The sequence below is a fragment of the Anabrus simplex genome, chromosome 7 (assembly GCF_040414725.1).
Source record: "Anabrus simplex isolate iqAnaSimp1 chromosome 7, ASM4041472v1, whole genome shotgun sequence".
Taxonomy (NCBI): Eukaryota; Metazoa; Arthropoda; class Insecta; order Orthoptera; family Tettigoniidae; genus Anabrus; species Anabrus simplex.
This window is the reverse complement of record NC_090271.1, coordinates 105,000,299-105,144,477: the sequence shown is the minus strand read 5'-3', so window position 1 is coordinate 105,144,477 and position 144,179 is coordinate 105,000,299.

Below are 144,179 nucleotides of genomic sequence, written 5' to 3'. Positions count from 1 at the left end.
TATAATTTGGTCAAATTTCAGTTTTCTATCTCGTATGGCGGATTGTGCAGCCATCTTGATTTGGGAGGAAGGGGGTAAATACGAGGACTTTGACGAAACTTTTAAGCTGAATTTTAATGAATTTTGTCGGGTAACCACCAAATGTGTCAGCAGAGATATTTTACATGCCGATATCGAACGACATGGATTGTCCGATGGATTTTTTCCACACTTTTAAAAAAGTCCCACTGTCTCCGCTGAGTTCGAAGCCTCTAACTTGTAACCTAGAAACCGACACTCTACCACTGATCCACAGAGGGAACATAATGTAATAGCTATTCCACCTTGTTTTCTAAGCGACGATATACAAAGAGGTGACACCAGGCAGCTGTGAAATGTTTGGCTAAGTACAACTGTCGCATCATGTTCGTGGACGGCTCGAAGCCAAGTCACTTTCTGCTGAACTCTGGCTCGGAACACAACTGACGTGATTGCAACGAAGTGGTCCAATTACATCTAATACATTTACTTAACCCGCGAGGGGTTGCGTCACGGTCTTTTATGCCGGGCGCATACATTTTTTTATTCTTTCTTACTGTAATAGTTTGATGGTATAACGCTTCCTCCCCTTCTGTACCTTTCAATGGACTCGTCGTCTGTACGTGTTGATATTCACTATTTCAACTTCCATCACCAGTCAGTTAGTGCAAAGCTGTATCTATAAGCCTGGTCGTTTCCACCATGTGCGACTCCTGGCGTTACTTTATTACCCGGTCCATTTTTTGTTTCATGGATATATTTTTCTTTAATAATATAACGCGTTTTGCAAGAAAAACGAGTATTTTGTTTCAGGAACATATTTTTCCTTAGTAATACAATGCGTTTTGCTTCAAAAACTGTTATTTTATACTCACTAGTCAAATCGACTGAGCGCGACCCATCATGTAACATTTTGATGCTACCCCGGGTATTTCATTTCATGGATATTGTACCGGGAGGTACACCCCAAACCGCGCATTCAAATTCAGCGCCTAAATGAACTCCTCTATTGGTAAAACAGTGAAACTGAAACTACACCAACTTAGAACTTTACTCAGAAGATGTCACCACAGAAATATGATGTCATTTTGTTATTGTACAGTTGCCTAAACTGAGTGAATTTATCCTTGTTTTGTTTGCCATTCATCAAGAAGTTTGGACATTCTTCCACAGATGACACTACTAAAAACTATGATCATGCACCCTGGTGCGAGGTGTAAGAAGTTATAATTTAAAGACGTTTTGTATTTCTAGGTTTTTGTAACGGAATGATGTTCATTTATTTTTGGGTTGGCAATACTTCCTTTTTATTTTCGCCAGTTTTGAATCTAGCCAATAAATAATTTTTGTAATTAATTTTCCACCTATCATAGGCTTCTTGTTCGATTTCGAGTGTTTCTTTTGAATTTAACTAATAAAATTGAGAGGGTGTGGCTGGTTTAGTCTTGAATGATATCGAACCTTCCCTGAGGGTTTATAAACTGCGGATTTTCACGTTTCTTGGCCAATTGATCGTCATCTGACTAAGTGTGTGTGTCAAAGCAGGAGGCGGGCGGCCTCTTTCGTCGGTCAACAGAACATCTACAAGGTAATGCCCACATAACTTTATTCTTTCTTGCTACCTCCGCAGTTTAATCCGAGGGAAAGGTCCGAATCATCAACTATGTAACCTACTTTTCTAAAAATGTAACTTTCTGCCGGCTAATGTATAAACTTCATAAAATCTTTAACTGTAAATCGGGGATAGAGAGTGATGTACCCTCTCGAGTTCCCCTTCATCTTGGTTTGAGGTGACTACGTTTCGTAACTGTTTTTCCTTCTGTAATGTGTTAAAGTAATTTCCATACGAGTCACCTCAGTAGCTTGGGATTGGCCCCTGTTTTCATCGGCCTAGAGCCCTTTAGGTTTTTTAGTGTTCATTATATTGGAGCGCTGTTTGCCTCCATTTACCTTGTGGTTGGGCAAGTTATCTAACCCGTTCTTTTTCAATGAAGGCCCAGTAGGTTGGGTATTAAATACCCCTGTATAAATTATTTTCAAATTGTAAGTTGTGTCCTGAGAGGCCAGTAATTGTAAGTTGATGTTGCCTTGAGTAGGCTTGAGGAACTGAGAGCCTGTTAGCTCTTTGTCAAGTTTTGTAATTGTAAAGTGTGCCTCTGGGAGGCTAGATGTTGTGATTTAGGGAGCAAGTGCTCTTGAATTAGGGGATTTCTGCCCATCAGTAAATAATTCCTCTTCCTTTGTAAAATTGTAAAACTAGGGGCTTAAAGCCCAAAGTGTTAAGGTTCTGAATCGTGGATTTTTCCCAATCTTGTTTAATAATTGCTAATTGTACCTGTTATGTTGTTATTTGTTGATTTTTGAAATTTTAAAGAAATATAACCTTTGTTAAAGTTTTAAATTAATTTTGGGACTGTAGTTAGACCCATTCAAGCCCGCACCTTCTTTCATCACCTCTGCGTTCCACAGATACCCCGGAACAGATATATTTTTCATTAATAATATAATGTGCTTTGCAAGAAAAACGGGTATTTTGTTTCATGAACATATTTTTTCTTAATAATACAATGCGTAGTGCTTCAAAAACTGGTATTTTATATTCCTCGGTCAAATCGACCGTGCGCGACCCATCACGTAACCTTTTTGACGCGACCTCGTGAGTGTTAAAGGAGACTTGAACGCAACTAACGTATTTACAACGGAGTAGTCCCAGCACAACTGACTGATTTTTCGTTCTTTCGAGTGTAACTGATGTACACTTTCGTAGTTAACCATGCTCCCGAAAAGGAAAATAAATGTAAACAATAATGACTTCATTTCTTAATATAATATTATGTTTGAAATATTCTTTACATACGTATTTATAGATAATTCTGTGAAACATCACTGCCTTCTTTCTATACTGTAAAGCTTAATAAAATACAGTACATAAAATATTATATTGCAGTAATATATAGATAGGTAAGAAAACTGCTACGTTAAAATTTTACTCTCTCACTAGATTTGACTTGCTCAAAAATGCGGCGTACTTAGTGATTTCTGTGAAGGAACGATGGAAATTAAGCCGTCCTTCACACTTGTCGACCGGTATGAGAGGTTCCGAGTACCATCCATATCTATTCAAGGAGAGAAAGGTATTATAATCAACAAAATTATGATTAATTGATATACATGTGTATTAATGATGATAACAATGGTGACTGGTGGATGGTGTAGACAGTTATTTAATAGGGTACATACATATATCTTCATTACAGACCTTTTGGCCTTTAAGCGTTCAGTAGTGGTGGTGGTGGTGATTGTTGTTTTAAGAGGAAGTACAACTAGGCAACCATCCTCTATTAACACTAATCAGAGAGACAAAAGTGGAAGGGATCCGACACTTCGAAAATGAAGGTATCGGCCAAAGGAAGACAAGGGCCATGAAGGGCGTCAAAATGAAAGGCCCCCTAGGCCTCGGAAACCTAATACCGTCGGAGTCGGAAAAGAACAAGAGTTGACCAAAGGAGGTCGGATAGGATAGATGAAAGCGAGGAGCCTGGCACAAGTAAGTGGAAGCAATGTCAGGACTCAGCTAAGGGCCCCGTGTTTGCCAACCCACGCTCCAAAGTTCAAAGCTACTGGGGCCACTATTAGTCGTCTCTTACGACAGGCAGGGTATACAGTGGGTGTTATTCTACCGCCCCTATCCACAGGGGGACTTGAAGCGTTCAGTTTACGAGTTTCTGTGATTTAAGTGAGTACCTCCATTTGCAATTAGCTCTGTGGGGATTTTAGGATTTTTTGTACCTGATAACTCGTACCACGGACATTTCGTCACCAATATTCCTTTACATTAACAGTTCGTATAAATAGACTTTCAGTTAGGCGATATTTACGATCCAAAAGACATTTGCCATAGGAAGAAATGCATTGGCAGCTGTATTCCAGTAGAAATACAAGCAATATATTGCTTAATTTAATTTTTTTTAATAATAATTTTTTATTTCAACATAAATTTAGAGCAATTGTACTGTGAGTTTGCCAGAGTTAATTGTGACCAATGGCCCTTAAATACTGGGTGATATTTATCAAGTTATTCTTTATAATTATAATGGTATACACTACGCCAAACACACTTATTAATATCCTCATACTACCTCTTTTTCTTTACAAGTGATTTTACACTTTGTAATTTCTCCATATCCCTTTGCATGTCGTCGCAAGTGCTAAAGAAGGCAAAATAGGAGCGGGTGATTTTTCCTAACCAGCTGCTCATTCTGTTATCATATGCTTCGCATGTATTGGAAGTCCTTAGCAGATTTACAACAACTGCATCGTAGCAATTCCATATTTTGGAAGAAAAATCGGCGCGCTTCTTCCACGACCTCTGCGACTGCGTCTGTCAGAGGTACTGCCCTTTTAAGGGGTTGACATGTCCGACATATTTGTTTTGTGTAACGAAATATCCCAGTGACATATTTCTTTCGCGTGACGAAATGTCCCAGTGACATATTTCTTTCGCGTGACGAAATGTCTGAGTGACATATTTCTTTTGCGTGACGAAATGTCCATGATATGAGTTTTCGGGTACGAAAAGTCCGGATGAACTTTGCGATGACATTTAGTTCTACATTTCTTATCATTAAGGCTCTCATCAAACTAGACGGAATTTTACGTGACGTTGTACGACCCTACGTTTCCATATACACTGACTGACAGTGACAATGCAACACCAAGGAGGAGTGGTTCGAAAGGGATGAAAGTTGGGAAAAAAACAGAGACGGCACGGATGAATAATTGATGTTTATTTCAAACCGATATGCAGGTTACACAATGCGCACGGCATCGACTCAGTAGGATGTAGGACCACCGCGAGCGGCGATGCACGCAGAAACACGTCGAGGTACAGAGTCAATAAGAGTGCGGATGGTGTCCTGAGGGATGGTTCTCCATTCTCTGTCAACCATTTGCCACAGTTGGTCGTCCGTACGAGGCTGGGGCAGAGTTTGCAAACGGCGTCCAATGAGATCCCACACGTGTTCGATTGGTGAGAGATCCGGAGAGTACGCTGGCCACGGAAGCATCTGTACACCTCGTAGAGCATGTTGGGAGATGCGAGCAGTGTGTGGGCGGGCATTATCCTGCTGAAACAGAGCATTGGGCAGCCCCTGAAGGTATGGGAGTGCCACCGGCCGCAGCACATGCTGCACGTAGCGGTGGGCATTTAACGTGCCTTGAATACGCACTAGAGGTGACGTGGAATCATACGCAATAGCGCCCCAAACCATGATGCCGCGTTGTCTAGCGGTAGGGCGCTCCACAGTTACTGCCGGATTTGACCTTTCTCCACACCGACGCCACACTCGTCTGCGGTGACTATCACTGACAGAACAGAAGCGTGACTCATCGGAGAACACGACGTTCCGCCATTCCCTCATCCAAGTCGCTCTAGCCCGGCACCATGCCAGGCGTGCACGTCTATGCTGTGGAGTCAATGGTAGTCTTCTGAGCGGACGCCGGGAGTGCAGCCCTCCTTCAACCAATCGACGGGAAATTGTTCTGGTCGATATTGGAACAGCCAGGGTGTCTTGCACATGCTGAAGAATGGCGGTTGACGTGGCGTGCGGGGCTGCCACCGCTTGGCGGCAGATGCGCCGATCCTCGCGTGCTGACGTCACTCGGGCTGCGCCTGGACCCCTCGCACGTGCCACATGTCCCTGCGCCAACCATCTTCGCCACAGGCGCTGCACCGTGGACACATGTCCTATACACGTGTCCTGTGGCACACGACAACACGTTCTACAATGACTGTCGGCTGAGAAATCACGGTACGAAGTGGGCCATTCGCCAACGCCGTGTCCCATTTATCGTTCGCTACGTGCGCAGCACAGCGGCGCATTTCACATCATGAGCATACCTCAGTGACGTCAGTCTACCCTGCAATTGGCATAAAGTTCTGACCACTCCTTGGTGTTGCATTTGCTCTGTCAGTCAGTGTATAAATACCTGCGTGCCATACTTGCGCTCAATTTACGCTGGTACATCTGGGTGTGCCCGACTCACAGCGAAACAGCAATACACTGGGCGATTTATGAGTCGATGTTGATGGTGGTGGTGGTGATTATTGTTTTGGGAGGAAGTACGAGGGTATGGGAAACCGCGTGTTAGTATGGAGTATGTAGTAGTTGTGTGTGTGATGCATGAGTTGCAGAAATGTTGGGGAAAGAATGAATACCCAGTCCCCGAGCCAAGGGAATTGACTACACAGTAGGCTAGCAATAGCTGCACGAAAGTATAATAATAATAATAATAATAATAATAATAATAATAATAATAATAATAATAATAATAATAATAATAATAATGGGGTATGGATTCCGAAGAAGGTCGGTGTGGTCTTTCGCGTTGACGCCGTGTAGGTGACCTGCGCGTCTATGAGCTTGGTTTCCTAGCTATGATTACTTTTAATGCAGAAATCGGCACACACACACACCCAGGCCCCAAGCCACTGGAATTATTCAATGAAGGTTAAAATCTCCAACCCGGCCGGGAATCGAACCTGGGATCCTCTATTCCAAAGGCCAGCACGCCAACCATTCCGCCACGGAGCCGGACGTTAGATTAGATTATGAGACCCATGAATCGTGTCATCATGATTTCATATGACTATTTATTATGCCAGGAGCAAAATATGGCATTCATTTTAAAACCTAAATTCCGATGTCGAGTGATGATAGTCTAAAGGACGTAGATGATTTTAAGGAGAAACAACAACCCGATATTTGTCCCCTCATCTCTCTAAATACAGTAGATACAGTCTGAGTAATAGAAGAATAAAGGCCTGGATAGAAGAAAGAGAACGACCATGAAATGTGTGAAAACTTTTCCAACAAGTTAGTCTCACAAACGTAATGCTATCTGGTAGGACAAGAACAATAGTCGACCAAGGGAAGTTGGATGGGAAATATAAAATTGAAGTGAACGGCACAAGTAAGTAGAAGCAATGCCATCCTCTGTTTGGGCCTTCTGTTTCACGCTCCCAAATCAAAATTAGTCTGTTTTAAGTTTACTAGGATGATGAGATTGTCCAAATGAAACTGAGACTTTATTTTGATCGTCGTTATTCGAAGAAAAAACAATTGTGCATGGTGTCCGTGGCTGGCTATGTACGCCAGGAAGTTTTAGTGTTCTGCTTGTGGATGAGGAAGCAACGTGACTAGGTATGATTTTACCATGAATTCGTCCAACATTGCCCAGCGTCTGTTATTCAGTTTATGGTAGCAGATGGTGTCGACATTTACCGTCGTATGAAGGATGTGTGTTAGAATAAGTGGGTATCACGCTGTTCAGTGTTCAAAGGGTGTTGGGACGAGTAAGGACGTGCCAAAACCAGGTCAAGGACAGAGAGCAGCCTGATGAAAACCCCCCACAAACAAGCAATCAAGGGATGCCGGTTCCCAAGCAGTGGTGAGTCTGAGACACCGTTGAAGATTGGTTCCGCCACCAACCACGGATATTGTTCAACCGGGGTATCTTTTATCAAGTGGGCCAATGGGATACTTGTTTGAACCAACAAGGCGTCCATATTTATGCAGAAATACCACCCATACATCACTCTTTACTTCATGTGTATTCACATATTCCACACAATAAACTATTAAAGTAACAAATAAAAGTCTCCGTGCCATTTAGGCAACCTTTATTTAAAGATTCCTCTTCCTGAAATAGAATTCTCATTTTGTAAACCATCAGCTACACGACCAATATATTGTCTGCATCTCACGAGAAGTCGCGGCAGGTTGTAGGTACAGCCCGAGTAACAGATCTACACTAAGCTACAAACATTAGTCGTGTGAGCTCCCTGAAAGAGACACGGGGTGTTCATTATTTAACTGTTCATTATGCAGTACTTACAGGACATGTGGGCCGATGACCTTCGATGTTAGGCCCCTTAAAACAACAAGCATCATACAGGACATGTGTAACTAAAGCGCGATTGTAGTACCAGTTCGAAACTTCACAGCGGCACCTTAGTTCACAAGAACCACCGCGGACGGAACCGATGTTAATTGTCAGGCCTTGAGACTTGCGCTTGGCGCAGGCGCAGCAGCCATGCTTACCCTCCGCACCCCTTAACCTGCATGCACGCGACTTCTCGTGAGACGACCATAGTAGAGTACCGTTTTGTTCAGAGCTGAATAGTAACTGATTATAATGGCGTGTGGCCTCCGGAGAGACCTGATGAAGGCCTTTTTATTTGACTCCCGTAAGTGACCTGCGCGTCGTGATCAGGATGAAATGTTTATGAAGACCACACATACACCCAGTCCCCGTGCCAGGGTAACTAACCAATTATGGTTAAAATTTCCGACCCTGCCGGTAATCGAACCCGGGACCCCTGTGACCCCTGCTAACCATTTAGCCATGGAGACGGACAGTAACTGACTAATCGTAATCGAATTGCTAGTAACAATTACATTTTAGTAATTTTAACTTGTAATCGTTACTTTTCACACAATGTTATTTTTACTCGATATTTAATACTTGAAATAAAATTATAATCGTTACTTAGTAATCATTACATACTAATGATCGATACATATCGCATCGAGTGTTTGGCACCTTTAGAAGCCCAACACTCGCAAGGCGTCGCTCTAAGGCCAACGGTTCATTTGTTTTAATTACTGGATGTGATTTATAATTGTAAAAGGAACCGGAATAAACATGTGACGACATAGAGGTTAAGGAATTTCCATTCCTCTATTTGAATAAATATTTTGAATTAGTTGGCCCTGAAAATAATGAAAACCCAAAAGTGACACCTGAACTTTGCTTGAAAGTGTGTTTAGTCTCTTTTAGTCTTGACAGGCAATTAATGTCTCTATTCTTATAAAAAGTATGAAATATTGTCTTTTTCTTTGTCAAATTTAGTATCATTCCAGCCCCATGTGAAGAAGGAAATTGTCAGTGATTTCATAGACTTGCATTCAGTGAAGTAATTATAATTGTAAATTTACTGATTGCTTGTTGAAAAATTATTTAGTAATTGTCATTGAGTAAAATATTTCTCAGGTAACTGTAATTCAACCCAATTACTTTTATTTTTATTTTTTCAATCACTGGTCTAGATACTGAGTAGCTGAGTAATAATTATTCGTATGGGATATTTTTAATGTGGAATATTTCAAAGCTATTTTCTGCGAACGATATTTCTTGCACCACCCTCTGCACGGAAGGAAAATATATCTTAACAAAGACCCAATTTATTCACTCTACACGTTGAATTAATGTGTCGCACCATGTTCTGATTTTAATTCTTAATTAAAACTGCTGAATTTTTATCTTCTCCATTATAATTTGTACAGCACTATAATCGCGAGCACAGTGTAGAGTGAGCGAAGCAAATAAAATGTAGGTTTTAATTTCGTGTTTAGACCTAAAGAGCAGTTCTCAGACCAAGATGTGTGTCTTCCAACTTATTGTGGTGATGGTCATGGTAATTATTATTTTAAGAGGAAATACAACTAGGCAACCACTTCGTCTATAACTGGGGGGGGGGGGGTTGGAACGATTAAGTCTGCTACCATAGTGAGGACGATAGTTAAATATACTTACAGTCATTAATATCTTCCAGTTCGTGAAACCAGACACACAGAGACTAGATACAAGTAGCGCATAGACAGAGTACGCAGGGAACAGGGCAGAGAAAGGCATTATATGGATCGTTTGAAAAGAAAGAGGAAAAGAGAGATTATTTTCATTCAACTTTCGATAGTCAACAACGAGACGGGATCATCGATCAGGTTTGACGACTATGAAGGCAGTAAAAGCATAATTATATGATGACGTAACAATTACATCGTATGGAAGCATTTTATCTACCGATCGATTTAAGACCTTCACATGAGCAGGGCTTAAGTGGTAAGGAGAAGATACAATACAATACAATGGATTTGTTTTTGTTTATTTTGATTAAGGCCAAGATCGAACAGGAGTTAGATTTGTTAAGTCAATATGGGCCTCATAATTTGTTACGGTTTCTAATTGATCTGAAATTATATTCGGTAATTCAATAATGAGTTGTTCTATTTGATTTAGCTGAAATTGGATGGAATGCAATATAAGAATGCTTTGGGAGGATAATCAGACTAATTTACTAAGGGAATTCGGATAGTAGGATCAAAATGAAATTATTTTGAGGAGGTCATAGAATATATATCTCGTATGATGAAATAAATCATACCCTAAAATGATGGGAATTGGTAAGTCTTGAACCATGCGAAAGGTACATGCCTAAGAGAATATATTAACTTTTATGGTAAGTTGAATTTGTTCTATACTGTTCAGAAAATTTTGAGAAATGGATGTACATTCAATTATAGAAGGCAATATTGTATATTAGGAAAGGATTACAGTAAAGACTGGTAGAAAGAGCTTGAATCTCCAGAGTCTAGTAGAGCAATGGATGGGATATTATTAAGTTGGACGCTGATCAGAGGGAAAATGGACGAGGTGTGACACTTCGAAGAATGAAGATATTGGAAAAGAAAGGGAAGGGCCACAAAGGACGTGAACATAAAATCTGCTGTATGCCTCGCAAACATAATACTCTCCAGATTGGAAGAGAACACGAGTTGAACAAGGAAGGTTGGAGAGGAAAGATCGAAAGGAGGAGAATGGTAGAAGTAAAGTGAAACAATGCCAGGATCAGCTAGGGTCCCCGTGGTCACCGACCCACACTCCCAAAGCAAAGTGCCCGTGGAGGTTCCCTCTTATGACAGATAGAGGACAACCCCCATCCACAGGTTTCCCAGCTTACAGTCTGCATACTACGATGTGGTAGTGATTGTTTATTGAGTCGTGCTTCTTCATCTTCTTCTTGGCCAGTTATTTAATATCGGCACTGTGCCTGGATTAAGTCCAGTTTTACAGCCGACTTTTCTGACGTCAATCCTAGGCGGAGGAATGTGTGTTTCTGTGGTGGTTTGTAGTTTGATGTGTTGTATAGCATGTGTATTATGGCACCCAACGCCCGAGCTATAGGAGTTAACAACTTGGAATTAAAATCTCCGACCCGGTTGGGAATCGAACTCGGGGCCCTTTGAGCCGAAGACCAGTGCACTGACCATTAAGCCATGAAGCCGGACTAATGAATCACACTCTGAAAGTTATTTCAAGAACTCTACAATCTCAATTAAGGTTTTTTAGAAAATGAGTAAACGTCAATGACAAGTAAAGAGGCATGGTACGAAAGACATGCTGGTGTATATCCGAGTTTTAGTTAAAACGTATATTGACCAGAAATAAACGCATTTGCGTGCCCATTGGCCACAAAGGACGTGAATATGAGAGCTTCCCCATGCCTCGCAAACATAATGCCGTCCGGATTGGAAGAGAACATGAGTTGAACAAGGAAGGTCAGATAGGAAAGATCGAAATGAGGGTACTGGTAGAAGTAAAGGGAAACAATGCCAGGCTCAGCTAGTGTCCCCGTGGTCACCGACCTGTTAGAAGTACTGCTAAATATGTTATAATGTGGAGAGAAACATTGTTACGTTTAATTAAACTTGAAAGTTTATTTATGAAGAGGCGTGCATCAATATTTCTTCAAATTTTTTATAAGCTTTTGTTATTAAACTGCATTGTTGAGGTGCAAACTTTCAATGTTAAAACTCACAAGAGACGTGAAAATAAGTGACAAATTACATTATTTCAAAAATTTTAAAGAACAATACGCAGGTTTATTTACGAAAAGGAGTAACTTTAGTACTCTTCAGAAACGTTCAGGGGCCGATGACCTAGCTGTTAGGCCCCTTTTAAACAACAAACGTCATCACCAAAAAGTTGAAATGCTTCTCTTATTAAACTATATTTGTGAAGAGCAAACTTTCATCGCGAAACTTCTCAAATACATGGCGGAAAACAATTACGGACTTCAAGTTTCCATCAATTATACTTGGGAAAACTTGTGAACTTACTTCACCATTTCCGAACAGTTGAATCTTTTGACTTATACCCTTTTAGATATAACTGATTCAAATATCCCCTGATGTGCCTTATTGTACAAGGAAAGACAGACCGGAAACATGCACGAGGGTGGAGATGCTTGTTCTCTGGCAGTCGTCATCCTTTTATCAGAAGATGGCACTAGAAGAAGAAATGATTGTGTTTTCCTTTCGGGGACAACCGCGACCGTACTGACACCTTGTAATGAGGAATAATGAGGAAGAATTCCGATACTCGAAGAACGCCTCAGGAACGTAATACCATAAGATCTGTAAGTGTACAATTGTTGCCCGAGAAAATGTGAATAGAAAGATTAAAGACAACAGTAAGTCGAATCATGAATGCAAATTGAATGCCTCTGAAGGGCGGGGAAATGAAATATTTCGCAGACTTTGTATTTATTTCCTTTCTGAGAAACTTCATCTAATGCAATACTTTTGCCGAACCTGCCGGCTCTCGATGAAACGTTTACTCTTCATAATTGTTCTAATATTAAGGCGGCGTTGTTGATCGTCAATTCAGGATTAGGATGTCTTTTATTCGCGTGGCTCTCTGGTCCTTGATTTATATGCATCCACCAAATAATATTCTGAAATGTACACGGGAGCCGCTTTGGGCGGTGACAGAGTGTATGTCGGATCACTGCAATGTAGACACTCGATGTTATACCAACCTATTTTTTTATCATCATTTCGAAACGCAAGGCTTCTGATTTCATGAACAATTTCTTCCCTTAACAACTCTTCTTATATTTGTCCTGCAATCAAACGTTCGTCAATTGTTGGTGAATCATTCATCGCCCCGAAATATTCTGCTAGCAGTTTAACAATGATTGCTTGGCACATCTTCACTACACAAAGGCGATGAGAGGGTCAGTACCAATCTAATGGAGTACATCGCGGTCACATTTTGCACGTCACAAATGTGGCAAGTTCTTGTTACAAAGTGTAAATGCAAATTAGCCTTGAAATCATATGCACATCTGCTGTATTACCGGGGTGCTTGTAGTGCACCTATTTTATTTTACCTTATTTTTCTGTATCCAGTCATCATTTCTTTCAGAGTCTTTTAGCCTAGTGTTGGGCTACCTCAACTATTGGTTTCTTTCTCGTCCACAAATCTTCAAGGCTATACTGGAATGGACAGGAAAGGCAGCTCAGGAAGTGGCTCATATCTTAAAATTGGCCACATTAACAAGGGATTTCATCTGTGTACTTAAAGCCGTATCTTGCAGGTTGGACTTCACTAGTTATACTCCTCTTCGCATCCGGTTGAGTGTTCTCCACATCTTCCAGCCTACTCTACACCTGCAGTCCCGCCCTCTTGAAGCGGATATCCTATCGGGGGATAAATTATTACTTTTGACAAGAACTTATTGATTTCAACCTTCTAGGTCTGCCGGAGATTTCTTCTGCATTCAATATGATGTGCCTTTTATTCAAGGTCTGCTTGAATCTTTCAGTACAATATAATCTTAAACTGATCTTCGGATGGTTGCTGGAGAAACGTCTGGTGCTCGATGGAGCTTGTCCAGAAAAACAGCTTTCAAGCAGCACGTTTCATTTAGGATGATATTAAATTTCTTTGTCTGAACGGATATATCCCGGACTAGACAAGTATATTCTGTTGTTGAAAAACACAAGTCTCTTCCTGTTATTTTCAGGACAGTGGGGTGTATATCCTATTTACTGCACGTTAATTTATTTAGGATGTTGTCCATTGTCGCAACTTTCTTGGCTGTATATCTAAGTGAGTGAGCTGTCCAGAATATGCTCAGATACTTGGATGAATCTGTTTGCTTCGAATGTTGATTCAATGATACACGTTCATTTTCTGTCTTGTCAATTCTGAAAGCAGGTGAAATGAGCACACTTCAGTTTTTGAAGGGTTTGATCTTAATGCATTGTATTATAGTATGTTGACATGACGATAAACGATACAGAAATATTAATTCTCTAATATTCGGATATATTCATATACTGTACTTGTTAGTGAAATAGATTTGTAGCACGTAAAATTCTGTTTGTGTTTTAAAAAAATATTCATTTCTGGCACGAAGTATTTTATAAAAATTACACTAGAACGATCGTTATATTTCTACAGTGCATACGTCATCATTTGCTAAATGCTCCGAGCCGTCCAATTTTCTGAGATTAATTGAAACGCTATTGTTGATTTTACGGCGAAATGGTCATTACCATTAAATTTTGGGTATGGTAACTATTGTAAGCATTCAAGTTTCGTACAAACCTGGTGGTTAAAATCATTCAAGTTTCATTGAAATCTGCCTGATGCAAATCAAACCGTTCCAACTATCTAAGCCAGAATATTGTGGAGTATGCAATATTAAGTCGTCTATTTACAAAGGCACATTCCATTAAGATTATTGGTAAAACCGAGGAAATTGCCGGATGTCTGTTCAGAATCACTCATTTGATAGTCCGGCTCCTTGTCTGAATGGTCAGCGTAGTGGCCTATGGTGTAGAGGGCCACGGATTTGTTTCCCGGTCAGATCAGGGATTTAAATCTCAAATGATTAATTTCCTTGACTCTGGTGCTGGATATTTGTGCTGTCTTCAACATCTCTGCAACTCATATGCCACACACAAAACTATCCTCCACAACTATAACACACACAGTTTCCAATCACAGCAGATCCACCCACCATCGTCGTAGTGGGTCTGTCTTACAAGTTCTGTACCACGCTAGCGAAAGCCACACGACTTTATTTATTATACTCACCTCGTCATGCTTGGACAATCTGGGTAACAACGAGAGTGGTGTAACAGTGTTCTGGTGTCTTGATAAATAATACCATCACGTTTTATTGCTATCGACCTGGTCCAAACCAAACGGCGCCCTTGCTACCGGTATTTGATTCAGAACTTCAGGTAGCAGGTCGCTCTATTTAAGAGATTAACCAAACAGTACTGCCGATGACATGTTTACAATACCCACATCATTGGTAGCGTGTATTAAAGAACACTGGTGACTCCATTGAGGAACAATTAAACTTTAAATAGTTCTCTTCTGCGTCTGTAGAAATTAAATAATTGTCAATAGCACAATTCCAGCTCACGAATATTGGTACTGTTGAATGTTCCCAGTTTCCCAGTTTTTAACTATTGACAAGAAACAGTGGGACGAATATTATTAGCCCATACCTTTGGTTTTCGGTGGCTGGATAGTCCAACGTTTCTTTTGGTCCTCTAGTGCAAACTCTTTTAATGTCTGCAACGAGTTTATTATCGACATCACCTTTTCGAACCTGATCATGTGGCGCATAAAATTTTCCCGTGAGAGCAGAAGAAGCTGTGAAATAATAAAGAGCGTAATATTAAATCATTACTTTTGACAAGAGAGAGCATTTGAACTAAGAACCAGCTGTGCCGTGTTTTTTCCTATCGGTGATACGGCAGCCGTCTGTCGAGTTCAATGCACGGGAGATGCGCGCGCATCTGTCCTGATCCTGGATGCAATGCAAGTTTGATAATGAGTGGCTATCGTTAGAAGCGTTTGTGAGTAGTGTGCTGTTCTTTTGAGTATTAAATAATTACAAAGTATATTATGGTTTCTACACTATAAAGAAAGCTTTGGATTGTGTTACTTGACACAAACTATGGCAGGTTCTTGGTGGATTTGGCATTCCACAGCGTCTAATATCATTGCTGAAAAGTCTGTATGGGAACAACATTGCAACTGTAAAGTTAACCGGTGACAATTAAGAATTCTTCAGTATATCCCAAGTTGTGTGACAAGGCTGCATACTATTACCCATTCTGTATAACATCTATGTCGAGGTGGTGGTGGTAGTGGTGGTGATTGTTGTTTCGAGGGGAAGTACAACTAGGCAACCATCCTCTACATAACACTGCTGATGATGATGATGCTTGTTGTTTTAAGGGGCCTAGCATCGAAGGTCATCGGCCGCTACATAACACTAATCAGAGAGGAAAATGAAAGGGATCCGACACTTTGAAAAATGAAGATATCGGCCAAAGAAAGGCAAGGGCCACGAAGGGCGTGAAAACGAAAGACTCCCTAGGCCTCGAGTGTTCTAATACCGTCGGGGTCGGAAATAACAAGAGTGGACCAAGGGAGGTCGGGCAGAATAGATGAAAGTGAAGAGCCTGGTATAATTAAGTGAAAGCAATGCCAGGACTCAAGTGGACCAAGGGAGGTCGGGCAGAATAGATGAAAGTGAAGAGCCTGGCATAATTAAGTGAAAGCAATGCCAGGACTCAACTAAAGGTCACGTGGTCGCCAACCCACGCTCCAAAGTTGAGAGCCCCTTGGGCCCATTTTAGTCGCCTCTTACGACAGGCAAGGAATTCCTTGTGAGTTATTCTACCGCCCCCACCCACAGGGGGACATCTATGCCGAGTATGTGATGTACTCAATGACTGGACCGGAGGTATATCAATTGGTGGACGAATAATCAGAAACTTGTACTTAGCTGCTGGCACAACTCTCCTTGCCAGCACTGAAGATGAACTTGCAAAATTACTAGCAAGAGTAAAGGATGCATGTTTAGAATATAGACTAGAGTTCAACTTGAGCAAGTAGTGGTGGTGGTGATTATTGTTTTAAGAGGAAGTACAACTGTGCAACCATCCTCTATATAACACTGATCAGAGATAAAAATGTAAGGGATCCAACACTAAGAAAAATGAAGATATCGGACAAAGAAAGATAAGGGCTACGAAGGGTGTGAAAATGAAAGACTACCTGGATTTAGATCCCTTCCATTTTCTCCCTCTGATTAATGGTATATAGAGGATGGTTGCCTAGTTGTACTTTCTCTTAAAACAGTGATCACCACCACCACCACCTGACTATTCAGTAGACTTTATGAGAAACTGAACAACGTCAAAAATGGCGACGCTTAGTCCAGAATATTGTGTGAAGTCAAATGGGGTCACGATGATCAACACCGAGCTCGATAGCTGCAGTCGCTTAAGTGCGGCCAGTATCCAGTATTCGGGAGATAGTAGGTTCGAACCCCACTGTCGGCAGCCCAGAAAATGGTTTTCCGTGGTTTCCCATGTTCACACCAGGCAAATGCTGGGGCTGTACCGTAATTAATGCCACGGCCGCTTCCTTCCCACTCCTAGTCCTTCCTTGCCCCATCGTCTCGCTATAAGACCTATCTGTGTCGGTGCGACGTAAAAAAAAAAAAAAAAAAAAAAGAGACGATGATCAACAATGAGTTACACGACTTTCAATGATGATCGTGATTCGTATATATTTACTACTGTACAAAGTGTGTTTAGTTATAATCCATTCATGTTCTCAGTAACGTGATGGTGGTGATTATTGTTTTATCAGAAATAAGTAAGGAAAAATTAAGATGTCTGATCTTTTGAAGAACGAATGTATCGACCAAAGGAAAGAAGTGTCAGAAAGGGTGTGGACATGAAGAACTCGCTACGTCTCGCAAAGCTGATTCCGTCGGGGTGGGCAAAGAACAAGAGTTGATCATGAGAGCTCGGATAGGACAGATGAATGCGAGGAGAAGGACACAAGTAAGTGGAAGCAATGTCCGACTCAGCCAAGGGCCTCGTGGTTGCCAACATAAGCTGCCAAAATCATAGCCTCTCTGGTTTTAACTCATTCACCTCGTCAAGTGCAAACACAATTTTAAGAAAATGTAAGAAATTGGAGCTAAGGGGAGTGTTCATCCAAGCAGAATAGAGTTCTCACCGAAGGAAAACTAGATGGCATTGACCATCATTTGAAAATATCTCCTAAGCAACTATTGTAATAGGGATGTCTAATGGCTATGGTTTCTAATATTGTTAGTTTAATATTCACAAGGAAATTGACAAGATTATGCAAAATGAAAATGTGAACTATTTACAGCCAGCGGTGTATTACTTTTTAAAGTGGTACCTAAAATGCCTGGGCAATGAAGGCGGAAAGTTTCAACATCTCCTTAACGTTGCTAAGTGTTAAACTTCTTAAAAATAGTTCACAATATTCTTGCATGGTTGTTTCACCGCCACTGAACTCCGCCGACACACAGCGATTGTCACGCCTACCGATGGGAGAAACACCGCTCGGCTGGTTCTTAGTTCAGATGCTCTCGGTGTCTGAAAAGTATTCCACTTTGTTTACAAGTTGGCTAGGTACAAATGTTATGGTCTGTTTAACTAGTTGCTGGAAAATGTATAATATTCAAATTTGGATGTATATTTGTTCTAATTGGGACTCAATGCTAGTGACAATGTTTACCCCAAAGACACGAACGATTGTCTGTACTGAACCTCGGTAATTAGTGATTTCATTCCACTAGGCAGCGCTTATGACTAGTTCGTTTTTAATGCTCACTTTCGTTCCCAATGCCTATTGAGTCCTGCTATTAGTTTTTCCTTTCTTTGCTGTGAAGGAGATTTGCAAGATTTAACAACATTTTGTAGAAAAGACGACGAGTTTAGCATTTTACAAAATGTAGGGCGATCTGAGACACCAATATCAGAAATCCCAGCGGAAGCTAAGTCTTTTCTTTTTTGCCTCATTGAGCCACAAGCTTTTAACGAGTGAAAAGTTCTTCTTCGTAAGTCCGAGAGAAGGGAATGGTTTAATATCTCACTCCAGGAGATCTTAGAGGTTATTTTTCACGGTATCCATATCTTCAACCCCAGGCGTGTGTTGGGATGGTACTTAAATTAGAGGTCACTAATGATTTCTTCCCAGATCCTCCAATTAATTATACATAACAGTTTAGGCACCGTACTTATTCTGGTCCAGGGTTCGATTCCCGGCCGGCTTGGAGATTTTAACCTTAATTGGTTAGTTCCCTTGGCTCGGGGACTGGGTGTTTGGTGCTGTCCCAACATCCCTGCAACCACACATAACACTATCGTCCACCACAATAACAAGCAGTTACCCACACACATGGCAGATGCCGCCCACCCTCATCGGAGGGTCTGCCTTACAAGGGCTGCACCCGGTTAGAAATAGCCACAAGAAATTATTATTATTACCTATTCTGGTTATAATACTGTAAACTGTACACTAAGCTTATTCTTGGTTCAATCATATTTTTTTAGTGAAACTAGTATTTTGGTAGCTATATTTTGAATTAAATAATTCTTGCCAAAGGCTGGCATTTATAATGGTGGAGGTACACTGGGCCGCCACACAAATTCCGCGCCCTCAGGCAATAAAGTGCCATATAAATTATGTAGAATAATGGGTGCAGACATAGAAACATGTGTTATTTTCAGAATAATATAGACTAGCGTGAATAGAAAGTGTCACACCACGAAGACATTAACGTAATGCAACGTTTGTTGTATGTGATTCTTATACCAAGTACATGATTTGAATACAATTTCACTGATATGCAAACCTATTTAAATACAACAGTCATTAACACAAGCTAACGATTATATAAGTGATGCAGCCGGTGATGATTGTAGTACGATTACTGTGATGGCTCAGGTGGTGGTGGTAGTGATTATTGTTTTAAGAGAAAGTACAACTAGGCAACCATCCTCTATTAACACTAATCAGAGGGAAGAATGGAAGGAGTTCGACACCTCGAAATATGAAGCAATCAGGCAGAAAAATACAAGAGCCACGAAGGGTGAAAATGAAAGACTTCCTAGGCATCCATACGTAACACCATCGTTGTCAGAAAAGAACGAGAGTTTACCAAGGGCGGTCGAATAGGATACCGGTAGATGAAAGTGGGGAGTCTGACACAAGCAATAGAAAGAAATTCCAGGACTCAGCTAAGGGACCCGTGGTCGCCAACCCACGCTCCCAAGTTAATAGCCCTGGGCCCCCTTTTAGTCGCCCTAGGCCTCGATACATAATACCGTCGGGTCGGAAAAGAACAAGAGTTGACCAAGGGAGATCGGATTGGATAGATGCAAGTGAGGAGCCTGGCACAAGTAAGTGGAAGCAATGCCAGGACTCAGCTAACGGCCCCGTAGTCGCCAACCCACGCTGCCAAGTTAAGAGCACTGGGGCCACTTTTAGTCGCCTCTTACGACAGGCAGGGGATACAAATTATAGTCACTTGTCTGAATCTGAGAAGGACTGCATAATTGGCATGAGGGACATGGGAGCATTATATAGACTGACAGAGTTGGCTGTAGTGTAATAACTGCAGAACGAATGGTGAGGAGATGGACTCAGGAGAAGACCAGGCACAAGTCCTTCAAGACAGACTACTGCAAGAGAAGATCGTCGAATTTTGCGAATGGCTCTGGCAAATAACAGCCGCTGAAATTTGAGCACCATTTACAGGGCTGAGTATCCCCACAAACCATCAGAAACAGGTTGCTTGAAGCTATTCTGAGATCACGACTTCCCATGCTGCGATTTGTACCTTTGACACCATACCACAATCAGCAGGAACTTGCATGGTATAGAACCAGAGAAAACTGGGATGATGAGTGGCATCCTGCGGTGTTTCGTGATGGGTCCGTCCCTGTCTTCGGTTGTCAGAACGGCAGCATATCCGTAGAGGAACTAGTGATAGAACAAATCCATCTCTGATTCTTGAGAGGCATTCTTCTCCAACCCCTGGGATTATGGTGTGGAGGACTAATGCATATGACATTAGGACTGATTTTTTTTTTTGTACGGGAAACGATGGCTGTCCGCCATTATGTGGAAATTGAGGTAGACCCTCTTTACATCATAACAAATGACATATTACAGCACAATAATGCAAGAGCATTCTCTGAAAATCAGACTAGAGAATCCTTAAGAGATATACTGATCCTAGACTGAACTGTCCGTTGCCATATGCCTCCCATAGAGAAAGTTTGGATGCCATGGGAAGGCGTTTGTTGTCATACCAGTCTCCAGCCACAAAGTTTCGAGAACTTACACAGCATGACGTGCTTCAGGCAGATTCGAAGACTTTTTGATTCAATGCCATCGCGGATGAGAAAGTGTGTCTGTGCTCGAGGTGCTCACACATTCCGCTAAGACTGGGCGTTATCTTAAATGAAACATTTCCGAAAGGGACGAACATTCAGTTAGTTAATACGTGTTATTTGATGGTCATGTCCACAAAGTTTGGTATCGTCATCATATTATAAAGGCTGAGCCTTATCGCCGCAACCATAGATGTCTATCTTCCAGATTTTTCAACTCGGCGTAGGTCTTGCAGATCACTATCTGAAGCAGGTTATTGAAATAAGACACTCTGGGTCATCCTCTTCCTCTTTTCCCTGCAATTCTTCCTTCAATAATGTTTCAAAGGAACTCTTCATGCCGCAAAATGTGACAAATACATTTTATTTTCCGTTTTTTAATGTCAGATACCAGACTCTCCTCCCTCTCTCTCTAAGAACTTCGATATTGCTCTTTATTTAAGTCTAACTTATCCTCTGCATTATCCTCCAGATCCACATTTCAATTGCCTCTAGTCTTTTCTTTTCCTGTTCTTCTAATGACCAGCTTTCGCAACACTACAGAAGTATGCTCCATACAAAGGTTTCTGCAAAGGTCTTCCAAGTTTGAATATCTATATCTATATGTTTGTTGACCAGCAGATACTTTTTATCTTGGAAGCTATTCTGAGATCACGATTTCTCATGCTGCGATGTGTACCTTTGACACCATACTACAAACGGCAGAAATTTGCATGGTGTAGAGCCAGTGGGGTGATGAGTGGCATTCTATGATGTTTCATGAGAAGTCTCGCTCCTGTCTTGTTCTGTCAGAACGACAGCATGTCCGTAGAAGAACTAGTGATAGAACAAGTTTGGTATATACTCGAGAAATTCTTCACGGTTTAACACTTTTCATTTCCGCTACTGTATCCTTCAAAAGAAGTAAAACATAAAAATCTTTACTTAATATTAATGTTAAATAATAACTTAATAAAGTTATTATTCTAAATATCTTCCCCTGTTCCATTGCAAAATTTGAAGGAAAAATTCACATCTAATGGCATATTGATATCCTGAATTTCCTCTCTTTGACAGTCATATCATTTATAACGTCTGTGAAGTTTAAGTGTAGTAAGAGTTATTTACGAGCCTCACCAATACTCTGTTGTATTCTCCTTATAAACGATGTGGAACAGGCCTCATTGTAGATTCTTCAAGATAATTAATACAGGCAGAGATCCTAATAATATCTAGTAACAATTACATAGACCGAAAAATAAAATCTAACGTAAAATATTATTGACAGTCGACTTTTCACATAAAGCGATACTTATAGCCTTAGCAATAAGGGGAATTTTAGGAGTAGACTTCAAAATTAACAGTGCTCGTAATATTAATCGAAGGGATTTATCACTCCCTTTTATTGAATTTTAAAATGAAGAAGTCCGACACATCGAAGAACAAAGTATTAGCAGACGGGACTGAAGGACTATGAGAGGCGTGAGAATGAATGCATAGACCTCGCACATTTAATTGTTGAAAGAGGAAGAGAACAAGAGTTGACCAAGAGAAGTCAGAAGGGAAAGATTATTATTATTATTATTATTATTATTATTATTATTATTATTATTATTATTATTATTATTATTTTACAATTTGCTTTACGTCGCACCAACACAGATAGGTCTTATGGCGACGATGTGATAACAAACGGCTAGGAGTGGGAAGGAAGCGGTCGTGGCCTTAATTAAGGTACATCTCCAGCATTTGCCCGGTGTGAAAATGAGAAACTACGGTAAATCATCTTGTAAATTATCTTCAGGGCTGCCGACAATGGGGTTCAAACCCACTATCTCCCGAATGCAAGTTCACGGCTGCGCGACTCTCACCGCACGACCAACTCGCTCGGTAAAAGATGAAAATGAGGAGATTATCAACCCGCGTAACACTATGTGGAGGGATGTAGGCCTATTGGATAGTTCCGTGTTCTGTTGTAATTGGCATTGTGATGTGGTCTGTGTGATGAAGTGGTGTATGTTAAGTCCAACATAAACACAGACCTTCCGAGGCAGAGGTGGGAGTCAAACACGCGCTGCATTGGCCATTCCGCCAAGGAATCAAGCATAAATAGGGATCATTGTTAATGTATTTACCTCCACATTTGCTTCATTTCACCCGAGGAATTTGGTCCCTCAAACTAAGTATTATGATTTTCTCGGTATGGTGAATTACAATTAATCACAATGTCCTTGCTTCCTCAAGTTTTGTACCCTTCATTCACCACTGTAATCTATATACTGACAGTTAACGCGCTCCGCGGGATTTCTAGTTTTCGTGAGCAAAACGACAGATCTGATTTTTTTTTTCAACATTATATCACCCGAGGCCATACGCAAGATTTTTTCGGGGGTTAGGGATTGGGGGGGGGGGTTCGAAAACAAAAATTATAGTAACAATTTTTTTACTTTCAAATTGGTTTTACAGAAATAAAAGAGTGAAATTGTTTTAGAGCAGTACCTTTTACAACTCAATGGATGAAGTAGAAAGGTAAATTCATAGCGATCTGGAGGACAGAAGACGCTTTAACACGTGCGTGCAGTGCGACACAAAGATATCTGGCATCTGTTTTAAATGGAGGTAACAGTGTGTTTCACTCATCATCATCATCATCATCATCATAGGTTTGTCCCGCAATGGAGCAGGGTCCACTGTTTAGCAAGCCAATCTCCACTTGGTTCTATTAAGGGCATCATTTGAAACAAGATGAACATAATGCATGTCTTCTTGAAGGCGATCAAGCCAGGGTTTCTTGGGCTGGGCACGGGTCCTATTTCCAGATGGTGTGATGCGAAGTACCATCTGTACAATAGATGAACCTTCTCTACGCATTTCGTGGCCATACCGCCGAAGTCGGGTCTCACGCATCTTGTCTACGATCGGAGCAACGCCCATGATTCTCCGGATTCCTAGGTTGGTGACATGATCTAGCCGGGTCAGTCCAAGTGGCCAGCGAAGCATGACATGAAGTGCTTGCTCGTGCTTGACTGGCTGCCGGCCAGCATTCAGAGCCATAGAGAGTGACTGGCCGAACAACAGTCCTGTAAACCTTGGACTTCAGGTGGATTGGTATCGGACGATCGCAGAGAACACCAGTAGTTTGCCGCCACTTCATACAGGCCATATTTACACGTGCACGAGCGTCTGAAATAGTGTCAGACTCAGCGTTGACCAAGAACCAAGGTTCTTAAACTATTCTACTTTATTGAGATCTTGGCCATCTATCTATTAAACATTTTTAGACGTTTAAAAACATCTTGTAGCGGTTCGATTACATGAAAATATTTCTATATGTTTATTGAAATATAGTTTTATGATGCAAAATGTATTAAGAACATAAACATTAACATAACATTAAGAACATAAAAAACAAAAAATCCGTATATCTCACCAAAATTAAAATTTCCATTTATGTTTTCAGTAAATTTGTTAGATTTTGATGAAGATCTGGAGGGAAAGTGGCCTAGAGGCAGACCAAGGACACGATGGATCTCCCAAATAAAAGATGATCTGCAAGAAAGGGGAGTGGAATTGTGTACAGTTGAAGAAGAAAAAGAAGTCTACCTGTATAGACATAAGTGGAGAGCGCTCTTGCACCGCACCCGGGAAACTGGAGACGGTTAAATGATGATGATGATGATGATGATGATGATATTCATAGAGAAACATTTAATGATGGCACCGATTTTATGGATTAAATTCACTTTGTTTATTTTGCAAATACCTACTTTTATAATATTTCTAATTTACTGTAGGCTATTTCAAAACCCGTATATGCTGTTCAAATTAACTGTCAAGTTAACTTTTATTTCGAAGGGAGTTTGAACCCCTCTAACCTCCCCCCTGGGTACGGCATGTTCTTTAACATCCAAATTCACTTACAATTCACGATTTCTGAGGTGTATCCTTGTTTAAATGACCTGCTACTAAACTTTCGCTGCACAATAAAACTAACGATTTTTCGTACACATACTTCGATTTGTAACCAAATTTTTGCCTCTTTAAACCTTTTCATTCCCATTCCCGAGTTAAATCGGAAAGCTGTGTGCCTTTCACTGTCCCAGCCACGAGTTAACTCGAATTTCATATTTCGTGCTGTCTCCTAGTATTCGTGCCTAGTCATACGGTCCAGTTATCTTCTTGCCTTATTACTTGACAGCTGTCTTTAGTCGCACAAGATGGCTGCATCCCCCAGTACACAAAGTTTTACGATGGTGATGATGATGGTGATTATTTTAAGAAGAAGTGCAACTAGGCAGTCATCCTCTACATCAGAGGTCCTCAAACTGTGGAACGCGTACTCCTTTTAGTCTTTTAGTGGGGCGAGCAGCCTTCAAGAGAAAACTTGAAGAATCTTTAAAACATGGAAAGAAATATGAATCATGTTAAATATATTTAGACCTACTTTAAAAAGTTCATATATCGCTGACCATGCCATCAGATTTATGATCCGTTCTTCAATAACCTTTCTATACAAGTATGGGTTTTCATCCGTGGTGTATCTAAACCAGGGCTGTCCAAAATTTCATGTACTGGCGCGCAACTGACTCTTGGCGCAGTTTGACAATAATAATAATAATAATAATAATAATAATAATAATAATAATAATAATAATAATAATAATAATAATAATAATAATAATATTAATAATTGTACCGGGCGGTACACCTCCACGCCGCTAATTTAAAATTTGCGCCAGTTGAAACTCCTCTTCTGGAGGAAGTCTGAACTTTATATACGCTATTAATTCGCTACCTTCTCAGAAGATGTCACCACGTGGAAAATTTTGAGTTTTTGAACTGTGTCATTTTTGATGTATTTTTGTTTTGCTTGAAGTAAGAAGTGTGAACTTTCTCTTCTAGAGGACACTACTGAAGATCAACAATAGTGCACCCTAGTGCGGAGTCAAAGAACTATTTTGTTGGAGAAATTTTTATTTCAAATGTTCGTTCTTTGCTAAATTTCTTTCAGTCATTGGTTAAGTTGGCAATATTAACCCCTTCTTTCCCCTTGTTTTAAATCTAGCCTATCCCGAATTTCTTAAATTAATTTTCCACCAATTATGTGTTTCTTCTTAGTATTGTGTAGGGGGTTTATGGATGAACCAATAAAATCCTCGTAGGAGGGTGTTCTCATTCCCCTATCGCCTAGAAACTTCCGCGAGAGTATTTAAACTGCTGATTTTAGGGTCTCCGGGCCACTTCAGTTCCATCTTTCAGTGTATTAAGTACATAGCAGGAGGCGGGAAGCGCCTCTTTCCTCGGCAGCGGTCAACAACAAGGTAATGGCCGATTAATAACTTCTTTCTTTGCTTGCTCAGCAGTTTAACTCTCGGGGCGGGTTCGAAGCGTTCCACCATGTAACCTTTTCCTAAATGTAACTACTCTTTTCATATATTCTCTTTTAAAGCTACATACTGGGATAGAGAGTGCTAACCCTCTCGAGCTCCCACTCATATTGTTTTGAGGTGAACTTATTTTTCTCAACCTATTCTTCGTTAACGTAAAACAAATTGTTCTCTTCTTAAGTCACCTCTTTAGTATGGGATTAGCCCTTGTATTAACGGCCTAGTGCCAAGTAGGTCTTAATCAAAGTGTATTAGGAGTGCAAGTTCGCCTCCTCTCAAATTGTTATTTTAGAGGTCATTTAATTAACCTTCTTTTCATTTTATAGACCTCAGTAGATTGGGTATTTTACCCCTGTGTTTATGTCCGTTGAGGACAACTTGAAGGTGGAGTTTGGTGTGGCCTGGGAGAGGCTTAAAATTGAGAGCGAGTGGCTCTTTTAAAAATTGTGTGTTGTATGCCTCGTGGAGGCTTTTCAGTGTAATTTGGAGCTAGGGCTCCTAGGCATGAATGGGGTTTTCTGCCCCTCTGTTGAAACTTGTGTTTGGAGGTAAAACTGCGCTGATTGCCCAAGCATTGTGTTTTCAGGGCTCGAAGCCCAAATCCTGTAAATATTGTAACTACCCTTTGACTTGCTACTTTGTACCTGCCATGCTTGTTATTTCTTTGTTTTTGAAAAGAAAATATAACCTGGTTAAATTTTAATTAATTTTACTTTAGTAGCTTGAGACCCGTCCACCACCCCGCACCTTCTTTCACGCATAACTACCACAAAACACGGTAACAAGTGGTAGCAGAGCGTGGTTGAATGGGTCTCAATTTAGCCCCTTTTGACGGTTAAACATTGTTTTTTTCCGAACTCTAACTATTTTTTCAGTTGCTGGAATTTTTTGAGTTTTTCAAAATTGTTCTGTCACCATGCCCGGCCCTCGCGATGTTCTCCATCTTAACTATTTGCGCAAGGAGGAGTTGATCTATGAATTGACTATTAGAAATGTACAATCTGGAGGCACGGTTGCAGTAGACACAAACAAGCTTAGAGAGTCCCTAGATTTGCCCATTTCCATCCCCAATTTGGGAGAGAAAGAAATTGACGACTCTCTTTCCACGATCACGGAGAATATTACTGGGCTAGCTTCTGTAGTTAGTTTTTTTGATGAAAATGATCCTTCTCCTAATAAAATTAAGCGTGTGCAAGCTAGGCTATATCACTTTTCAAATAGAGTTAACGATCTGTTGTCTCTAAAGTTGAATGACGTTCAGAAGAAGGAAGCTAGTACGCTGCTTGAAAATATGTCTGAATTATCTAGCAAGGTCACTCAATTGTTAACAGGGGAGGTTCCTCCCAAAAGCGATCTACCCACCACAGTGAATGTAGGTAGCGAGGAAGAGCCTCATAAGGGAGAAGTTAATAGGATAACCGTTGCTGCTCAAACTATCACTGCCCCATTGGACAACGAAACTGAACGCCGTGCATCGTTGAGTAACATCCGTTCGGAATTAACTTCCTTGCCGTTGAAACCTTTACCTACTATGTCACCCGGGTTTAGCAGCTTGCCTCACCCATTGGCAATGTTGCTCAGAGGTATCTCTAAGTTTTCGGTTAATACCACCAGTGAAGTAATTTCATTTTTAAGATTTCTGGTTGAATTTCAGGATCATGCCCTTGTGTTTTCTCTTTCTCCATGTCAAATTTTGCAAATTATCTATCCTTATGCAATTGGTATTCTTTCTGACAAAATAGTAAGAGCCATAGCCGAACAGTCATCTATTGAAGATTTTCATGCACACTTGCTTGCAAATTTTATTCCCGCCCGCGCGAGGTCTTCTCTGATTCAGAAGTACTATTATCGTGTACAGCGATTGGATGAGAACTTGGCTGATTTCATACAAGACATTAAGTTTTATACTAGGGTGTTTGCTCTTCACTTCCCTGAGGATCAAATTGTACAAGCTATTGTGGAAGGTATTTCACCATCTTATAGGTCATACTTGTGTTTCGCGGCGTGCCCGCAAACTTTCTCTGAACTTGAAGCGTTGGCCGTCTCAGCGGAAGGAGTTAGGTACGCCGATTCTTTGCGTGTGGCAAAAGAACCCCCTCCTTCGTTTAGTAATACTCGGCCTCCACCTCGCCGACCAGTCACACCCCGTAAATGTTATGCTTGCGGGTCGCCTGACCATCTTCGCAATAAATGTCCATTGGTCAAAACTAGTAGGGCAAATAATGGAGCTGGTTCAGCACAAGGCTGTTTTAAATGTGGGGCTTTCTCACATATCGCCAAGAATTGCCCAAACTCGAATAGCACCCCCTCCTGCTCAACTTCTGGTGCAAATTCTACCTATGCCAATAATAAAAAGTGACTAGTGGCTTCGGCTGAGTCGACTAATCCATCTTCCCGAGACTCAGCCCCTGGCAAACAGGTTGTAAATTCAGGGAACGAGCAATTTTCAAATTCATCTTTTGAAGGTCCCAAAGAGTGTCTTAGGATTGCGGCGGATTCCCCCGCACCTGTTCCTTTTCTTAAGATTGAGTTAAATAACGAGCCTATTACAGCTCTCTTAGATTCAGGCAGTGTTTGTTCGATTATTTCGGCTGAATGGTATTCTAAATTGAAATCTGTTTGTAAACTACCTGACTATGTCTCATCTCCTGTTCAATATGTTTCGGCTAATTCATCCCCATTAGAAATTCTAGGTTCCTTATTGGTCAAAATTCGTATTTTTAAATTCACTTGGAAAGTTAAATTGTTTGTGGCCAAGCTCTTGTCTTGCCCCATTATATTGGGAGTGGACTTTATTTTTCACACTGGTCTTGTGCTCGATCTTCAGAGTAGGTCTTGCACTTTCAAATTTGCCTCTAATTGTAGCATCCCTTTATTAAAGTGTAATTCTGCATCATGTTCTTCTATTTCGCCTACCCAGGATGAGATGTTGTTAGACCTTAGACATCTACCTGAGGAGCAGGCTGATAGTATTCGTCAGCTGTGTCAGTCGTTTCCAGAGGTGTTTTCTGATACTCTTGGTGTTACTGACCTGATAGAATACAAAATTGAGGTCACGGATTCGATTCCTGTCCGTTTTCCACCGTATAGGCTATCTCCACCTAAAATGAAGGCTCTGAAAGAAATTATCGATCAGATGTTGAAGGATGGTATTATTAGGCCCTCTAAGTCAGCGTATTCCTCGCCTATTTTTCTAGTCCCTAAACCCCAAGGGGGCTTCAGGCCTGTCATTGATTACAGGGCTCTCAATCGGAAGGTGGTGTTACAATCTGTGCCCCTTCCCGACCTTCATTCTTGTTTTTCATGGTTTCGTAAGGCCAAGTTCTTTACTATCTTGGACTTGAATCAGGCCTATAATCAAATTCCCCTTGCCGAAGAGTCTAAACACCTTACAGCGTTTGCCACGGACTGGAATTTATATGAATATACAACCGCGTGCCTTTCGGGCTCCCCACGGGAGCAGCTGTACTCACTAGGCTGCTAGATAGGGTCTTCTCCGACATCAAATTTGAGTACTTATATCACTACTTGGATGATGTCGTCGTATTTTCAGAGACTTTTGAAGAGCATCTAGATCATCTGCGAGAAGTTCTCGATCGCCTTCAAAAGCTGGGTTAACTGTTAAGTTGTCCAAGGTTGCCTTTGCTAAGCCCTCTATGTCTTTCCTAGGGCATATTGTGTCACCTGATGGTGTAGCCGTCGATCATTCTAGAACACAGGCCATCCGTGATTTTAAACCTCCCAAGGACATCAAAGGCATCGCCGGGTTTATTGGTATGGTGAATTTCTTCAGGAACTTTATTCCTAACTTCGCTAATAGAGCGGCGCCCCTAAACCTTCTTCGTAGGAAAGGCATCAAATTCGAGTGGGGACCTTCTCAACAAGCCGCTTTTGAAGACCTTAAATTAGCTCTTTGTAATGCCCCTGTACTTGCTATGCCTGATTTCTCGAAGAAATTCATCGTCCAAACCGACGCGTCGTCGTCAGCAGTAGCGGCAGTCCTTCTTCAAGAGACTGAACTAGGGAGGCGACCCATCGCCTATGCATCTAGGACCTTGTCGGCTCAAGAAGCCAAGTATTCCATATATGAGCTCGAAGGTTTGGCAGTCTTATTCGCCTTAGAGAAGTTCTGTCTCTATCTGGAACATGTTAAATTCGACCTGGAGACAGATAATCAAGCCTTAAGCTGGGTCTTAGGTAGGCCGCGTCGTACTGGTCGTATAGCCCGTTGGGCCATCCGTATTTCTGCCTTCCAGTTTGATGTTAGACATATCAGAGGTACCGAAAATATTGTCGCTGATGGACTCAGCCGTATGTTTTCAAACGACGTCGAGACCCAAGAACCGGTCGACAGTTCATCACCCCCCGAGTCCATACTATCTGATGTTAATGCCATCTTAACGGATGCCCCCATGCTCTTTAGGGATATCGAGAAATACCAACATGAAGATCCGACGCTGGCTCCGATAATGGAAACCCTTTCTTCTGGGGAACATGTCGTCCCTTATGTTCTGAGGAATGGTGTTTTATGTTGCCCTTCGAGGCATGACAAGATGATGAAGGTTGTCGTTCCAGCTGTCCTTGTGCCTATGATCTTCAAATACTATCATGAGACCCCATTGGGGGGGCATCTGGGAATATTTAAAACTCGTGAAAAGATTCGTGAAATGTTCATCTGGAAAGGTATGGACGGTGAAATCCGTGAACTTGTAAAAGCTTGTAAATCTTGTTTGCTCAGTAAACCCACCATGTCCACCAAGGTAGGCCTTTTGTCTTCGCATCAAGCATCGCGCCCCATGGAACGCCTGTATATTGATTATGTAGGACCCTTCCCCCAGTCGAAGGGAAATGCCAACAAATTCATCTTTGTATGTGTAGATGGTTTTACAAGATTTTCCTGGTTATTTCCGACTAAGCTGGCTACCGCTCAGTCCACCATTACTTGCCTAAATTCTATTTTTGCTTCCTTTGGTCCGTGCCAATGTATTGTGTCCGATAATGCTAAGGCGTTTACATCAAATCTTTTTCGTAAATTCTGTTTTGACTTATCCATCTCTCATGTAACTACTTCTGCTTATTACCCTCAACCATCTCTGGCTGAACGGGTTAATCGTAATCTCAGGTCCGCACTTATTGCCTATCATCATGAAGATCATTCCAGGTGGGACACGTCCCTGCATTGGTTAGCTTTTGCTTTGAATTCGGCGGTTCATGAATCACATAAATTTACTCCAGCTTCTTTGATGTTCAAGTTTGTTCCCAACTCGCCGCTCTCTAACCTCTGGTCTCTGAGTGACATTCTACCCGAGACAATAGATCCGGATAATATTAAAGATCTTTGGAAGAAGGCTAAAGCCAATCTTAAGGTATCTCATGAAAAGGTTAGGGAAAGGTATGATCGTGGACGGAGACCCACCACTTTGAATGTAGGTGACCAGGTGATGGTCAAGAACTTTGTTCCCGCGGGCAAGCTTGCCCCCAGATTTCATGGGCCTTGTATCATTCTCGATTTTCTTACGCCAGTTACGTTGTTAGTAAGCAATCCAGCCACCGAGAGGATATTTAGGGTTCACCTGTCACAGGTGAAACCGGTGTAATTTCCGTGTTAACTTGCTTCATATTATTGTGAAAGGGGATATGAAGGTTATATTTTTTTTGAGTTTTCAATTTCTAGGCATTCTGCCCCTTCTATAATATTTTGTTTTATATGTAAGCATTTGTGTAAAACCTCCCCCGATTTGTTAAACTGCCATCCTGTCCTTGCCTCGGCCATTACCACGCTCCCGTCTCCTGCTCCAATACACACTGTGGCTGGATTATATTAAATGCCATGGACATCTGCACGCCGCTGACCCCTCAACCTCTTCTCCAAGGCTGTGCCCTCAAAAAGATGATGGTCCAACACAATTCTGCCACCTAGCTTTAATGTTTCAGTGCCCCCGCAGCTGCGCGGCGCCGTGCAGCAACTGGGGCAGAGGACGGGCCCCCTCTTCTCCAGCGAGTACGTCAGGTGCACGGCGAGCCGGAGCTCTCCTCCCGGCCGAGGCTGATGCGCGGCGCACGACCTGCTACTTGCCCGCAGCCTGTATATGTTCATCGCGGGCGCGGCGTGTTTCAACACCTCTGCTCCCCTCATAGTGCGGGCGAGCGGTATCTCAGGGTACTTGAGGGGTCCGAGCGGCCTCCCTTTGGACGCAAGATGCAACGGCCGGTCTGGCCATTCAACTTAATCAACATCAACTACATGGACAGTTACGATAAGCAATGACTACACTTGGGAATTCAACAGCAATATTTGGTGGCAATTGCAAAATTTTTCTTCACCTCTAAGTATTAAAAGTTTATCTTCAGAAATTCAACTTCTACAAATATAAAGACTTTACTTCACCTGCAACAACAAAATTATGAAACTGAATCAAACCAAATTAAGAAATCTTATAAGTGCTTCTGCAATCAATCTTCATATTCACTACATAACTTGGACCTTGTTTCAAACAGATTTCATGTGTCACCCCTGGAGGTACTTTTGGGGGGGGGGGAGGTCTGTACCGAGCGGTACACCTCCACGCCGCTAATTTAAAATTTGCGCCAGTTGAAACTCCTCTGCTGGAGGAAGTCTGAACTTTATATACGCTATTAATTCGCTACCTTCTCAGAAGATGTCACCACGTGGAAAATTTTGAGTTTTTGAACTGTGTCATTTTTGATGTGTTTTTGTTTTGCTTGAAGTAAGAAGTGTGAACTTTCTCTTCTAGAGGACACTACTGAAGATCAACAATAGTGCACCCTAGTGCGGAGTCAAAGAACTATTTTGTTGGAGAAATTTTTATTTCAAATGTTCGTTCTTTGCTAAATTTCTTTCAGTCATTGGTTAAGTTGGCAATATTAACCCCTTCTTTCCCCTTGTTTTAAATCTAGCCTATCCCGAATTTCTTAAATTAATTTTCCACCAATTATGTGTTTCTTCTTAGTATTGTGTAGGGGGTTTATCGATGAACCAATAAAATCCTCGTGGGAGGGTGTTCTCATTCCCCTATCGCCTAGAAACTTCCGCGAGAGTATTTAAACTGCTGATTTTAGGGTCTCCGGGCCACTTCAGTTCCATCTTTCAGTGTATTAAGTACATAGCAGGAGGCGGGAAGCGCCTCTTTCCTCGGCAGCGGTCAACAACAAGGTAATGGCCGATTAATAACTTCTTTCTTTGCTTGCTCAGCAGTTTAACTCTCGGGGCGGGTTCGAAGCGTTCCACCATGTAACCTTTTCCTAAATGTAACTACTCTTTTCATATATTCTCTTTTAAAGCTACATACTGGGATAGAGAGTGCTAACCCTCTCGAGCTCCCACTCATATTGTTTTGAGGTGAACTTATTTTTCTCAACCTATTCTTCGTTAACGTAAAACAAATTGTTCTCTTCTTAAGTCACCTCTTTAGTATGGGATTAGCCCTTGTATTAACGGCCTAGTGCCAAGTAGGTCTTAATCAAAGTGTATTAGGAGTGCAAGTTCGCCTCCTCTCAAATTGTTATTTTAGAGGTCATTTAATTAACCTTCTTTTCATTTTATAGACCTCAGTAGATTGGGTATTTTACCCCTGTGTTTATGTCCGTTGAGGACAACTTGAAGGTGGAGTTTGGTGTGGCCTGGGAGAGGCTTAAAATTGAGAGCGAGTGGCTCTTTTAAAAATTGTGTGTTGTATGCCTCGTGGAGGCTTTTCAGTGTAATTTGGAGCTAGGGCTCCTAGGCATGAATGGGGTTTTCTGCCCCTCTGTTGAAACTTGTGTTTGGAGGTAAAACTGCGCTGATTGCCCAAGCATTGTGTTTTCAGGGCTCGAAGCCCAAATCCTGTAAATATTGTAACTACCCTTTGACTTGCTACTTTGTACCTGCCATGCTTGTTATTTCTTTGTTTTTGAAAAGAAAATATAACCTGGTTAAATTTTAATTAATTTTACTTTAGTAGCTTGAGACCCGTTCACCACCCCGCACCTTCTTTCACGCATAACTACCACAAAAACACGGTAACAATAATAATAATAATAATAATAATAATAATAATAATAATAATATAACGTATTTAGTGTGAAATGGGGCATCGCATGTTCGCTGTAAGTTAAGGAACAGTATTGCTCCTCATATTCATTATTAAATCTGTAGGTTCGTAAACATTTACATATGATTAGAATCACTGTATAAAATAATAATGCTAATTAATAACTGATGCATTATTTTTGCTGTCAATATAATTGAAAATTGAAATCTTGAAAATGGAATTCTTTACTGAATATAAATTAAGTTTAAATCTAAATTAGAGAAAAGCAAATAAAATGCACTTATAGATAAATAGCACGCTGCTTCTGGACACGATACAACACAAATTCTACTGAGGATGCCGTGAAACTGTTCCACGGCCGTGAGCAGAAGATGCTTCGTGAGAATGTAGGAATATTGAGTAGGAAGGATTTGTATGAAACATTCACAATGCTATCGTTTCCTGAAAAGTGTTCTAACTGGAAAATACCGAGTGTCAACATATTCATTTCATCCCCAAGCCTTTCTCTTTAATGCCTAGCACTTAACAAAAAGCAGGTATTATAATGTACAGACTTGCCACAATTCACAGTGTTACTTCAAAAGCACACAGCACCTGAAATATCGGAGGGTGTGGTCTGTAGAACGAGTAGGCTACTGCTAAAACTATGAAGAGAAAGAGGTGAATCAAAATTGTGGGAATGCCCGGGGAAAAAAAAAAAAAAAAACATTACTAGTATTGTAAAGGTGGAGTCACTCAATCAATTAGACCTTATTTCTTATTACTAGTATGTTTAAAAGTATTCTGAAACTTTCAGCTACGGTTAATGTTGGTACAATTAAATCTGCGTTTGGAGGGCGCCAGGGGCGCCGCGTTGGAGAAACCTTAGCTAAACAGTCCGTACGCTACGACACATCAGAAAATTGTGTCACGCCGTGCAGACACACTCATCCCACTGAAATTTTGATGATTCGTAATCTCTGAATTCCAGAATTTAGATTAAAGTTATAGATTCTTAGTTATTATTTTGATATTGAGGCTAACATCTAAGGTTTAGTGAATTAAACTTTCATACAAACAAGGAATACTGCGTTATTTTACTATCGTTGCATAGTACTAGATGCAGACACAAACTATTGCATTTCGTGTGATTTGTTATTAAAATTGTATTTAGCTTCATGACCCTGTCTTACTTATTCTGTGCATTTAAAAGAACGGGTTTCAATCAATTAAGACTGCCTTAATAATAGACAAATGCCGTAGGCCTACTGATATTTTTTAAAAGTACCATTTAAGGAATTGTTCGTGAGGAGTACATTGAGTTTTCAGTAATGAATGAGGGGTGCATTCTTACAGAAGTTTGAGAACCTCTGCTCCATCTAACACTAATCAGAGAGAGAAAAGAATGGAAGGTATCCGACACTTCGAAAAATGAAGATACTGGCCAAATAATGACAAGGGCCACGAAGGGCGTGAAAATGAAAGACTCCCTAGGCCTCGAATGCTCTAATAGCGTCGGGGTCGGAAAAGAACAAAAATTGACCAAAGGAGGTCGGATAGGGTAGACGAAAGTGAGGAGCCTGGCACAAGTAAATGGAAACAATACCAGGATTCAACTAAGGGCCCCGTGGTCGCCAACCCACGCTCCGAAATTTAAAGCCCCTGGGGTCTCTTTTAGTAGCTTCTTACGGCAGACAGGTAATGTTGATGCGTCTGACTATTACAAGGATGGTAAAGATTATACCTTATTGAATGATTCTGTGGAAAGTGATGGTAGGAGTGATTTATCTGGATGTGGGGAGGAGCAGGAGAAAGCAGAAAATCCGACTGCTCATATGGTGTACACCCGTACACGGAAATTCATCACACAGTCGTCAAATTTCCGTGAAAAAGTGAAGAGACAATGTTTTATTTTGATGTTTGTCCTAAAACTTCGTAAATATAAAATAAATACTAGTCTATAGCTAGTGTAAAAATCCCGAAAATAATCTGGGATGGGATATGCATAACCAGGAAAGATACCTGGGAGTGAACAGGTTCATAACTGTAATGTTCTCAAGGTAGAGAGAGGTCTTACTTTGATCCTGTGCCTATAGTATTTATGTTGATGTGTGATTATTTTTTAAACCCTACTATTAGTTAGCCTAACCTTTTGAGGTTATTAACAAAATATTTTCTGAAGTATTGTTGCTTGAAGTTTATTGCAACGATACTACGTGCTACTTAACGAGATCAGACTTAAATACTGCTAGCTGATAATAACTTATTACAGATACGTTGATATATGAAACAAGAATCATCTATTTCCAGCAGGTAAAACATACCTCTAAGGTTAGGAACGAAGTCCACCTTGAGTTTTATGTGTGTTAATTCTTTTTTGAATGCCTCACTTAACGCAGCGTTATTTAATAAAGTAGCTCTGGTACTGCCACTTTTATCCCTGATACTGACTTTTTTATCCATCCCTTTCTATATTAGCAATATTTTCGTTATTAATAGCTAATCTGAAAGTGCTTAATATTCAATGCCGGCGAGTAACGATTGCCATCTCGTTGAATTGATGATTGATGTGATTATGACAAAGATATACTCGAAGATACTTCACTGGGTTAAACGAAAACTAACTAGGTACATTTCATTATATCAGACACTTACTGCATAATTCAACATGGCAGCAGTCTTGGGCTACGACCTTCGCTCAAATGAGACTTTGCAATGGGTATATGAGAAATAGGGAGTGAGTAATGTATTAGAACCCAATGGATGCTTAGGATGGTCTTTGCTTGGTACATATACTGTACGTAAAGTAAATACAAAAAATTATTTCCACCTTCTCAATGCATATCAATCCTGCAATGTTTACAATAACATTACAATATTATTAGGTACTAGTTTCGGTTCTGTTAAGAACCATCATCAGCCAAGCCAAGACAAGTGTAAATTATATTGCTAAAACAGATAAATGTAGTGAAATGAAATATGAAGTGATGGCCTAAAAATGGGGTGAAAATGATATACATATAAATGAGAACAGTAGTATGCGACAAAATTATTTAAAAAGTGAAAATAAAATCTTTAAAAAACAGTAGTATCAACTATTATCTCAAATAGAATAAACAGCTCTAGTTGACGGAGTTGCACATTTAAATTGGTTGAATCAGATATAAACAAAGTCCAGAGTTTCCATTATGTTCTAGAAGATGTGGATCAACATTGCGCAGAGGGAAGTTTTGTTCAAAAGTCCAGAGCGGAGGTTAAAAGATGTCAGAGCTGTAGAATGTATCTTGAGGTAAATTGAATCTGGTTGTGGTGCAAAGGAGTAATCCCAATTCAAAAGGGAACCAAAATGAACCTTGCGCAATGTAAAGCGAGCTTACCAGGGTAGTTGCACACAACCAGCAAGCTTACCAGGGTAGTTGCACTCAACCAGCAAGCTCGCTTTACATTGCGCAAGGTTCATTTTGGTTCCCTTTTGAATTGGGATTAGGGCCTACTCCTTTGCACCACAAGAAGATTCAATTTACCTCAAGATACATTCTACAGCTCTGACATCTTTTAACCTCCGCTCTGGACTTTTGAACAAAAATTCCCTCTGCGCAATGTTGATCCACATCTTCTAGAACATAATGGAAACTCTGGATTTTGTTTATATCTGATTCAACCAATTTAAATGTGCAACTCCGTCAACTAGAGCTGTTTATTCTATTTGAGATAATAGTTGATACTACTATTTTTTAAAGATTTTATTGTCACTTTTTAAATAATTTTGTCGCATACTACTGTTCTCATTTATATGTATATCATTTTCACCCCATTTTTAGGCCATCACTTCATATTTCATTTCACTGCATTTATCTGTTTTAGCAATATAATTTACACTTGTCTTGGCTTGGCTGATGATGGTTCTTAACAGAACCGAAACTAGTACCTAATAATATTGTAATGTTATTGTAAACATTGCAGGATTGATATGTATTGAGAAGGTGGAAATAATTTTTTGTATTTACTTTACGTGTAATCTCAACTCAATACGGAACCAATTATTAAGTTTATAACCTTAAACATATACTGTAAGTTAAAGGGTTTGTTTAGAAGAGTTATAGGAAAGTACATTCAGGGAAACGGGATGGACTAGGGTGCGGTGATGACAGTATAGGAAGCAGGAAGTCAGGTTAGGATGACAAAATTGTTTGCGTTAAACTGTAGGAGTATTGTAAAGAATTAAGTAATTTAATAGATATATATTTACTAGATATTGTAATACTAGTTGAATCATGACCGAGAAGTGATATTAAGGATACGAATATTTTCTCACGAAGCTGGGATGTTTATCGGTTTACCTTAGAGTCAGTTTAGCAACGATGGGAAGGGTTTGGGGGTGGAGATGTATTCAAAGAAGCGAAAGAATCATTTGTATGATAGAAAAAAGTTAAGGGAGAGAAACATGAAATTCTATGCGTAAGACTTATCTGTAAAGATACTAGTCAAATTGATGTTTTTGGATTGTACAGACCTGGCGAGGTTGGCGCTGACGCGGAATTATTTTATAAGATAAATCAGCTATGTCGGGAACGAAGCAGAAAGGACACTTATTATAGCGGGTAATCTCAATTTACCAAATGTTCACTAGGAAGGGATGCGACAAAGAGATAATTTTTATAGAGAAACTGAAGTGAGAGATGGTATAGTGATCATGTAGCTGGTTTGTTGTAGTTAAAAATACGATAGAAAGGAAGGTTGTAAAAGTAGGACTATTAGGCAATACCAAATGTTTGATAACAGAGGCATGGGTAAATTAAGAAAAGAACATTTGCGATCTGTAGAAAATAGTAAATAAGAGTGACGTGCAAACAGCCTTTGGTATGGGTTTAAATTCTTGGGGAGTGTGAAAAAAGTTATGTACCTTTAAAAGTGCATAGGAATGGCATGGACCCAGTATATTACAATTGTGGTGGCTCCATCTACATCAAAACGACTCCAAAGACTTAGTGACCAATCTTTACATTCACTCTTTGCTTCTTTTAAGTTTGTATAACCTCCTTGTGAGATGTTTGTTTATGTGGGTTTGTTTATATCTGGTTGTTAATTGTCATTCTAAGTTCCTTGGTTAATTGTGTGTGGTGCTGTCTTAACAATAAAACATTGCTTTTTACAGTTTTCATTCTTGAATAGCAATTTAAGAGCACGAGTTAAGTTAGCTTACTCTAAAGGGCCCCATACACGCGCAGACTTCTGGAATACTTTACCTGCACAGACTTGCCTCCGGGAGGTAAGTCGGAAGTTTGCAGTTGCCCACACACGCTCAGACTAAATGACTATTTACCGAGGAAGTTGAATACGGTACGTCACGCTCAGCTGTTTTCTGTTTAAAATTATGGGCTTCGGATGGTTGAAAAATGTATGCGGATCGAAATTAGATACCGGTAGTCGGTGTAGAAGATGAGTTGTTATTTGGACACAATTTAGCGCTCTGCACGAAAAAGACGCGCAAAAATAAATTTCAGCTTTCATATTTGTAGGTTACCCCATTTACATTTTCTGCCGGAACTCTGAGATGGCGCTTTCGTCGCAAAGTCTCCGGCTGAATTCAAGCAGCGCTAGAATGTCAGAGACTTGCCTGCAGACTTTTTGTCGGCAGACTTATCGGCCATACACACAGAGACATGTCTGAAGAGACTGGTTTGTGCAGACTTACCTCCGACTAAGTCTGCGCGTGTATGGGGCCCTTAACAGTGGTGACCCCGACGTGATGAAATAAAAACGTGTGCATTCGAGTATTGTGCAGTGTAACCGGTGACTATTGTGTTTCTGTAAACATGTCTAACACTGAGAATACGGAAGGAACACTATCAACAGACATTTACGAGAACAGAAATGCACATATCGCACGCGTCTCGGTAAAAATACCACCCATTTGTCGAAAGAACGTAAAATTATGGCTAATGCAAATCAAAGCACAATTCGCTACGGCCGGTATTACGGCAGAATTGACCAAATTTAATTGCATAATAGGATCGCTCGAGCCTGATGTCGCAGAGCTTGTAAGTGACTTTCTGAATCGACCATTATCAATACACCTTTTACAGACCTCAAGCCTCGTCTTATAACTGAATTCGAGGAATCAGAAGGACGAAAGGTAAACAAACTTTTAACAGAAATCGAACTTGGTGACAAGAAGCCTAGTCAGTTACACAGAGAAATGCGAACCCTTGCTGAACCACAAGTTCAGGACGAGTTTTTAAGAACTATTTTCATGCAAAAGCTACCAGTACATTTAAAGTCTATATTAGCATCTTCCAGTGATACACTGGACAACCTAGCAACAATAGCAGACCGGATATTAGATTACTCGAGCCCTAGCATATCTGCTATTCAGTCGCAACCGTCAGCTTCACCCACCGATAAGATTTCTAGGCTTGAAGAACAGATTGAACAATTAACATTATAAATAAATAGTGTCCTGAATCGACCACAGTATCGTTCTCGCTCAAAGTCCCGTTCACCTCACCGTAAACATTATCAACCATGTGGTTCATTATGCTGGTACCATTTCACATACCGACAAAAGGCGAAGAAATGTACTCCCCCATACAGGAGTACTCCGACCATTTTTGCCAAGTCAGTTCCGTAAATTTGCATTTGATGTATTACACAATATGGCTCACCCAGGTATTAATGCATCTACCAAACTTGTACAACAACGATATGTATGGCCGTCAATGAGACAGGACATTAAATTGTGGACTAAATCTTGTGTAGCCTGCCAGCGTTCCAAGGTCACGAGGCACACTACCAGCCCTATAGGCACATATGAACCAGTGGACCGCCGTTTTTCTCATATTAATCGTCGGCCTTCTTCCTCCATCTGATGGATACACCTACAGTACCGGTCAAAAGTGTAGGACCACATTGAAAAATCATGAAGTTCCATCTAGATCCTACAATTTTGCTACTAGACCTCTGTATCTTTTTTCCTGAGCTCTTGCATCTAATATGATATACATCGCCTGACTTCAGTGATTAACGCCAAGTATTGTATAAGTTATACAATTTCGAATGTTATAAGGTCACATCAGAAAGTCAACATTTTTGGAAATATTATGTACTGTATCCTCTAATTGGTTTCAAGTATCACCACCGAGATTCTTGTAGAGACTTGGCAATAGTTAGGGGTCATTTTAGTATAAATATGAAAATTCCGAAAAAATGCGGCACCCATTTTTGTGGGTTTATTTTCTTTTCAAACCAGTGCTAAAATAGTCAATTTTTCCTTGTTCTTATCATAGGTCTCCGTGTGAACTATCCACATCAGAAACGTATTCTTGGATGACATCCACAGAGTGCAAATGAAAGTGCAAAATAAGTTTGACACCGATAGCTCACACTGAGACCTTGAGCCATACATGAAAAAGGCAAAGAAAAATCAACAATTTTGGCCCTGGTTCAAAAAAAAAGCAAACACGAAAAAAAGCCAGTGCCGCATATTTTCGGAATTTTTATATTTATACTAAAATGGCTCCCACATATTCCTAAGTCTACAGAAAAATCTTTTTGGTGATACTTGCAACAAATTTGAGTATTCAATACATTATATTACCAAAATTTTTGATTTTTTGTTGTGACCTTCCAAGAGTTAAAAATTCATAACTTCTACAGTACTTGAACTAACTCAATGAAATCAGGCGACATATATCCTATTAGATGTGAGATATCAGAAAGAAAATTACAGAGGTCTAGTGGCACAATTTGAGGTTCTAGATGACATTTCGTGATTTCTTTATGTGGTCCTAAACATTTGACCGGTACTGTACATCCTTACTATAATTTATCGTTTTTCAAGCTGGCCGGAAGCTACGCCCCTGATGGATATAACAGCTGAAACAGATGCATATGCCCTGCTGCACACATGGATAGCTCGATACGGCATGCCATCTGTTATCACCCCTGACCGAGGCAAACAGTTCGACTGTTCTCTTTTCAGTAACCTGATGAAACTCCTAGATATTCACCACATCAAAACAACTGCGTATCACCCTGCTGCTAACGGGAAGATCGAACGTTGGCATCGTCGTCAACTAAAAGCTGCACTGCGTACAGAACTCCCCAGCAACTGGATGCCCCAACTTCCGCTAGTTCTTCTTGGTCTTCGATCGATCATCATACCTCACTTAGGTTCTACTCCTGCTGTACTTGTCGGAGAACCAGTGAAGTTACCAGCAGACTCCGTGGAGGAGACGCCACAAATGACAGATATACCTTCCTTTGTCTTGAAACTCAAAGAGCACATCAAGTCCTTACGTCCAGTTCAACCAGTACACCACTCAGTGAGAAAGACATTCATTCCCTCTGACATTCTAACTTGTTCCCGTGTATTTGTTCGTCATGACGCAGTTCGGAAACCATTACAGCCAATCTACGACGGACTCTTCAAAGTGCTTACCAGAAGAGAGAAACATTTTGTGATTCAATTACCCAACGGTGAACAGACTGTATCAATAGACAGACTGAAAACTGCTTTCCTTCTAGATGACAAATTTCCTTCACAAAACGAAAAACAACAGCCCACCTACCAAGAACTACAGAACAATCCTCCATCTCCTGCAGTAGAAGAGAGTTCTGGACGAACTTAAGGTTCTTAGGGAAGAACTGTTCGCTTTCCAGCTAAATACCTCTCCGTTATCACTGGGGAGGGAGTATGTGGTGGCTCCATCTACATCTACATCTACTAAGACTCCAAAGACTTAGTGACCAATCTTTATATTCTCTCTTTGCTCCTTTTAAGTTTGTATAACCTCCTTGTGAGATGTGTGTTTATGTGGGTTTGTTTATATTTGGTTGCTAATTGTGTGGTGCTGTCTTAACAATAAATCATTGCTTTTTTACAGTTTTCATTCTTGAATAGCAATTTAAGAGCACGAGTCAAGTTAGCTTACTCTAACACAATGAATTAATAAATAATAAGATCAAAGATTGTGAAGGAGGTGCAGGTTATAAACAGAGTGAAGAATAGTTTCAGTATTAAGGAGAGATTGAGTGAACCTAATAGGAAATTGAATTTATCCAAAAAGTCAGCTAAAAGTAACATGATGGCAAACATAATTGGCAGCCATATGAATTTTAGGTTCCAGATTACAGGAAGGACATTCCAGGGATCATTGATGAACAAGGGGAGTGTATACAGTATGTGAGGATTTCCAGAAGGCAAAAGTATTCAGTCAGCAATATATAAACGTAGTTGCATATAAGGATAATGCTCAGGTAGAAGAGGCGACTAATACTGACGAATTACTGACATTTACTTGTGATAATAAAGACACTTACAAAAATATACCAAAGTTGAAAAACATAAAAGCAGCAGAGCTTTGGTGACACATTTGGTGTTTACCCAATAAAATTCATTAAAACCTCAGCCATAGACGCCCAACCGTGATACGGTTTACTCCGCTGTCTAGTAGGCGTGTGATAAAACAGAACATAGAAATAGACGAGCAGGCAGCTAGATGTCATCGAATTAAATTGCTTGCACATGGGAGCTGAGGCCATACGATTATTATTATTATTATTATTATTATTATTATTATTATTATTATTATTATTATTATTATTATTATTATTATTATTATTATTCATCGTTCGGGCCACTAAGGACCGCGAGATCTGAACTGTTTGTCTTCTTGCGGGCCCACCAGGTGTTTATCCTTTCGGAGTGTACTTTCTTCCATGCATCAGAATGGACATGCTTCAGTCGAGCAGGGGCTACTTCTTGATGAACACAAGTTTGTGTGTGATTGGTGCTCGGGGTTGGATGTATGTTTCTGTGATTCCATATTTTAAAATATCCTTATCGATCTCCAACAACCAAGGAGGAATCGTTTTGAGACTTCTGAAGTAGGATAACAAACGTCTTTCAGCTAACAATCTGAAGAGATGAGCGTAAAAGGTTATCCTTGTTTTCCGGATTACGCTTGATATCTTTTCGGTGTGGGTGTAAGTTGCTCCGAAGTCTGTAAACACCGTCTTTGAGGATGGGACCAAGAATTTTTCGAATAATCGTCCTTTCCTTAATTGTCAATTTTTCAAGCAGGCTGTGTGATCGAAGTGTTAAACATTATGCTACATATAATCCTTCAGGTCTAATTACAGTTTGATCATGTCTAATTTACTACTACTACTAATAATAATACTACTACTACTAATTGTTCTCATTCCTCCCCTGACTGGGGAGGAGGGTCTTCTAGATGGTGGCGCCGTCTCTGGGCCAGGACATTTGTATCGGAGAAGGAGATGTGTGGAGAAGGTGAGAGGGTTGATGGCCGTGGCACTGTCGCATTTGTCCAGGAGAATGGAAAACCCCGGAAAACTATTGTTAGGACAGCGGACGGTGGGGACCAGCCCCTCTCCGTCTCCCGAATACAGAGGCATAGAGCCACGGTAGAGCCGTGGCCACTTGTGGGCAGAGACCCACTCCGCATGCGCCGATCTTGTCTAAGTTTTGCATTTCGAGAGACAGACCTTTTGTTATATATTTGTTGAGTGATTATTACTATTATTATTGTTATTATTCCAGGGGTACATCTTCCGGGTATTGAAACTGTGCGCTGCTGTGGCTATCTCTGACAGTGATTAAGAACTCTTAAGACTTTGTAAAACTTGTTTCTCCCATGGTTAGATGGCTCTGGCATCTATTTTCTAGCGACCTCTGGTAGGCTAAGCTCCTGTGGATCTACTGAGAAATTTAATTTTTTACAGTTGGTAAACATTTTTTCGTGGGACCGATGACCTAGATGTTAGGCACCTTTAAACAACAAGCATCATCCAGCATCAACAAACATTTTTCTTGTTGTTGTTTATTATCTGTTGAAGTCGTCAACTGTACAACTGGTCCTTCCTCTAATGTAACCTGCCTATCACATGCTCGTAATGAAGTTTTCTAACCAATCAGAACTCAGGTTAGTGAATTGAAATTTAGCCTATCCGCGCTCTGGATTCTAATATAGTCTAGAACCTTCACACTGGGGGGCCTCTTTAAGTTGAGTGCATTAGGGCCGTCTTGTCTGATATTGCTCCGATGATTGTGTGTGCGACATGATGGCGGTTAGAGTGGTCAGGGGGCATACGGCGGTCGGCTTGAAGAAGATCCAGAGCTAAAAGATAATGGCAAAATAAACCTAAACATGTGATTGTGCCGGCGTATGTTCTGAGGGGAAGATTTCAGCGCTTTCCCTTAAATTAGAATGTGAAGTTTTCGGTTTACGCTGTAATGTATGTTCTTCTGCACAGTATTCGGACTCAATTTCTATTTCCTACTGGGAAAACAATTTAATGCAACGGAGCTCGAGTTGTTACCCTCGGAACTCTCCCCGTCTACTTTTGAGCTGCGTTACTAAAGTTTTCAACATCTAAATTTAGAAAATCTCGGCGTTTGAACGTTCCCCTTTATGTGCCCTTTTACGCATGGGATTAGCCTCTGTGTCATTGGGCTTTAAGGCCACTTAGGTTGTTGTCGTCTCCAGAAGATTATTTAAGGAGTGCTGGTGTTTGGCCTCCTTGCTTTTCCTTAATGGCCTCTATATTGTAACCTTTTCCTTCGTAAGGCCTAGTAGGGTGTGTGATATGCCGCTGTAAATGCATTATGGTTTTGTGGGTAACCGTGTCTACATTTAGATTTCTTGTGGAACAGTAGTCCAACTGTTTGTGAAATTTTGTAAATGATGTAATCAAGTTATTATATATGAATAATAATTGAAATAACATAAATCAATACAAATAATTAATCGAAATATCCGTAGTATGGGCGCCAGAATTCACCAGAATAGATCCCTCAAATTTTAATAGAGCATGAAAATTCTCTCTCTTGCAGGGCGTATACATAAAGCTGCGTACTGATACATTTTCTTCAGGCCTTACCTAACCTTCCGAAAACGACTAAATAGGTAGAAACTGCGCGTAAGTTCATCAATAACTCCGCTGATTCTAAAATAACTAACTATATTCTAAATAATATCCGTGCATGAGAAGCTCATCGGCACTCCAAAATATACATAAAATACACTCAAAAAACTCTTCTGGAAGAATCCATATTTACACAATTGTTCAACAACAACAAAAACAGTGGGAAACGAAAAGCGAGGAACAAGCTACCATTTGTAGTCAGCCCGATGAACATTAATTACAAAGCATATACATGTAGATAAATACACATCACTGTCTCTGTGTATCAACATAACTTGCATATTCTCATTATTGGCACTTGCTATATCACATTTATACCTTACCTTTACAATTCTGTGTTCATTGATTCTAACACTTGGTTTAAAGATACTTTCACTTGAGGAACACACGCTTGTTGTTCCAGAACATAAACTACGGAAAGTCTGAAATACAGTACCCAATAGCTTTCTTCAACATATAAGACACCAAGCCGCCACAAGTGATATAATACCAAGCACCTAAGCACTCCACAGTTTTTAGGTCAGTACCACACTTCACATTCTACAAACTTCCACATCAACCACGTTCCAGAGAAGTTTAAAGGCAAGTCTGCTCCGCCAAAGTTTTAAGTCAAGTCTTCTCCGCTGTTTTCTCACATGCCCATTTAGACCTCAGATACCCTCTACTCTCATGGTACGTCTAGATTAATCCAGGTTATCCAATCACGAGTGGAAGATACTTTTGCCATACCAAGACCACGCCTCGAAACCTGTTCCGGGTACCGAGACACTAACAACAAGGACACGTCATCGGACTCTGGGCTGTTTCACATGACTCACGGAAACTTTCCGACTTGTAAATAGCACTGTTTCCCCAACCGCTTGTACAAAACAAATTATTCATATTACATATGGAGACCTTCCAGCTTAAAGTATTACGAATAAATGTACAAATGAAATAATTATATTAATACGATTAATGACAATAATAATAAAAGTATCTCGTAGTTGTGAATACAGTGTGAGGGTGTGATATATGTACTATAACTATGGGGCAAACTGTGTATGAACACTATGAAGTGGTGTCACCCCATTGGTTACCAGTGTAATTGAAAAGGTAACAAGTAACATATCGCTGTATTTAGCCTAGCCTCTATGTAGTTGGAGTTCATGCTATATAATGTTGTACCTGTTAGGAGCAGTTATGCTCTTCCATATGTAGGTTAATAACTGGGAGTTTCTTCCCATTAAACTTGTACTTGATTAAGGACTTCTAAGTCCACTGTATTGTTAGAGCTGACTAGCTCTTTGGGTGTATTACTATTCTCAAGTAATTTTTCAACTTCTATGTTTTTTCTGGTTCTTGTTCGATCATTAAACTACTCTATTAGGATTTTAAGAGAGGAAAGACATTTTTGTTAGAGTAATTTTTACTCTAAATGGTCCCCTGTCGAGCCATTCACCCCACGCGCTTCCTTACCTCTGCGGTCCACGATAGATCCCTGTAACATTATTATTATTATTATTATTATTATTATTATTATTATTATTATTAATACACTTTGGCTTCCTGTAATTAGTAATATTATTTCATAAAGGTATATAATAAAATCTTAGAGAACTCTATGCTACCCATCCAGGATGACATTCCTTATTTTGAAGTAATTAGGCTAAGATCTAAGTGTCCACCAATCAGCTATCCCCAAATGCTGGCTGCAAGCAGTTTGAGCCCCTCTGTCTGGTGGATGGAAGATAAATGGGCATAAAAAATAGACCCTCAACTCTTGCTACTTCCCGACCATGAAAGATCAGAGCCCCTCTGGGTCTGATCATCCGAGATGAACATGGATTTTGCTCAACAAGATTTGTTCTGGACATGGAGTCTGTGGCTGCTTCTTGCTTAAGTAGGAAACATTAATTTTATCCATTGTGAATGTGTGGCGCCCCACTCCTGATAATCCCGCATATTGTGAGTGAATTTGGCGTATGAGCTTATCATGGAGATTGATCAGACTTTATGAGTGTTCCGCCAGCTTCACTTCAATGGTTACATGTCTTAGACACAAGAGTATGAATTGTTGTGAGTCATAATGGCGTATGTACATACCTTTTCTTCCATATTTTAAGCTAAATAATATCTAAAGACATTTTCACCTTTAAGAGTATGATTTTCAAATTCTTTTCAACCACATGGGGAATTAGAATTAACCACCTGGGGCAGCAGTAGGGGGAACTCACCCCACGGTGCTCGGCCACCTTAACTATGAGACGATCCCGATAGGCCTAAGCCTGCTGACTGGATGATTAGGGACTTTTTGGAATTTTGACAAGGCTTTCCTTTCTTTGGAAGGCGTTTTCTTTAATTTTGAAGCAATTTATTGTCCGTATATCACGGCATTTTACGAAGGAAAAAATTCACACTTCTTCACACCACTATTTTCTGAAGTGTTCACTATTTGCTTTTTCTTCACCGTATGCGTATTGAACGTACTCTGAGGAAAACAACGACGCATCACACGACATGCTACCACGCTGTATACCAGAGCTACACTAATTGTTAGCCGTGCGGCACGGCGAATTTCAATACCTCGAGATGGCGGAGCTATTGCAGCACCCGATGACGTCAGAACGAGGTTAGAATCTTGCTGCTGGCAACACTGGTTCTTACTCTTTAAAACGAGATGTCATCGAACACTATCGTCAAACGTGTTGTCTAGAAACTACTGCATTTGTGTTTTAAATCTTTCATGTTTTCGTAACTCTCACCAACCATCATCCCTATGGGTGGGAGTGAAGGAATACTATCTGCGCTATCCACTGCCCGTTGTAAGAGGCGACGAACAGGGAACCCAGGGACTCTTAAATTGAGAGCGTGTGCTGACGACCACGGGGCTCTTAGCTGAGTTCTTCCTACCGGGCGAATTGGCCGTGCGGTTAGGCGCGCGCGGCTGTGAGCTTGCATCCGGGATATAGTGAGTTCGAATCCCACTGTCGGCAGCCCTGAACATGGTTTTCTGTGGTCATTTTCACACCAGGCAAATGCTTGGTCTGTACCTTAATTAAGGTCACAGCCGCTTCCTTCCAACTCCTAGCCTTTCCTATCCCATCGTCGCCATAAGACCTATCTGTGTCGGTGTGACGTAAAACCACTAGCAAAGAAAAGGAAAAAAAGCATCACTTCCACTTACTTGTGCCACGCTCCTCACTTTCATCCGGCCTATCCGACCTCCCTCTATCAACTCTTGTTCCTTTCCGACCCCGATGATATTAGGTGTTGAGGCCTAGGGCGTCTTTCATTGTTATGCCCTTCGTGGTCCGTGCCCTTCTTTGGCCGATATCTTCACGCTTGTAAGTTTCGGACCCCTTCCACTTTTTCCCTTTGATTAGTGTTACTAGAGGATGGTAGCCGAGTTGTAACTCCTCTTAAGAATAATCATCATCACCACCACTCTCACCGACCGAAGTAAGGTTCATTTTCGGCCCTTGTAACTAAACTTTCCTCAACTTACCCCAGTCATTTCTAGGTTTGCTGAAGTCCCCCAGGCTCATTCTGGTTTTGCCCGGGTGTTTACGACCGGATGCCCTTCCCGACGCCACGTGATATTTGAGATGAACATAAATTTCAAACCACGATCGACTAGAATTCAAACTGTTTCTGAAATCCTCGTGGAAACTGTTCCTTTTGGTTGTATAACGGAGTACTGGGAAGAAAGGAAGAAAGGAAAGTTTAGAGGAATGAATTGGGTGGATTTTTGTCCATTGTATCGTTAATACCTAAACCAAATATCCTATATCATTGGCAACATTTTGCAGGATGAAGAGCTGCCTGCAGAAAGTAAAGGGAGAAAGACCGGAACCTAGTTAACTAATTAACGCGTCATGTTATCTCCCGGCTGCCGGCAAATAAGCACTCCATTAAGGGAGAGAAAAGTATCACGTTGGAGATGGAAACTGGCGTCTAGTGGTCAGAAATAATTAGCTGGGGCGATGGCTGTTTCTGAATTCCTCGTGGAAACTGTTTCTTTTGATTGTATAACGAAGTATTGAGAAGAAGGGGAGAAAGAAAAGGTTAGAGGAATGGACTGGTTGGAAGTACGGTCAATATCATTGCTGATAATTTAAAAGATTGTATTTCCAGAAATACATGTTTTGGGAAGAATATTATTAAAAGTATGGCATACAATAAAACAACATTAATTATTCAAGAACAGCATTGATACATACATATTTACATAAACCAAAAGTTAATGCCAAAACTCCTTAGATACTCCACTGAGTCAAGTGATAGGTGTACAAAATCCTTGAGGTCGTCAAATCCATGAGCTTTACCAGCTTTCATGGAGCTAGTCTTCGTCTGCTGCATGGTTTCCTGGAGAATTACTGCCTCAGCTTTCTTATATTTTAAGAGCTTGGACAGAAACTGACGTTTAGATATGTTTATGCCATCTATATTCAAGTGAAATATTTGTATACTTTGTCCAAGACGCCTCCTGGCTAAAAAATTACGAATATGACAGAAAAGCCCAATGACCCTTTTCAGGACTCAACCTCAAGACGTCCTTGGAAAGAAACAAAACAGTGGACACAACGTAACTTTTCAATGAGGATTCGAAAATAATGAATATTTTATTTCCAGAAATACATGTTTTGGGAAGAATATTATTAAAAGTGTGGCATACAATAAGACAACATTAATTATTCAAGAACAGCATTGATACATACATATTTACATAAACCACAAATTAATGCCCAAACTCCTTAGATACTCCACTGAGTCAGGTGTCAGCATGTAATAATAATAATAATAATAATAATAATAATAATAATAATAATAATAATAATAATAATAATAATAATAATAATAATAATAATAATAATAATAATAATGTTATTGCTTTTTTACTTCCCTTAACTATTTTATAACGGTTTTGTTAAGAGCCGAGGAGTCAGAAGTTTGTCCCTCCGGACTTCTTTTACGTGCCAATAAATCTACCGACACGAGGCTGATGTATTTAAGTACCTTCAAATACCACCGGACTGAGCCAGGATCGAACCTGCCAAGTTAGGGGTCAGAAGGCCAGCTCCTCAACCATCTGAGTCACTCACCCCGGCATTAAGGCATAATAATAGAATACTCTTGTAATTCAATTACCGAGCTCGATAGCTGCAGTCGCTTAAGTGCGGCCAGTATCCAGTATTCGGGAGATAGTAGGTTCGAACCCCACTGTCGGCAGCCCTGAAAATGCTTTTTCCGTGGTTTCCCATTTTCACACCAGGCAAATGCTGGGGCTGTACCTTAATTAAGGCCACGGCCGCTTCCTTCCCACTCCCAGACCTTTCCTGGCCCATCGTCGCCATAAGACCTATCTGTGTCGGTGCGACGTAAAGCAACTAGCAAAAAAAAAAAAAAAAAAAAAATCTATTGAACATTGAAAATGATAAAATAGAATGTTAATATACGTTTTTAAGGGATACCAGAACCGAGCTCGATAGCTGCAGTCGCTTAAGTGCGGCAAGTATCCAGTATTCGGGAGATAGTAGGTTCGAACCCCACTGTCGGCAGCCCTGAAAAGGTTTTCCGTGGTTTCCCATTTTCACACCAGGCAAATGCTGGGGCTGTACCTTAATTAAGGCCACGGCCGCTTCCTTCCCACTCCTAGCCCTTTCCTGTCCCATCGTCGCCAAAAGACCTATCTGTGTCGGTGAGACGTAAAGCAACTAGCAAAAAAAGAAAAAAAAAGGATACCGGGAGAAAGGAAGCAAGAAAATAAGTTATATCTGGATGGAAGAGCGGAGGAAACAATAAGGTGAAAGGATGAAGAACTATTGGCGAGCAAGAAAAGAAGTGAGAATTACTTAACGCCGATAAGTGGAATGGGTTACCTTACGTGGTCCTTCGATGTCAAAATACGAAAGAAGAAGAGGAAGATGGATATGCGAGGTATCGGCATAAATTGTCAGACCATATGATGATACGAAGTTTTGTGTCTTACTTCATGTAAAAGTTACGAATTAAGGAGTTTTTTGTTAATAGATAAAAATACGCATATAAAAGTCATGAATTTACCAGGTTTTGTGCAAACAGAAATATGTTCATTACAAGATAAATTGCCTGATTTTTTTGATACATTAGCACGAAAATCGATATTTGTTGCAGCAAGAGGTTTAATGGACATCTGAAGATCGATATTTTGCATTCAGTTTATTCAAAATTCGATTTTGATGGTCGCTAGAGTTAGGAGATTCTGAAGTACGTAGTAACACCGACGATATGTTGTTAAAACAAATTCGAACGGTACTGCGTGGGTATCGTGGCTGTAAATTTTGACGTAATATACGTGGGCGTACCGTGTGATAGATACAGTTCTGTCGAAATAAAGTACCTAGTCAGTATAGATTCGCATTCTTTCTTTTTCTTTTGCTATTTTTTTGCTTTACGTCGCACCGACACAGATAGGTCTTATGGCGACGATGGGACGGGAAAGGCCTAGGAGTTGGAAGGAAGCGGCCGTGGCCTTAATTAAGGTACAGCCCCAGCATTTGCCTGGTGTGAAAATGTGAAAACACGAAAAACCATCTTCAGGGCTGCCGACAGTGGAATTCGAACCCACTCTCTCCCGGATGCAAGCTCACAGCCGCCCGCCTCTACGCGCACGGCCAACTCGCCCGGTGTGTGAAAATCTCAACCCACAATCGAACGGGATTTGAACCTCACCTTTCGGGGTGGATTTTCAGCCATTTAACAGAAATAAATATTCTAAGTGTCGTATATCGGTAGCAACATTTTTCAGGACGGAGAACTGCTGTATTGGAGCCCTGCAAAAAGTAAAAGGGGTAAGAACGGAGCCTATACTAAGGCCTACGAGATTTGGAGTCTGACGTTTAGCGCCACCGGTGAGAAAAAGTTGACTAACACTGCTCGAAAATGGACTGTTGCTATAGCAACGATAACAGCGATGCCACGTTTAAGGAAGCTATCGCCACGTGGTTTGGCCGGTACGAAAGGGTGATATGCCGCAGATGGAAGTAACTATGACAATGCAACGTACTTCGTAATTACTGCTTTCGCCGCTCAAATGTCAGACTCCAACTCTCGTGGGCCCAACTAAAAAAAATAAAAATAAAAATAAATAAATAAATAAATAAATAAATAAATAAATAAATAAATAAATAAATAAATAAATAAAAAATCGCTTTCTTTGCACCACAATTTTCTCAAATTTTCACTGTTCGATTTTTAATTTTAACATTTTAATATTGGCACTTTGTTGGCGAAATAACTAAAATAACGGGTAAAGTTTGGCTTTATCGAAAAATGAAGTGCACTCTGCGGCCTTGAAATTATATTTTCTATACCTGTTGCAATTTCCTTATTAACGACCGGCACGCTTTTGAAGGCTAGCAGGTCGGCTTTGTTTACATATCTTGACCGCGCTAGGATTTCCCCAACTGGAGACATAACGTTGTCAACTCCCTACCACGTTTCTCCCTTTACTACTTAACTGTTGCATTTACTTGTACCTTACCCTCAGCCAAAGGCTAATTGTTGCCCGAAGCGGGTTGTCACTAATGCTGCCCGTCTTCATCCTACCCATTTTTAAAATAATAGTGGTACCATTGTTGACCTCGCCTCATTGTTTGCGTAAGTATAACCCATTTTGCATTTCTTATAATTTTATTATACGAATTAGGCGCCTTAAAATTCAACTCTTCGTGTTTCTATTCAGCTGTTTCACATGTTTCTATTCAGAATGTTATCCAGGAATTAGGTTGAGGCAGATGTTGAGGAAAGTAGAAGAGAGGGAGGAGGGGAAGGAGAAGGTGGTAGTGTTTCACGTTGGTACCAACAACGTAAGGCAAGGCAATATAAGTACCAACATAGTTGGAGATGTGTGGGATCTGGTAAATGCAGCACGGGTGAAGTTTAAGAAAGCGGAGATCGTTATTAGTGGAATACTGTGTAGGAGGGATACTGACTGGAGGGTGATTGGGGATTTAAATGAGACTATGGAGTGGGTATGTGGAAACTGGGAGTGAAATTTCTAGATCCTAATGGGTGGGTAGGAGATAGCGATCTGCGCTCAGATGGCCTTCACTTAAACCGCAGTGGTACGTATAAGTTAGGAAATTTGTTTGGAAGGGTAATAGGGTGGTACATTCAGGGAAACGAGGTGGCCTAGGGAGCGGTGATAAGGGAACAGGGAACTGGAAATCAAGTAGGGATGACAAAAAATTGTTAGTGTTGAACTGTAGACGTATTGTAAAGGAAGGAATAGAATTGAGTAATTTAGTAGATATATATTTAGCAGATATTGCAATAGTAGTTGAATCATGGCTGAGAAATGATATAATGGATGCAGAAATTTTCTCACGGAACTGGAGTGTGTATCGTAGAGATAGGATAGGAATGGTGGGAAGGGGAGTATTCATTCTGGTGAAAGAAGAATTTGTAAGCTACGAAAAATTTAAAGATGAGACACATGAGATTCTAGGTGTAAGGCTCATTTCTAAAGATAAAAGGCAACTTGATATATTTTCAGTGTACAGACCGGGAAAGGGTAGCACTGACACGGATTCAGAATTATTTGATAAGATAATCAGCAATGTAGGAAACGACAAGGAAAGAAATGTGATTGTAGCGGGAGATCTAAATTTATCAGATGTCAATTGGGAAGGAAATGCGAACGACAGGAAGCATGACCAACAAATGGCAAATAAGTTAATATGGGAAGGGCAGCTGATTCAGAAAGTGATGGAACCAACCAGAGGGAAAAATATCCTGGATGTGGTGCTGATAAAACCAGATGAGCTCTATAGAGAAACTGAAGTAATAGATGGTATTAGTGATCATGAAGCTGTTTTTGTTGTAGTTATAAATGTGATAGAAAGGAAGGTGTTAAAAGTAGAACTATTAGGCAGTACCATATGGCTGATAAAGCAGGCATGAGGCAGTTTCTAAAAAGTAACTATGATATGTGGAAAATGGTAAATAAAAATGTAAACAGACTCTGGGATGGGTTTAAAGAAATTGTTGAGGAATGCGAAAACAAGTTTGTACCTTTAAGGGAGGTAAGGAATGTAAAGACCCACCTTATTATAATAGAGAAATAAAGAGACTAAGAAGGAGGTGCAGACTGGAAAGAAATAGAGTTAGAAATGGCTGTGGAAGTAAGGAGAAATTGAAGGAACTTACTAGAAAATTGAATCTAGCAAAGAAGGCAGCTAAGGATAACATGATGGCAAGCATAATTGGCAGTCATACAAATTTTAGTGAAAAAATGGAAGGGTATGTATAGGTATTTTAAGGCAGAAACAGGTTCCGAGAAGGGCATTCCAGGAATAATTAATGAACAAGGGGAGTGTGTATGTGAGGATCTTCAAAAGGCAGAAGTATTCAGTCAGCAGTATATAAAGATTGTTGGTTACAAGGATAATGTCCAGGTAGAGGAGGAGACTAAGGTTAAAGAAGTATTAAAATTTGCATATGATAACAATGACATTTACAATAAGATACAAAAGTTGAAAACTAGAAAAGCGGCTGGAATTGATCAGATTTCTGGGGATATACTAAAGACAATGGGTTGGGATACATTACCATATCTGAAGTACTTATTTGATTATTGTTTGGTCGGAGGAGCTATACCAGATGCATGGAGAGTTGCTATAGTAAGCCTTGTGTATGAAGGAAAGGGTGATAGACATAAAGCTGAAAATTACAGGCCAGTAAGTTTGACATGCATTGTATATAAGCTTTGGGAAGGCATTCTTTCTGATTATATTAGACATGTTTGTGAAATTAATAACTGGTTCGATAGAAGGCAGTTCGGTTTTAGGAAAGGTTATTCCACTGAAGCTCAACTTGTAGGATTCCAGCAAGATGTAGCAGATATCTTGGATTCTGGAGGTCAAATGGACTGTATCGCGACTGACCTGTCTAAAGCATTTGATAGGGTGGATCATGGGAGACAACTGGCAAAAATGAGTGCAATTGGACTAGACAAAAGAGTGACTGAATGGGTTGCTATATTTCTAGAAAATAGATTTCAGAGAATTAGAGTAGCTGAAGCTTTATCTGACCCTGTAATAATTAAGAGGGGAATTCCTCAAAGCAGTATTATCGGACCTTTATGTTTTCTTATATATTTAAATGATATGAGTAAAGGAGTGGAATCAGAGGTAAAGCTTCTTGCGGATGATGTTATTCTCTGTAGAGTCATAAATAAGTTATAAGATTATGAGCAACTGCAACGTTACCTCGAAAATGTTGTGAGATGGACAGCAGGCAATGGTATGTTGATAATCGGGGTTAAAAGTCGGGTTGTGAGTTTCAAAAATAGGAAAAGTCCTCTCAGTTTTAATTACTGCGTTGATGGGGTGAAAGTTCCTTTTGGGGATCATTGTAAGTATCTAGGTGTTAATATAAGGAAAGATCTTCATTGGGGTAATCACACAAATGGGATTGTAAATAAAGGGTACAGTTCTCTGCACATGGTTATGAGGGTGTTTAGGGGTTGTATTAAGGATGTAAAGGAGAGGGCATGTAAGTCTCTGGTGAGACCCCAACTAGAGTATGGTTCCAGTGTATGGAACCCTCATCAGGATTACCTGATTCAAGAACTGGAAAAAATCCAAAGAAAAGCATCTCGATTTGTTCTGGGTGATTTCCGACAAAAGAGTAGCGTTACAAAAATGTTGCAAAGTTTGGGCTGGGGAGAATTGAGAGAAAGAAGGAGAGCTGCTCGACTAATGGTATGTTCCGAGCTGTCAGCGGAGAGATGGCGTGGAATTACATTAGTAGACGAATAAGTTTGAGTGGCGTTTATAAAAGTAGGAAAGATCACAATATGAAGATAAATTGGGAATTCAAGAGGACAAACTGGGGCGAATATTCATTTATAGGAAGGTGAGTTAGGGATTGGAATGACTTACGAAGGGAGATGTTCGGTAAGTTTCAAATTTCTTTGAAATCATTGAGGAAAAGGCTGGGAAAACTGCCCTAAAAGCAGATCAGTATTGATTGATTGATTGTTTGACTGATTAGCTCTCGATTTTCTGGACTTTTTGAGCAGTGTACTAAATGATGGTTACGATGGAAGCAATGCAAGAGGTGGGTGGGCAAGGAACATGAGTTTCAATTTGGAAGTTCTGAAGAAGAATCATGAGCAGAATCGGACACTGTCACTTACGGCCGTCCAGTATGCCAAAAATGCCGTTGGTTCTTTGCCGGGAGTGTCTAGAGAACAGATTGTGAATTTGTTTCACCGCTTCTTGTGTAATCAATAAAATGTCGAATAAAATCTTTATTTTTAGAATCTAATAGGGTATAATATTGACTTCCCAGTATAAATTTTGTAATCACTCGTCTCTTTAAAGCCGGGACGAGTGGCTCAGACAGTTACGGCGCTGGCCTTCTAACCCCAACTTGGCAGGTTCGATCCTGGCTCAGTCCGGTGGTATTTGAAGGTACTGAAATACGACAGCATCGTGTCGGTAGATTTACTGGCAAGTAAAAATAACTCCTGCGGGACTAAATTCCGGCACCTCGGCGTCTCCGAAGACCGTAAAGGTAGTTAGTGGGACGTAAAGCAAATAACATTATTATTATTATTATTACGTCTCTATTAAAGATGAAAAGTTATTTTGTTTATGATCTTGCAATTCTTTCTCGAGTTGTGTGGTAGAGCGCCATTTTGTCCATTAATCATACCAATACCAAATTTGTTGATACATTTACATGGGCTATGCAGTAATTTCTGAGACAGTCGCTGTAAATGTTTCTTTGATCTTTTAACATATATTTAGAATATTTAAATGCTTATGAGTATTTTTATGTTGGCACAGGTTTTGACCTCACCTCACCATTTACGAAGCTTAGCCTACCATACGAGAGTTAATGCTGAATGCTGAATTATGCAGATTGAGAGAAATTGTGAATAGAACGTTGAAAGCTTTTGAAATGAGAGTTTCGAAGATATTGATCAGTTGAGAATCGAGTCAGGGACCCCTTGGACCAAACGCCAGCACGATAAATAGTTAGCCTCGGAACCGGGACGTAAATTAATACAAAACTGGATGAAAAGACGTACGGTATTATTTCCGTAATCTAGTCGCTCATATAACTCAAAGAAAGAATGAGTCCTTCCTCCGTTAACAGTAATCAGTTTAGTTACGTGCTAATGAAAATACAGTTTGGAATGCCTTCTCATTTACTAATTATTAAGACAATCTTCATTTAGAATCTGACTTCCTCGAACAACCCATTCTCCCATTTTCATCAGTTGCGTCAACAATTTTTTCCCGTCCCTCCCTCTTAAGTGCCGATCTCATTTGGCTCAGTCAACCCTTCTGCGTGTGAAACTGGAAAATGGCCAGATATGGGAAGCAACTTAACTCTCCCCCGAAGGCGATATTTTGAAGCACTAGTCTACTTCTGATGTTAGAGGAAGACAATGGTTCCACAGTTTTAAGCATTTCCAAACCGTGTTAATAACTTCATCAACTCAAATTAAAGAAACAATTGTATAATAAGCTGACGAAGGCTCATCCCACTTTGAGGTTTGACACTGTTTAATTAATGATTTATTTATCCTGGGGAGATTAAACTAGGTTGCCTTCTCTTGCAACTAAGCTTATACACTACTTGCAGCAAGTTGTTTGCACTTAAAATACAAATAGCCTATGTGTGTATGTATGTCTCCAACTCCTGTCCCGTTTCTCCATGGGGTCGGGTATACGAGTGAGATGAATCTTCGTTGCGAGCTTTTATGACCGCATGCCTTTCCTCGTGTCAACTTCGTCAGAGGAGTTATTGAGGTGAAATAAATTGCGGGCATAATCTTACATGCTGGCTAAGAGTGCAAGCTTAACCTCAGTCTGTCGACGCGCTAACCTAACCGGTTGTCCTTCCTTACAGCGCGGGAAATTTGAATTATACAGCTGGTAGTAGGAAGAGAGAGGGTGAAACCCGGTGCCGGTACATAGCCCACATTTGTCGAATAGCATCAAGAGGTCTGCTCAAGGCTTAACGTCTACATCCGACGGACGAACCACCAACAACAATTTCATATGCCGTCACTCTATCTGAACACTGCAGAGAGGTTTGAAATTGAATCCAGGCATTTTCCAGGCAATCCAGTAATTAGAAATTGTATACCACCACATCTCCTACCCTGCCGGCCAACATTCTGAAGGTGAAATAACGGGGCTCAAATCGGCTAACTACAATGTCGATCATACAGACCGATCATGGCCATCAGGCGGGCTAAATAAATACAAGTTTTTGTATAACAATAACAATTAAAAAATATGAATAAGATAGGCATAAGGTGCTTTAGTTTCTAAACGTGTTAGTACCTACGATTTTTTTTTTTTTACGATTCGCTTTACGTCGCACCAACAAAAATAGGTCTTATGGCGACGACGGGAGAGGAAAGGCCTAGGAGTGGGAACAAAGAGGCTGTGGCCTCAATTAAGGTACAGCCCCAGCATTTGCCTGGTGTGAAAATGGGAAAACATCTTCAGGGCCGCCGACAGTGGGGTTCGAACCCACTATCTGCCGGATGCAAGTTCACAGCTGCGCGCCCCTGACCGCAAGGCCAACTCGCCCGGTGGTACCTAGTTTAAATGATTATCTACAGTATACAAATAGTTGATTAATGATTAAATTATTTATAACTAAACTAAGAGTATAACAAAAAAAACACATTTAGGTACACAAGAAGTACCACCCAGGTAAATTGAAATATTTCCACTTTATATAGCCCTGATATTTTCTGGAAAACTGTAAAGGAGTTGGTGACCATGTAGTTGCCCGGCTCCATGGCTAAATTGTTAGCGTCTTGGCCTTCGGTTCAGTGTGTCCAGGATTCGATTCCCGGCCGGGGCGAGGATTTTAACCCTCATTGGTTAATTCCGATAACTTGAGATCTGGGTGTGTGTGCCGTCTTCATCATTAGAATTCATCATAGGTAGGGCCTATCCTTAAAGATGCGTGGTCGCCTAGACGGCGTCAGCTCGAAAGACCTGCACGAGGCATCTTCGCAAGCCACGCCATTATTATTATTATTATTATTATTATTATTATTATTATTATTATTATTATCATTATTATCCGATTCGTTGTCTGAATGGTCAGCGTACTGACCTTCAGTTCAGAGGGTCCCGGGTTCGATTCCCGGGCGGGTCGGGGATTTTAATCGCTTCTAATTAATTCTTCTGGCTTGAGGACTGGGTGTATCTGTCCGTCCCAACACTCTCCTCATCATATTAAGACAACATACCAAACTACCAACCACCACATAAACACGCAATAATGCTTATATCCCTCCATATAGGGTTGGTGTCAGGGAGGGCATCCGGCCGTAAAACAGGGCCGAACCCACATACGTATGACGCAGATCGCACCCGCGACCCCACGGGTGTGGGAAAAGCGGTAGGTAAAGATATTATTATTATTATTATTATTATTATTATTATTATTATTATTATTATTATTATTACCATGTAGTTCTATGAGTCGGTAATGCATGGAGTGTGGTGGTTAGTGTTTCGGTGTTTCTGTCGTGATGTGAGGAGAGGCAATTGACGGAATTTCTCATTTAGGTGGGAGTAAGAAGAACTCAATATCAAAAATTAAGTTCCTAGAAGGAAATCATAATTAATTTCATCCATTGCAAATGTTAAAAAACATTCACCCCAATATAGCAGTGGGTTAAACGCTGGTAATTTCACGATTGAAGAGGCCTAACGAGCTTAAATGTTTTTAAGAAGTCAGTATTTTATGCAGGATGGATAAGGTGCAGGAAGTATGTTGAAAGCGCCACATAACGTCTGGCTTGCATGTGTAATATAATAGACTATTTAGCTCATAGCTCCAAGAAGTAATCCAATATAAGAATATCGGGAAGTTCAACAAATCAACAGTTATCTATCACCACACTATTATGGTATCACACCTACGTGCATTTGTGTTTATAAAATGTCATCTGTATAGCGCACCGAAATACCTACAGACCATTCCATGTTAAGAAAACAGTATTGTTCTTAGTGATGTGACGAGTCGAGTATTTCAACTCGTTTAACTCGAGTCAAACATGTATTCGAGTCAACTCGAGTGACTTTCTGTTGTAACTCGAGTAAAGAAATCGACGGATGTCCAGATGAATCATAGCCGACTGCGATAAGACCTCACTCGCTGACGCGCTCCCGAGTTGCCCGAGTCAGAGACACGAACTCGCCCGAATCATCGCGAGTGAGATCGAGTGATTTCTGTTCATTGACGGATCGATTTTTAATAAATGCTAGGCAGTGAACTCAAGTTCAACTATCGAGTATTCATTCAATTATAAAAATAATAGATGTTTATTTTTGCATGCCATCTCATTCGCAAGACATAGCGATGGTCGCCAACTCCAGTTGGCAGAGTTTCCGAATACGAGTTACTTGAGTTGACGAAGTATTCGACTCGTAATTTGCTACATGAGGGCAAAGAAACGAAATGTCCCGAATAGCCCCGAGTTCGGTCGAATGCTTTTTATTCTTTGACCGGTTCCTAACCTAAGCAAGAAACACGTTACAAAATTAACTTTATTTTTACAAATTATTAAGCCTTCTTCATTTAGCTTTAGTGTAATGTATTACAAAATTAGTTTTTTATACGCAGGGTTGAGACTATTATTTCGTTTATGTTTGAGAAGAACTCGGTATTTTTCTTTTCTTATTTATTAGTGTTTCCTTCAGCTGACAGCCAATGCTAATTTAATAAGTATGTGATTTCTGGTAGAAAATACATTACTGTACTGTGTCTCAAATGTGCAACTCGCACAGTCATAACAAAGATTCCAGTAAATTTTGCGCATACAGAAAGCACTCGAGTTCCGTCACTCGCCTCATTTACGAGACATAACGATGGCCTCGGCATCTCGTCTCGCCCCCTCTGCTCGACTCGTCAATTCGAGTCAAAAGGAGGTGTTGTTCGAGTTTCCTTACTCGCTCCTTTCACGAGATATTGCGATTGTTTCGCTCTCCCTGCCCTACCCGATCGACTCGTCAACTCGAGTCCAAACTCGAGTTGGTAGTGTTTCCGAATACGAGTGACTCGAAACAGAATCACGGGAAAATGGCGGCACGCATATTGCTGAAACTCAGTATATAATTTCAAGATCAAAGGGGAAGGAACAAAGCTGAAGATTGATTTTAGGAACTCAAAGGGACGGGTGTTTTAGAGGAGGATTATTTTGATTTTCACAGCAATATGGGAATCGTCTGCACATAAATGCTTAAAACTCAGTAATTAAGTTCAAAATTAAATGAGGAAGATATTGAGGTGCAAATTATTTTTATTAACTCAAGGGAACGAGGGATTAACTGGCGGCTCATTTTGGTTTTCACAGCAACATAGGAAAACGGGGGGAAAAATGAAATGCGCTTAAGAAACAATAGCTAAATAACAAAACCAAGCACAGATAAAAATAATAGCGAATTTCTGTATCAGTACAAGTCATGCCGTGATGTAACATTGCACACCACAGCATCAAACTATTCAGTAACAACTGCTATACCATACAAGAATATTAGAACACATACAAATAAATAGATGACTTCTCTTCAAGAGACATAAGCTGCCGGCAATTCACAGCGTAACGGATTACGCGTTATATGTACCAGAGCAACTCAGAAGGAAAATTAAGAAAGGCAACTAAGCGATGGCTGTTTCGGCCGTTGTGTTTCCTCCCTGGGAATTTATTTATGAAATAGAGAATATTAAGTAGTTATTTTAATAACTCAGGACAAGAAAATGCCTCACCCATTTTCTTTCTTTCATAACACAATATAACGTACATTATAATATTATTTAATCACAAAGAATTGTGGGTGTCTAAGAGGGGTTTGTTCACTCTTCGTAGGTCCATAAGTGCAACACTGTCATCTTAACATGGAATGATCACTATATAGCTTCCTTTTTCCACCATCGGGACTCGAACCGGATAACCACGGTATCGGATCATGCAGGGGGATCGGAAACAATGTGAACCGGGTATATAAGCGTTAAAGGGTTGGTCATACAGATAAATAATTGAAAAAAAAGTAATTAGATATCTCTCGCCATTGTCATTTTATCAGCTGCTGAAGTTAGCCAATCAGATCTCTTCGCAGGCGACTCCAGATGGGCTTTGCGAGGCGGTGTTGCTAAATCTGGTCGTGGCTTATGACTGGCTTGAAAGCGCCAATAGAGGAAATAAACTTCTCCAGGGGAGGGACTTGAACAATGACCTCCCTGCAGATAGGCTTGCCCCACAGCAAGCACGCTACGGTGGCATTGGCTGAAACCCACTGTGTGTTAGTGTTTGATGCTCATTTCTCGTCATGGCTCTCGAGCCCGACCAAACCACGTGCAGATTTAGCAACACCGCCTCGTAAAGCCCGTTTGAATTCGCCCGCGAACTGATCTGATTGGCTAACTTCAGCAGCTGATAAAATGACAATGGCGCGAGATATCCACGTCATTTCTTCAAATTACTTATCAGTATGACCAACTCCCTAACGCTTAAATACTCGGCTCACGTTGTTTCCGAACATCCTGTATAGACTTGACGCCTCTACCGATCTTGGTCACCAGAGGGGCTCCTTATACGGTGTTCAGCACTGCACTGTGTGACATTATGACACATACTAAAATTCTATTTTTGACTCATGAATGTGAACCTACTCCCTTCCAATTTAAATGATGTTAAATTATATACTGTTTGACGTTAGGGCACACATACTCTAACACTGCTTCAAAATACATTTTTTAACTCATAAAAGCGAACCCCCCCCCCCCTAAGCGGCGTTAAAAAGCGCACTGTTTGACGTTAGGACACTTACACTAATATTTCTTTAAAATATGTCCCTCTCAATTAGGAACTCTCTTTCTGAAAGTGAAAATTACAAGAGCTAATCTTGGCGAGAGGTAGAGGAATTTCTCGCTTATAATGAGAGAGTATACAGAGTTAAAGGGGTTGTGTGGCACGGCTAATGAGCGACTAATCCAATTCCCGACCAGTGTATGACACTTCCGCGCTCTCAGCACATCATCTCGCTCGCACTTTCTAACTCGCTTCATCAGAATAATCTTTCTTCTTTTTAATGAATATGAATTCATAATTTTTATTGTAGAATAACGCTCCGTTTGAAAATGAAAGTTGGTGTAAGTGATAATAATGTTATTTGCTTTACGTCCCACAAACTACTTTTATGGCTTTGGAGACGCCAAAGTACCGGAAGTCCTGCCATAGTTCTTTTACGTACCAGTAAATCTACTGATACGAGGCTGACGTATTTGAGCACCTTCAAATACCATCGGACTGAGCCAGGATCGAACCTGCCAAGTTAGGGTCAGAAGGCCAGCGCCTCAACCGTCTCAGCCACTCAGCCCGGCTGTAGAAAGTGAATACGCATACATAATAATAATAATAATAATAATAATAATAATAATAATAATAATAATAATAATAATAATAATAATAATAATAATAATAATAATAATAATAATAATAATAATAATAATAATAATAGTAATAATTGAATTTGGTTTACATCGGAAATTTGTTACCCTTATTGCGGTCACTATTAGAAATACAAAATCTGTAGTTAGGTTTACAAATGAGCCATTTGAAATTCATACTCGTTTTCGACAGGGAGATAGATTATACCAGTTGTTGTTTAATTGTGTACTGGAATTTTTTTTTGCGTGAATGGAATAAGATATGTCCACCGACTGTTAATCAGTGGCGGTGGGCTCTCAGGAGCACATGAGCACGTGAACACCCAGTTCTAATGCATATTCAAGCATTCATGGATAATTCAAAATTGTTTCCTTTGCTTCTGTCTGATTTCATCAATCGAGCGAAAGTATTCGACTTATATCGAAGCTCCGTTACACTGACAGCTGTTCGTTCCGATTGGCAATGCCAGGGAACACACTGGAGATTTTGCTACGGGTCTGAAGACTATACGCATGCGCATGGAGATGGCGTCATGGTTTATGCACAGATATCTCCATAAGCGAGGAGCACGGTAAGGTATGTTCCTTTCAGTCTACAACAGTCTACAACTACCCTCAAACAAGTGATTTGACCACAAGGGTCCGCCTCCTCTCCTGTTACTGTTGACCACAGCTCCCAGAAGTTACTATTGCATTACATGGCCGGAAGATTTCGCTAGGAGGTAATTCTGAACACACGGGAAGAAGTTTGCTTTACATTATGGGTGGAGAATAGTTTCAATTTGAGTACTAGTAAATGTGATCATTGCACGCACTATTTTTATGCTTGTTGTCATACTTAGGTGAACTTCATGCTATGCAAATCGAAGAATAGTGTTCGCATCTTTTAATTTTCGCTACAATACACCATTGTAGAAAGTTGCTGTGAATTTTACTTTTACCGAGCTAAGTATTGAACCTGCCAACTTGGGGTCAGAAATCCGTCTGAGACACTCAGCCCGGCAGTGTAATTTTAGTTTCGTTGTACACTCGCCGAATAGTCTCGGTAAAATGTATCCTCGGTTATAGGTTTTTTTTTTTTTTTTTGCTTTACGTCGCACCGACACAGATATGTCTTATGGCGACGATGGGATGGAAAAAGCCTAGGAAGTGGAAGGAAGCGGCCGTGGCCTTAATTAAGGTAGAGCCCCAGCATTTGCCTGGTGTGAAAATGGGAAACCACAGAAAACCATCTTCAGGGCTGCCGACAGTGGGGCTCGAACCCACAATCTCCCGATTACTGGATACTGACCGCACTTAAGCGACTGCAGCTATCGAGCTCGGTAATATTGGAAGAAATATTCGATTAAATTGTCTCGCATTTGCTGAAGACCTAGCAAAATAGTATTGAAGAAGCTAAATTTCAAGTAGAGGAATTGCAACAATTAGCAGCGGAGGTAGGATTGAAAAGTTCTTTTGAGAAAACAGAAATGATGCCATCTTTTCAAGTTGTCACTTCACATATTATGTTAAATAATGCTTAGAAAATAAAGCTTGTAGACAAATTTGAATATCTTGGTGAGATTATAACTTGGAATGCTAACGAAGAAGCATCCATAGATACTAGAACTCAAAAACTGAGACGAGCACATCAAATTACCCGGCCGAGTTACAAGAACCTGTCTCTTTCGATTAATGCTAAATTTCGACATTATTACTCCGTCGTTAATTCAGAAGCAACATATGCAAGTGAAACATTATTTAAACTGAATACCCAATCAACAACAGACAAACTGCAGAAAGATGATAGAAGAATAATCTTCGGACAATTATTAATAAAAAACACCAGATTCATGGCCAGTGGAGACTTTTGCCAAATTCAGTACTTTACAAGGAAAGTGAATCGATCATTGACACTATGCGAAAACGGAGGATTGCATTCTTTGGACACATTTACTGCTTACCAAATACTAGACTCCTGAAACAACTTTTCGATTTCTTTTGGAATACAGTAGTAAAAGAAAAAAAAACGCATAGTTTAAAGAAATACAAATGGATTTAGATGAATTGAAAATTACTAAAGATCAAATTGAAAATAGAGAAGAGAAACCGATTCTAAATAGTAAGTACACAAGATTATCACTAAAACTATCGCAGTGTAAGCAGTATGTTATATATGCAGAAGAACGGACCGCAAGATCATCCAGAATGAGGAAGTTTTGGGAAAGCAAAAAGTTGTCAAGTGTTAAAAAAACTGAACTTATTATTTGAAGACTTTATTGTACACTGACTGACAGAGCAAATGCAACACCAAGGAGGAGTGGTTCGAAAGGGATGAAAGTTGGGGAAAAAACAGAGTCGGCACGGAAGAATAATTGATGTTTATTTCAAACCGATATGCAGGTTACACACTGCGCACGGCATCGACTCAGTAGGATGTAGGACCACCGCGAGCGGCGATGCACACAGAAACACGTCGAGGTACAGAGTCAATAAGAGTGCGGATGGTGTCCTGAGGGATGGTTCTCCATTCTCTGTCAACCATTTGCCACAGTTGGTCGTCCGTACGAGGCTGGGGCAGAGTTTGCAAACGGCGTCCAATGAGATCCTACACGTGTTAGATTGGTTAGAGATCCGGAGAGTACGCTGGCCACGGAAGCATCTGTACACCTCGTAGAGCCTGTTGGGAGATGCGAGCAGTGTGTGGGCGGGCATTATCCTGCTGAAACAGAGCATTGGGCAGCCCCTGAAGGTACGGGAGTACCAACGGCCGCAGCACATGCTGCACGTAGCGGTGGGCATTTAACGTGCCTTGAATACGCACTAGAGGTGACGTGGAATCATACGCAATAGCGCCCCAAACCATGATGCCGCGTTGTCTAGCGGTAGGGTGCTCCACAGTACTGCCGGATTTGACCTTTCTCCACGCCGACGCCACACTCGTCTGCGGTGACTATCACTGACAGAACAGAAGCGTGACTCATCGGAGAACACGACGTTTCGCCATTCCCTCATCCAAGTCGCTCTAGCCCGGCGCCATGCCAGGTGTGCACGTCTATGCTGTGGAGTCAATGGTAGTCTTCTGAGCGGACGCCGGGAGTGCAGGCTTCCTTCAACCAATCGACGGGAAATTGTTCTGGTCGATATTGGAACAGCCAGGGTGTCTTGCACATGCTGAAGAATGGCGGTTGACGTGGCGTGCGGGGCTGCCACCGCTTGGCGGCGGATGCGCCGATCCTCGCGTGCTGACGTCACTCGGGCTGCGCCTGGACCCCTCGCACGTGCCACATGTCCCTGCGCCAACCATCTTCGCCACAGGCGCTGCACCGTGGACACATCCCTATGGGTATCGGTTGCGATTTGACGAAGCGACCAACCTGCCCTTCTCAGCCCGATCACCATACCCCTCGTAAAGTCGTCTGTCTGCTGGAAATGCCTCCGTTGACGGCGGCCTGGCATTCTTAGCTATACACGTGTCCTGTGGCACACGACAACACGTTCTACAATGACTGTCGGCTGAGAAATCACGGTACGAAGTGGTCCATTCGCCAACGCCGTGTCCCATTTATCGTTCGCTACGTGCGCAGCACAGCGGCGCATTTCACATCATGAGCATACCTCAGTGACGTCAGTCTACCCTGCAATTGGCATAAAGTTCTGACCACTCCTTCTTGGTGTTGCATTTGCTCTGTCAGTCAGTGTATAAGGTTTAATTTTGGTCCTCCAATGTGGGCGTAGGCTAAACAGTGTAAATAAATAATTAATAATAATAATATTAATAATAATACACTGGCGTAAAAATGAGATATAGAACGTAAAATAAGGAAATTTTGGCAATATATTTGTCGAGGTAACATATTTAATTAATTAAAGGTACAAGACTACAGGTTAATATCCGCGCGAGAAAATCCACCGCAAATCTGGTCCATTAAAAACCGATATAATCGCCTGTCTGTTGAATTCAGGCATGCAAACGTGCATGCATTGTGTCATGCAGGTGCCGGATGTCAGCTTGTGGGATGGAGTTCCATACCCGTTGCACTTGGTCGGTCAATACAGGGACGGTTAATGCCGGTTATGGATGAAGCTGGAGTTGTCATCCCGTGATCTCCCATACGTGCTCGACTGGGGACAAATCGGAGGATCGAGCAGGCCAAGGCAACATGTCGACACTTTATAGAGCATTTTGGGTTACAACAGCGGCAGGGGGGGGGGGGAGCGTTATCCTGTTGGAAAACATCTCCGGGAATGCTCTTCACGAATGGCAGCACAACAGGTCGAATCGCCAGACGGATGTACACATCTGCAGTCATGGTGCGTGGGATAACCACAAAGTGCTCCTACTGTCATAGGGAATTGCTCCCCAGATCAGAACTCCCGGTGTAGGTCCAGTGTGTCGACGCCACAGACAGGTGGAATGCAGCAGCTCACTTGTCCTCCTAACCAACACACGACCATCTCTGGCACCAAGGCAGAACCGGCTTTCATCGGAAAACACAAGGGGCCTCCAATTAGTCCTCCAACGAGCTCTCGCTTGCCACCACTGGAGTCGCAGACGGCGGTGGTTTGGGGTAAGTGGAATGCACGCCGCAGGGCGTCTGGCTCTGAGCTGTCTTTCAAGTAACCGATTTCGAACAGTTCTTTGCGTCGCTTTGGTGCAAACTGCCGCTCGAATTGCTGCTGAAGACGCAGTCCGTTGCGCCACAGCCATAGGCCGAATACGGTGGTCCTCCCGACGGTGGTGTCACGGGGACGTCCGGATCTCGGTCTTCTTGCGAGCGTACCTTCCCGTGACGACTGCTGCCAGCATACATGCGCACTGGAGACATTCCTGCCAAGTCGTTCTGTAATAGCGCGAAAGGAAAGTCCACCTTCACGTAGCCCTATTATACGGCCTCATTCAACCGCAGTGAGCTGTTGATACTGGTCTCTTCGTCGTCGTAAAAGCATTCTTGACCCACTCACAGTCACTCCGTCCAATCTCACAGCAAACTAACGCTTTCGCAGAGTAGAGCCCGTTTTTAAAGCAAACCTGATGTGCGTCATGGGGCCGCTACTAGCGCCACGCTAATGCGATATGCGCGAAATTTGAATCAGCGTCATTTTTCAGATGTATAAATACGCCTACTGACGTTCGTTAATCAAGCACAACCCCTTTTTGGTTTTTGGAAATTTTCCGCCAGTGCAATAATAATTGAATGTCAGATTGAGGATACAAAGCTGGGACAGGTAGATAATTTCGAGTACGAGCTATTTAGGCTCTCAGGATGGTAGTATAGCAAGTGAGATTGAATCAAGGTTCAGTAAGGCTGAAGCAGTGAACTCGCAGTTGCGATCAACAGTATTCTGCAAGAAGGAAGTCAGCTCTTGTGCGAAACTATCTTTGCATCGTCCTGTTTTCAGAACAACGTTGCTTTACAGGAGTGAAAGTTGGGTGGGCTCACGATATCTTATTCATAAGCTAGAACTAACAGACGTGAAAGTAGCAAGAATGATTGCTGGTACAAACAGGTGGGATCAACGGCAGGAGGGTACTCGGAATGAGGAGATAAAGGCTAAGTTAGGAATGAACTCGATGGACGAAACTGTTTGCACTAACCGGTTTCGGTGGAGAGGTCATGTGAGGCGAATGGAGGAGGATAAGTTTCCTAGGAGTATGATGAACTGTGTTATCGAGGGTGAGCGGAGTAGAGGGAGACCTAGACGACGATGGTTAAATTCAGTTTCTAACGATTTAAATATAAGAAATATATATAGTTATATTTATTTAGCGCGAATATGCAACTTCTCCCCGCGGGGGCGTCGTGCTTTGAGTGTTCGATTACACGCAGTTGGTACACTTCGGAGCACTTCACCTTACACCCGGTTGTATAAAACTTTTAACTGAATCTGTGCTACAGCAGGTAGATTTCCTCTGATTTCACGCGGCTCTTTCTTCTGCAGTTGTGTCGGTCATAATTTGCTTTCTAAACTACGGCCTGTGTACATGTTACTTCACTTTTTGTTGAATTAGAGTTTCCGTCAGTGGCGTGCACTGAACTCCATCTGGGGTAAATTATTTTGTATTTACATTTTATTATTATTACTTAGAACGCTTTTTACAAAGTTTAAAAAACTGCGAACATCTAAGCCAAGCCAAGTACAGTTGTCTCGACAATCTTCTCGCACCTTGCAGTTCAGCTTCTCCAGCGAACTGGATTTCTTTGCCGGCGCGGAAAACAGCTACCCCAGCGAAATTTGAGTCGCTTGGTAGACGCATGCACTTGAAGCTTCCTTGTCCTGGGAGCAGAGCGGGGTTGTCGGCCCTCCCTCGACAGCAATTTACGGCTAGCTTAGGTAAGGGATGTTAGTTTTAATACTTGACACTCGAAGTATTCAGCGCCACACTCTAGAGACTATTAGAAAATATCAACATGTTAACAGTATAGCTACTTGCACATCGTCTTGCTAATAAAAATAGAGCCAGTTTATGAAATCAATTGTAATATAGAAGAATACATTTAATTTTTGGATTTCGGCATGTATAATTTTTTTTAGCAATTCATTGATGGCACCTGTAGAGTATGTTTTCCGATAGCTGCAGAAAAATATTTAGGTTGCCCAGCATGAACATAGAGCTAAGTGCGAGGTAAAATATTTTTTTTTTGCTATTTTGCTTTACGTCGCACCGACACAGATATGTCTTATGGCGACGATGGGATAGGAAAGGTCTAGGAAGTGGAAGGAAGCGGCCGTGGCCTTAATTAAGGTACAGCTTCAGCATTTGCCTGGCGTGAAAATGGGAAACCACGGAAAACCATCTTCAGGGCTGCCGACAGTGGGGCTCGAACCCACTATTTTCCGATTACTGGATACTGGCCGCACTTAAGCGACTGCAGCTATCGAGCTCGGTGTAAAATAATTTTGTGTAGTGTTATACAGTGAAGTTTTGTAGTGTTCCTTGTGGATTATAGGTGAAGTTTTCGTGAGTTCTCTGCCATTCTTCACGAATATAACGTGTGTTATACGTCGTGACGAATATTTTTCCCTCGTTTGTCGTTGATGCACGTATACTCAGTAAGCGAGTGGTACTATAGAACTTCGGCGACGGTAAACTACCAGTTAAATTTTTCTGATTCAGGTTAGGCTTTTCAAGTTAAAAACAATTATTTAGTCCCTATGTATTTTTGTGAAAACCATGTCTGTTCTATCACGAAGCGTCACTGGGGGAAACTGTAAGTGCATGTTTAAAATCTGCTCTAGATTAAGTTATGATGATGTCGTCACTGCCGTGAATATCAATTTGGAAATATGTGTGGGTGTGTGGTTGAAAATATTTTTGAAGGACCTTTCTCATGTAGACCTTTCCACGAAAAATGCAGCCTTATGAAATTGTAATGTTGACTTTAGAGAGTGTAGTGGGGCTACGATTGTTATATATAAAAAAAAAAAAAAAAAACATTTTTGCAGCTGGGGTAACGAATGTGTTCACCACACGCCACTGGTTTCCGTAAAAAACAATGTACGAAATATAACTGTACTTCTTCTTCTTCTTCTTTTTTTGCAAGTTGCTTTACGTCGCACCGACACATATAGGTCTTATGGCGACGATGGGACAGGAAAGTGCTAGGAGTGGGAAGGAAGCGGCCGTGGCCTTATTTAAGGTATAGCCCCAGCATTTGCCTGGTGTGAAAATGGGAAACCACCGTACTTCTGATATATTTTCTAACTTATTTGAACTTGTAATTACTATGCTTTATTTGGTGACGCATTATTTTGTTTAGTAGTTAGTCGTACTTTTTCTTTCTAAAGAAGTACAAGATGAAAATAAATATATCCAAGACGTAAGAAATGGAGTGCAGTCGAACAAAGTGAGGTGGTGCAAGAAATATCCAAATAGGAAATTAAGTTTTAAAGGATGTAGTTGCATATTGTTGTTTGGTTAGTAGCATAACTAACTTTGGCAGAAGTAAGAACCACGTAAAATTCAGACTAGCACAAGCAAGGAACTTTCTTAAGAACATAAATTCGATCACTTTGAACATTAACATTGGAATCACAAAGATGTTTTTAAAGACTACCGGGCTAGGTGGCCATGTGGTTAGTGGCACGCAGCCCTGAGCTTACATCCAGGAGATAGTGGATTCGAACCCCACTGTCGGCAGCCCTTAATATGGTATTCCGTGTTTTCCCATTTTCACACCAGGCAAATGCTGGGGCTGTACCTTAATTAACGCCATGGCCGTTTCCTTCCAATTCGTAGGCCTTTCTTATCCCATCGTCGTCATAAGACCTATCTGTGTCGGCGCGACGTAAAACAAATTGTAAAATAAATAAATTAAAGATTGTAATTAGGAGCGTCGAATTGTACGGAAGTGAAATATGGACAATAACTAGCTCAGAAAGGAAGAGAACAAAAACTTATGAAATATAATGTTACAGAAGAATGTGGAAGACCAATCACGAATAAAGAGATACTGAATCTCATTGGTGAGAGGAGGAAGATTTGGCGAAATTTGAGCAGAAGAAGAGATAGAATGATAGGACACAACCTTAAGAGTGGGTAGGTGGTAGTGATTATTGTTTTAAGAGGAAGTAAAAAATGAAATGGCGTAGAGCTTTTAGTGCTGGGATGTGTCCGAGAATTTCGGCTCGCCAGGTGCAGGTCTTTTGATTTAACGCCCGTAGGTGACCTGCGCGTCGCGATGACGATGAAATGATGATGAAGGGGACACATACACCCACCCCCGTGCCAGCGGAATTAACCAATGATGGTTAAAATTCCCGACCCTGTCGGGAATTGATCCCAGGACCCTTGTGACCAAAGGACAGGACGCTAACCATTTATTTATTTATATTTATTTATTCCTGACTTACATTTGTGGCGAAGTTAGGGCTCACGGCCCTCCCGTACACTTAACCACTATAAACAAAAAAATTTAAAAATGTAAACATAAAAGTAAGACATAGAAATTCTAAAAGGACATAATACTACGGACAGATAATTCTAAGACTAAGTTAGGCCTACATATCTAATACTAATACTAATACTAATACTAATACTAATACTAATACTAATACTAATACTAATACTAATATTAATACTAATACTAATAAAAATGAAAAAAACCTATTCACACAACAAACATACGATGATTCATACAACTCAGTTTTATGTTCCCAGGAACAACTTTCGGCAGGCAGATTTGAATTTATGAGAGGAAGTAAGGTGCCGAATGTCCATTGGGAGTGTATTCCAGAGTCTCGATGCTGTAACTAAAAAGGAATGATTGTAGGAATTCGTTCGATTTAGTGGAATTTCAAGTAGGGAACCAGAACGGATACTAATTTCGTGGAATGAGGAAAGGAAACGAAAATTAGAGGAGAGGTAAGTAGGAGTGTTTGTCGAGAGCACTTGGTAAACAAGTGGCAATAGGTGAGTTTTCCTTCGTTCATTTATGCGTAGCCATCCCAATGTTTTGAAATATGGTGTAACATGAGCGTCATGACGCAGATTGATTAGTACCGTATCACAGTAGCCTAGAATTGGGAATAGTAGTGCTTGGATTAATTTTAATTTAAGTTTTTGAGGAAAATAATTCTTGTGACGTTTCAGGGGATATAGAGCTGCATGAACCTTTCCACATACATTTGTTACATGTTCATTCCAGGTCAGACTCTCATTGATGGAGATTCCAAGATTAGTTACATTTTTAAGGTACGGTACAGCAACGTCATTGATTATGATTGGAGGAGGATTGATATTGCTTATTACATGTAATAATTTAGAGTTTCCTATGATAATACTTTGTGTTTTACGAGGATTTAGGATTAAGTGGTTGTTTTTAGCATAGGCGGTAAGCCTTTCAATATCCGAATTAATATGCTGAACTGTTTCATGTAAATTGTTTGTAGTGGTGTGTTTGTATATCTGCAGATCATCAGCGTATAAGTGGTAGTTGCAATACTGAAGTGTGGAAGATATGTCATTAATATGCAAGACGAACAGTAAGGGTCCTAGAACAGACCCTTGAGGGACATCGCATGATTTTACAGCCCATTGGGATCTTTGATTGTTTATCACAACGCACTGGCGACGATTTGTAAGGTACGACTTAAACAAATTTAGGGCTATCGGGCCGATATGCTGAGAGCGTAGCTTGGATAGTAGTATGTCTATATTTACCGTGTCGAACGCACTACTAAAGTCAAGGAGTGTCAGTGTCGTCACCTGTCGTTTGTCCATTGCTAGTCTTATGTCATCTGTTACCCGAAGAAGTGCAGTCGTAGTATTGTGACCCTTTCTGAAGCCAGATTGCAATGGGTAAAAAAGAGAATGTCTGGTTAAGAATTCTACTAGCTGCTCGTGTACAACTCGTTCAAGAACTTTCGAGAGAGGGGAAGAATCGAAATAGGCCGGTAATCAGATGGCGCATTTGCAGTGGTACCGGTATGCTTTAATAATGGGGTTACTAGAGCATCCTTCCATGCAGTTGGAAACGTCCCTGTGGTGAGACAGTGGTTTACAATGTGGGTAATAATTGGTAGGACCGCGCCAATAATGTTTTTTATAAAGCCTATTGGGATGTTATCTGCTCCTTTAGCTTGTCACTTAACTGAATTCAAAATACGCTTTACATCATTTACACTGACATGGTGAAAAGAGAAATTATGTTCGTTTTCTGTAGGGTCATTGTTTCTTTTATTTAGATTGATATGATTTTGAGGTTGAGATTCCTTTATTGGGTTAGTTACGAAGTGAGAGTTAAGTGTATCAAGAGATAAAGTTGGCACATGTGGCTCTTTGCATTTTCCAACTCCCATAGCTCGAAGTTCGTTCCAGGTTTCATGTACATTTAAGTTCCTTGTTACATTTTTAATGTGATTAAATTTGCTATTGCGAATTAATAGCTTTGTTCTGTTACGTAAAAGACGATACTGTTCAAAATCTAGTTCATTATTTGTTTCCTTGTATCGGCGAAACATTGCGTCACGGCGAGCCATTGTTGCTTTTATATCGCTTGTTAACCAAGGTGCAGGCGAGCGAGTGACTCTAGCTTGCCTAACTGGAGCATGCTTCTCATATAGTCCTATGAGTGAGGAGTTAAATCTTGTCACTTTCATGTCTGTGTCATGCAACTGCTTTATATCTTCCCAAGGTAAGATATTTAGCCATGGAGCTGGAATTAAGAGGAAGTACAACTGGGCAACCACACTCTTTTAACACTAAGCAGAGAGAAAAATGTGAAGGGGCCCGACACTTCGAAAAATGAAGGTATCGGCTAAGGAAAGGCAAGGGCCACGAAGGGCACGAAAATGAAAGACTCCATAGGCCTCGCAACCTAATACTGTCGGGGTCGGAAAAGGACAAAGAGAGGTCGGATAGGATAGATGAAGGTGAGAAGCCTGACACAATGGAATGAAAGCAATACATCTTAAGATATCCAGGATTTGTTCAGTTAGTTTTGAGGAAAGTGTAGGCGGTAAGAGTGGTAGGGGTAGACCAAGGCACAAATATGACAAACAGATTAGAGTAGGTGTAGGATGTAGTAGTTACGTAATAGTGGTAGGGTTAGACCAAGGCATAAATATGACAAACAGATTAGAGTAGGTGTAGGATGTAGTAGTTACGTAAGAGTGGTAGGGGTAGACCAAGGCATAAATATGACAAACAGATTAGAGTGGATGTAGGATGTAGTAGTTACGTAAGAGTGTCAGGGGTAGACCAAGTCACAAATATGACAAACAGATTGGAGTAGGTGTAGGATGTAGTAGTTACGTAAGAGTGGTAGGGTTAGACCAAGGCATAAATATGACAAACAGATTACAGTAGGTGTAGTATGTAGTAGTTACGTAAGAGTGGTAGGGGTAGACCAAGGCACAAATATGACAAACAGATTAGAGTAGATGTAGGATGGAATAGCTACGTAGAAATGAGAAAGCACAGGATGGGGTGCCTTGGAAGCTCCATCAAACCAGTCTATGGACTGATGACCCAAACGAACGAAATTCAGTATTTGTTCAAAAGCAAATGCCTGGAAATTTTTTCCGTATTACTTTCAGGAGTAAACTCAGATGACTTAATTATGTTTAATTTACATCCAACCTCAACTAATTTAAAATAATTTTTTAGTCCTGAACGGAACTCCACGATGTAAGCTTTTCTGTTTTAGACTGAATGAAGCGGATATTTAAAAACCAACTTCTGTGTGTGACTATAAAAGGACAGGTTGGTCACGGATTTTTTTTTTTTTACAAGTTGGTTTACGTCGCACCGGCACAGATAGGTCTTACGCTGACGATGGAACAGGAATGGGCTAGGAGTGGGAAGGAAGCGGCCATGGCCTTAATTAAGGTACAGCCCCGGCATTTGCCTGGCGTGAAAATGGGAAACCACGGTAAAGCATCTTCAGGGCTGTCGACAGTGGGGCTCGAACCCACTATCTCCCGAATACTAGATACTGGGCACATTTAAACGGCTCCAGCTATCGAGTTGGTCGCAAGTTGTTCGACGAGGGCAGTGAAAAATTCTTAAAAAGGAACTGAAACCTCTGTTGGAAACTCAGTGTGGAGAGATGACTCCTGCAGCAGAAATGAGTTTGCGATCAAATGGCAGACGTGATGTGGCCTAGATCATTAAACAAGTGTCCACTTTTTGTCACAAAAAACCACAGAAATATAAAGAGTGTGCCAAACACTCTCAAGTAATCTTCGTTCGTTCGTAATCTGTTTTCCCTCCAGGTTTGGTTGTACCCTCGGACTCAGCGAGGGATCCCACCTCTACCGCCTCAAGGGCAGTGTCCTGGAGATTCAGACTTTGGGTCGGGTGTACAAATGAAGAGAATGACCAGTACCTCGCCCAGGCGGCCTCACCTGCTATGCTGAACAGGGGCCTTATGGAGGGATGGGAAGGTTGGATGGGACAGGCAAGCAAGAGGGAAGGAAGCGCCTGTGGCCTTAAGTTAGGTACCATCCCGGCGTTTGCCTGGAGGAGAAGTGGGAAACCACGGAAAACCACTTCCAGGATGGCTGAGGTGGGAATCGAACCCACCTCTACTCAGTTGACCTCCCGAGGCTGAGTGGATCCCGTTCCAGCCCTCGTACCACTTTTTAAATTTCGTGGCAGAGCCGGGAATCGAACCCGGACCTCCGGGGGTTGGCAGCTAATCACGCTAACCACTACAGCACAGAGGCGGACCTCAAGTAATGTACCAATTAAAATGATATGAAAAGAAACATTAGCGTTTTCTTGTCGATAAAAGACTCATGAAGGAACAGGAGACCAAAACGCTGATATATTCCCGTAGTTACTAGGTACTTCTTGAGGTAAAACAGGGCAGTACTGCCGGTCACTCAAAATATTAGATCCGAAGAGTAGGGGTGGTGGTTATTCTTTTATGAGGAAGTACAACTGAACAACCATCCCCTATTAACATTAACTAGAGGTAAAATGTGGAAGGGGTCAGACACTTCGAACAATCTCAGATGTTCAGTTGAGGAGATATTGAAGACGAAAATAAATAAACTCGTGTCCTCATCCTGAGGTGGTACAGCTCTTTGCAGGCACACACCAGATGGAGGTGATCTGCATGTACTATTTCAACCACATACCAGCCCTCCTTCCATTCTTAAATTTCTGGCAGTACTGGGAATCGAACCCGGGCTCCTAAGCACGGCAGCTAATAACAATAACCGTTACGCTACGAAGGCGCATGAAGACGAAGTGAATGATGGAGAATGAAATAGGATAAAGAGGTGAGATGAGCGGGCTGCGTGGCCTATGCTAATGATCAGTCCCTGCATTTGCATGGAAGTGAAAGTGTGAAACGACAGAAGACCATTCTCAGGACAGCCGACTGTAGAGTTGGATCTCACTCGTCTCTCGAATGCCGAGCTTGGCTGCGTTGCCAAAACGCGTTAATACGCGCGGCCATTCCGCTCGGTTGGAAGGCGTGTGTGAAAGAAGGTTCGAACCCTCATTGCTCCGAGTAGTCAGGTATAACCTACCGTTCTTCCTTTCTTAACCCGTTTACGGTCCAGGGTTGGCATTTCCCTCGGACTCAGAGAGGTATCTCACCTCTACCGCCTCAAGGGCAGTGTCCTGGAGCGTGAGACCTTGGGTCAGGGATTAAACTGGGGAGGAGGACCAGTACCTCACCCAGGCGGTGTCATCCTGAACAGGAGCTTTGTGGGGGATGGGAAGATTGGAAGGGATGGACAAGGAAGAGGGAAGGAAGCACCCATGGCCTTAAGTTAGGTACCATCCCGGCATTTTGCCTGGAGGAGAAGTGGTAAACCACGGGAAACCACGTGAAACCACGGGAAACCACTTCGAGTAGGACTGAGGTGGGAATCGAAACCCCTCTACTCATTTGACCTCCCGAAGCTGAGTGTACTCCGTTCCAGTCCTCGTACCACGTTTCAAATTTCGTGGCATAGCCGGGAATCGAACCCTGGCGTCCGGGGAAGACAGCTAATCACACTAACTACTACACCACAGAGGTGGACGCTAGATGTATCTACCGTGCATAATTCCACGCCGCTACATCACGCTGGTTAAACATACATTGTTGAGTGACTTCAGAAATCTTAGATAAGCTGTATAATAATAATAATAATAATAATAATAATAATAATAATAATAATAATAATAATAATAATATAAATTACAGAAAATGTCCGCCTCTGTGGTGTAGTGGTTAGCGTGATTAGCTGCCACCCCCGGAGGTCCGGGTTCGATTCCCGGCTCTGCCACGAAATTTGAAAAGTGGTACGAGGGCTGGAACGGGGTACACTCAGCCTCGGGAGGTCAACTGAGTAGAGGTGGGTTCGATTCCCACCTCAGCCGTCCTGGAAGTGGTTTTCCGTGGTTTCCCACTTCTCCTCCAGGCAAATGCCGGGATGGCACCTCACTTAAGGCCACGGCCGCTTCCTTCCCTCTTCCTTGTCTATCCCTTCCAATCTTCCCATCCCTCCCCAAGGCCCCTGTTCAGCATAGCAGGTGAGGCCGCCTGGGCAAGGTACTGGTCATTCTCCCCAGTTGTATCCCCGACCCAAAGTCTGAAACTCCAGGACACTGCCCTTGAGGCGGTAGAGGTGGGATCCCTCGCCGAGTCCGAGGGAAAAGCCAACCCTGGAGGGTAAACAGATTAAGATAGATAGATAAATTACAGAAAGCATACAGGATCACTTGGAACAGGTATAATAAAAAAATCAATATCTCGGAATGCATAACTTAGACACTATAATACAGTGATCAAGCCTGAAGCGTTATATGCCTCAGAAACCTTAATCATTGGTGGTGGATCTTTAACCAAAGACATTGAGAAACAAGAAAGGATAATTTTACGAACATTTTTTGGCCCAGTTTGTATAGATGGAATATGGAGAAAAATATCATCCCAGGAGATATATTGTCATTCTGAAAAGAAATTTCACACTTTTCGGAAAAGACGATTGAAATTTTATGGACACATTATCAGAATGAACACTAACAGGCTAACTAATAGAATTTTCAACCTGGCCCTTTCGTCTAAAACCAAGAACAGCTGGCTTCGTGAAAATGAAACAGATCTCCAGGAAATCAACATCTCAGAAGACATTGTACAGGACAGATGTAAATTCAGAACCAAAATCGACAATCACCACTTTGAAGACAAACCCAACACCAGAGCTACTATAACTTGGACAGAAGAACGAAGGAAGAAGCTCAGCGAGAGGATGAAGAGATTTTGGGAGGAAAAGAAGGCCAACACATCAGCTAAGCAAGTTCAACCGTGCTCCTGAGTAGGGCATAACGATGTAAAAAAAAAAAAAAAATTAGTGCAGCAGCTTGTCAAAAACTTTTGTGTTTTGTGATAAAGAATATTATCTTCTAGTCAATAGATATTTTCAGATTATCTGCGATTACATTTTCGCTGTGGCTGGGGACAGACAAATTCTATCTACAATATCTCTTTTCTGTCGTAAGAGGTGACACAGGGAAGAATCCCTGGGTGTTTTCGTCTTGGGAGAAGGGGTTGGTGACCACTGGCCTCTAGCTGAGTCTGGTCTTGTTTCAGGCTCCTCACTTTTAAGGTTCCTGCCCGACTTCTCTTTATTAACTGTTGATCTTTCCCAACCCGCAACAGTATTAGGCTTGCGAGGCCTAGGTATTATTTCATTCCCGTGCTTTTCGAAGCCCCTCCATTTCTTTTCACGATTCCTTTGATTCTTCTTATTAGTGTTAAGAGGAAAGGTTTGCCAGTTGTACTTCTTCTAAAACAATAATCACCATCAGCACTACTACTGTAAATTAAATGTAACAGTAGACAGCTCTTCCCTCTATTTGCTTTCTTTCTTTCTTTCTTTCTTTCTTTCTTTCTTAATCCGATAGCCGTCGTGGGGTAACTTTTCCTTCGGACTCAGCGAGGGATCCGACCTCTGACACCTCAAGGGCAGTGTACTGGAGCGCGAGACTTTGAGTTTGGGGATACAACTGGGGAGGAGGACCAGTACCTCGCACAGGCGGCCTCACCTGCTATGCTGAACAGGAGGGGGGGGGGGTTGGATGGCAAGATCGGAAGGGAAAGACAAGGAAGAGCGAAGGAAGCGGCCGTGGCCTTAAGTTAGTTACCATCCCGGCATTTGCCTGGAGAAGAAGTGGGAATCCACGGAAAATTACTTCCAGGATGGCTGAGGTGGGAATCAAACCCCCTCTACTCAGTTAACCTCCCGACGCTGAGTGGACCCCGTTCCACCCCTTTTCAAATTTCGTGGCGGAGCCCGGAATCGAACCCGGGCCTCCGGGGTTAGCACCTTATCACACATCACAGAGACGGACTTTCCTCTGTTTAACAACATAATTTCAAGTAGAACAGAAGCCACTGAAGTTCCGAAATCTAGAATTCTAGAGGGGATTCCCCCGTAGGCTTAGGGTAGAATGCCTTGCAACCACAATGAGTAGTTTAAAGCTACAGATAGTTTTAGAAGGAAGTAGTAAATAAATAAATAAATAAATAAATAAATAAATAAATAAATAAATAAATAAATGAATAAATGAATAAATGAATAAATAAATAAATAAATAAATAAATAAATAAATAAATAAATAAATAAATAAATAAATAAATAAATAAGTAAATGGATCGGTTCGGGAGGGACTTGAACTTTAGATATTCTTGTAACTCTGATATGATGAACTGTTTAGGGTGGGATGTTATAACATTCCAGAAGCGTAGGTTCCCTTTTAACCATCCCAAATCTGTAAAAAGAAGACATGTCCCCCTATTTGCATATAATTCCGTCTCGTGTAATATTGCTTGTCGCGTTGTAATCAAATCCGTGCAATATGCGATTTAAAATGAATCAGCTAATCTTACACGATATTAGGGATACAGAAACAAGGAGCACTGACATTTATTAAAGTGTGTCACACTGGAGCTCACGCAGCAGTTTGTACGTCAGGCCACACAATGGCCATTAACGCTTTTACGTTCATTTCATAGACATAAATATATTTTTAAAATAGGCTAAGCTGAGTCCTTGTCATGGCTCGGACAGTTATTGCAAGCTAGAGCCAATAACCTGCAGTCGGCGGCAGATTTAGCACATCAGCGGACGTGCTGAAGGCGTGCGACACAGCTGGTCCTGACAGTGCAATGCGGCAGGCACTTGTTCGCCTGTTGCTAGGAGACCTATCAGCTCTTCATTGTTGCTAAGTAAACGAATAATATAGGGTAACTTTCTGTAACGGTAGTGGTGGTCTTGGTGATTATTGTGATTATTGTTTTAAGAGGACTGGGTGATTATCCTCTATTAACATTAATCACAGGTAAAAAATAGAAGGGATCCAACGCTTCGAAAAATGAAGGTGCTGACGAAAGACAGACAAGCACCACCGACGGCGTGCAAATGAAAAACTCTCTAGGTCTCCATAAACTATGAAATGCTGGGGCTGTACCTTAATTAATGCCACGGCCATGGTACAGCGCTGCCCTTCTTAGCCCAACTTGGCAGGTTCGATGTCGGTTGGTCGGTCACTTGCTTTCTTGGCTTACGCTGCCTGAACCGTCAACGATAGACCCCAACTGTAAGTGTACGAATTGTAGAGCATAGAAACCTCTACAAAAAAGTCCGCGATGGTATATACCTATTCCGAACCGGTTGCACTCTAGAAGCGATTTTATGTTATAGTCCGCGGTAAAGAAAAATAACTCCTTAAGATTAAATAAATATTTCGATATTATCCTCGAACTCCTCATCAAAATAAATTGTTCGACCTCCTCCACTGTTTCATAAGGATTACAATAACCTTGTCAGGACATTATTTGCATGAATGGTTCAGAAGTTATGACCACTTTAGACTGTAGTGGTAATTCGTTCCCTTTTGTCTGCTGGCCTCTACCTCGCCGCTTGGAGCGCTGCAGTTGCCTCGGATGAAAAATATCATTCGAGCTTCGCGACTGTACCGTATATATTAGACAGTGGTTGGGCTATTAACATATTGACCATCAGTCTAGTGGAAGAAAAGAGTGAAAACTCAACTCTTCGAAAATGGGCGTATCAATCAAATAACTGAAACTCTCTTTTCTGTTTCTTCTTCATTCATGAGGTGGAAGACCACCAATTTAAATTTGTTCACCTAGCGTGTTGGTTTCGCAGTTCAGGGGTTATTGATGAAAACTTGCATTCGGCAGATGGTGGTTTTAAATCTCACCGTTGACTGGATAGTTTCCAATTGTTGCCTATTTTCCTACTTACTACCTTGGCAGGTTCGATCCTGGCTCAGTCCGGTGGTATTTGAAGGTGCTCAAATACGTCAGCCTTGTGACGGTAGATTTATTGGCACGTAAAAGAACTCCTGCGGGACAAAATTACGGCACCACGGCGTCCCCGAAAACCTTCAAAAGTACTTAGTGGGAGGTAAGAACAATAACATTATTATTATTATTTTCATACTTTGTACTGGATTGTACATGGGGCATGCTGGTAGAGTTACATCATTACTGAATTCTTAAGAAGGCAGATACAGTTTCCTTTTTGTTCTAACAGCTGAATGTCGCATTAATCCTTACAGGAATAATGCTGAGAATGTAGTGACCGAGGTATTAATTAAGGTATAGCTATGATATTTTCCTGGTGTGAAAATGGGAAATCATCGACAGTCATCGGGAGATAGTAGGTTCTCAACCTCACTGTCGGCATCCCTGAAGAAGGTTTGCCGTGGTTTCCAATTTTCACACCAGGCAAATTATAGGGCAGTGTTGATGCGACCTAAAGAAAAGTGTAAAAAAAGTATTAATATTATTTTTCCGTTTCAGCAAGTGGTGAATGCTGGGATAATGCCAAAAATATAGGACACAAACTACCGAAATTACAAATGTACACTCGTGGTTGTGTTATTCAAACATATACTTAATAGTCATCACGAATGTTCAGATCGCTAATATTTTAAAAGCAAAATGACCACTGTAATGTGAACTTGTTATATAGAGAAATATGATCATCATTCTCGGAAAAGCAGCGTCTCGCCTGGGGAGAAACGCGTACACATCCCTCCCACCTCTCTCAAGTCTAATTTAGTTTTAATTGTAATTTCTACACCTTGGGACAGCTGAGTGTTAGTCATGAATGTTTCATACAGAATAATAACATTAATGGTGTAGCCAGCCTGTTTAATGAGACTTTGGGGACTGGATGGGCGGTTGTCCTGGGAGACAAGCTCGGCAGACCACTCAGGGGTCAGCCCAACAAGGCAGACTCAGTCGCTTGATCAATTAGCTACAAAACTAACTTCTGGAACGAGGACTGCACCTGGGTATGGCTCGAGATAATATTATACCATAAATTACAACATAACAACATCGTATAGCAGAACACACTATCGTGAGTTGTCGGCATAATTAGCAAATGTTTTACAGTGCATAATCCAGTGAGTTTACAAACTGGAGTCACTGGATATACGGATTATATCTGAATTACACCGACAAAAGTTTAGGGATGCTCTTCGTGTTATGAAAAGAACGATGGCACAATCAGATTAGCGGAGAAAATTTTTCCCTTCGAGAAAATGAGACGGCTTTATTACTTCCGGGCGCACGATTCACATCGGCAAACTCACCGTATTTGCTATGCCAGAACGCATATCACTGCCCGCTGCTGTGCTTGAGGGAAGGGAGGGGAAGTGGGGTGATAATGCTCCGCGTGAATGCACAAGTTTCTCGTTCGTTTAGCGCAGTCCCTTCCCAGCCCCAGTAGGCTGTTCTGTCGATATTGGCTACTAAGTTTGCGGTATAAATTGACGAGAATGGCTCCGTTTCGAAGAGAAGGCTGATACGCAGCAAATGACAATGGTAGGTAAGCCACCCTGATTTATAGCGTCCGGCAACAACCTCATCATTCTACCTTCGTGTGTATTGGTGGGCGACTGCGTAAAGGAGGGCGCACGAAAACCCTCATGTGCCAGTAGTGAGCACATTTCAGCATCGGTTTAGTGTCATATATTTGGGCCGGCATTGTTGGCGACTATTTACTTCGGCCGCATGTCCTTCGTCCTTGCCTGAACGATGAGGAATGTTACCGTTTCTTGGTAGAATCACTGCCTGGATTATTGGAGGATGTTTCTCTCGGCAGCGAATTTGGCTGTGCGATTATGGCACTCCATTGTATTTCACTCGCGTATCTTATTATCCAGGGAGATGCGTAAGCCGTGGTGGGCCAGTTAAATGGCCTCCGCGTTCGTCTGATTTAATTCCCATTGATTTTTCTTCTTACATGAAGATCGAAGTAGAAGGTGGGATTATTGAACATTTACTAAAATCAAACCATGGAGCGTACTGATTCTTTCGTTCAGTATTTCATTCCTTTTATTATGTTGTGAGTAAATGAATGTACGATCGTGTGGTGGCTGCGATACATCTTCGCGCATGTTAAATAATATGAGACCAACAGGCGAGAGGAGGAATAATCGGGTGCATCGTGTGTCTTAATTACTATGTATCAGATGTAAGGCTTTTCAGGCGATTGCTCTATTAACCAGCGTTTCATCTTAGGTCTGGCACTAGACTCGTCAGAGTGGGATGTGTCAGACCCTACCCACTGACGCTGGCTGTATGCAGGTGAGCTTATCAGAAGCCTATATAACTGATAACTGCATACGGGAGATAAATCTCCACAATGGAATTATTGCCCGCCTAGCAATTCCGAATGAAAAATTCTAAATTCCCGTGGAGGGAATTAGATATTTTTCACCAATAGAGCATGTCAGACTGTGCCTCTTGTATAGGCTTCTGATAAGCTCACCTGCACACACCCAGCGTCAGTGAGTAGGGTCTGACACATCCCACTCTGACGAGTCTAGTGTCAGACCTAAGACGAAACGCTGGTTAATAGAGCAAACGCCTGAAAAGCCTTACATCTGATATGTTTTTGACATGCTCCATTGGTGAAAAATATCCAATTCCCTCCATGGGAATTTAGAATTTTCCATTTTAATTACTATGTGTTCTTGTGCTGCGTGTGCAGTTACGGCTGCTTAATAAACAGACTGTGGATAGTGCATGTAAGGGAGAAGGACAATTCTGCGTGTGTCGAACTAAGAAACGTGTACATTCGCGCTGAGCATGATCACTCCACTTCCCCTCCCTTCCCCGAAGCACAGCCGCGGGCAGTGATATGCGTTCTGGCGCAGCAAATACGGCGAGTTCATTAATTTGAATAGCGCGCTCGGAAATAACAAAGTAAGTACATTTTTTCGGAAAGAAAAACTTCCTCCGCCAGTATCCAGTATTCGGGAGATAGTAGGTTCGAACCCTACTGTCGGCAGCCCTGAAGATGGTTTTCCGTGGTTTCCCATTTTCACACCAGGTGTTAGGTTCACCAATTAAAAATCAGAAAACACCCCGCTGAAGTCATATATTTTTACTATTTATTCAGAAGAAAAACAAGCACTTCTCTATGTCAGCCATTCACATTTTTTTCAACACCCACACACACTCTCTAACCCAGACATCTCTTTCTACTGCCAACCCCATCATACTAAATTTAATTTAAAATATGTTACAAACTCAACATCCTCCCACCTTGAGTTGTGGGAACAACTCAACACATCATTTATCCACATTACAATACAAAACTGAACTTACTATACACAATACAAAACAGCAAGATCACCTCTCCCCTTTCTTGTCTCTTTTGGAACTCAAAATAAAAAACACTTGAGATAAGTATCACATAGAATAAGTGAACACTTGTGAAAAAATATCATTCAATCCTCAAATCTTTGGGTTTAATCACCAGTCTCCCACTACTAGTTTTCAGTTTCATCACTCCCTCGTCATCAGTGAAAACACAGAGTGTGCTAAATCTCTCGTCCTTTACATCTACAAAACACTCTTTTTGTATGAACTTCATCACAATTTTCTCTGCTCTGGTCGTCTCCTCAACTGATAGTTCTGCGTATATCCTAGTTAATTTTTGTTGTCGACAATTGTGCAGAAATCTCAAGATCCACCCCATCATGCGAACTGTTTTCCGAAAACTCGAGAAATAGTCGAGGTGCCACTCTTGTGTATTTGACTTATTTTCTATTGCGGTCATAGTGTTGACTTTTCTTCTTTTTTCTTCGAACACTTCTTCATCGTTTCTTGTAACTTCGGAGCAGGGCCATTGAGTAGGGGATTGTTTCAGCCATTTCGGACCCTCCCACCATCTCTGTTCCAGTAAATGCTTTGGATCACATCCTCTTGATGCCAGGTCAGCTGGATTCATGGTTCCAGGAACATGTCGCCACTGTTCAGTTCTGGATAATCTTCGGATTTCTTGAACTCTATTCCATACGAAAGTTCCCCAAGGTTCGTCTAATTTTATCCAGGATAACACTGTCGATGAGTCACTCCAATAATGAACAATAATTTCCTTTGACCTTAATGATGGTAACACTGATGTGGCAAGTCTAACACCTATGGTAGCTGCTAGTAATTCCAGACGTGGTATGGTGATCTTCTTCTTGGGTGCCACTCGTGCCTTTGCTTGTACAAGCCGTAGATCCACGTTATCAATCCTCTGTACTCGCAAGAATATAACTGCTGCATATGCGGTTTGACTAGCATCGCAGAATATATGAATGGGTGAAAACCATAACGGTATAAGTGACATTTCTTTAAAAAATGAGTTAAGTGCAGGATGTAACTCCAGGAGGATGTATCCTTTCACCAACCAGGAGATACAAGTGATAGCGGTAATATTCTGCGCTCTAGTGATGGGTGGTGTAACTACAAATACCATGCTTTATATGAGTGCTGAAGATGTTTAAATGTCTTTTTCTCTGAATGACCAAAATGTTACTTATACCGTTATGGTTTTCACCCATTCATATGTATAGAGATATCTTCAACCGATTGCAGCCTTCCAATCAGACATCTGTGAATCAATCTCAGCCAGGAGAGGTAGTTCTGCCAACCATTTCAGAAACCTTTTCTTTGACTTTGTTACCAAGTTTATAACACATTAGTACCACATGCTTCCCACCACAAACAATACATTTAATAATGGATTTACAAGCTTTACTTTGATGACCTCTCTTTAAACAATTAAAACAACAGTGCTTGTTACTCAAGATTTTCCTTCTTTCCTCCACAGTCATTTGTTGAGCTTTAATGCATTCTGAACTTGAATGAAGTTTAAGACAAAATACACACTCCTGTCTTTTAGAAATATCAGTAGATAACAAGGCAGAAGCAGTGAGGATATTTGGTTCAGCGGCTTCCCTTGGTTTTTTGCCTCCCTTAATCTTGAGCCCTTGGGATGTATTAATGTTGAACCCTTTCATTGCTAATGAAATTCTTTCCTCACTAACAACTTCACTATGGAGAAAAGCCATGAGCTGTTTCAAACGATCTTTGGAGACAGAATCACATCTGAAAGAAGTATTCCTTTGCCATGCCCTTAGTAAGTCTTCTGGCAAGGATGATTCAATTAAGGGGTATAGCATTGCAGTACACTTTTCTGTAGTAACTCCTAAACTTTCCAGAGACCTGAGATGTGATTCTAATTTATCATATAAGCTACTAAGTGTTGGTTTTTCTGTAGAATTGACTGCATTGGTCAAAACTAGCTTCAGTAGTTCACGAACGTAAACTTCTACCTGTAAGTCCTCCCTACCAAATCGAGCTTGAAGACTGTCTATCGCTTTATGATAATTGTCGGCAGTCGGGGGGAAACTTGTGACTAACTCGTACGCTCTAGAACCTTCTATCATAGCTTGAATGAGATACTGGAATTTATCTTCCTCCCCCATGTCCTCATCTTCGTGTATTTTACGGAACTGACTCCAAAAATATAACCAGTCAATTATTTCCCCAGAAAACTTCTTCAGTTCTATTTTTGGAAGTCTGTATTTCTTTCTTTCAGCTATATTTTCATTTACTACACTTTGGGTAGAGGAAGCCGGCACAGTGGTATTCAAAAATCTTGTTGCTTTAGCCCTACAGATCAAGAATTTACGTCTATATTCATCAGTTGATTCTTCCTCATCTGCTATTTGATCAACCTCACAATTATCATCTATCATCTGTTGAAATACCAATCCATCTAAATTAGCGATAGTATCATACCTTTCTTGAAGGATTTCTAGTTGTACCTGAATTTCTTCTGTGTCTGGTTCACCGTCTTGTAACGATGACATAACCTCGTTGTATACTCGTGTAAATAACCGCCGCTTTACGGTCCTTGCTTTCGTGAGGTTTTCCATCTTTTTTTTTTCACGGGGTCTTCCTTTATTAATGAAGTCCTGCCACGGTCGCCAATAACTGTTAGGTTCACCAATTAAAAATCAGAAAACACCCCGCTGAAGTCATATATTTTTACTATTTATTCAGAAGAAAAACAAGCACTTCTCTATGTCAGCCATTCACATTTTTTTTCAACACCCACACACACTCTCTAACCCAGACATCTCTCTCTACTGCCAACCCCATCATACTAAATTTAATTTAAAATATGTTACAAACTCAACACCAGGCAAATACTGGGACTGTACCTTAATTAAGGCCACGGCCGCTTCCTTCCCACTCCCAGCCCTTCCCTGTCCCATAGTTGGCATAAGACCTATCTGTGTCGGTGCGACGTAAAGCAACTAACAAAAAAATGTTACATTGAAGTATTGTTTTAGGCTTAGTATTGGTAATATATAACGGCTGTCATGGAGCTCTCTGAAGGTGGGTCTGTAGAATAAATCCACGGTATTCCATGCCTGTCGTAAGAGACGTCTAAAAGGGGTCGGGCTTTCAGCTTGGGAGCGTGGGTTGGCGACCACGGGGCCCTTGTTCTTTTATGACCCCGGTGGTATTAAGTTTATGAACGCCCTTCATGGCCTTTGTCTTTCTTTCGCCGATGTCTTCATTTGCCGAAATGTTGGACCTCTTCCTTTTGTTCTATGGTCAGTGTTAAGAGTTTTTGTTTTTTGTTTACAATTTGCTTTACGTCGCACAACACGGATGGGTCTCATGGCGACGATGGGATAGGAAAGGGCTAGGAGTTGGAAGAAATCAGCCATGGCCTTAATTAAGGTACAGCCCCAGCATTTGCCTGGTGTGAAAATGGGAAACCACCGGAAACCATCTTCAGGGCTGCCGACAGTGGGGTTCGAACCCACTATCTCCCGAATACTGGATACTGGCCGCACTTAAGTTACTGCAGCTATCGAGCTCGGTAGTGTTAAGAGTTGATGGTTGCCCAGTTATATTTTCTTTTAAAACAATAATCACCACCACTTTCTCACTGCCATGGAGATATAATTATACATATATATATAGAAATAATAATAACGAGGTTTCGATTGAAAAGGAGATTAACTAAAGGAATAATTTATAGGGATATAACTAGCTATTCCTGAATAAAGTCTGTGTAGGGCCTATATTGTCTTTGAAAAATTTTATTATTTATTGAGAACTGGTATCTGAACGAATTTTCATTTTACTTAAATAATTAAATCGCACTGAAGTGTAAACTTATCGTTTGCTGTCATGATCTTTTGTGACAGTGAATAAATAGTTTTTATTTAAAGAGAGTTTTCCAAGGATTCTGATTAAAGACACAACTAACACAACAGTTCTGAATAAAATTATTTGATGTTATATTCCTTATGTTTCTTACAAAGTTATATTTAATATCAAATTTTTTGTGTACTTCGTATTTAAATTTCTGAAAAAGTCATTATTATTTAAACGAGTACTACATTGAAAGTGTATATTTCAGTATTTTCTTAAATGATGACATTAATACGAATCGTAGTGCGCGCGCAGCCGCTGGCCTCTATCTGTTCTAGCGTATGATACTGTTTCGGGTCGGAGGAGAGTCGGTTATGTTCGGCTGTGCGGGACGTCAAGCATGGTGTTAAATGGCGGTGAATCTTAGGTCTTCCCTCTGCATGCACGGTCTTTCCAAATACTAAATTGACAGAGTAACAGCAGTTCAAATAGTGCCGCTAGATGTCAGGTTATGCCTCCATTTCTCACCACGATTCCAATTGGCATTACGGGAATAACTTGCAAAGATAAAATATAGCGTTTTGAGTAGAAAAGTGATATTTCTATGACGTTTAATGAAGGAAAAATAAATATATCACCCAGTAATTCAAGAAGAGTTCACACGAGTCGGGTAGTATAATTGCAACCGGAAAGTTCACGTCCTAGTAAAAATGAAACACTTCAGTATTCACACAGCCTACTCTCGCCATGCAAATACGAAAGATACCCTAAAAAAGTGTTGGGATTAAATGCGGCTAGTTTTAGTAGAAATGCTAAAGCACGTGCTTTCAAAATGTTCGCTATAGATTTCGAGGAAGGTTGCCACATGCTATTTTTCTCGTCACCCCGACGTGATATAATTCTGACCAATTTTTCTCGTAATACTGCATTTGCTCGTGAAAAGAAATTCCACTGCCTTTCTGAAGTTTACTTTTGCAGAATGGTACACAGCAATAAATAAACCATTGTTTATCACGCGCAATAAACAGAACATTGTACACTTATCAGTATGCACCAAAATGTTTCTTAATATTATACTATATACTTACCACAAGCTGAATACACAAATCAACGCCTTTTATCATTCATTTTAAGGCCTCTCTCACCTTAAAACTAACTAAAGTAACTTTCTGCTTCACAATTTCCATATACGTCTGTGTTAAACAGTGGAGGGCTAACACGAAGTCTAGCAGCGACTCTGAAACTAGAACGTATTTTGCGCTGTGAAAGCTGCCATGCGGAGGCCTCATTACTAATCACGTAGGCAACGGTTCGATTGGCAGCAAATATAATTGCTGGTCATGTACTCCTGCAACATACCTAAGCAATATTATCACGCATCGTATGGGTTACCCAAAGTGCAGTGCCAAAAAAAAAAAAAAAAAAAAAAAAAAAATGGAAAATGTGCCATGAGAACATTGCTGTGACTGGTAGATCGAGGGAAAGTCGACCAAGGGTGACAACGCCACGTCAAAGTAGGTATATCCGCGTAACAGCGCAGAGGAGATCAATTTTGACTGCTCAGCAATTACAAGATAACTTCTTGAGGGCAATCGCGATCCGTGAATCTGAAAACTGTATGCAATCGGCCGCATAGTGCCCAATGATTACAATTCCGACTGATTCGACGTGTTCCACTAGAGAATCGTCACCGTGTTGAGAGGAGAAGATGGGCCAATCGACATCTTGATTGGAGGTCGATTAAATGGTGTAATGCCATGTTTGCAGTCGAGAGAAGGATATTATTTAGGCTAGATACAGGTTAAAGGGTGCGAGGACGTGAAGGACGCGTTAGAATGTACCACCGTGTTCATGAGGTGCATGCATTTGGTGGTGGTATAATATTTTTGGCTGGGATTATGCATGACCATTGTACACTTTTGATACAAATTCGCAGGACGTTAACTGTTCAACAGTATACCGATGAGATTCTTCGACCATTTGTACAACCCTTTAGGGATGAATATCATAAATTAATTTTTATTGATAACAATGCTCGCTCTCATCGAGGTGCAACAGTGAGGAATGCCCATGAGAGAGGTGGGTATTAATCATATGAATTGGTCAGTTAATTCAACGAAAAAAAAAAAAAAAAGAAGAAGAAGTGTCGTATGGCTTTTAGTGCCGGGATGTCCCAGGATAGGTTCGGCTCGCCAGTTGCAGGTCTTTCTATTTGACACCCGTAAGCGACCTGCGCGTCGTGATGATGATGATGAAGACAACACATACATCCAGCCCCCTGTGCCATTGGAATCAACCAGTTAAGGTTAAAATCCCCGACCCCGCCGGGAATCGAACCCGGGACCCTCTGAACCGAAGGCCACTACGCTGACCGTTCAGCCAACGAGTCGGACAATTCACCGGACATGAAGTGCATTGAACATGCATGGGACAGGTTGCTTTGTTTTTTGCTATTGGCTTTACGTCGCACCGACACAGATAGGTCTTGTGGCGACGATGGGACGGGAAAGGGTTAGGACTGGAAAGGAAGCGGCCGTGGCCTTAAGTAAGGTACAGCCCCAGCATTTGCCTGGTGTGAAAAAGGGAAACCACGGAAAACCATTTTCAGGGCTGCCGACAGTGGGGTTCGAACCCACTATCTCCCGAATACTGGATACTGGCCGCACTTACGCGACTGCAGCTATCGAGCTCGGTGGGACAGGTTGAATAGGCTGCTTTTTTATTTTCTGCAACCTCCATATAACCAGTTTTCTCCGAGGAGGTTCTAATTTGGGGCTCAGAAGCAAAGCAATATACATACACAAGCGTAAATAATTCTTTTCACCCAATGGGAAATTTTTGTTCTAACGTACATTGTAAACATATGCTAAGGCATAAACTAATTGACCTATGAAGTAATACAAATGGTAAATGAATCCATTGTAAAAAAGTAATATAAGTTTACGTATATAGGTCTTCATGATATTAAAATGTATGGGAAGTTCAAATTAATTTTCACATCAAACTCTGGGATAGAGCTGTAATACATTTTTGAGCCTTCGAGGAGATAAAGAGGAATATTGGAAGTCGCGAAAGGTAGACATAAAGATAAAATTTACTCGAATTAATTAAGCGCTCCTAGACACTCTGGAAACTTGAAACTTGGTACCAGAGAATCCCCGAGTCTCTGAATTAATTTTAAACATCAAACCGGGAAAATAATATTGAAGCAATTTCTCGAAATATTACGGAGGTAAGAAAACATAACACAGTAAAGGAAATTCCCTTCAACTGATCCCTTTTGTTGGCTGTTGGCGAGGGGTTGTTGGTAAAATCTGTTCACGGTATCCGTGATGTTTGGTCGGGCATTTCATCACTTTAGCGAGGTTGGCAGCTCAGGTTCCCTTTAACTTCTCCCACCTAGTCTCAGGAAGAAAGCTGGCAAGTTAAGATCACTCTCTGAAGGTCTCACATACCATTCCGTGCATATCGCAGATGTGCAGAGCACATACCCAAAGCTCAGGTGTCATTCACATGGCTTCTTTAGGCTACGTTATTCAAAATAATATTATGGACCTTTATATTTTCAGATTGAAACATGTTACAATTTCCCAATTTGACATATTGTCCGCTTCAAGATCTTCAGCAAATGGGTAGAGTCAACGTCTATTCTTTTTGAACTAACTGCTCACCGGACCGCCTATTTATCACGCAGCTGTGCAGAAGGTTTTTCTCCTCACTGCACGGACTTCATCTACGCGCATGGTTTAAGTTCATTGAAACTATGTGCTTAGGAAATAAAAAGGCAAAAAAAAGATTGTAGTTTTATGTGACCATTGATATAGTGAGAACAGCCACAGGGACCTACAGTTTTACATGGTATCCGAACCACAGGGACGTGTATTTTGATTTCAAAAATCTCACGTGCGTTGGTCATAATTCGAACCAGGGTAGCATTGGCGAGAAACCAGTTACAATACCACTAGGCTATCACGCCCCGAACAAAATATGTATTTAGAACAAAAATTTTAAATCTATCTATAGTGGTAGTTATTCGTGTCAGAGGCACCAATATATAAAAAATCAATTCAAATTCAATTCAAATAATTAAATAATAAAAATATGAAGTATGTTAATCACTCAAAATGACATTTGAACAAATTAATTGTAAAAATTAAAAAAAAGGGACAAAGGAAGTATTACATGAAAATATCTACACTATATATACACCTGATATTAGACGTGAGGTGGCCGCTAATATCGAGAGACAAAAGGTTTGCAGCATCTCAGCCCATCCCCTTCATGAACATCAGCCACCACCAGCTCGACTGAAATCCAGGAAGAGTTTTCTACAGTCTTCTGCTCCACTTGATTCTGACCCAAAAGAGGCCAGGGTTAAGCTATGGAAACAAAGGTACCCAGATCATCCGGAACGTATTGAAATTGAAGAAAAGCTGCCACCTGGTCACGAAGAGGGTGGTGTATATGGAAGTCGTTAAACAGACTGCGGACCGGCGTTGCAAGATCTAAGGACAATCTTGTGAAATAGGGCATCGTGCATGGTGGGGACTCATTATGCGAATGTGGAGAGGAACAGACTTCTACGCACCTCTTGTACTGTCATCTATGCCCAGATTCATGCACAGGGTTGGAATTGGCACTGGCTGGAAGCAATGCCATCAATGCAGCCAAATACCGGTCATAACTTGTGTAAATAATGTATAATCTATCTATGTATCTATATGTATAGAATGTGTTTTGACCTTTCAGTTTGAAAAATTCTTTCATTGATGCGGCCGTGTTCATTATTAAGGCACAGTCCCAGCATTTGTCTAGTGAAAATGTGAAACCACGGAAAACCATCTACAGGGCAGCGAGTAGTGAGGTTCGAACCCACTATCTCCCGAATACAACCTTACAGCTGCGAGGTCTATACTACGCAGTGAACTCGCTCGGTCTGTTGAGTCAGTTTAGCAGGTAATAGTTGTCATCACACAAGTACTTGAAATATATTTTATTTGACGAAACCTGTGAAAAGACTTTCTTTTGGAATTCCGCATGGTACTTCAAATGATCTATAATAATTCCAAATATACACATATACAGCACAAAGTGTTTTGTGTCAGGTTATGTCCGTTGAAACAACTGGAGACTTCACTGTTATGCGATGAACGTGCTTTATCCTTTGTTTGGGTCATCAGTCCATAGACTGTTTTGATGCAGCTCTTTTTGCCAACATATCCTATACTAACCTCTTCATAACAATATAACGAGAGCAGCAGATTTTTTCAAGAGAGAATCTGGAGCTTGAGATGCATTTATTTAGCGAATAACTACAAACATTAAATAATAAATGATAATAAAAGTGCATAAAGATAAAATATATCAGATAGATTCAACCTACCCATCTCACCTTCAGAATTATCCTGTAACACCACATTTCAAAAGCTTCTATTCTCTTTCTTTCTGAGCTGGTTATCGTCCATGTTTCACTTCCATACAATGCCACGCTCCAGGCGAAAGTCTTCAAACACGTCTTTCTAATTTCCTTATCAATGTTCCAAGTGAGCAAATTTCTTTTCTTAAGAAAGGCCTACCTTGCTTGTGCTAGTCGGTATTACATGTCCATATTAATTATTCTACTGTCCAAGTAACAATATTCATCTACTTCCTTTAAGACTTCATTTCCTGATATAATATTTCTCGCGCTCCATTTCGGCTGTACTCCATTACTTTTGCATTGGATTTATTTATTTTCATATTGTCCTCCTTCTCCAAGGCTCTGTCCGTACCATTCGTCAATTTCTCCAGATCTTTTTCTCTTTCCGTTTACCGGGGTCACAACGCATCGTGGGTTTACAAGCAAGACACATTAAGTCCAAAATCTTATTCCTGAGATGGATGTCTTCAATACGATGAATGATCTCAAGTGGAGGGACTGCAGTCAACATGTACAGTACGTCAAGCTACGGTCTATTGGAACTCTTAATATCTTCTTCTAAAATGCAAAAGGAGATTTTATTTTCGTGCGAGAGTAATTTCCTTTATAGCAGCAATATAACGAGAGCAGCAGAATTTTTCAAAAGAAACTATGGAGTTCGAGATGTATTTATTTAGCGAATAACTACAAAAATTAAATAATAAATCATGATAAAAGTGCATACAGATAAAATATATCATACAGATTGCTAGGCGTTTGCAGACAATCGTGCTATCCCAGCACCGCGTGTTGAAGCAGATGAGCAACAGATTGAGGAACTTTATCATCACGCAGGCAAAATGCCTAGGTGTCGAAGTCTCGAGTAAAAAACAAAATATATGGCCAATATTAACAACAGTCCATCTAAGATAAAAGCAACAGAGGGCGATGTTCAAAAGGCTTTGGTCATCTGCGTCAGCTGTCATGAAAAGTATTGTCTGTTGTGCCTGCAATACATCCTGCATCATGTGTGCCCACAAGGCTGCCACCCTCGTTAGAAATTAGAAAACCGCGTAATTTGAAATTGTCGTGGCATGCATCCTAACCTGGGAGCTTACGCCCCCCAGACTCTCTTTGCTTGCTCCCTCCGGTTACTAACTGGACCTCACTAGTCCAGACCTAACTGGCCTGGTCTTGTAAAGATAACCTTGACAGCCTTGTAAAACATGCTGTGACATTGTTCGAGCCGTGCCATGTTGTATGTCTAGCCTCTGTGACATCGGCCTAGTTGGTGTTGTTGTTGCTTGTTTAAAGGGGCCTAACATCTAGGTCTTCGGCCTAGCCGCGCCACATTGGATCTGCAACCCATGTTTCCGCGAAGGCTTAGTGGAAGCTCTATTAAGAGTTCCCTAGAGCGTACATATAAGTCTGGTGAAAGTTACTCACGACTCTTTTAAAGGGAGTTTTAAAATGCATTTCAGTGTAAATCTCTATTTTCACAGAAAATGAATCACAGTTCAAAATACCTATTTTTAATTTTCATCTACTCTGTGACAAGAGACCACCGGCGTTCTAACTACTTGCCCAGTAAGTAAATGATTATTTACATTTTAGCAATATAAATGATGAAAGTTCACGACTTATACAGCATTGCAACAAAACAACTTGCCACAATACATAGAGTAATAGGCTTATAAATGCTACAACGAAATGCGATCGTAGTTCTAAATCACAAAAAAGATAAAAGGAACAAACGAACTTCCCTCCTTACAGCAAGCTTGGCCGAAGACTAGCGTTCCATCCGTAGTGAAAATGGAATCCCCTGTGATCCATTGCTTCCGCCAGTAGGACTTCGACGATTTTTCTTTGAGCGTTACCGGGGACACAGTTCTTCACATAAATCACACCACGTTCTGAAGATTTTATTATTATTATTGATATATACAGTCATATCAGCACACACGTTATTAAAACATAACCGGTTTTCGGACACTAAGGTCCATCATCAGTGTTAATATTTAAATTTAATTTCACATAACTGTGTCGTCAAAATGAGTTAAAATGAGTTTAAATTTGTAGCCCTGTTGACATCGACTGTAAAATGAGAAAAAAAGAAAACAAGTGTAAAATTATGAAATCAATACATGTAAACTTACAATGTTGTTGTAAAAATTTATGGACATACCATGTTAAGGCTGGCTTTCCTTCGTGCTCAGGCTGTTGGTCGAGTACTAACAAGCGTTCAGCTTTAACTACGGAACCGCACTGCAAGCACATGAGGTTACGTCATCTCAAGGTTACGTAGTAAGCACCTGATGTTTACGTCAACTCAAGATTGTAAACAAGATGTTGCTTGCGACTGTTTCATTTAAAATTTGATCTGGTTCCCTTGTCTGCGCTAAAAATATCTCAATGTTTTCACGTGTATTTAATTCAAATCCATAATTACCTTTAAAAATTAACTTCATGTCCTTTTCGATCCCTAAAAAGCTATGGTTATTGTTATAAATGTGTTCCGCAAAAGCTGAATACTTGTTGTACTTTATTGCCTTCAAATGTTCTTGATATCTTTGATTTAAGGTTCGCCCGGTTCTACCTATATAAAAAACTTTTTACAGTCGTTACAAGTGAGCCTGAATACTCCCGAATTAGTATATATATCTTTTTTATTGACACTGTGTGCATTATATATATGTTCTGATATTTTTTATTTCTGGTTCGGAAAGCTGTTTTTAGTTGAAATTTCTTAAATATATTCGCGATTTTAAAAACTTGACTTCCAAAATATGTAAATGTCACAAATTTGTTACGTTCATGGATTTTCTTTCTTTTCTCATGGTTTTTCTTTTTTTCTCCATTTTCTTTCTTACGTATAATATTGTCTATCATTTCTGGGTTGTAGTCATTTGCTTTAGCAATTTGTTTTATTATTCTAAATTTATTTCAGTTTGTTTTCATTACTCAAGGGAAGTTTTAGTAATCTACTAATGTAGCTGTTGTAAGCTGATTGTTTGTGAGTTCCTGGGTGGTTGGAATCTTTATTGATGGTAGTGATGGCCTGTGTGGGTTTCCTAAAAATATCGAAATCTATCCTATTGTTGGTTTTTGTTAATGTGAGGTCCAAGAAATTTAACTTTTTATCGATTTCTTTCTCCATAGTGAATTTAATGTTGCTGTCAAGCAAATTCAAACAACCCAGAAATGTTTCGGGAGTAATGAGGTCTCCATTTAAAAATACTACCGTGTCGTCAACAAAACGGACCCATAATTTTATTTCTTTCTGATATGTGTTCAAAATGATTTTCTCAAGATCATTTAAATAAATATTGGCTAAGAAACCTGATAGTGGGCCCCCCATTGGTAAACCTGTGTTTTGCTGGTAGTACTTCCCGTTGAATGTAAAGTAATTATTTTCTAATATTAGAGTTAATAAGTTTATCGTTTCATTAATTTCTATGTGACTTAGTCTGTCTTGATTCTTTAAGTTTTCTTCTATTAAGTCTATGGTCTCTTTAATAGGAATATTGGAATACATGTTGGTCACGTCATATGATACCATTACAGTTTCTTCGTTTATTTCTGTTGATTGTATTTTGGAAATAGCTTCCAAAGAATTCGATATTGAATTACTATTTTCTAGTGTAATGTGGTTTTGTAAGTGTTTAAGTAAAAATTTTGATAATTGAAATGTGGGGCTGTTACGACAATTAATTATAGGTCTAACAGGGTAATTCTCTTTGTGAATTTTTGGGAGAGACTTTAAAGTTGGGCACCTTGGGTTCATCGGGACTAATTTTTGTTTATCTTTTTCGTTTATTATGAACTGTGTGTCCTTTAGAGTTTCTTTTATTTTTGTGTTTAAGTTCATGGTGGGGTCCTTCTTTATTTCCTTTATGCCATTTGTTTCTATGAAATCAATTGTTTTTTGGATGTAGTCGTCTTTATTTATGATAACTGTGACGTTACCCTTATCTGCTTTAGTTACAATCAAGTTATTATTTTTGATTTTAGTTCTTAGATTAGTTATTACTTTTTGTTGTGTACTACTTTCTTTATTTTCTTTAATAAGTTTGTTTTTGATGTTTTCAATTTGATTTGCTATTAAGTGTCTTACAGTTTCTTTTTTATTGTCAGGGACTTTTTGGATAGCTGATTCAGTTTCTGTTATTAGTTGTTTTAATGCGGCAAACCTCTTAAAGAAAATAAAGAAAGTAGTACACAACAAAAAGTAATAACTAATCTAAAAACTAAAATCAAAAATAATAACTTGATTGTAACTAAAGCAGATAAGGGTAAAGTCACAGTTATCATAAATAAAGACGACTACATCCAAAAAACAATTGATTTCATAGAAACAAATGGCATAAAGGAAATAAAGAAGGACCCCACCAAGAACTTAAACACAAAAATAAAAGAAACTCTAAAGGACACACAGTTCATAATAAACGAAAAAGAGAAACAAAAATTAGTCCCGATAAACCCAAGGTGCCAACTTTAAAATCTCTCCCAAAAATTCACAAAGAGAATTACCCTGTTAGACCTATAATTAATTGTCGTAACAGCCCCACATTTCAATTATCAAAATTTTTACTTAAACACTTACAAAACCACATTACACTAGAAAGTAGTAATTCAATATCGAATTCTTTGGAAGCTATTTCCAAAATACAATCAACAGAAATAAACGAAGAAACTGTAATGGTATCATATGACGTGACCAACATGTATTCCAATATTCCTATTAAAGAGACCATAGACTTAATAGAAGAAAACTTAAAGAATCAAGACAGACTAAGTCACATAGAAATTAATGAAACGATAAACTTATTAAATCTAATATTAGAAAATAATTACTTTACATTCAACGGGAAGTACTACCAGCAAAACGCAGGTTTACCAATGGGGGGCCCACTATCAGGTTTCTTAGCCAATATTTATTTAAATGATCTTGAGAAAACCATTTTGAACACATATCAGAAAGAAATAAAATTATGGGTCCGTTTTGTTGACGACACGGTAGTATTTTTAAATGGAGACCTCATTACTCCCGAAACATTTCTGGGTTGTTTGAATTTGCTTGACAGCAACATTAAATTCACTATGGAGAAAGAAATCGATAAAAAGTTAAATTTCTTGGACCTCACATTAACAAAAACCAACAATAGGATAGATTTCGATATTTTTAGGAAACCCACACAGGCCATCACTACCATCAATAAAGATTCCAACCACCCAGGAACTCACAAACAATCAGCTTACAACAGCTACATTAGTAGATTACTAAAACTTCCCTTGAGTAATGAAAACAAACTGAAAGAAATTAGAATAATAAAACAAATTGCTAAAGCAAATGACTACAACCCAGAAATGATAGACAATATTATACGTAAGAAAGAAAATGGAGAAAAAAGAAAAACCATGAGAAAAGAAAGAAAATCCATGAACGTAATAAATTTGTGACATTTACATATTTTGGAAGTCAAGTTTTTAAAATCGCGAATATATTTAAGAAATTTCAACTAAAAACAGCTTTCCGAACCAGAAATAAAAAATATCAGAACATATATATAATGCACACAGTGTCAATAAAAAAATATATATATACTAATTCGGGAGTATACAGGCTCACTTGTAACGACTGTAAAAAGTTTTTTATATAGGTAGAAACGGGCGAACCTTAAATCAAAGATATCAAGAACATTTGTCCGACTCGTTGGCTGAACGGTCAGCGTACTGGCCTTCGGTTCAGAGGGTCCCGGGTTCGATTCCCGGTCGGGTCAGGGATTTTAACCTTAATTGGTTAATTCCAATGACACGGGGGCTGGGTGTATGTGTTGTCTTCATCATCATTTCATCCTCATCACGACGCGCAGGTCACCTACGGGTGTCAAATAGAAAGACCTGCACCTGGCGAGCCGAACCCGTCCTGGGATATCCCGGCACTAAAAGCCATACGACATTTCAAGAACATTTGAAGGCAATAAAGTACCACAAGTATTCAGCTTTTGCGGAACACATTTATAACAATAACCATAGCTTTTTAGGGATCGAAAAGGACATGAAGTTAATTTTTAAAGGTAATTATGGATTTGAATTAAATACACGTGAAAACATTGAGATATTTTTAGCGCAGACAAGGGAACCAGATAAAATTTTAAATGAAACAGTCGCAAGCAACGTCTTGTTTACAATCTTGAGTTGACGTAAACATCAGGTGCTTACTACGTAACCTTGAGGTGACGTAACATCATGTGCTTGCAGTGCGGTTCCGTAGTTAAAGCTGAACGCTTGTTAGTACTCGACCAACAGCCTGAGCACGAAGGAAAGCCAGCCTTAACATGGTATGTCCATAAATTTTTACAACAACATTGTAAGTTTACATGTATTGATTTCATAATTTTACACTTGTTTTCTTTTTTTCTCATTTTACAGTCGATGTCAACAGGGCTACAAATTTAAACTCATTTTTAACTCATTTTGACGACACACTTATGTGAAATTAAATTTAAATATTAACACTGATGATGGACCTTAGTGTCCGAAAACCGGTTATGTTTTAATAACGTGTGTGCTGATACGACTGTATATATCAATAATAATAATAAAATAATTATATCAGCACTTTCAAAATGGCTTTGATATTTTTAATGATTATAATACGTTCTGAAGATGAAACGTACGCGTAAAACAGTTCGTGTCGAGAGGGAGGTAGGAGATATAGGTCTTTCTTTATTCGTGTCAGAAGTATCAACTTTACTTACAGATATTTAACAAAAACCAACAAGATATCTACATTCGTACTATACAAATGTACAAGTCTATTATACAATCACAGATAGAGCAACAATATTCGAGAGCTAGATGATGCTTGCCCAGTATTGGGCGACGTCAATAGCGTTGGGGGAGGCTGCAATCAAGTCTTTCATAGCGCACATTGAAATACATAAAACACACTGACATAGATGTTGGATCGTCTGCTGCTGTCCGCAGGAGATATAGGTTGTGCAACATAGTTCGACGTAGTTCTCACATATGTCTAGGAGGTTGGAGGGGTTGAAGGCTTCGAGGTCAAATTGTTCCTTGTTTCTCCTGATGGAAATTTCCCAAGCACTATTTCTGGTGTCTTCCGAGAATTCCCGTTTTTGTTCCTGGGGTAAACAGATATTGAGAATCGAGAAGATAATTCTGTTGAGCACACCAGCTGCAATATAATGCATTGGAAAGAAAACCGGTTTCTTTAAAATACAGTCAAAAGTCATCAAATAGGCAATTATACTCCAACTAGACACAAACCCCTGAAATAGGCATTTATAGTCACGATAAAACCAAAGAAATCTAGGTACAAGGACCCTAAAAGGGAGTTATATCTCAAAAGCCTACGTGTCTCAACACAGGAATAAAATAGGCAAATTCCGATTTCTAATAATGAGAAACAATCATTCATTCCATTCCTGACCCGGTCGATTGACTGGAAACAGGCTATGGATTTTCATTTCAATATGTGGAGACGGGATTAATTAAAATGAAGTCAGGTTACATGAACAATCATTCATTCCATTCCTGACCCGGTCGATTGACTGGAAACAGGCTATGGATTTTCATTTCAATATGTGGAGACGGGATTAATTAAAATGAAGTTAGGTTACATGAAGTCTCTTGAGACATACAGCAAGCGAGCACTATCATGGGGAACTAAGATCTGACACTACCGGACAGTTGTAAGATTAGTGCATCAGAAACATGGAGAAATAAAACCTCAAAACGAGAACTGGAGAAATTAGAACGAAGGACAGGAGAACAATGAAGTGTATATAAAGGTGGGCAAAGTAACAGACATCATCAAGACAAGGAGGCTGACTTTCTTCGCTCACGTGTTCCATATGTCTGACAGTAGGCTGGCGAAACAGATCCTAACGCATGTTTGGAATTTCAAAGGCAAATCTCCATGTTCTGCCTCCGCTTTGTCCAGCACAAATCTCACACGGAGTGACCAGGATTTGAACCACGGAACCCAGCTGTGAGAGGCCGACGCGCTGCCGCCTGAGCCACGGAGACTTCTTCTTTATTTAAGCGTAATATTAAAATATCCTATATTGCTAGATTTCCGACCTACTTATTACATGTTAAAAACATTCAAGTACGGGTACGTTAGTGTGTTATCTGACGAGCCTCAAACGTCGAGTTCGCGTGTCATCTAGTGGCGCTATCCCTGTCCTAGATAGAAGCATATTTAAACAAATGATGCCCGAAGATGAGGCCAAACCAGTGAAATTACTTCCCTGGTCAAAGGGCAGAAGAAACGCTCATATTAAGACGATGAAGGACATGTGGGCAAGAATTCGTAGACATCGTTAAAAATCTAAATAAACGTGGTCCAATTAGGCCGTAACGATGTTAAAATATCAAATACATAGCTACTCATTTCCTATACAGAGAAAAAACTTAGAGCACCGATAATTACTGTTTTACTTTTAAACTCTCCTGACTCTAGTCTCCTAATATGTTGGTTGTCGGCTTCATCAAAATATAGTTCCGTCCAGTTGATTGTGCGGCCTGTGGTCAACTTCTCTTATTGAAGATGTTTGAGTGCGCTATTCTGATGCATTTTTATAAAAAAAACAAAAAAAAACAAGTGCATACAGGTGCGATAATACGAAAATGATAATAATAAAACGACAATATTGTGGCGATAAACAGCTGCTGATTGGCTGAAGTTCATGGATATTCTTATACCTGATTGGTCAATAGAGCCGTGAACTACTGTAAATAGCCACTTCTTTCTTTTCCTGCCGCTTTTCCCACACCTGTGGGGTCGCGGGTGCGAACTGTGTCGCACATGTGGATTTGGCCCTGTTTTACGGCCGGATGCCCTTCTTGACGCCAACCCTCTATGGAGGGATGTAAGCACTAATGCGTGTTTCTGTGGTGTTTGGTAGTGTAGTATGTTGTCTGAATATGATGAGGAGAGTGTTGGGACGGACATATACACCCAGTCCCCGAGCCAGAAGAATTAATCAGAAGCGATTAAAATCCCCGACCCGGCCGGGAATCGAACCCGGGACCCTCTGAACCGAAGGCCAGTACGCTGACCATTCAGCCAACGAGTCGGACACTGTAAATAGTCACTGAAATTATTTAATTCAATGTCAATATTTTGTAAGTAGCATTAACAAGCCACAAGTTCGCAAATGGCGTAAATTGTCGATTTTGATAATTATGTTGTTTAAATTTGCTTATAAAATAGTTTATCTACCGTCAAAAATACATTTTCAGGCGTAGTTAAGGTGAGGCCTACCGTCGGAGTCTGATTCCTGAATCATCGGACAGAAGCTAATATACTATATACATTAGTTTCTATTACCTTTCTTTTTTTCGCTTTCTTAATCCTTTTACCCTCCAGGCCTGTTTCTTCCCTCGGACTCAGCGAGGGTCCCACCTCTACCGCCTCAATGGCAGTGTCCTGGAGCGTGAGACTTTGGGTCGGATATACAACTGGGGAGAGGACCAGTAACTCGCCCAGGCAGCCTCACATGCTATGCTGAACAGGGGCCTTGTGACGGGATGAGATGATTGGAAGGGAGAGACAAGGAAGAGGGAAGGAAGCGGCCGTGGCCCTTAAGTTAGGTACCATCCCGCCATTTTCCTGGAGGAGAAAACTACTTCGAGAATGGCTGAGGTGGTAATCGAACCCCCTCATCTACTCACTAGATCTTCCGAGGCTGAATGGACTCCGTTCCAGCCCTCGTAACACTTTTCAAATTTCGTGGCAGAGCCGGGAATCGAACCCGGTCCGCAGGGGGTGCCAGCTAATCACGCTAACCACTACACCACAGAGGCAGTCAATTTCTATTGTAACGTACTTAATTTAAACGATTTTGAATATGTTTATTTGTAAGTTTTTGTGCCTGAAGTCAATTTTCTACTTTTCAGGGTCATAACTGATCTCCGCAATGAGACAAACGGTATGTTAATTAGTGTGAACCATCATTAATTCAGCTGCGAAACTTCCAATACAGCACTCTGATGTATAAGAATAACTACAGCATGGTCCATGATGAACGAAACACAAATGACGAATAAACATGCGAATTTTGCCGTACTGAAATGCTCTAAATTATTGATTCACCAACCAGTTATGGAGTTTATATGCATTCACTATCGTCATTCGCCTGCATTTCGTTTTACTTTCCACAGCACTGATGCAAATGGATAACTTGGGTTGCGAGTTACAGCATTTTGCGTCACAAACACAATTATATACCTATTATGGTTGAGTTTGTTTGTGAATGAATTATCCATCGTTTGAGATTGTTCCATTGGACTCAGTGTACTCTCCGAGAGGCTTTACAAAAATAAAGCACATTCAGTTCATTTATATAGGCATAGGGAGGGATGTGGTAACTCCAGCGCCCAGTGATTAATCACTGCAATCTGCTATCCGAGCATTGGCGGGGAAACTATAACTGTTGTGATGAGAGTCTGCCTTTTACCCGGAGGCCCCGGGTCTGTGGGCTACTTCGAGGTCTACTTACCCTACATGACAAGAACTGAAGAGCTATCTGGCGATGAGATAGCGGCTCCGGGCCAGAAAGCCGAGAATAATGGCCGGGAGGATTCCTCGCTGAACACACGTCACCTCGTACACTGTAGGTCACTTGGTAGGCCAAGTCAAGTGAGATGTTTATACCTACCGATGGACCAAGTGATACCTTCACTCGAAGCAACATTGGGATTGATACAAATGATTAATGGTCTAGTGCCCTTAATTCCTTTCAGTTCGTAAAGCCAAAGATCGCTGTAAACACTACTGTATATCTCTCGAGAGATGAACACCTGTTTTGGAAGTATGCAAGGAGTGCAGTAATTGAATATTCATGGTTTTCACAGAAAAAAAGTATGTCTCAACATTTACACTCTATATCGCAACTAAACAAAACCGAAACTTTACGGAGTCTCCAATCTAAGAATTAAAACCACGGAACAATACACATTGAGTAAACTTTTGTCATTGAATTGTGCAGAACATCACTAACGGTATTGTTGGTCCTCAGTGAATAATTACACTAATCAACACACATTTTCTTGTCGATCATATTAAATTCATTTTAGAGCAAGATGGTCATTCAAATTCCGAATATGAAATTGGTTTTGCTAAATTGGCTCTGATAAAAAGTAAAATACCTCCGTGAAAACCTAAGAAAATTCAAAAAGTATGACGCGTAAGCAATTCATAAATCAAATAAAATCAAATGCAAAACTAAACAATATTCATATAAACATTAGGCTATATGAAATTCCTAATACCTTTGTACACAGCACATTTATGGAAATTATCGCAATTATTGCTTAAAATTGTCGTTTGAATGGTTTCCTTCTATATAGACTATCATGACAATCACGTTAAAGGTTCCAGCAGCAGTCTTTCATAATATGTCTGTTCCATCTACCTTGATACCTTCCCTCTATCACCTATTTATCATGATGGAACCTCTCTCCTTGTTCCTCCTCATGTCAACAAGATATTTTTGGAAATATTTTCAAATGACTAAGGAGACAGTTTACTTTCATGGTCACATTAGCACACAGACTTTTAAATGATGAAAGCATGTTTTGTACACGTTCTTAGTAATTTAGTGCTTTATGGTTATCAGAGGAGTTCTTGAACCATGACAAAAATTCGCTAGGCAGAAAATTCAATATCGGTCATGCAGTTTGTGAAATTTGAACCATTAATGAGTTCACAAATTTGAGGCCCATAAAATATGCCTACTTTTCATTTTTCCATCCTCATTTTGGGAAAGACTCTAGAAATGTATTTTAAACAGTCGCCACCTTTGTTCAGCGTCCTAACAAATTGCTTCATTAGTCCTACTTTAAAACGAGTGGAAAGAGTGGAATGACAACAGAAAACAGAGAATGTTTTTTTAAACGTCTGCATAAATACATGTGAAAATGAATATTGGAATAAGGTTGATAAAATACCATGATTTTGGTTAAAATCATGAATTCGGAATCCTCTATCACAAAGGCAGGAGCCAATAGACAAAATTAAAATTAAATTCATTCCTGAATTCAGCACAGCAAAAAAGGAGAATTAAACCCTAGACAAGTGAAAAATATCTTTTGTTACTTGAGCTATATTATTTCAAACAAAATATATTTTTTCTTCGCGGTTCTTACCCTTTTTTTTTGCCGATGCGTTAATTCTTCGAAATGTTTAGTTTTAAGAGAGGATGATTACCCAGTTACTATACGCGAACCTTTTCTTGAGTCCTGAGCTCCCTAGTGCTGAATCGGTAGACCTCGGTTATCTTCGACATCCATATTGGTAACCTTTGAAACACAAACTATGCATCGCTATACGATGTCTGGCGTACACTTTACGAACTAGTACTGATGTTGTTTACACAGCAAAGCCAAACTATATAATTCATGCTAGGAATAAGATTCGCATCGAGAAATGTTATATAATGTTAAATAATGTATGTGTAACAGAATTGTTGGCGTAAGATAATACATGTTTAGAAAATTCATATCGATCGATCTTATTATCGATTCAATTCAGATTTCATTTCCATCCAGTTGGCAGTATAACCGGAACCGTCAGGGCTCCCTCCTTACCCCTCACCCTGTAAAAATCGAGCTCAAGAAAAAGTTCGCATATAGTATACTTCCCTATAAAGCAGTAACCACAACACCACCATCACCGCCACTACCGGGCCCTATTGTAAGAGGCTGTAAACTTGACAGAAATGGACTGAATACTACAGAGCCCCTAGCTGAGTCTAATGTTGTCTACAATTACTTGTGCTAAGTCCCTCATTTTCATATCCTCTACCAGAACTTCATTGGCTCATTCTTGTTCTCTTTCAACTCCTACTCTATTAGGTTTGCGTGACAGGGGACTCCTTTCGTGCTTTTCTCTTTCTTTTGCTGATACCTCCCTTCTCCGATTAAAGTTACGAGGTTAAAGGCAGACATTTAGGTTCCAGGTGACATTCCATGTTGATAGAATGTGGTCTTAAACTTTTGTCCCGTTTATTTATTTTAATGTCAGGAGTTCCCGAGGACATGCTCGGCTCATCGGGTGTAGTGTTTCTATTTGACATGATCTGTTCAATATACATCGAAAATTAAAGGAAATAGCTGGCATGTACAGAAAACGTAACCTTTCTGTACTGGTTGATGCCACAGACAGGCCTATTATTAATGAACAAGAAGTTTTAAATTCTTAGTAAAATTATCTGATGGAACTTTTCTGTGATCAGAGAGGTGAGGAAACTAGCCAAAGAGCTAATTGTGAAGGCCCTGACATTCTTAAATCAGAAGTGCTATATGCTGTGAAAGTTTCAAAAAGCAAGAAATCACCAGGTCCAGGTAACATCGCTGTAGAACTTCTTAAAATGATGGACGAAGACAATATCCAATTCTTGGTAAAGTTGTTCAGTACCATATATTATACTGGAGACATCCCATCTGACTGGCTGTTATCTACAGTCATTACATTGCCAAAGAAGCAAAAGGCATGTAAGTGTAATGATTATATGCTAATAAGCCTCATGAGCCACACACTTAAAGTATTCCTTCGTGTGAACAAGACTTCGACGAAACACAGTTTGGGTTCTGAAATTCTTTTGGTACAAGGGAAACATTGTTTGCGATAAATATCCTAATTCAGAACAGTCTAGATCAACAACAAGAAGTGTTTGTTTGTTTCATTGATTTTGAAAAGGCATTTGACAGAGTGCAACATCCAAAACTTGTAGAAGTCCTAAAAGATATAGGATTGACAGCAAAGATATCCGCATTATTGAAAATCTTTACTGGAGACAAAAAGGCCGTTGTCCGAATCGGAAGTCAAACTACAAACGAGGTAGCCATCCAAAGAGGAGTTAGACAAGGTTGTGTTTTATCTCCATTGTTATTCAACCTTTACTCGGATAACATTTTCAAAACAGCTTTAGAAAATCACCAATATGAAATAAAAGTAAATGGTGGCTAAATTAACAACATAAGGTATGCGGATGATACAGTCATCTTGTGTGACAATTTTGAAGGTCTCCAACTCCTGCTCAATAATATTAGTGCAGTAAGTGAGGACATGGGACTAAAAATAAATGTAAACAAGACCGAGTTCATGATCTTCAGCAGACGTGCCAATGCTGAGGCAATCTTACAACTAAAAAACCTACAGATTGAGAGAGTAACCACTTTTAAATATCTGGGTGCCATTGCCACTGAACAACTTGATCCTGAGAAAGAAGTGAAACAGATGATAGCAATAGCACGAAGAATATTTAAAAAAATTAAATCTTTCTTTTGCGATGACTACTTAAATTTAAAACTTAGACAGAGGATGGTCAAGTGCTATATATGCTCATCCTTGCTATATGGTGTGGAAACATGGACTCTCAAGAACATATAAGTGAAACGCTTGGAAACCTTTGAAATGTGGATCCACCGTAGGATGCTCAGGATTTCGTGGGTTGCACCACTAACGAACCAAGAAGTACTCAGAAGGGCAAGAGCAAGTCGGGAACTCGTTCAAACATTAAGACACCGGAAGATCTCTTACCTTGGCCACATCCTTAGAAATGACCGTTACCTCATCTTACAGCGGATTGTACAAGGCAACATACAGGGTCGAAGAGGTGTCGGGAGGAGGCGAACATCATGGCTTGGAAACATCAAAAAATGGACTGGAATTCACAGTGTTGAAAGACTTTTCGACCTAGCAAGAGATCGTACTGCATTCGCCAAAATGATCGCCAACGTCAGGGGGACCTGATATGGTACTGTGAAGAAGAAGAAGAAGAAGAAGAAGAAGAAGAAGAAGAAAGCGAGCTGTGCATCTACGTGTGCTATGATGATAATGAGGTGGGGAGAAGGTGAAACCTGGTGTCAGCTCATAGCTTACTACTATCGGATAAACCCAGAAGGTTCAGCTCAAAGCTTAACGACTCCATCAACAACGTCATGCGCTCTCTCTCCATATGAACACTGCGGAGGCGAGTAGAATCCTCGAAACTCCTCTTAGAGCACGACCAACTTGTAAACCGCCCTGAGTACTCCTTCCAATAAATTTTATGATACCGCCTAGGAGTGGCGACTTTCTGTTGGTTCTCACGAGAAAATCACGCGTTGAGGCCTGACCTACTTAGCTAGGACAAAGGGGACAACGACAATATCCGCCAATCCTTGGGAGGAAATGGAAGCATCCGCGCTACGAAGAGCGCGAAAGTCGCAGCCAATCACAAAATTCTAAATTTGAATGAACTGTCATAGCGGGAATCTACAGTCAGTATTTCGCTATCTGAAGCCCGGTGTGGTGGTGAAAAACAGTGTCCTGACTTCTTTATAATATTTGGAAATTTATCTGTGCGAATCTGTGGTTAATAAGTGCCTAATTAATAAAATTTAACTCCACACGGAGGGGTAATAGTGTCCAGGAGAATGAACTGTCATGGCGGGATGGAGCCATTCGCTGGAAGAAAATAACACCAGTGACGCGCGCCGTCGTGTGGATTATCCTGTGATCATTTCCCACGACGCAATATTACATGTAAGTCAGACAAAAATTAGGAAGTTTTGCATATAAATTTTGAAAACTTTAACCTACGGATGTACGATAAAGCGCTCCCGAGGGCTAGATCACTACGCCACATCCCTTCCACAGAACTATTTTCAAGGTGGGGGGAGAACTCTTTACAAAACCCAGCGACCAGGGGGTTGAATTCTCAGTGTTTCTTCAGATTCTCAGTGATTCTTTAGTAGTCGCAGTGATTCTTCAGTATTCTCAGTGAAACTTCAGATTGACAGTGTGAATCAGAGCGACAGTGTGACAGAGGTGACAGCTAATTCAGTTAGTCAGCTTTACTTTTGGCTGGTAAGAAAGCGATTATAGACACTTGTAGGCATTTTGAGAAAGCCTTGTATTATTTTACTTGGGAGAGTAACATTTCAGAAATGAACACTTTAACGAACTTTTACTATTTATGCAGGCAGGAGCTACACTTTCAACACTTGGCTTAAATGAACTCACATCACGAGTCGAGAGGAACAAGTCCATGTTTTCAGCATAATTACATAAAACCTCTCTAACCCACGGGTAGTTTCACATGTGTTATCAGCATAAACTTCTCCACAACATTTGAAACTTTATCTTAGCTTGCTTTTACCACTTAATAAACTGTTTGGCAAGCGAGATGTTTACGGGGAGAAACTGGTAAAGGCAGACAGGGAGGAGAATGACTTTTCTTTAATGAAGGCCGCAGTGGTAGACCTTGAGCAAACAGTTATGTCCCGTTGGGGTTAATGTACGGTAAGCTCTATGTAAACAAAAGCTGAGAGACCAGAGTGCAGACCAACAGGTGATTTTCAGGTAGATAGCAGAGACGACCGGCCAACTTCACGACAAGAGTCTGCAGTGGTATCGTCTAACCTTCACTGGAGTGCGAGAAATGCGAGTGTTGTATGTTAATGTAAGCGTGTGTAACGGCATGACAAAAATGTGTCAAATTTGCGTGTGTGGAAATTTGGAATACCACAGCAGCATCAAGATGGTATTCTAATTCACCATGACCGAGTCCGGAGGGTGAGCCAGCATGCCTCCATCACCAGGTATGAGCATCAATAAATAATGTAAATAAATATGTAGGACCGTGACTAATCGATGATCAAATGTAGCTTAGAGTATTAGGTAGGATTGTAAATAATTCACAGTTTTATAATAATAATAATAATAATAATAATAATAATAATAATAATTGTACCGGGCGGTACACCTCTACACCGTTTATTTAAAAGTTGCGCCAGTTGAAACTCCTCTTCTGGAGGAAGGTTGAACTTTATCTACTCTATTAATTCTCTACTTTCTCAGAAGATGTCACCACGTGGAAAATTTTGAGTTTTTGAACTGTGTCACTTTCGATGTGTTTTTGTTTCGCTTGAAGTAAGAAGTGTGAACTTTCTCTTCTAGAGGACACTACTGAAGATCTACAATAGTGCAACCTAGTGCGGAGTCAAAGAACTATTTTGTTGGAGAAAATTTAATTTCAAAAGTTTGTTCTTTGTTAAATTTCTTTCTGTCATCGTTTAAGTTGGCAATATTTACCCCTTTTTTCCCCTTGTTATGAATGTATCCAATCCCGAAATTCTTCTATTAATTTCTGGCCAATCAGGGGTATCTTCCCCCAACTTGTATCTGTTGCGGGGTCCTACCCAATAAAATCTTTGTGGGAGGGTGTTTTCTTTCCCCTAACGCCTAGAGTCTTCCACGAGAGGATATAAACTGCTGATTTTTGGGTCTCCGGGCCACTTCTGTTCCATCTTTCTGTGTGTAAAGTTCATAGCAGGAGGCGGGAAGCGCCTCTTTCCTCGGCAGCGGTCAACAATAAGGTAATGGCCGATTAATAACTTCTTTCTTTGCTAGCTCAGCAGTTTAACTTTCGGGGCGGGTTCTAAGCGTTCAACCATGTAACCTTTTCCTAAAAATGTAAAAACAACTGGTATCTATTCTATTTTCAAACGACATATTGGGATAGAGAGTGCTTAACCCTCTCGAGCTCCCACTCACATCGTCTTGAGGTGAACTTATTTTTCTCAACCAATTCTTCCGTAATGTAATGTAAATTGCTATTAAGTCACCTCTGTAGTACGGGATTAGCCCTTGTATCAACGGCCTAGTGCCAAGTAGGTCTTAATCAAGTGTATTAGGAGTGCAAGTTCGCCTCCTCTCAAATTGTTTTAGAGGTCATTTAATTAACCTGCTTTTCGTTTAATAGACCTCAGTAGATTGGGTATTTTACCCCTGTGTTTATGTCCGTTCAGGACAGCTTGAAGGTGAAGTTTGATGTGGCCTGTGATTGGCTTACATTTTGAGAGCAGATTGCTCTTTTGAATTCGATTTTGTATGCCTCGAGGAGGCTTTACTGTGTAATTTGGAGCAAGTGCTCCAGGGTTTGATTGGGGTCTTCTGCCCCTTTGTTAAAATTTGTATATCGGAAAGTTGGGCTAAGTGCTCAAGAAGTGTGAACTCAGGGCTAGAAGCCCAAATTCTGTAATCCCTGTACTTGTACATTTCAAATTGTGTTTTCGGCTACTAAGTACCTGTTCTTTGTTATTACTTAATTTTGAAAAGAAAATATAACCTTGTTAAATTTTACAGTAACTTTGTTTCCGTAGTTTGAGACTCATTCACGCCCGCACCTTCTTTCTCCTCTACCTACCACCAAACACGGTAACAAGTGGTAGCAGAGCGTGGTTGAATGGGTCTCAATTTAGCCCCTATTGACGGTTAAACATTGCTTTAATTCAAACTCTAACCATTTTCTCAGTTGCTGGCATTTGGGAGTTTTTCAAAATCGTTCTGTCATCATGCCCGGCCCTCGCGATGTTCTCCTCCTTAACTATTTGCGCAAAGAGGAGTTGATATACGAGTTAACTATCAGAAACGTTCAATCTGGAGGCACGGTTGCAATAGACACTAACAAGCTTAGAGAGTCCCTTGATTTGCCCATTTCCATCCCCAATTTGGGAGAGAAAGAAATTGATGACTCTCTTTCCACGATCGTCGAGAATATTACTGGGCTAGCATCTGTAGTTAGTTTTTTTGATGAAAATGATCCGTCTCCTAATCAAATTAAGCGTGTGCAAGGCAGACTATATCACTTTTCAAATAGAGTTAATGATCTGTTGTCTCTAAAGGTGAATGACGTTCAGAGGAAGGAAGCTAATACGCTCCTTGAAACTATTTCTGAATTGTCTAGTAAAGTCACTCTATTGTTAACCGGGGAAATTCCTCCCAAATCTGATCTACCCACCATAGTGAATGTAGGTAGCGAGGAAGAGTCTCCTAAGGGAGAAGTAAATAGGAAAACCCCCACTGCTCAAACTATCTCTGCCCAATTGGACACCGAGTCTGAACGCCGTGCATCGTTGGGTAACATCCGTTCTGAATTAACTTCCTTGCCATTGAAACCTTTACCTACTATGTCACCCGGGTTTAGTAGCTTGCCTCATCCATTGGCAATGTTGCTAAGAGGTATCTCTAAGTTTTCTGTCAACACCACCAGTGAAGTTATTTCATTTTTAAGATTTTTAGTTGAATTTCAGGATCACGCCCTTGTGTTTTCTCTTTCCCCTTGTCAGATTTTGCAAATTATCTATCCGTATGCTATTGGTGTTCTCTCAGATAAAATAGTAAGAGCCATTGCTGAACAGTCATCTATTGAAGATTTTCACGCACACTTGCTCTGCAAATTTCATTCCTGCCCGCGCGAGGTCATCTCTGATTCAGAAATACTATTATCGAGTACAGAGGTTGGACGAAAACTTGGCTGATTTCATACAGGACATTAAGTTTTATACTAGGGTGTTTGCCCTTCATTTTCCTGAAGATCAGATTGTACAGGCTATTGTAGAGGGAATTTCACCTCCCTATAGGTCATATTTGTGTTTCGCGGCGTGCCCGCAAACTTTCTCTGAACTTGAAGCATTGGCCGTTTCAGCGGAAGGAGTTAGATATGCCGATTCTTTGCGTGTCGCGAAAGAACCCCCGCCTTCCTTTAGTAACACTCGGCCTCCACCTCGCCGACCAGTCAATCCCCGTAAATGTTATGCTTGCGGGTCGCCTGACCATCTGCGCGACAAGTGTCCACTGATCAAGTCAAGTGGGACAAGGAATGGAGCCGGGTCATCACAAGGCTGTTTTAAGTGCGGGGCCTTCTCACATATCGCCAAGAATTGCCCAAACTCAAATAGCACCCCCTCCTGCTCAACTTCTGGTGCAAATTCCAGCTATGCTAATAATAAAAAGTGACTAGTGGCTTCGGCTGAGTCGACTAATCCATCTTCCCGAGACTCAGCCCCTAGTAATCAGGTTGTAAATGCAGAGAAAGATCTGCCTTCAAATTCATCTTTTGAATGCCCTAAAGAATGTCTTAGGATTGCGGCGGATACCCCCGCACCTGTTCCTTTTCTTAAGATTGAGTTAAATAACGAGCCTATAACTGCTCTATTAGATTCAGGCAGTGTTTGTTCCATTATTTCGGCTGAATGGTACTCGAAATTGAAATCTGTTTGTAAACTTCCTGTCTATGACTCTTCCCCTATTCAATATGTTTCGGCTAATTCATCTCCATTAGAAATTCTAGGTTCCGTACTGGTCAAAATTCGTATTTTTAACTTTACATGGAAAATTAAACTGTTTGTGGCTAAGCACTTGTCTTGCCCCATCATACTGGGAGCGGACTTTATTTCTCACACTGGTCTTGTGCTCGATCTCCAGTCTAGGTCGTGCACATTCAAATTTGCGTCCAATTGCAATATTCCCTTGTTAAAGTGTAATTCTGTATCATGTTCACCTATTTCGCCTACCCAGGATGAGATGTTGTTAGACCTTAGACATCTACCTGAGGAGCAGGCTGATAGTATTCGTAAATTGTGTCAGTCGTTTCCTGAGGTGTTCTCTGATACTCTTGGTGTTACTGACCTTACTGAATACAAAATTGAGGTCACGGATTCGATTCCTGTCCGTTTTCCACCATATAGGCTATCTCCACCTAAAATGAAGGCTCTAAAAGAAATTATCGACCAGATGTTGAAGGACGGTATTATTAGGCCCTCTAAGTCAGCGTATTCTTCGCCTATTTTTCTAGTACCGAAACCCCAAGGAGGCTTCAGGCCTGTCATTGATTACAGGGCTCTCAATCGGAAGGTGGTGTTACAATCTGTGCCCCTTCCCGACCTTCATTCTTGTTTTTCATGGTTTCGTAAGGCCAAGTTCTTCACCATCTTGGACTTAAATCAGGCCTATAATCAAATTCCCCTTGCCGAAGAGTCTAAACACCTTACAGCGTTTGCCACGGACTGGAATTTATATGAATACAACCGCGTGCCTTTCGGGCTCCCCACGGGAGCAGCTGTGCTCACTAGGCTGCTAGATAGGGTCTTCTCCGACATCAAATTCGAGTACTTATATCACTACTTAGATGATGTCGTAGTATTTTCAGAGACTTTTGAAGAACATCTAGATCATCTGCGAGAAGTTCTTTATCGCCTTCGTAAGGCTGGGTTAACTGTTAAGTTGTCCAAGGTTGCCTTTGCTAAGCCTTCTATGTCATTCCTAGGGCATATTGTGTCACCCGATGGTGTAGCAGTCGATCATTCTAGAACACAGGCCATCCGTGATTTTAAACCTCCCAAGGACATTAAAGGTATCGCCAGGTTCATTGGTATGGTGAATTTCTTCAGAAAGTTCATTCCTAATTTTGCTAATAGAGCGGCGCCCTTAAACCTTCTTCGTAGGAAAGGCATCAAATTCGAGTGGGGACCTTCTCAACAAGCCGCTTTTGAAGATCTGAAATTAGCTCTCTGTAATGCCCCTGTCCTTGCTATGCCTGATTTCTCGAAGAAATTCATTGTCCAAACCGACGCATCGTCGTCAGCAGTAGCGGCAGTCCTTCTTCAAGAGACTGAACTAGGGAGGCGACCCATCGCCTATGCGTCTAGGACATTGTCGGCTCAAGAAGCCAAGTATTCCATCTATGAGCTCGAAGGTTTGGCAGTCTTATTTGCCTTAGAAAAGTTCCGTCTCTATCTGGAACATGTCAAATTCGACCTGGAGACAGATAATCAAGCCTTAAGCTGGGTCTTAGGTAGGCCGCGTCGTACTGGTCGTATAGCCCGCTGGGCTATTCGTATTTCCGCCTTCCAGTTTGATGTTAGACATATCAGAGGTACCGAAAATGTTGTTGCTGATGGACTCAGCCGTATGTTTCATAACGACGTCGAGACCCACGAACCGGTCGACAGTTCATCACCTTCCGAGTCCATGCTATCTGAGGTTAATGCCATCCTAACAGATGCTCCCATGCTTTTTAGGGATATCGAGAAATACCAACGTGAAGATCCGACGCTGGCTCCGATAATGGAAACCCTTTCTTCTGGGGAACATGTTGTCCCTTATGTTCTGAGGAATGGTGTTTTATGTTGCCCTTCGAGGCATGATAAGATGATGAAAGTTGTCGTTCCGGCTGTTCTTGTGCCTATGATCTTCAAGTATTATCATGAAACCCCATTAGGAGGGCATCTGGGTATCTTTAAAACTCGTGAAAAGATTCGTGAAAGGTTCATCTGGAAGGGTATGGACGGTGAAATTCGTGAACTTGTAAAAGCCTGTAAATCTTGTTTGCTTAGTAAACCAACCATGTCCACTAAGGTAGGCCTTTTGTCTTCTCATCAAGCGTCGCGCCCCATGGAACGCCTGTATATTGATTATGTGGGACCCTTCCCCCAGTCAAAGGGGAATGCAAACAAGTTCATCTTTGTATGTGTAGATGGTTTTACTAGATTTTCCTGGTTATTTCCGACTAAGCTGGCTACCGCTCAGTCCACCATTACCTGCTTAAATTCTATTTTTGCTTCTTTTGGTCCGTGTCAATATATTGTATCTGATAATGCTAAGGCTTTTACATCTAATTTATTTCGTAAATTCTGTTTTGACTTATCAATATCTCATGTAACTACTTCTGCTTATTACCCGCAACCATCTCTGGCTGAACGGGTTAACCGTAATCTCAGGTCCGCTCTCATTGCTTATCATCATGAAGATCCTTCCAGGTGGGACACGTCCCTGCATTGGTTAGCTTTTGCTTTGAATTCGGCGGTTCATGAATCTCACAAGTTTACTCCAGCTTCTTTGATGTTCAAGTTTGTTCCCAACTCGCCGCTCTCTAACCTCTGGTCTCTGAGTGACATTCTGCCCGAGACAATAGATCCGGACAACATTAAAGATCTTTGGAAGAAGGCTAAAGCCAATCTTAAAGTGTCTCATGAAAAGGTTAGGGAAAGGTATGATCGTGGACGGAGACCCACCCCTTTGAAGGTAGGTGACCAGGTTATGGTCAAAAATTTTGTTCCCGCGGGCAAGCTTGCCCCCAGATTTCATGGGCCTTGTATCATTCTCGATTTTCTTACGCCGGTTACCTTATTGTTAAGTAATCCAGCCACCGAGAGGATATTTAGAGTTCACCTGTCCCAGGTGAAACCGGTGTAATTTCTGTGTTAACTTGCTTCATATTATTTTGAAAGGATATGAAGGTTATATTTTTTTTTTTGAGTTTCACTTTTAAGGCATTCTGCACTACCTATAATATTTTGTTTCAGATGTAAGCATTTTTGTAAAACCTGTCCCGACCCGTTAAACTGCCATTCTGTCCTTGCCACGGCCATTACCACGCTCCCGTCTCCTGCTCCACCTTACACTGTGGCTTCATAATATTTAATGCCATGGATATCTACACGCCGCTGGCCCCTCAACCTCTCCATAATGCCTGTACCCTCAATGAAGACGATGGTCCAACACAATTCTGCCGCCTAGCTTTAATGTTTCAGTGCCCCCGCAGCCGCGCAGCGCCGTGCAACAACTGGGGAGGGGGATGGGCCCCCTCCTCTCCAGCGAGGCCGACATGTGCACGGCGAGCCGGAGCTCTCCTCCCGGCCAAAGCGGATGTGCGCGCACGACCTGCTACTGGCCCGCAGCCTGTATATGTTCACCGCGGGCGCGGCGTGTTTCAACACCTCTGCTCCCCTCATAGTGCGGGCGAGCGGTATCTCAGGGTACTTAAGGGGTCCGAGCGGCCTACTTTTGGACGCAAGCTGCAACGGCCGGTCCGGCCATCCAACTTCATCAACATCAACTACATGGACAGTTACTATAAGAGATAACTACACTTGGGAATTCAACAGCAATATTTGGTGGACATTGCAAATTTTTCCTTCACTTTTAAGTATTAAAAGCTTATCTTCAGGAATTCAACTTCTATAAACATAAAGACTTTACTTCACCTGCAACAACAAAATTTTGGAACCGAATTAAGAAATTTCTCAAATACTTCTGCAAGTTATCTTAATCTCAACATCAAAACTTGGAACTTATTTTCAAACAAAAGTTTATGTTCTTCTGTGTTACCCCTTGGAGGAACTTTTGGGGGGGGAGGTCTGTACCGGGCGGTACACCTCTACACCGTTTATTTAAAAGTTGCGCCAGTTGAAACTCCTCTTCTGGAGGAAGGTTGAACTTTATCTACTCTATTAATTCTCTACTTTCTCAGAAGATGTCACCACGTGGAAAATTTTGAGTTTTTGAACTGTGTCACTTTCGATGTGTTTTTGTTTCGCTTGAAGTAAGAAGTGTGAACTTTCTCTTCTAGAGGACACTACTGAAGATCTACAATAGTGCCACCTAGTGCGGAGTCAAAGAACTATTTTGTTGGAGAAAATTTAATTTCAAAAGTTTGTTCTTTGTTAAATTTCTTTCTGTCATCGTTTAAGTTGGCAATATTTACCCCTTTTTTCCCCTTGTTATGAATGTATCCAATCCCGAAATTCTTCTATTAATTTCTGGCCAATCAGGGGTATCTTCCCCCAACTTGTATCTGTTGCGGGGTCCTACCCAATAAAATCTTTGTGGGAGGGTGTTTTCTTTCCCCTAACGCCTAGAGTCTTCCACGAGAGGATATAAACTGCTGATTTTTGGGTCTCCGGGCCACTTCTGTTCCATCTTTCTGTGTGTAAAGTTCATAGCAGGAGGCGGGAAGCGCCTCTTTCCTCGGCAGCGGTCAACAATAAGGTAATGGCCGATTAATAACTTCTTTCTTTGCTAGCTCAGCAGTTTAACTTTCGGGGCGGGTTCTAAGCGTTCAACCATGTAACCTTTTCCTAAAAATGTAAAAACAACTGGTATCTATTCTATTTTCAAACGACATATTGGGATAGAGAGTGCTTAACCCTCTCGAGCTCCCACTCACATCGTCTTGAGGTGAACTTATTTTTCTCAACCAATTCTTCCGTAATGTAATGTAAATTGCTATTAAGTCACCTCTGTAGTACGGGATTAGCCCTTGTATCAACGGCCTAGTGCCAAGTAGGTCTTAATCAAGTGTATTAGGAGTGCAAGTTCGCCTCCTCTCAAATTGTTTTAGAGGTCATTTAATTAACCTGCTTTTCGTTTAATAGACCTCAGTAGATTGGGTATTTTACCCCTGTGTTTATGTCCGTTCAGGACAGCTTGAAGGTGAAGTTTGATGTGGCCTGTGATTGGCTTACATTTTGAGAGCAGATTGCTCTTTTGAATTCGATTTTGTATGCCTCGAGGAGGCTTTACTGTGTAATTTGGAGCAAGTGCTCCAGGGTTTGATTGGGGTCTTCTGCCCCTTTGTTAAAATTTGTATATCGGAAAGTTGGGCTAAGTGCTCAAGAAGTGTGAACTCAGGGCTAGAAGCCCAAATTCTGTAATCCCTGTACTTGTACATTTCAAATTGTGTTTTCGGCTACTAAGTACCTGTTCTTTGTTATTACTTAATTTTGAAAAGAAAATATAACCTTGTTAAATTTTACAGTAACTTTGTTTCCGTAGTTTGAGACTCATTCACGCCCGCACCTTCTTTCTCCTCTACCTACCACCAAACACGGTAACAATAATAATAATAATAATAATAATAATAATAATAATAATAATAATAATAATGATAATGTCGCACTTTTCATCTAGAGTTATTTGTGCATTTCGTTGAGGTAGATGTTGTTTGCGCGTTGTCATGGATTATTTTGTAGTATGTCACTTTGACAGTTTAGGAAGCTATGGTATTTGATCTATGAGTGTAACGCCGATTTATTTATAATTATTATATTCATCATGTTATTATATCGTTGGTTTTGAGTCATATTTTGTTGGAATTTTGATCTAGTAGACGCCGCCTCGTTGTTTTGATGTTTATTTTTGCTTTTATGCGCATTCAGTTTGTTTATGTTGGGGAATCATCTTTCAGGTGACCGTTTCTGGTAGTACTTATCCCGTGTATTTTTGCGACGATTTTGGTAGACGCGAGTATTTATTTCTGTGTAGTTGCGGTACACATCTTTCAACTTCTGTGTTTTGAGAGGCAATCTCGTCATTTTTTAAAAAAAAGAAACAGTGAGTGCCAGGAAGCCATTGATGAGTCAGCTCTGATATTTTGTGATAGGTGAAGCAGAGAATGATCGAGAGATCGAGCTAGATGAATAATATCCCTGATGATCTACGTTGATAATGGAAATGTGATATTTGGACCATGTCATGAACTGTCGTAAGAAATCGTAATATGCACGACAGATATTTCGCCCGCCGGATACGAGCGAGGCCGTATTGTGAGAATAATGAATAATGATGACGTCGAGAATTAATGAGTAAATAGAATTGTGAAATGAATAATTTAACCAAGAGTGTTAAATGTGTTACGACATGGGTTATGATTGTAGGCAGAAGCCTGTATTTGTTTAAATAATTCCAGGGAAAGTAGATGCTCGGCATATATGCTAGCCATTGTACAATGTGAGCAGAGCGACGAGTCAGTGTGTTTTTCGATAGTCATGTAAAGTCATGGATGACATGAAATAGCAGTAATTATTGTCCATAAAGTTTAAATAGTATCATGGCCAGACATTTATCGTCTGAGGTTAGAGATTGCCGTCAAATTCATAATATTTATAGTTTTGCTACTCGCAGCGGGGTATATTTTCTGGAGACTCCGATTTTATTTTGCGCATTCCATCCTTATTAATTTCCAGTAGGCCGCGATGGTGGGATCTAGTTTGTTATTTGTTTTCTTTCTGAGTGTACTTTATTACCGTTTGTTTGTTGGACGTAAGCGTATGTGAATTATTTATATTTGATCTGATGTAAATAGATAGGTGTAGATAGGCTAGTTTTGATTTCTGTATTTTCTTTGTCGGAGCAGTGTTTCTCCGTTAACAGATTTAATGATGTAAATAAGATTTCAGATGTTAGGTTAATGGATCATCGATTAAGTCACAGTCGAAACCATAGTAGTGGTATGCTCATACCAGATTTCAGTAATTACCAAACCTTTTAAAATCCACTACATTTTATTTAGAAAATGAAGCGATCTTTAATAAACCAATTGTATAAAAACTGCCGCAATGAATGAGGCAAACAAGATGGCATCTGCCTCCATCTAGTGGTGGTACCACAAATAATGAATTCATAATGAAATGCAGTTAGCGGCAAATTCAATAGAAATTTTAATGTACAAGGATCGCTGTCATTTGAAATGTTAACGTAAGGCACTTGGCCTAATCTTTTGGATCATTTTTTAAGAAGTCCAGTCTATCACAGACATGCAAGTGAAGTTTAAAAATTAGATGAGTGATTATGACACTCAGATTTATGTTTCAATAATTTATTTTGTTTAATCATGAGGTGTTTGAATAAGACAATGGTTATGTGGTAAATGAAGTGTGATGTTCATGGCTGTTTTCTTCGAATTATTCCTTATGTGATACACTTGGTTAGTGCAATCCATGATTATTTTAAAGTTGGGTGTTTTCCCAAATGAGCCACATGTGATTAATATTTGATAACTCCTCTGAGACAGTGGTTTTGATGACGTAACTAATTACTTTATTATGATTCAACTATTTGTAATTTATTTGAGAGATATTTTTCTACGTAATGTAATTCTGTAGTTCAAAGAAGGTGGTCTTTCTGACCAGAGTTTTAAATTGATTCGCGTTATCAACTTGAAGACAGTGTCAACATAATCTAGAATATTTAATTAATGTGATTGACCTTCAGTCAGTTTATTAGGCAGATAATGGTGTTATGGTAAGGCAGATCCTCAATCTTTAATTTTTCTTAATCTCATTTATTTCATTTTGTTACATTTTTTACCAGTTCAGTTTACGTTCATTTTTTTTTGCACTTTGCATTTTTTTCCAATAAATCAGTCTTTTATTTAAATTTTTAATTCAGTCTTTGGGTACCGTCATTTATAGTTAGTTTACCCCTACTTTTCATTTCCTCACTCCTTGATCGACGGGTGGCCTCTCTCCGGGGATAGCGGACGGTCACGACTGAGGAAGAAGAGTCTACATGCAGCGGTGAGTATCATTTACATGTCATTTATTACAGGAGCAGCCGGCGCACAGAAGAAGGAAGAGTTCACCGCAGTTGTTGCCTTGAAAAGGGCACAATATGTATAGTAACAGTCAGGGCGTCTTGTTTCTAAATATTTCACGGGAACTCTACCATCACACACATAACACAAGAAAATCGAAATATACCAGGCCTTTGAAGAACTCGTTCTTTTACTGTTGATAAATTGATAGTATGATAAATGAAATGAAATGGCATATGGCTTTTAGTGCCGGGAGTGTCCGAGGACAAGTTCGGCTCGCCAGATGCAGGTCTTTCGATTTGACTCCCGTAGGCGACCTGCGCGTCGTGATGAGGATGAAATGATGATGAAGATAACACAAACACCCAGCCCCCGTGTCAGCGAAATTAACCAATTATGGTTAAAATTCCCCACCCTGCCGGGAATCGAACCCGGGACCCCTGTGGCCAAAGGCCAGCACGCTAACAATTTAGCCATGGAGCCGGACATAGTATGATATATGGAATGGAAGGAAAACATTACTGGGAATTCACAAATGAAATACGATCTAAACATCGAAGACCTAATAACCGTATAAGCATTGCCCAAAGGAGGTCGGGGTCTTCTTCGAAACTGGACTTATGCGTCCTACATTACTGTCCACAGCTAAGCAAGGGGGCATTGATCTGACATCCTTAGTTGAATTTTACTTGACGTAGGGTGCTCCGTTCCTATTTGTTCCTCCTCTACCCAAAAGTACGTGAGCTATTCAATAACCACCGCCAATGTTGCTAACTTCGAAGATCTCGTGGGATACCGTGTCACCACCCCACACCCACAAGGTTTTAGTGCCTGAAAGACCACATCCTAAGAGATCCAGAAAATAACGTCTTGAACCTTAAGAAAAAAAAAAATGCTTCGAACGTGCAGTTATTATTTTTTACTGAAAGTGGATCTGACGCAATACTTCAGTGTCCCCTATTCGAATTCCAATGACTTCGGTAGGAGTCTCTCTAAAACAGCGGTGGCAAAGTCTTGCGTTTTTCACACGCTATGGTGTCCCAGGAGTTTGACCACGTCTGCTTGGCGTTTCGGCTATACCCCACCACCTCGATATTCGGTGAAAGTGTGAGGGGGAGACTGATGGATGCTGCCAGTCAGAGCAGGCGGGGAGTGAGAGGAGGTGCATTTGTGGTGAAATTGGTTTGATGAAGTAAAATTCACATTCACAGCTTTTGTAATTAAACGCAATGTTATGACAAAGAAGGATGTGATAGGCTGTACCAGCTACAGCCGCTGGAGTTCTTTGCGTAAAAGTCTTTCGTGCATTGTAATTAGAAGAATTAACGTACCATCTTAACCCTGGATTGGAAACGTAGGTTTTTTAGGACATAAAGTGAAACATCGGGCACTGACTACCCCACATATTAAATGGCAATTTGCGTAAAACATTCTGCTGTATTACAACTGAAATACAGCACACTTTAACAGTTATGGGAGTACTGCTTACGGAACATAACACGAAATATTAATTTCAAAAGCAATAATGAAACGAAATATACCGAGCTCGATAGCTGCAGTCGCTTAAGTGCGGCCGGTATCCACTATTTGGGAGATAGTGGGTTCGAACCCCACTGTCGGCTGCCCTGAAGATGGTTTTCCGTGGTTTCCCATTCATTTTCACACCAGGCAAATGCTGGGACTGTACCTTAATTAAGGCCACGGCCGCTTCCTTCCCACTCCGAGCCCCTTCCTATCCCATTATATCGCTGGCTTCAGCTTTAGCCAGCTGTACGATGATTTCTTTGTTTGTGAAATGACCTATATTGTCCAACATGTCAGCATTGATAAACGATCCCAAAGCATGGGTCTGATGAACAAAGTGTCACTCCTCAGTTTTGTTCCAGATTTCGTATGGGGCTTGGATGACCATCGATGACCGTTCTTTATTTTCATTGGATATGTCCTTGGAACATGTCTATAGTCAGGTAAGGCATTCTGAGTTACCTCCGACTGTGAATTTGAACTTGTGGAACAAGTTTCTCTTTACACAGTTTTCACGTGCATCATTGTCCGAGGATGAATCACAATTTTCGACCCCACATGGCTCGTGTTCATTACCTGTTTCTTATACCATTACATGAAAATGTTCGGCTCCATGGCTAAATGGTTAGCGTGCTGGTCTTTGATCACAGGGGTTCCGGGTTCGATTCCCGGCAGGGTCGGGAAATCTAACCATAATTGGTTAATTTAGCTGGCACGGGGGCTGGATGTAACGTGTCGTCTTCATCATCATTTCATCCTCATCACGATGCGTAGGTCGCCTACGGGCGTCAATTCAAAAGACCTGCACCTGGCGAGCCAAACTTGTCCTCGGACACTCCCGGTACTAAAAGCCACACACCATGTCATTTCATCACATAAAAATAAGTTCACCGGGCGAGTTGGCCGTACGCGTAGAGACGTGCGGCTGTGAGCTTGCATCCGGGAGATAGTAGGTTCGAATCCCACTATCGGCAGCCCTGAAGATGGTTTTCCGTGGTTTCCCATTTTCACACCAGGCAAATGCTGGGGCTGTACCTTAATTAAGGCCACGGCCGATTCCTTCCAACTCCTAGGCCTTTCCTATCCCATCGTCGCCATAAGACCTATCTGTGTCGGTGCGACGTAAAGCCCCTAGCAAAAAAAAAGTTCTATTCCTCGTAGTCCTCAAATATAGTGTCCTCCTCGCCGTGTTGACACACCGGATCCCGTGAGATCTCTGAAGTTAAGCAACATTGGGTGTGGTCAAGATGGGGATGTTTTGCCACGCGCTGTTGGAGGGGTAAGGGAATGGAGGAGCGGAAAGGAACTGGCCACCCTGCCATACGTAAACTCCGGTTCAGGGATACCTCTACGGAGGTTCGAACCTGCCTTTGGGCAGAATACACCCTTACCTTAACTCTTCATTTGAAGCGGGTGATGTTCCATGCGATTCCAACTCAGGTGCTCCCATGGCCCCGGCCGGCCCCGGCAGCAGCACCGGCGCTGTGCTATAGCCCTGGTAAGGTGGTGGGGGAAGGAGGGGAAATGTCAGAAACAGAACCACAGGTCGTCAAGTCAGCGCGCAGCTTGCGAAAACAATATTATTTACGACAATTCTGTGAACACATAAACAAACAATTTATTCTGCACATACATTGCGTTTGCCTTAAGGTACATTTAGCGTTTAAGTCGATTGTTGAGATCGTTTTGCGGCAACTAATTTACTAATATCGGGTACAATCGATTTGGCAGTAGAAACTCTAAGCACAGCTTCTAAGACAACATCAGACAGAGAATTCCTAGTTCTGCATTTATTTAAATTCAGAATTGAAAACATCTGTTCGCATGCATAAGTTGTACCGAACATTGACGTAAATTTTAAGGCAAGTGCATGAAATCTGGGAAATTCTTGTGGATGAACACCTTTATAAAAGTAAATTAAATCACCGTTGTAGTGGTAGTACCTGTCCTTTAGGATTGCGTTGCACTGTAGTTTTATCAGCCCTGTTTGGAAATATGATGGTGATTTTCAGGAGGCGCTGAAAATGGGGTCATACATATTTCGAGTTGAGGTGCTATATCATTCATTTCTTTGAATTGGGCATTGATACCATGGTGCTAAATCTGTAATGACGTCTGATACTCTCTAAGATTTTCGTAAGTAGACAAATGTAACTATTTTAATGAAGTAAAATTTTCAAAATCTCCGGCTTCAAGCTGACTTTGCAATAACAAACACTGCATTTAGAAAGCAGTAATTCTTTCACACATGGTGCTAATCAATGTGTTTCTTCTTGCAATTAAATATTTAAATCATTCAAATAAGACGTTATGTCCACCAATAATGCGAGATCAGCTACCCATTGTTTATTCCGCAAAGTTAGTCGTGGAACAGAAATTAAATTCAACTGAAACACGGAGTACTAAATGCCCCAAAACTACCACAGAGCACGGAAGCAAAGCTCTGCACACTAACAGATTGTTAAATTCAAATGGTGACTCTCTTCGAAGTAAAGTTACGTCATATGGCGGTCACAGATAGTACCAACATAAAATGATAACGAAAATAAATTTCTCCGGGCCACTGTATACCTCATTTTTCCATTCCAGGGTTAAGAGCATGAATTCTGTTGCACACAGCACCAGTCAACACATTTTTACCTTGCAAAGAACCATTCAAATCACTCAAATGCTTTGTAATGTCGGCTAAAAAAGGCAAGGTCAGCAACCCAGCGCGTGCGTTCTTACATGGGGGGGGGGGGGGGGGGGTCAGCCCTGGGCAGACACAGGGCAGCGTGAGGGCTACCTAGACTTCAAACGCTGAGTTGGAATGGCCTGTGCTTAGGGAACGTTAACGTCGCAAAGTTCACCGGAACGCAATCCGAAGCGTTCCGGCTAAAATAAAAAGAAATGCCCTGGTAACAGTAGTAACGGAGCCTAACTCGGTGAGCATGAATATTTACTGATACTTATTAAAGGTAAATGCTCCCTAGTTTCGTTACATTGCTACAATAACAGACATTTTGGGACACCGTGTTCCTGTCATATGCAGGAGATGAGATTTGAAGCTTGAACGCATGGCTGGAATACGCACAGGCTGACTAATGCGGTGCACTCTGTCATGTTGGTAACCATGCGCGATGTACATTTTGTTATAGGTATATCGCTCGGTATCAAGATAATATGAGTCATCAGACTCTAGGGATAAAAAAAGGACAGTTCTGATTTCGGAAACAAAACACAGTGTATCACTGTTCTCGTCAAACCCGCGTTCCACGTACAGATTGTGAATGGAAAGTGAACGAACCTAGCTGTCATTTTGAACGTTTATTTCATACATTGTTATCAATCATTTAATTCAGTTAGTGAGTCAGGAACGAATTAATAATAATAATAATAATAATTTATTTATTTAATTAATTAATTAATTAATTTATTTCATACCACCAACAGAGATGATTCTCCAATTACAGGTGGCTTAGTCACTATGCATTAATTATTAAAAATAACAAATGTCAGAAAGAACTTAATATCTAAAAATAAAAATGTACAACATTATTAACAAGTAGAGTAGCAAACGGAATTTACAGCACATTAATACTTTTTCAAGTTTGAATATACTTAATATCTAAAAATTAATAAAAAAAGTAGACTTTTTCAGGTTCGAAGTGGACTTATGACCTAAAATACTTAATATCTAAAAATGAATTAAAAAGTAGAAATACAGAAATTCAAAATAAATTAGGAATTAGTATCTACAAAAGAAATAACTCCAGTCTTAGACTGACACCCGTTAAAACAACTGACATATAAAAATATTTCAGTTTTCCTTACATTTTCTTTATCTATTTTTAAATCATATAAATTTAAATAAAATAAAACACTAAAGTGAAACACAAATTAACCAAGAAATAAGTACAAATATAGTATAGTACGTATATACACCTATAGGGTAAACCTTCAGAAATAGTGAACTGAACTCAAAGTGCCCAGCATAGTGCGACCATTGCTTTAACTGTGTGCCTTCTTCAATAATTTTACATAATAATTGTATCTAACAGCAAAGTCTAGATCAATATCAGGAAATTTATGGACTGTGACGTTATAAGTAGTGCACATTCTGAACAGTGGTGAGCTTCTATAAAATACTGTTTTAGAAATCGGAAGAAACAAGAGATGTCTGTGTCTTAAACTTCCTTTCCGGGTATTGAACGAGAATTGTTGTAGAAAGTAACTGTTATCCACCACATTATTGATAACTCTATGGAGGTATTTTTGATCATTTATTATACGTCTGTTTAATAATGAAGTGAAGTTAAATTCTTTCAGGAGATCGTTATAGTGAATTATGCCGCCAGGAACAAACCTGTTATATTTTTTAAAGTGAAGATAACGTAAGAAACGTTTTTGAACTTTCTCCACATGGTTTTGATAAGATTTATAAATGGGAGACCAAATTACCGACGCGTACTCAAGTTTGGACCTCACAAGTGTGTTGAACACAAGTGTGAGGGCTTGGATATTATTCAGGTCTCTGGTGTGTCGGATTAAGAAGCCCAGTTTTTTGTAGGCATCATTAATTGTGTCATAAATGCGTGGGTTAAACGACAAATTGTTTGTGATGCGTACTCCTAGATCATTAATTGAATTAACCTGCGTCAGTAATTCGTAATAATAATAATAATAATAATAATAATAATAATAATAATAATAATAATAATAATAATAATAATAATAATAATAATAATAATAATAATAATAATAATAATAATAATAATTGTTACGGAGTTTTGTGGATTTGCAGAGGTGAAAGAAGGTGCGGGCTGGAATAGGTCTCAACGATAAAATTAAAGTTAATTTAAAACTTTAACAAGGTTATATTTTCTTTTCAAAATCAACAGATAACAACGGTTAACAATTCTCACTAGGTGAAGTAACAAGGAACACTCAGGTACAATGCAAATTTACAAATTCTGGGCTACGAGCCCCAAAGTCTGAGTTCTCGACTCACAACCACAATTATCAAAGGGCACAAGACCCTTAATTACATGGAGCTCTTGCTCCCGCTTAGTAGTATCAAGCCTCATAGAGGCACTTTCCAAAGAAACCAGAAAGAGCTGACCTGCTCTCAATTTTATAAGCACAAACAACTTTACTTTTATCTGCCCTCAAGGCACACCAAGAAACAGGGGTATTTGATACCCAACATACAGGGCCTTTACCTGAGGAAAATAAAACATCAGGTTAAGTTACTGGCCCATAATACAAAATTGAATGGAGGCGAAGCTTGTACTCCTAATACGCTTTTAAAACCTACTTGGCACTAGGCCGCTTACGCAAGGGCTAATCCCATACTAAGGAGGTGATACGTATCAGAAAACTTTATTACATTAAGAAGAGAAGGACAACGGTTATGAAAACGTAGTCACCTCAAAACAATATGAGTGGGAGCTCGAGAGGGTTAGGCACTTTCTAACCCAATTTGTAGGCATCATTAATTGTGTCATAAATGTGTGGGTTAAACGACAAATTGTTTGTGATGCGTACTCCTAGATCATTAATTGAATTAACCTGCGTCAGTAATTCGTAATAATAATAATAATAATAATAATAATAATAATAATAATAATAATAATAATAATAATAATAATAATAATAATAATAATAATACCGGTAGTAGTATTGGGGTATAAAGAAGCTGCGTAACAACCCTAGTACTGCACGTGAAAATAATTGATCTGCAATTTACATAGCCTATCACCTCGTTCTGTTGAGAACACGACGGTGGTCTTATTCAAGTGCTGAATAACAACGAATGGAGATAAATTAATTTTGTGCAGGATGTACAGCAATAGAGACCTTGCTATTCTCGCGTAAGCAAAACTAAAAAAGAGCTGCCGGGTGGCTGTCATGTTTATACATATAAAATTCCCCGTATTTCTGTTGTTAATGTCTCAATGTAAGAACTATTCCTTTTTAACCAAAATCCCACTAACTTAATCTTCTAAAGCGCAACACTTTTTTTCTGCAGTTATTCACAACACGGTCCTGTCAATACCCCATTTGAAATACTTGCCAGTTCCATTTCATAGTATCTATATGGTATATATAAATTTAAGAGTTTTGTCTGTACAATGCTCAGAATTTGAAAAGAATGATATTTCTGTATCGGTCGTGTCCACAGTAACGAGGAAATGCACTTTGTACTTTTCCGTAATTTCTGTCTGTCTGTATGTGCACGTATCATTAGGACTCATTAGGACTCCCAAAGCCTAGGTTTTGAACTCCCACTTTTATGACATCTTTTCACTTAATTATTCGAGTGATTGTTCCTTCATACTTTTCAGTGGTCGAAAATCATTTATTATCTTTTTGATCAATAGAGGCTAATGATCCTTGGACTATAGTTTAAAGATAGCTCTACCATTTTATAAAAGAACACGGGGTTTCATGGTTTACAATTTTCCATTCCTTGCGGAAAATTCACGAGTCAGTGATTCAAGACCTTTCTTCAGTGAATGGCTGATGGGAAAAGTTTGAAACACTTTAGCACAAAATGGTGACACGTGCCCTTTCTGGAATGAATCCCCCTGTGAGTGGCGGCGTTAGAATAACATCCGTGGTATCCCCTGTCTGTCGTAAGAGGTGACTGAAAGAGACCCCAGGGGCTCTTAACTTGGGAGCGTGGGTTGGCAGCCATGGAGCCTTTAACTGAATCCTGGCATTGCTTCCATTTACTTTGCCAGGCTCCTCACTTTCATTTATCTCATACGACCTCCCTTGGTCAACTCTTGTACTTTTCCGACCCCGATGGCATTAAGTGTCAAGGCCTAGGGAGTCTTTCTTTTCCACGTCCTTCGTGGTCCTTATCTTTTTTTGGCCGATAACTTCATTTTTTGAATTGTCGGACCCATTCCACTTTTACCCTGTGATTAGTGTCATTAGAGAATTGTTATCCAGTCGTACTTCCTCTTAAAACAATAATCACCACCAATCACCACCTCTCACATTTAAGAGGGGATGGTTATTTAATTGTACTATTTTGTATACCTCTAGGGCAGGGCCTCTCAAACGCTCAAAATCTCACGCGTGCATATCGAGGCGCAGAGACTCCGTGCACTGTGCATCGTTCCGACTCGACTCAACTCGGCTTGACTCGGATGGTCAAGAGCGACGAAGCGTTCGGTGATAGACGGCTTGTTTATCAGTGAAATAGATAAGCACAAGACAACAACATAATAATGGAGCAACCCGTTTCAAAGAAAGCAAAGACTTCCGAAAGTCCATTTCAATCAAAATGGGAACTTTCGTATTTCTTTGTCAGTCGTGACGATAAAGCCAAATGCTTAATCCGCGGGACAATAATTATGTGATAAGTTAATCAAAAAGATCTATTTTCCAATACAAAGGCTTTGCTCAAATTCTACGAGAATTTTTCGAAGGAAGATTTTCCTAAACTGCATCGAGAAGCAGCTAGGATTATTTCTGTTTGGTTCCACAGGCATATGTGAGTGGTATTTTTTCCTGCTTTGACTTGTACGAAAACTAGACTGCGTGCGAGTAGGCCTATTTCTGATTGTAATTTAAAGAAGGCTCTCAAATTGCTGTCGGCCGGTCCCTTGTTGCAGGCATAACTGGTATCATTGCAAAGGTAAAGGAAAATAAGAGCTAGACAAGATAAATTGTCTGCTCAAACCAAATTGAAAGAAGTGTTTTAACACCGTAACGTTGCCCCATACAACAGTGTCACCGCTCACCGCACATAAACATTTCGCAGTGAGGGGAGGATCAGCGCGGAAGGTGGAGAAGGCGAAGACTGGCCGAACGGGTGAGACAGGTGTAGGGCAAGTGGAGTGGGGGTTTGCACTCTGGTCAACCTAGTGAAGTCGTCTCCTGCACCTTGCGCCCGTGCACTGCACGGCGCATGCACCCTGAGAGGCCCTGCTCTAGGTTGTGACTTCGTCCGTCACCACGTACAGAATCGAGTGAGTTTAGCTACGCTGTACAGGTCGTAAACTGTATGCTTCATTTGGAAGATGCTGTGTTCGGACAACACCATAGGCAGCCCTGAAGGAGGTATTTTCACACTAGTCAAGTGCCTTAATTAAAATCATGACCGCCGCCCTCGATGACAGCAACTTTAATCGCGTAGCAAACATTCATTTTCTGTTGTCTGTATATAGTCTCAGGTCCATCCCAAGTAATTATTCGATTGATTGTTCCTTCATATTTTTCAGTGGTCGACAATCATATTTATTATCTTTTTGATCAATAGAGGTTAATGATCCTTGGAAACTATAGATTAAAGATAGCTCTACAATTTCGAAAAATAAGACGGGGTTTCAACAACATGTAGTTGAGTTTGGAATTGCTTCCACTTACTTAAAGCATGTTTATCACTTATATCTTTCGTGTCCGAGCTCTGTTGCTCAACTTTTCCCAATTGGTCTGGCGAGTATTTCAGTATTTCGCTCTTGGCGATCATTCTATTTCTTTGCCAATAACTACTTTCTTCGAAGGTCGCAGCTCTTCCCCATTCTCCAATGATTAGAATAAAGAAATGTCTTTGTCTTGTTGTCTTTCACCTTAAAACAATAAACACAACCACCAACAACATTCTGGTGTCGCTTAGACCCTTTACTATATCTCCGCTGTTAATAGCCGGGCTGATGATTTGCAGTTATTTTCAGACCCTCAAGTTGCATTCAGCGTTGCCGCCCATTCAGTGAAGAGATCTCGATTGTCGATATAGCACGTTGCATTGAAAATTAGATCGTTGTATAATCTTTTTCTTCCAAGTCTTTAAGTCCGAATACAGTGAAATTCAATGTGTCTTGTATTTGAAGCATCCTTTTCAGTGGCCAGAAAACGTTCTTGATTGCTGTATTTTTAACATGCTCATTGAAATATTTGCACGAAGGCATTTTTCTCAATATTGCTTCGAGAATTTTTAACATTTTGAAGTGATTTGTCATTTGCTCTAAAATGGTCACTGAAATATTTGCATGAGGGCATCTTTTTCAAAGTTACTTCGAAGATTTTTAACATTTTGAAGTGTTTTGTCTTTTGCTCTACGTCAGTAATCAGATTATCAACCTGAACTTCAATGGTCTTGAGACCTCTAAGTGATTTCTACCGCAAAATACGAGCTTCAAGAAAGATTTACATAATTATGCAGGTGGTGCATGACAATAATGCACGTCGGTAATTAAGGATTTTTCGATAATTCTATCTTCAATAGGCTACCATTTAAGCTATGAATGACGCTCTATAATTGGCAGGTAACTACTTCACAGCATCTGACATAACTTTCTTAATATCATATCAAATTTTCTATTTTTTTTTTCGTATTCTTCGGAGGAAGAGATTGTATTTGAGAATATCAGCCAGCGATACCATCTTGGCTAGCTGCCATGCCGCCTCGTTCCTGGAGAGCAGTTAAACATGCCGAGGAAGAAACGCAGATGGTGGATTACAGCGATATTATACATAATATATAAGAAGTGGATTGGAAAGGGAGCGGTTTGTAACTTGATTTAAAGGAAGTCAGCGATGCTTTCTCTACCACGACATTACAGAAAAATTTTACAATGCCTTGTTTAAGAACACACAGCATAGGGATTGGAAATATTTTGTTTAAGCGAGGACGCTGAAACGCATAAAATTCCAAAGTTAATTGCGGGAATATGTCTTACACATCCTGTCATAACAATACATTTCTAAATTTCAGTATTTCGCTCTGAGCATCTTGTTTTTAAATCGTCTTAAGTCGAACATAGAGAAAACGACGCAAGTATACAATAGTTAATCAATTTGTCAACATCTCCTTTTTATTCCAAATACTACTAAGTTCTAACTTACAATGAATTTAATAAATATTCTTAATAAAGATTTGGTTAAGCCTGTATCAACCTGTTCCTGGAATGCAATCTATTAGGGTCTAATTTTAAGTGCCTGATAAGAGGTGGACTAAGTCAAGAAAATTCCACTGGGATTTTGTAAAATATCTAGTATTTAACCTACTGACATTGATCTTACTCGATTTTCACTGGTCGCTTAAGAAACAATACCACCTGACAGTGCTCCTTCTCCTTCCCTTAAGCCTGGCCCCGACTTCCAGCCACATATGGATATGCAGTCCATCAGTTTCGCTGTGTTCATTTTCCTATGCTAGTGTGTAAAGGAAAATGCACCTCACTGTACCGTAGGAATGTACGTTTGCATAACGTATTTACGCACTCCTACAGTATAATGCATTTAAGCGTCATTTTCGTTTACAACGAAATTATTTTGATGGACTGCATATCTATAATTCTGTGGTTTGAAGGCGTGACTAGTCTTAAGGAAAATAATGGATAGGAAGAACATTGTCACAAACGCGGTATTGTTTCTTAAGTGACATGGAGAAGGAACTCTGACAATAGTATGGAGTTTTATTTTGGTCAGTTGATGATGATGATGCTTGTTGTTTAAAGGGGCCTAACATCGAAGGTCACCGGCCCATTTTGGTCAGTGAGAATCATTTTTCCAGGTGCTATGAGGTGTTTACTGACGGAAGAAAAATCTCAGTTTAGGAATTTTTGTCTTTAGAACGTTGAAGTGTCGTTTGCAATTTATTTTGTGTACAAGGAATACTTCTCCATTTTGTTTTAAATTAAGCTAATTTGTTAGACTATAACCAACATTACAGTAATCAATTAAACACTAACATTTGAAATGTTTGCAAAAATATTATCTTCTCTTCCACTGTATCAGTACTATATGAACACGGGAAAATAGAATATTAGTTACTTTTCTCACGTTAATGTAAGTGTAGCGTGGTTTTCACTGTAAATTCCGTAATGCCGAAATGTAACAATTTATCTAGAAAATTGATTCGATAGTAGACTACATCTAAGCCTAAACCAAACCAAACCAAACCCCGTGGCACTACAGCCCTTGAAGGACCTTGGCCTACCAAGCGACCGCTGCTCAGCCCGAAGGTCTGCAGATTACGAGGTGTCTTGTGGTCAGCACGACGAATCCTTTCGGCCGTTATTCTTGGCTTTCTAGACCGGGGCAGCTATCTCACCGTCAGATAGCTCCTCAATTCTAATCACGTAGGCTGAGTGGACCTCGAACCAGCCCTCATGTCCAGGTAAAAATCCCTGACCTGGCCGGGAATCGAACCCGGGGCCTCCGGGTAAGAGGCACACACGCTACCTCTACAGCACGACATCTAAGCCTTGGCCGATATAAATAAAAATTATAATTCAAATATTTGCCACATGATTTTTTTTAGATTGGATTAGGTTTACAAAAGTCCAATGCAGGTTCAATTCATTTTTTTATCTGTCTCTTGTGTCTATGTGCTTGTTTGTTATGGCATGTGCGACACAGATTGTACCCACGACCCCGCCAGAACGGGAAAAGCGACAGAGAAAGGGGTACTAAATAATCGTAGATACAATCTTATGTGCCGGGTACACTCTTTCTCATATCAGATAGCGCCTCAGTTGAGCATACTATGCTTAATGCACAGTGTTGCAGGCGTTAGATAAGACAGAAATTGGAACTCTGGTCCTCCGGTTTAGAGGCACATGACATGTTGCCCTACACCACGGATCTGGTGAAAACATAATAACATTTTTTTTTTTTTTTTGCTAGGGGCTTTACGTCGCACCGACACAGATAGGTCTTATGGCGACGATGGGATAGGAAAGGCCTAGGAGTTGGAAGGAAGCGGCCGTGGCCTTAATTAAGGTACAGCCCCAGCATTTGCCTGGTGTGAAAATGGGAAACCACGGAAAACCATTTTCAGGGCTGCCGATAGTGGGATTCGAACCTACTATCTCCCGGATGCAAGCTCACAGCCGCGCGCCTCTACGCGCACGGCCAACTCGCCCGGTAACATAATAACAAGTATATGGTACAATACGATTAGGCTACATTTTGCTTATGCTGGAAGGTGATTTAATGCAGCAGTGTTTGCAAATTCTAGTCTTGAAATGTTGAAAAGTAAGCATTTGCTTCTGCAGAAACTTTTCCTTATTCACCATACTATTCTTCGTTTCCTTAAACTTCTTAATTATATATGCACTTGAATACCTTGCAATACCTGAATCAAATTAAATATGGTGGCTAGACTGGTTCTAAGCCCGTTCTGTTTTTGGGTGAAACGATGCACATTCATTCGTGGTTATTCTAGCTTTATAAAAAAGTTCAGCCCATATATCTGACGAAAAATCTGCACAAATAGAGATATAAGTTCTTAAAACGTAATTCAAGAAGGAAATTATTCATTTTATTCTCAGACAGAAGTGGCATCAAGTCTTCTGTGCAAGTGACGTATACAACTTAGGATTGTAGGAATAGCTCCCCACATTGACCAAGGTAGAACCTTTATCCTCCTTTTAGCCGCATTCGACCAAATTAATTTCACAGCACTCTGAATGGTATATTCGAAATCAATATATACCCAGGAGGTATTTAAATATATCTTGCTCCTATACACTTCAAACACGTGTGTTGCAGTGATTATTTCTTTGAATATTCATGATTTATCAGGCTATGAATGAAAAATAACAGGTGAAATTGTTCTAAAACACTTCTGAATGTTCCATCCATCTGTACGATATCCACACTGTGTGAGAGAATGAGGGTGAATTCAGAATATTTGATATTTAGTTAGCTTTTTAAGAAAAACATTGTGGGAAGCTACTTGCGCACCTCAAAGTTTCTCCCTCAGAATCATAAACAACCGACGTGGATCCAACATGGAATGCAACTTGCCTACTCCTGCGTGATTGCTCACAAACTGTGAGTTTTGGGAGAAGTGATGATTATTTCCTTCGCTCACACATCTTCAGTGTTCTGGTACTAAGTAACTAGACCCATCTTTGTTCTGGGAGTTAGGAATTTTATTACAACTCCTCTTGATAATGTCGTTACGAATATCACACACTTCATTACACAATCAGTGAGTTCAAGCCTGGTATCAGACTTGTTCGTACATTAGTGAACACGGTAGGTAGCTTTATCTGATCCTCCTCCTCCTCTTTGCGCTGCTAAACGGGAATAATTCAGACTCCACAACCAAATCAAACCCTCGCTTTAGTTACGATCCTCTGTATTAATGTAAACGCGTATCATCTGCTTTAGCAGCAATATAATCGGCTATGAAGCCCATAAAGTCACAGGAATACCTTGTACTGTTGAACTCGGTGAACTCGGAATCCAGCACATTAGCTTCGACCCTTCACTTAAAGTTTGCCATCGTTTAAATATCTAGCCTTCGTTTGATATAGAGTTCGTAATAATAATAATAATAATAATAATAATAATAATAATAATAATAATAATAATAATAATAATAATAATAATAATAATAATAATAATAATAATAATAATTGTACTGGGAGGTTCACCTCAACTCCGCACATTCAAAAGAAGCGCCTTAAGGAACTCTATCTATCAATCAAAACGTGAAACTTCTACTGCATGAAGTTGGGACATTAATCAGAAGATGTCACTACTGAATAACTGAGAAGTTTGTCATTTCTAAGTTTCCTAAACTGATTTGATTTGTTTTGTTTTGATGTACATCAAGAAGTTTGAACTTTTCTCCATAGATGTCTCTACAAAACTGAGGTCACGCACTCTGGTGCAAAGTGGAATAATTTGTTATTGAAATAAATTTTGTGTTTGTATGTTATCCTTGGCTTTGACTGTATGAAAGTGACTGAGGTATGAGCGATGCTAGTAATGCCATTCCTTCTGCAGCCAGTCTCTGCTATGAATGGTGTGAAAATGTTGCTCATAGGGTCGGTTGGTGCATGCATTTCAGTGGGTTTGGCAGACTGATATGTAATAGCAACTTCTGGCTCGGTGAGGGAAGCAACGGGAAACTGCCTCACTCATCATTTCCCTAGTATGCCTCTTCAGTGATGCCTAGGCCATCTATGACAGCTGATGGCAGAGCTGTTGAGGATCCAACCAGCCTTAGGGCTGAAGACTGAACATACATACATGTTATATCAAGTAAACTTTCATTTAAAAAAAATATATTTCAAGGTTTGCAACACTTCCTTCTCTTCCCGCCAGCTTTGGTGTCTGGCCAATCAAAAACTTTCTGTAATTATTTTTTCTGCCTATCACAGGCTTCTTGTTGGTTTTTGGGTGTAACTTCTGATTCTGCCAATAAAATTGAGAGGGTGTGTCCGGATTAGTCCAGAACCATCTAGAACCGTCCCCTCGAGTATATAAGCTGCGGTATTTCAGGCTACCTTATCTTTGGATCACCGAATTTCTGGGTGTGTGTGTGTGTGTCAAGTCAGGAGGCCTCATTATTCGCCAGGCAGTTCAACCGCCAAGGTAATGGCCACCTGTCTTATTTTTTTGTAGCTACCTCCGCAGACTTACACGAGGGGAAGGTTCTAAACTTTAACTATGTAACCATCTCATTCTGAAATGTAATAGTCTTCTTTCTAATGTAAACATAAAAGTCTTTAACTGTAAATCGGGGACAGAGAATGTGTTACCCTCTCGAGTTCCCCTTCAATTTATTGTGAGGTGACTACGATTTTGTAACTGTTTCTCTTTTCCATAAAGCATTAAATTAATCTTCATTCGAGTCACCTCAGCAGCTTGGGATTAGTCCCTGTATCATCGGGCCGAGAGCCCAATTAGTGTTTTATACTAAATTATCTAGGAGCGCAAGTGTACGCCTCCATTCAGTTTGTGTTCAGGCCATTAATTTAACCTGGTCTTTTCCCACGAAGACCCAGTACGTTGGGTAATAGATACCCCTGTGTAAAAAATTTAAATTGTAAATTTTGTGCCTGGAGAGGCCAGAGATTGTAAGGTTTTGTGTAATGTTGCCTTAAGCGGGCTGTAAGAAATTGATTAATGTTGGAGAGCATGTAAGCTCTTTCCTAAGTTTACTGTAATAATGAGGGGTGCCTTTGGAAGGCCATAAATTGTTGCTCTTGGAGCGAAGTGCTCGTGAACACTGTGTATAGGGAGACATGTCTCCTTATCTGAGTAACGCAAAATTTGCGAATGGTAAGATTGGAACTTGAAGGTCAAGACTTGTAAATTACCTATCCTTGGGTTTTCGATTTTATACCTCTATTGCTATTTTGTACCTGATTTCCAGTACCTGAAAAAGTTGTTTGTTAAGTTTGAGATTCTGAAAGAAATATAACTTTATTTTTAAAATTTAATTTAATCTTTGATATATTAGATAGACCCATTCCATCCAGCACCTTCTTTCACCTTTTTCTGCTCCACGGAAGCTCCGTAATAATAATAATAATAATAGTAATAATAATAATATTAATAATAATAATAATAATTTTCTCTTCCCTCTCACGCGGGGTCGACGTTTACGACAAGTCGTTTCCATTTCCCTCGGTCCCAAATAACATTTTCTGTTTACTGCATCTCCTTGAGATCTTCCCGCACGCAATCCATCCATCTTATTCTGGGTCAACCTCTCTCCCTCCTACCTTCCACCTGCATGTCAAGCATTCTCCTTCCTACATAGTTTTCATCCCTGCGCTTAATGTGTCCATACCAGAGCAATCGTCTTTCTGTCATTTAAAACTACCTCGTATAAAGGTGTTCTCGATGTGGTCTTTTTTCGTATCCGCACACATCCATCTCAGCATTTTCAGTTCAGATACTTCCAGCCACTGGCATAGTGACTGCACTGCTGCCCAAGTTTCTGCACCATATAGCATTGCAGGTTTCACCAACGTTTATAGGCTTTCCCCTTTCTTCGGATATTTAGTCTCCTGTCACAGAGGACGCCGGCCCCGTGGTGTATGGGTAGCGTGCCTGCCTCTTACTCGGAGGCCCCGGGTTCAATTCCCAGCCAGGTCAGGGATTTTTACCTGGATCTGAGGGCTGGTTCGAGGTCCACTCAGGCTACTTCATTAGAATTGAGGGGCTACCTGACGGTGATATGGCGGCCTCGGTCTAGAAAGCTAAGAATAACTACCGAGAGGATTCATCGTGCTGATCACATGACACCTCGTAATCTGCAGGCCTTCGGGTTGAGCAGCGGTCGCTTGGTAGGCCAAGGCCCTTCAAGGTCTGTAGTGCAATGGGGTGGGAGGGATCACAGAGGACATCAGGTAAGCTTTTCCAGTTCCCTTGCCTGGATCGCGTTTACACCCATCTGAACACTTTCATTCCCAGTTCTTCCCAGGCAGATGTATTCAGTCCTCTTTCCTCTAGGGCTCTTCTCTAGCATTCTAGTTTATTCTCAAGCTGTTCTCTATTTTTACTACATAGTACAATATCATCTGCAAATATCATACACCAAGGAGCTGGTTCTGTGAGCTTTCCATTATCAGATCATTAAATAAATGATTCATTGATTCAAAGGGACTCATTGCAGATCCTTGATGAAGACTAACTTGAACGGTTATAGCCTCCGTCAACTGATTCTCTCCCTCGTCTTTGCTCCTTGGAAATTGTCCTGAACAAGGCATACATTCATCTCTAGTACTCTCTTACATCCCATGCAACTCCATACTTCGTGACGGGGCACTCGATCATAAGCATTTTCTAAGTCTATGAACACCATATGCAATTCTTCCCGCTTTTTATTGTGCTTATCCATGACTTGCCTGAGAGAAAAAGTAGCATCCGTAGTTCCTTTCCCTGGCATAAATACGAACTGTTCTTCCCCTGTTGTCGTCTCCTCCCCAAGCCTATCCTCACATTTCCCCCCCCCCCAGATCTTCATAGTGTGTGGCATGAGTTTAACTCCTCTGTAATTTGTACAATACTGGGGGAAGAGGGAATAGATATGTTATGGAATCTATTCCAAAAGATATCTCGAAAAGTAACAATACCCAATGAATGGAGAAGAGAGTACTATAACCCCGATATATGGGGTACAGAAGCCTAAAAAAACGGAGGCTAAGCCCGTGCTAAACTGAGACCGGGGAGAGGGAATTAAATCAAAGTTGTGAAGGATAAATTTATGAAAACCTAATCGCAGAGAAAAAATTGATATTTGGATGTAGGCTTCTACTTAAGCCCCGCTACCAGTTAAATAAATCAATGAAAGGTATATATTTTAGATAGATTTAAAGAAAAGGGAACTTCCTATCTTTACAAAAGAGCTCGATCCGCCATCCTTATTTAGAGTAGGAATTACACATTTATAAGCTACATGTTCACCTTCCCACCTTAGCCTCAATCAGGTAGGTCTGTACTCCACCAGGTGAGATCCAAAAAGACTTCGATCAGCCATGGTCGGGGTAATTTTACTGACGGCGAGCAGGTCGCTGATTGGGCTTAGAGAGTCCCAAGTTATGAAATTAATATGAAGGTGTGCCAACTCTTAAAGTTATGTGGTGGGTACAAAAGTCCGTATCACCATTTAGAACGTCTGGAAGATGAATGGCGTGGACGGACAAGTTGCGGACGTAATTCCTAGCTTTCCAGTGTAAGGACACCTGTGTTTATATTTGAATTTTCTCTATGTTAATAGTATAGAAGGAAGTATGTTAGTAGAGCAGCACCATCGGTGCAATGGGAAACATGGATAATGTAACGAAATAAACATTAAATCAATGGAGTGTCAGGGAAGTAGGTAAGGTAAGGTAAGGTAAGGTTTATTCTGCCCGAAGGCAGGTCCGAACCTCCGCAGAGGTGTTCCTGAGCCGGAGTTTACGTACGGTAGGGTAGCCAGTTCCTTTCCCCTCCTCCATTCCCTTACCCCCACCAACAGCGCGTGGCAACCCATCCACCTCCTGACCACGCCCAATGTTACTTAACTTCGGAGATCTCACGGGATCCGGTGTTTCAACACGGCTACGGCCGTTGGCGTAGTAGGTAAAAGGAAACATAAATGCATTTAGTGACACCTACATCAGGGTGTAATCAAAATTAGTTCCATTTCTCTAAATCTGCATTATTTCATCGCATAAATTTTATTTTGTACAGTACTCTCTGTCCGCCTCTGTGGTGTAGTGGTTAGTGTGATTAGCTGCCACCCCCAGAGGCCCGGGTTCGATTCGCGGCTCTGCCACGAAATTTGAAAAGTTGTACGAGGACTGGAACGGGGTCCACTCAGCCTCGGGAGGTCAACTGAGTAGAGAAGGGGGTTCGATTCCCTCCTCAGCCATCCTGGAAGTGATTTTCCGTGGTTTCCCACTTCTCCTCCAGGCAAATGCCGGTATGGTACCTAACTTAAGGCCACGGCCGCTTCCTTTCCTCTTCCTTGTCTATCCCTTCCAAACTTCCCATCCCCCCACAAGGTCCCTGTTCAGCATAGCCGATGAGGCTGCCTGGGCGAGGTACTGGTCAACCTCCCCAGTTGTATCCTCCGACCCGGAGTCTGAAGCTTCAGGACACTGCCCTTGAGGCGGTAGAGGTGTGATCCCTCGCTGAGTCCGAGGGAAAAACCGACCCTGGAGGGTAAACAGATTACGAACGAACGAACGAACGAACGAACGAACAGTACTCTCTATTATTACTGTAGCAGGGGTACACCTTCCCCGGCTACTTATACTGCGCGCCTTCTCTATGGCCATCTACGTCAGTGAATACGAACATTTAAAACCTTTTAAAACATTTCTTCTTCGATGGTGAGATGGCTCTGCCATCTAGTTTCTAATGATAGCTGGTGGGCTAGAAAGAAGCTAATAGCTGCGGAAATTTTGTTTTTGTTATTGGTAAACTTTT